This window comes from Delphinus delphis, chromosome 2 (genome assembly GCF_949987515.2).
Source record: "Delphinus delphis chromosome 2, mDelDel1.2, whole genome shotgun sequence".
Taxonomy (NCBI): Eukaryota; Metazoa; Chordata; class Mammalia; order Artiodactyla; family Delphinidae; genus Delphinus; species Delphinus delphis.
Window position 1 is genome coordinate 51,007,084 of NC_082684.1, and position 144,179 is coordinate 51,151,262.

Below are 144,179 nucleotides of genomic sequence, written 5' to 3' on the forward strand. Positions count from 1 at the left end.
AAATATCTTATAGATGTAACAGTCTATCTTAAGCTGATAACTACAGTCCCATATAAAACCTCTACCCTTTTACTCTCCCCACTTTTATGTTTTTAATTTCACAATTTATTTTTATTGCGTATTCATTAGCAACTTATTGTAGCTATTGTTATTTTTGATATTCTTGTCATTTAACCTTTGTACTAGAGTTAAGTGGCTAACACACCACCATATTGTAGTATGGTGTAATATACATGCATATACAGACTCACCAAAGCTGGTGAGGCTCTACCCATTTTTCTCAGCTCCTGCCATATGTGGGACTTCTGTGCCACCTGATTCTAACTCTGAGGATACCTGCATCCTGGTCTCTAGGTTTCCACGGAGGTGAGTGTGGAAGCAAGAATAGAACTCAAAAGGGACCAGAATATGCTTCTTTGGCATAAGGATTATTTTGAGCTGATTACCTTGAGAAACAGCAGACACAGGAGAAGCTCTGAAAAGAGAGCATAAGTTTCCCTTTTGTAAGGAAAATGTACACTTACAGAGGAAATTTCTATTTGTAAAGGTGTCTCCCTTTCTCATACTAGGAAGGAAGAGGAAGACTCTTAACAACTCTTAACCAATGGCCAAGGCATTGACTTAAATCTGCATAACACACCTTACTTAAAAACCCTTGGTTTTTTTGAGACTTCCATGGTGGTCCAGTGGTTAAGAATCTGCCTTCCAATGCAGGGGACACAGGTTCAATCCCTGGCCAGGGAGCTAAGATCCCACATACAGCGGGGCAACTAAGCCCATGTGCCGCAACTACTGAAAGTGCACGCTCTGGAGCCCGCGCGCCACAACTAGAGAGAAGCCTGTGCGCCTCAGTGAAGAGCCTGCGCACTGCAGCAAAGATCTTGCATGCCGCAACTAAGACCTGATGCAGCCAAATAAATAAATAAAAAGAAAAGCACTTGGATTTGGGTTTTTTTTTCCATTATGGTTTATTACAGGATATTGAATATAGTTCCCTGTGCTACACAGTAGGACTTTGCTGTTTATCCATTCTATATGTAATTACATCTGCTAAACCCAAACTCCCAATCCTTTCCCCCCTCTCCCCCACCGCCCCTTGGCCACCACAAGCCTGTTCTCTATGTCTGTGAATCTGTTTCTGTTTTGTAGATAAGTTCATTTGTGTCATATTTTACTTTATTTTTATTATTTTTATAAATTTATTTTATTTATTTATTTTTGGCTGCTTTGGTTCTTTGTTGCTGTGTGCGGCTTTCTCTAGTTGTGGTGAGCTGGGGCTGCTCTTCGTTGCAGTGTGCGGGCTTCCCATTGTGGTGGCTTCTATTGTTGTGGAGCAGGGGCTCTAGGCACACGGGCTTCAGTAGATGTGGCACGTGGGCTCGGTAGTTATGGCGCATGGGCTTAGTTGCTCTGCGGCATGTGGGATCTTCCCGGGCCAGGGTTTGAACCTGTGTCCCCTGCATTGACAGGCGGATTCTTAACCACTGTGCCACCAGGGAAGCTCTTTACTTTACTTTTAAATTTTTTTATGTTTTCAGGAATTTAATCTACTTTATATTTTAAAAAATTTTATTGAAGTATAGCTGCTTTACAATGTTGTGTTAATTTCTTCTGTACAGCAAAGTGATTCAGCCATATATATATATATTCTTTTTCATATTCTTTTCCATATGGTTCATCACAGGATATTGAATATAGTTCCCTGTGCCATACAATAGGACCTTGTTGTCTATCCATCGGATATATACTAGTTTGTATCTGCTAATCCCAAACTCCCAATCCTTCCCTCCCCTCCTCCTCCCTCCCCTTGGCAACCACAAGTCTGTTCTTTATGTCTGTGAGTCTGCTTCTGTTTTGTAGATAGGTTCATTTGTGTTGTATTTTAGATTCCACATATATGTGATATCATATGGTATTTATCTTTCTCTTTCTGACTTCGCTTAGGATGATAATCTCTAGGTCCATCCATGTTGCTGCAAACTGCATTATTTTATTCTTTTTTATGGCTGAGTAGTATTCCAGTGTGTGTGTGTGTGTATGATATAATGGATACCATAAGTATGGTATATATATGTGTGTGTGTATATATATGGTATATATATATGTGTGTGTGTATATATATATATATATATATATATATATATATATATATATATATACATATGTACCATATCTTCTTTATCCATTCATCAGTCAATGGACATTTAGGTTGTTTCCATGTCTTGGCTATTGTAAATAGTGCTGCTATGAACATAGGGGTGCATGTATCTTTTTTAATTATAGTTTTGGGTATATGCCCAAGAGTGGGATTGGTGGATTATATAGCAACTCTGTTTTTAGTTTTTTGAGGAACCTCCATAGTGTTTTCATAGTGGCTGCACCAATTTACATTCCCACCAACAGTGTAGGAGGGTTCCCTTTTCTCCACACCCTCCCCAACATTTATTATTTGTAGACATTTTAATGATGGCCATTCTGACTGGTGTGAGGTGGTACCTCACTGTAGTTTTGATTTGCATTTCTCTGGTAATTAGCGATGTTGAGCATCATTTCATGTACCTATTGGCCATCTGTATGTCTTTTTTGGAGAAATGTCTATTTAGGTCTTCTGCCCATTTTTCGATTGGGTTGTATGGGCTGTTGTATATTTTGGAAATTAAGCCCTTGTCAGTCGTATCATTTGCAAATATTTTCTCCCAGTCCATAGGTTGTCTTTTCATTTTGCTTATGGTTTCCTTTGCTGTGCAAAACTTACAAGTTTGATTAGGGATTTGTTTATTTTTGCTTTTATTTCTATTGCCTTGGGAGACTGACCTAAGTATACATTGGTACAATTTATGTCAGAGAATGTTTTGCCTATGTTCTCTTCTAGGAATTTTGTGGTGTCATGTCTTATATTTAAATCTTTAACCCATTTTGAGTTTATATTTGTGCATGCTGTTTTGTAGATAAGTTCATTTGTGTCATATTTTATTTTTATAAATTTATTTATTTAATTTATTTATTTTTGGCTGCTTTGGTTCTTTGTTGCTGTGCGCGGCTTTCTGTAGTTGTGGCGAGCAGGGGCTGCTCTTTGATGCAGTGTGCGGGCTTCCCATTGCGGTGGCTTCTATTGTTGCGGAGCAGGGGCTCTAGGCACATGGGCTTCAGTAGATGTGGCACGTGGGCTCAGTAGTTGTGGTTCGCGGGCTCTAGAGTGCAGGCTTGGTGGTTATGGCACACGGGCTTAGTTGCTCTGCGGCATGTGGGATCTTCCCGGGCCATTAACTAACTTCATTAATTTGCATGTGGCTCTCCAACTTTCCCAGCACCACTTGCTGAAAAGACTGTCTTTTTCCCATTGTATATTCTTGCCTCCTTTGTTGAAGATTAATTGACCATAGGTGTGTGGGTTTATTTCTGGGCTCTCTATTCTGTTCCATTGAGCTGTGTGTCTGTTTTTGTGCCAGTACCATGCTATTTTGATTATTGTAGCTTTGTAGTATTGTCTGAAGTCTGGGAGGGTTATGCCTCCTGCTTTGTTCTTTTTCCTCAGGATTTGGCAATTCTGGGTCTTTTATTGTTCCATATAAATTTTAGGACTGTTTATTCTAGTTCTGTGAAAAATGTCATGGGTAATTTGATAGGGATCACATTAAACCTGTAGATTGCTTTTGGTAGAGTGCCCATTTAAACAATATTAATTCTTCCAATCAAAGAGTATGAGAAAACCCTGACTTAATACACATTTCCTGATCACCATCCTATAATTTACCCCCCAACTTTCCTCCAAGTCAAAAAATACATTTTCGGAATTCCCTGGCAATCCAATGGTTAAGACTCCACACTCTCATTGCCAAGGGCCTGGGTTCGATCCCTGGTTGGGGAACTAAAATCCCACAAGCCATGCGGTGCGGCCAAAAAAACAAGCAAACAAAAACAAAAACAGCTGAAGATAATACATAAGCCCCCAAATTTTGGCCATTTCCTTGAGCCACATTTTTCTTCATGAACTCCTGGGTGTATGTATATAATTAACCTGTTTTTTTCCTCTTCTTAATACATCTTTTATCAGTTTGATTGCCGGTCCCTGCCATTGAACCTAGGAGAGTAGAAGAGTTCTTTTTCCCTTCTTCTGTAAACTCCAACAGCTCTTTCTCTATTTATCCTTCTTACAGCTGAATGGGACTACCTTCTCTCTTTGTATAAGCTGTCTCTGCCCACCTCCCCACCCCCATTTCAAGGCATCCCTCTATCTCCCCAAGGGTTTCTCAAAATATTGTCTGTATTTTGATGTTTTTCCCTTTATAGTTCCTTCAGAGATGATCTGGTAGCCAGTAGCTCTGAGCCAGTAGTCCTTGTGAATTCAGTCTCTTGGTGGGAAATGGAGCTGGAATTCTGGTATTCTTAATTTTTTCTTTCTATGGTGACAGTAAGGTTTCAGTGCTCTTGGGAATAGCAACAAAAAGAAGTGATGCTTAGACCTTGGAGTAGACCTTCTGAATGAGGGGCAGTGTGGGTCTCAAATGTAATGACAGCTTTTTTTCTTTTTTGTATCTTGGAGCACAATGTCTTCAGGTTCAATTCTTACCCTATTTATTATTGTAAGATATTATATGTTTTATATAAAATATATTTAGATGATAATAATAATATGATCATTTGTTGAGGGTTTAGTATCCATTTGTCTCTGCCAAAAACTTTTAACTCCTCACAAAATCTCTGAGAGGGAATAGCTTATTTTTCCACTTTACACATAAGGAAATTTGAGGCTCAGACATTAGATCAATTGCTTAGAGGTGGAGTTGGGATTTGAATTTAGGCTGTCTGACCTCAAAGTTTAAGGTCTTAATTATACTGCCCTGCAGACAAAGAACAAAGGGATGTTAAGTAAACTCCTATATATCCTAGCTCCTCCCTTGCCTCTTTGGAACTGTTCCTCAGAGGTAAGCCTCTGGGCTGCCTTCCTGGGCTATAGTCCTCTGTAATGTCCTTGAATAAAAAATAATTCTCAAATTTTTGTTATGCTTTTTTTAGTTGACACATGTCTCTCTCAAATATGACATTCCAGTCAAAGCCTTGGTATTATAGCTAATACCTAATATAGTTTCCAATTGTATGCTCTTATAAGGAGAATAGATTCTGATTGAACTTATGCCAATAACTATATTCCCATGAAAATAAGAATTTTGGAGGGATCAGGTAGGGAGAAAAAAGATAATTGTTTCATATTTGTTCACAAGGGTATACTTTACCAAATTGCTCTAAGTTATAGTTAGCGCAAGAGAGAAGAAAAAATTTTCCTTAAATCTGGAAACATCAGCAATGTTTCAAACAAAAAGTCATAAAATTATAATCATCTTCATCAGTTTATTCAGTCCCATATAATTAATTCTTGTTGATCTTGAAATTTTGTTAGCAGTTTTATGAAGCCGTCAGATTTTCCATTAAAGTTCTGTAATATTTTACCCAGTTGGGTGGTATGCCCTAAAGGTTATCAGAAGCCTATATTTGTCAGAAAGTTCTATGGATCTTCTTGAAGATGAAACATTTTTGCAAAAGCATCAGAGTAAAACAATAACTGTTTATAAATGATGAAGTCTTAAAATGGCATGGTTAAAGATCTGATTAGAATGCAGTTGATAACGAAATTTGGTTGTTTCTGCAACATACAGCATTTTAAGATAATAACTAGAATTATGACATATTATACCAGGACATATCTAAATTTTAGGAATTTCATATAATTTCTAGAACATTTTATTAATAACATTTACCCATACAGTATAATCTGAGAAAGTTTATCATCATTCATTTGACAATGCTTTCCATGTAATTTAACATACCAAATATCATAGGTCACTGTGAAACAATACTTATTCTCTTAACCAAAGTGTTACTAAGATTTCCAAGGCAAATGCAGAAAGATAAAACATTTAAAAGGGAAAGAAACTTTACAATCTGTTATCAAAAGCAGATCAATATTTCAAGAAAACTCTGTCCTCTTAACTAAATTCTCATTTTGCACCAGCTTACTTTTTTTTTTTTTTTTTTTTTTGCAGTACGCGGGCCTCTTACTGTTGTGGCCTCTCCCGTTGCGGAGCACAGGCTCTGGACGCACAGGCTCAACGGCCATGGCTCACGGGCTCAGCCGCTCCGCGGCATGTGGAATCTTCCCGGACCGGGGCAGGAACCCATGTCCCCTGCATCGGCAGGCGGACTCCCAACCACTGCGCCACCAGGGAAGCCCCAGCTTACTTTTAATATTAGGATTCATCCAACCAATTAAACTCATTCTAATCCCAGCCAGTCCTGACCACACACAAAATTCTTCTCAGTGTTGCTTTTCTACAAACCTTATATAACTTCCCCTTTTACATTCAGATTTTGTCCTATGCATGTTCTCTCTCTCTCTCTCCCTTCACCCCCAACCTCTTTTTAGGACAAAATTACTTTCTTTTGCCTTAACAAAATGCATTTCCATTTCTTGTACCTTAAAAAAATCTCCTTGCATACAAAGATGTTTTCCTTATTAATTTTAGTAGTTTTAGTTACATATGTTAATTAGAATTCTTAACCTTTAAAAACCTTAATTTCTAGTGAAAACTAAGAAGCCAGTTGTGAACTTTTTGTTATACCAGTATTTTTTTTGGTTGTCAAACTTATGGGTACATAACTTCTAGAAACATACATTTCCTCATAGCATAATTTTTTTTAATGTGGTACATGACAGGTATTTAATAAACCTAAATATCGTTAGCTTTTCTCTAATAAAAAGTCAAAAGTAGGTAACTTGTTTAGCAATTAATGTTTCAGTATTTTATCTTATTTGTAAATGATCTAAACATTCAATAAATTTTCATCATTTAACTTAGCAAAAGTCTAAGGTTTCAAGTTACCAAAAAGAGAGAAACTATTTTAAGTAGACATACCATAAAACATAGTTACTCTTAACGAGTTCACCTAAAAACTCTTATCCCATTGACATTTATTTACTTATGAAAGTTTCATCATACAAAGTTATTTTTCTTGCTGAAAAATTTTGTAACAGAGATAACATGAACTTACTTGATTTCCAGTAAACTTAGGTATAATAAAAGTATTACACTTAATGTTGATGACTCTAAAGACATCTCTGTATTAATTAAGCCAAGAAACTTAAACTAGTTTAATACATTTTCTCAGATCAAGTGAATCTGAAATTCATTTGGGTCAGTTTCTATTATATTACTGAGAATTTATATAAGTGCTTAATTTTATTTAAGCCAATTAGATACAGCTCTTTTACAAATTAATTTTAGCAATACCACACATCCGCAACACACACATATGTTGGACGCAATATATAGACACAATACATAGACACATACAAACACACAGACACAGAGACACCATAGCTCCCATTCTAACACTTTGCGAATAACACCAAACCTAGCAGTTACAAAAGAGGTTGGATTCAAATTGGGTTTATGGCAGATAGAACAAAACAAGGTCACCTGTTCAGATAGCTAACACCCTTTTTATTACTATTTGTGGGGAAGACACTTGAGATTTATATTTGTCCTTGACAAGCCAAGTTCCAAATGACTTTTTCCCCTTTTGTGTTTTTCCTTTTGGTAAGTTATCTTTCTGAAATTTGCATTTTAAAGGGATTGTGTAGGTAAGAGTTCCTGGAGAAGACTAGGTAGAACATTCAAAGGCATGGGGAAAGAAATTCAAGTTCCTCCCAGGACTTTTGTTCCTGTAAGGGCAGATTTTTTTTTTCGGTACTTACAAGCATCTTAAGATAAATAGGGAAGGTTGGGAGTGGTAGAAAGGATTGGTGAGCTTTGAATTGGTTTAGGAGCCATACCTCTGGTGCAATAAAGACTAGATTAGTAAAACGAGGACAGCTGTTTTTAATTCCTTAGGGTTGCCACCTAAATGGTATAAACAGGCTCATCTGTCCAACTACATGTTCTTTAATTTGCTTCTTTATATCAGGGAGATTTCCAAGTTAAATGGAAATAAAAAGATTTCTATGTTCTAGAACTTCAGGGTTTAATCTATCATGTCTTTCAAAAGCCTGCACAAGGTGTTCAACAAAGGCCCTCTTTTTTTTTTTTTTTTTTTTAGTGACCAAAAACACTAATAAATTGGCTTTGGTCTTCATCCTTTCAAACTTTTTTCAAGTAAAAAATAAACATTACATACACATAGATTAGTTTTTCCAACTTTAGCATATATAAATAAAAGTGTCAATTTAAAGATAAAATACTTAGTTCTAAAAGAAAGAGAGAAATCATACCAGCCTGAAAATACTCTGGCCAATTCTTAGTCACACAAAACTACCTTCTAAGGAAACCTGACCAGTGAGACCAGTTAAGTTTGTGCTTTTAGCTATAAAGAATTAAATGTAAAATGCACTCACTCTTTCATCTTCTAATGAAAGATAACTTACTCTCGGAAACAGCATAAGCATTGTTATAGTAAGTCTAGTTCCTAAATGAAAATTTGGCAAAGAGCCTCTTTCTGAATGCATAAATTAACCCCAGACCAATCTATCTTAGGGGCAAAAACCTTCCATTATTGCTTCTATTAGTCCCCGAATATCAGGCCCCAGTTTCAACCTCACATTCTGTGGGTTCAGGTGACCCTACTGGCTCCTTTTAGCATGTTTAATTAACAATGCCTGAAGGGTGGATTTATATGCCCTGTCTTACAATACCAGGCAATACCAGCTAGACACAATGTCTATTCCCGCAATACAATCAGGCAAAAGAGATGCAACCACCTTACATGAAGCCCATTCAAACACACCAATTTTCTTATAAACTTTCACCTCAGTTGCATGAACTCTTATACCTCTAACCATAGCCTCCATTAGGACCCCATCAACAAGTCTCAGTCTTACAAGGGGTCCCAGAAACTTTTCCTCTTAATCCCCAAGCCATTCTATCCATATCTGTATAAAAGGCTGTGGATCCCCAGTGAGGGGTCAAGCCAAGGGATCAGGCCCTTTTGTCAATCTTTGTGTGTGTGTTAGTGAATTTTATTTTGTTTTATTTCATCTTTTAAAATTTATTTATCTATTTATATTTATTGGCTGCGTTGTGTCTTCTTTGCTGTGCGCGGGCTTTCTCTAGTTGCCGCGAGCAGGGGCTCCTCTTTTTTTTTTTTTTTTTTGCGGTACGCGGGCCTCTCACTGTTTGTGGCCTCTCCTGTTGTGGAGCACAGGCTCCGGACGCACAGGCTCAGCGGCCATAGCTCACAGGCCTAGCCGCTCCGCGGCATGTGGGATCTTCCCGGACCGGGGCACAAACCCGTGTACCCTGCATCGGCAGGCAGACTCTCAACCACCGCGCCACCAGGGAAGCCCAGGGGCTCCTCTTTGTTGCGGTGCGCGGGCTTCTCATTGCAGTGGCTTCTCTTGTTGGGGAGCAGGGGCTCTAGGAGCCTAGGCTTCAGTAGTTGCAGCACGTGGGCTCAGTAGTTGTGGCTCACAGGCTTTAGAGCACAGGCTGAGTAGTTGTGGCACACGGGCTTAGTTGCTCCACGGCATGTGGGGTCTTCCTGGGCCAGGGTGCGAACCTGTGTCCCCTGCATTGGCGGGAGGATTCTTAACCACTGCGCCACCAGGGAAGTCCCTTTTGTCAATCTTTAACCTGATTAATTGGTCTGTTGTCCCAAGCAATTGCTGGTCAGGTTTCTTAGAGTAATTTTTGTCTTCAGCTTTTTAAATTTCTCCAAACTAGGGTAAATAGGGTCGAATTGTTTGGGGCCCTTTAATGTTGGGGGACAAAATGGCATACCTTTGGCTCATCCAATCTTAGGTAGTGCTGTATTAAAACCTTTGTTTTAATCCCATCAATGCCCATTTTATTTATTCCATTTCTTAATAACCATCTAAAGATTGCTATCCTGCTTGAGTCCTGCTCTCCTGAATGAGTCCTGTGACTCTTCCCTTTCTGATTCCCCTTTATTCCACCACTTTTAATATTTGCTTTACTGATCTTATATCTTAATACCCTTTTAAAAAATTTCTACCTTGTTGGAAAGAGTCGCTTGATTTTCCCCTCAGCTTCTTCCTGTTCTCTTGTTAATTAACCTAATATTTTTATTAGCATCTGTGAGACCCATGAGGGGAGGCTGAGACTGCAAATTCAATAAGCCTTCACAAACTTTTTTTTTTTTAAACCAAGGGATTTCTTAGGGTTAGCTGTTATATTTCTTTGTATTTACCTTTTAACTTGGTCTTTCCCTAAGTACCAATAAAACAGCTGTTTATGATGAGAGTTCTCTAAAAATTTTACCAATTTAGAAGTTTTTCCAATTTATAGGATCCATCGTCTGACGATTGGCTACTAGATTGACTACTAGTAGGATCTTAATAGGGACTCAAACCAGTAAGACGCAAGAGGCATCCCCACAGGAAGAGTGCAAAGGGTGTAGCCCTCACAAGATCCAGATAGTTCACTCCCAAAAGTTAGCTAAGAAAGTGAAACTGAGGAGGATCCTGCGGCGCCCTCCCAGATCCAAAAACCTCTCCATGTCCCATGTTTTTTGTTTGTAGAAAAAGGCTTTAGTCTTCTAGACCTTCCCTGAGTTCTAAAGAGCAGGCATAAGTAGTTACTAATTAGGAAAGTGAGGGAATGCAGAAAGAAAGGAAGAGCAGTTAAGCAAGAAAAGTAATGATAATAGTTCAGCAATATAGCAGAATCCTAGTTCCCCCTCAAGGATATATGTAACAATCTGACATATATCTTTGAGTTGTTCTGCAGGAACTAAGACCCCACCTAGATGGAGGATGGTGACAACATGCTGACCAAAAGCATACAAACAGGGAGTCCCCAGATGATTAAGATTCCTGAAAATCACCCTGTTACCTCACCACTAACCAATCAGAAGAAAGTCATGCACCCTGCAGCACTCCCTACAAATGTTGCCTTTAAAAACCCTTCCCTGAAAGCCATCAGGGAGTTTGGGTCTTTTGGGCATGAGATGCTTGTACTCCTTTCTGGGCCCTGCAATAAATGCTGTACTTTACTTCACCCAACCTGGCGTCAGTTAACTAGCTTTGCTACGTGGTGGGCTAGTGGACCTAAGTTTGGTTTGGTTACAGAAGTAAAAATTTTCGTTGTATCACTAATAGAGCAATGAAGTTTGAGATGACAAAGGATGCTTATGGACTGAATCTCCTTGTAACGAACTTCCCTGAGAGCTGGCATCGCCAGACGAAGAGATGGTTGGAATTCCAGTCCATTGAACTGGCTGCCAAATGCATACTGGTATCTGTGTGCCCCTTCAGGATGGCAGAGATGAGAGAGAGTTTTCTCTCTGGTCAATAAGCCAAGCTCTCAAGACAGAATGGGGTAAAAGAAAAACCTAATCAGATCAACGGTTTTCCTCCTTATGACAAATGACACAAAAGACAGAGATGAAGAAAAACGGTGACCATCTCTGGGACGAAAAGAACAACAAACCAAGAGCACTCTTCCAGATTTTAAACCAAGAGTTGCTGAGTCCAAGGAGCTAGCCCTACAAATATTTTCTTCTGCTAATCTAATTTTAGAAGAGTGAAAAACTCTTACCACTCTCATTTCCAACAGACCCTAAGGCAAAGATTTGGGAGACTGACAGACATGGTAAGAATTTTCACCTTCTGCTGGCTTTTGTCAGGTGTCTCTGGATCTGCGACAGCTTTGGGGCAAGTAGTGTCCAGCCAGTAAAGTTGTATCACACCAGAGTCGCCAACTTCCTGGGGAGGAAGAACTTTTCCTCTACCCTTACAGGATCTTCTGACTGGTGTAAGAATTGAAATTGACATGGGACAGATTAACAGGAGAAATCAAACAAAAGTTTAATAATATGTATATCTGGGAGAGACCCAGGAAAGCTGAGTAACTCATCAAAATGGCTGAAGCCCTCACCTTAAACACCTTCCTCAGCTAAAGACAAAGGAGGATGTTGAGGGTGGGGACAGTCAGTTACGAGAGGTTCCCTGGAAAAGCACAGTAAACAAGGGTAAGTTATGATGCAGATTGAAGTTACTGCGTTCTCCATTGATAAGAATTTCTAGAGATTTGGCCATCCTCCGTGTATGGTCAGGCCGCTCAAGGTGGCTGTTGTCTTGCTCTCTGTACGGCTCCTGTTCAACCAGTCCCTGCTTCATTCACATGACTATCCAATCCTCTTAATTACAGAGCTTAATCAGTAACTGCCTCCGTGGTTGCCTCCTGCCCCAGCCACCGGTTTCCCTGGTAACTGATGAACCAACCTGATGTCAATATCCCCTATAAACGGTAGCCTCCTTCGCCCCTGAGTAGCGAAGATTGCTGGGTATGTCCTGTCTTCTGTCTGCAGTAGTGTCGCTCCAGGACCTTTGGCTTCAGACTTGTAAGATTCCCTATCTACTAAACCATTGATGTCTCTGCTGCTGCCTTTGGGCTCTTTCTTTGGTCTTGTGGCTGGGCAACTACAAGGCTTGCAGGCCTGTGGGGTGCAGCCCAGCACTCCTCCTCTACTAGGTATACGGAGAGGGAGATAGCCTTACAACTGGAGATTTCCCTTGCAAATGTAAATGTTTCTTACAAAAGATTAACTCCTACTTGGTTTTCAGAGTTTTTCCCACGTCTTCTGTCTTTTACAAAGTAACCAGCTTAAAATATTCCAAAGAGACACATTTTGGGGTGGCAAATTCTGTTCCCCTATAGTAGCTTATGGGTAGCAAGTTTATAGAAAATGCTGTTATAGAACATACACAGACTATTAGAAAACACATTCTCTTTTCAACTAAATTTATAAGATTTAGTCAGCAGATGGATGCTTGGTGTTTTATATGTTGGCCTTTCATGTTAACTTCACTCACTTTAAGTCTTAAAATCTGCATTCTAGATGCTTGAAAAGAAGGAATGCTGTTCCATTGATTTTTTTTTTTTCCAAGCAGAAATCTCAAGTGTCGCAGTTCTCTCTCACCACATTGTAGATTGATCTTTCTGACAAGGACTTCTTCCTGTTGAGGAGACATGCTTCCTGTTACTGCCGTGTGTGTGTGTGTGTGTGTGTGTGTGTGTGTGTGTGTGTGTGTGTGTGTGTGTGTGTGTGTGTGTGTGTGTGTGTGTGTGTGTGTGTGTGTGTGTGATGACTGAACAGTTGTTAAGTGATCTAAAACAATGTATTTTAAAACAAAGCAGTGTTTAGCCCTAATACGCCCCAGGAGAGTATCATGAACAGCCGTATAGACTTAGGAAGCTAGATGGCAGAGTAATCTCACAGTTAAAAGGCTTTATGTGGAGTTGTAGAGAGAAGCTAAACCCTGACTTCAATTTTAAAAAAGTGAAATTCCTGTTTACCTCTCTGAATGGTAGAAAAGAGGTAGTTGAATGTGATGGTTTAAGAGGAACAATTTTTTTCCAGCTTTATTGAGATATAATTGATATAGAACATTGTGTATGTTTGTTTGATATGTTTGTTGTATTGATATGAATACAAAATGATTACCATTCACCATAGCATGAGCTAACACCTCCATGTCAGAAACACCTGGTCACATAATTACCCCGTTTTTTGGTGGTGAGATCACTTAAGGTCTACTTTCTTAGCAACATTCAGTGTATGATCACCATGCTGTACCATCCATGCATCACCATCCCTAGAACTTGTTAATATTATAACTGAGAGTTTGTACCCTTTAGCCAATATCTCTCCGTTTCTCCCACTCCCACTTCCTGGTAAACACCAGTCTACTCTGTTTTTAAGAGGAACAATTTTTTTCTTTTATTGAAGTAGAGTTGTTATACAATATTATATAAGTTACAGGTGTGCAATATAGTGATTCACAATTTTTGAAGGTTATACTCCACTTATAGTTATTATAAAATATTGGGTATATTTCCTGTGTTCAGTATATCCTTGTAGCTTATTTTATAACGTAACAGTTTGTGCTTTTTAATCCCCATCCCTATATTGCCCCTCCCCTCTTCCCTCTCCCCACTGGTAACCACTAGTTCGTAAGAGGAACAATGTTTAAGGTTAAAAAAATCAGGAAAATATCCTTTATGCCAGAAACTCAATTATTGTAACCAACTTCACGCATTAGTCTCTCAAGAGTGATGCAGGGTGGGAGGTGTATTAGAAGCATGGAGTTGGCAGAAGCCTGGGTGAGGATTGTCTTCCCAGCCCTTCTAATGGTTATCCTGTTACTTAGGCTTCACCTCCTCATGGTCCCACCTGGAAAGTGTGCATGAACTCCTTTAAATTATGATGCTAAGTTACAAATGACTTAAATACCTAAGACAATTGATTAAAAGTTCTGCAACCATGGGAGAATGTAATAGGGTAATGGATGCCTAGAACTCTTCAGTCACCAAGCTTCCAGTCATCACCCCTGTGACCTTAGCCTACATATAGAGCTTCATTAAGTCTCACTTTCCTTATTAGTAAAAATGAAGATTACAATAGAACTCACGTCACAGAGTTGCTATTGTTATGGTTATTGTGAGGATTGACCTCAGTCTCTGGTGCATAGCAAACAGTTCATACATGACAGTTATTATTACCACTGCCTTTTATTTATATAGCTTTGCACTAAATATACACATTTCTTTAAATCCTCACAGAATGTTGAGGCATTGTCGTCTCCATTTATCTACAGTGGAGACTGGGACAGGCAGTGTCCTCGATTTGAAGTGGGGGGCCTGGAACTGGGCTCTTCCCAGTCACCATTCCGTTTTCTGAAAAGAAAAACAACTGCAAATGAGGAGCCTAGGGGATCCCTTTGAAATATTGGCAAATCTAAACACTCCCAGAGGTAAAAATATTTTAGGGGTAGACAAGATAGAAAGGTTGCCCAGGCCCAGTCCATCCAGAGAGCTGGCGTCTGTAAGACCAGAGTTCCGGGGCACAGTCTGCATCCCCCTGCCAGGGTGGGCAGAGGGTGACCAGGAAGGAGCAGCCAGTTCCAGTGGCCTCAGTTCCAGTGCTTGGCGAGCCTGCTGTGAGATCCTTGAAGGCAAACATCTTCCATCTTTGTATCCCAGGTCCTAGTGTGTGGCATCGTAGGTGCATAATAAGTGTTTGTTGACCTGTATGTATGAATGCCCCAGGAAGAAATCTTCTTTCTATTTTAATGACTGTGTTGGGATGGGATAAAAATTACTAATGTGAGCGTATCTGTGGACTTTCCATCCTGCATCCTGGAGCCCATCAAAAGAATTCTGCAAGGGTCAGCTTGGGTTCTCTATCCACCTCCCTGGGGAGGTGTGTGTGTGTGTGTGTGTGTGTGTGTGTGTGCTGGTTATAAGCTTCAACAAGAAAAATTTATTTTTTCACAGTTCTGGAGGCTGGAATCCCTAAAGAAAGGAGCCAGCAGGGTTGCTTTCCGGGGAGGTGTCTCCTCCTGACTTGCAAACAGTGCCTCCCTGTTGTGTCCTCACCTGTCCTTTTCTCTGTGTGTGCCTGCACTCCTGGTCCCTTTTTCTTCTTATGAGGCCACCAGTCCTGTTGGATTGGAGCCCCACCCTTACGACCTCATTTAACCTTAATTACCTCCTTAAAGGCCCTTTCTCCAAATACAGTCCTATTGGGGGTCAGGGCTTCAACCGATGAATTTTGTGGGCAAAATACAATTCAGTCCATAACACGCCTCTTCAATACTATTTGAGGAATTGGAGGAAATCTCTTTAAACTTATTTTTACTGCTAAACACTGTACTTGTTTGGTGATGGCATAGTTCCAGGGCTGGCCCACATGGGTCCACAACTTTACTAGAGTCACAAAGTATCTTAGCCAGCAAAACTTCCTGCAAACATACCAGTATACCTGGTGGAGACGATGCTGGTACACCAATTCTCTTTGGCTTTGTTTGAAGTTCAAAGCTAGTTGACTCACTTTTGGGGTCTCATTCCTCACTGGCCTTTATGATTCCCTCCTTCTCAATAAAACCCAGAAAGCATGGCTTAGCATTGTTTGCATTTGTGGATTATTCATCAATGTGTGCAACAGTGTTCACATATTCAACCTCAATCTCTACTTACAGCAGAAAGGACTTTTCGGGAATCAGCAAACAAGTGGGGAGAGATTTCCTTGGGTGACCCATGAAATCACCCTTGGTCTCCTTTTAGTATTGACTTTGAGAACACCCCTTATTAATCTCTTTGGTCAGGACCAGGAAGAGAGACAGAGGGATGCGTCTCCTTTCTAGAGGGTGCCCCCAGATTGTAAGGGCTGATGGAAATCCATTCCTGGATCTTGGGCACAGATTACATGGTGGGGCCTCTCTCTCTTTCTGGCTACCCCTCCTTGATGTTTATAGACAGCTCTCTTTTACAACAACTTTACTAACTTTACCCCAATCTTTCTCTGCTTTTAAAGATCGAGACTCCCAGGTGTACATTTTGTAATTTCCAGCCAGTTGACCTTACCTTAATTAGAATCTAATGACTTTAATCACTTTTTTTAACTGTAGAATCCTCTTACCACCTTTGCAGAACACAAATCTATGTTTTTTCCATTACTGATAATTTTACTGATAAATCTGTGTAGGAACTATACCTTTATTAATAAGAACAGCTCTAGAAGGTATAAAAGGGGCTGTGAGGAAAACTAGGCTCACTGTTGGACCCTAAATTTGGCCAACCTTTCCCTTTGCAGTGTTATTCATTGGTATTTACTTACCTTGTTTTAAAATTCAGCATCTCCATTACTGGGCCTGGCTGGAGGTCTGGTAAAATATTTGTAACAATCCACCGTGTCAGCAAATAAAGCCTGCTTGGGTTAAATGACACCACACATAGAAAGGTAATGAACAGCACAAGGAAGCACAGGACCACCTCCCCACGAGGGGCAGAGACAAGGGCTGTGGGCACTCAGTGAGGAAGACAGCATCGTAGGACGGTGTAGCAGGGTTACTTTGCAGAGGAGGGAGGCCCTGCTGGGTCCTACTGGGATCAGCAGGAAGGAAGGAAGTGGGGGTGAGGAGAGGAAAGGGCTGTTGGGGGCAAGAGGCTAGGATAGCTTGGAAGAGGCATTGAAACCTCGTGAATAGCAGAATAGCAATGGTAGCTTAACAGTCTGCATTCCTGAAGCCCTGCTGTGTGCCTGTCACACTTGTAAACACTCTGTACATGGTCTCATTCCATGCTGACCTGTGACCTTGGCAGGCAGTTAACATCCTCATGAGAAATGAAGCTCTCATGAGAGAGGTTGGGTTACTTACCCCGGGTGACCCAAGTGGTTCTGAGGTCCATGTTCTGAACCACCAACAGTCCCTCCATGGAAAAGGGGTGCAGCCCAGGTTGGCGGGAGGTCAAACATCCTGGATTTAGAAAACTGAGGAAGTCGGTGCCTTAGGAAAAGGAGAATGTGTTGTTCAGAATTTCCATATCCCTGGTCCACAGGTAGTCCCGGACTGCACTGGCCCGGACAATTCAGAGCCGACTTGTAGGGCCACAGCCCAGTGGAGGATGAGTTCTCACTCAGCAGGCAGCTATTCTCGGGAAAATGAAAACAGAATGACTCCATGGTGGTTTCCTCAAAAACATGGCTGAAGCGTTTACTGGGGGGAAATATCTCCCAGGTGAAAGGAGGCAGAGAGGGAGTAAAAGGAAACTCTGGGAGCAGCCCGAGAGAAGGCAGAAATAATAATGCAAGCCACAGGTGAGGAAAGGAGGTGGGCCGGTGTGTTGAAAGCACGGGGATATTGCTATCGTTATAATCAGAGACGGCAAATGTTGGAGAGAAGCATTTTCTACTAATAAAAGGTCTGATATGACTGAAGAGTTGACAGTGGCTGAGAGATAGTCTTTTTCGGGAAATGTGGCTGCTGAAAGGAATTCCCCTTTTCTGTTTGTGCAGCACTTTACAGTTTGCCAAGTGTTTTTTCCTCTGTAATCTATTTGACATTAGTGCTGTGAAGCACGGCATTGTCAACACTGAGTGACAAATAAGGAAGTAAGTTTCAAAATGGAAAGGTTTTTTTTTTTTAATAAATTTATTTGTTTTATTTGTTTATTATTTTTGGCTGTGTTGGGTCTTTGTTGCTGCACTCGGGCTTTCTCTAGTTGCGGTGAGCAGGGGCTACCCTTCGTTGCAGTGCACGGGCTTCTCATTGCGGTGGCTTCTCTCATTGCGGAGCACGGGCTCTAGGTGCGCGGGCTTCAGTAGTTGTGACTCGCAGGCTCTAGAGCGCAGGCTCAGTAGTTGTGGCGGACGGGCTTAGCTGCTCCACATCGTGTGAGATCTTCCCGGACCAGGGCTCAAACGCATGTTCCCTGCATTGGCAGGTGGATTCTTAACCACTGCGCTACCAGGGAAGCCCCAAAAGAGAAAGGTCTTATTTGAGCTCCTCTGACTGCTTAGCTAGAGCTGAGAGCAGAACTCAAATCAGCCCTGCTAGCCTTCAGCATCATCTTATGTCAGGAGGACAAGCAGGGTCATCACAAAGTAAGGGAAACTTTGGGAAAGAAGCTACAGAGCTGCCTTGGAAAAGCTGAACTCTGTGGAAAAATTTCTGGAGACTCTATTCATGTATAATGACTTTGGAAAGTTTTTTTGAAATCCTTCCAGTTAAGACTGAATTCACAGGAACATCTTATTAATATATATTCAGGTGACCAGAAAAAGCAACTCTGAATACAAAGAGTTTGAATTATCTGATACCCCTTGTTCTAGCAGAAGAGTAAAGCATTCATTCTTGATTCTTTAAAAAAAAAAAAAAAAAGCCTGATTATTTGCCTTTGCTCTCTTTCCCCAAGGAGAGGCCTTTCTGTTTTCACTCTCTCCTTCATCATGGCACTTTGTTTTAAAGAGACTGAGTTTCTACTGGCAGCGCTCCCTCAGGAACAGAGCCACCTCAGTGAGCTTAGGGATCTGGTTTCACCACTGAGTTTGCTGTAGTTCATGATACTTATTTTGGCTTTTTCCATATCAGCATGGTGACATTTGAGTTCCGCAGTTTTGTTGTCTGATGCCCTGCATACACACAGGTAACCCCATTTCCAGTCCATCCCATTTCGTTCATAGTCTTGGGGTTTCTCCCCATTGATACCTGGAATTTTATTATCTTTCCACATTGTTATCGATTGTTGGGTAAAAAATTGCCTTAGATTTGGCAGCTTAAAACAACAAACATGGGCTTCCCTGGTGGCGCAGTGGTTGGGAGTCCGCCTGCCGATGCGGGGGACACAGGTTCGTGCCCCGGTCTGGGAAGATCCCACATGCTGCGAAGCGGCTGGGCCCGTGAGCCATGGCCACTGAGCCTGCGCGTCCGGAGCCTGTGCTCCGCAACAGGGGAGGCCACAACAGTGAGAGGCCCGCGTACCGCAAACAAAGAAACAAAAAAACAACAAACATTCCTTAAGTCACAGTTTCTGTGGGTCAGTAATCCAGACACTGGCTTGCGGTCTCTCATGAGGTTGCACTTAAATGTTCAGCCAGGGCTGTAACCATGCGCAAGGGCTGGAGGGTCCACTTCCAAGGTGTCTTGGGGCTGTTGGCAGGAGCTACAGCTCCTTGTCATGTGAGCCTTTTCATAGGGCCTCCCCCATAGTAAGGGACCCAGGACAAAGAGGGAGGGAGTGAGAGCACCCCAGATGGAAACTCCAGTCTTTGTATAACCTACTCTTGGAAGAGACATCCTATCACTTTTGCTTTAATCTATTCAATAGATGTGATCAAATAAGTCCAGTCCACACTCAATCAGAGAGAAATTAAACTCAGTCTCCTTTAGAGCCCTTGATATATTAATAGGTTTTTTTTTTTCCCCCAGGGGCCGCACAGCTTGCAGGATCTTAGTTCCCTGACCAGGGATCGAACCTGGGCCCCAGGAGTGAAAGTGCCGAGTCTGGACCACCAGGGAATTCCCAATCATAGTTGTTTTAAGTTCCCACTTAATCATTCCAACATCTTTGGCATATCTGAGTTTGGTTCTAATGCTTGCTTTCTCTCTTCAAACTGTGTTTTTTGCCTTTTAGTATGCCTTGTAACTTTTTTCTTTCTTTTTTATTGATGTACAGTTGATGTACAATATTATATGTCACAGGTGTACAATATAGTGATATACAATTTTTTTGGGTCAATCCCAAGCTCCCTAACTATCCTTTCCCCCTACCCTTCCCCCCAGGTAACCATAAGTTTGTTCTCTGAGTCTGTTTCTGTTTTGTAAATAAGTTCATTTGTATCATTTTTTAAAAATTCCGCATATGTGATATCATATGATATTTCTCTTTCTCTGACTTACTTCACTCAGTATGACAATCTCTAGGTCCATGCCTTGTAATTTTTTGTTGAAAGTTGGATGTGATGTGTTGGGTAAAAGGAGCTCCAGTAAGTAGTCCTTCAGTGATGTGTTGGTCAGGTGTGAGGGGAGGGGAGAGGAAGTGTTCTATAGTCCTCTGACTAGGCATCGGTTTTTAGTGAGCCTGTGCCTCAGGACTGTGAACTTCACAAGTACCTCCACCCTCACTACCTTAGGTGGGACCGGATGGCCAGAGGGGACTAGAGTTGGGCATCTCCCTTCTGCTGGGTTAGTTAGGCTCTGATAAGACCCCAATAATTTAGGATCCGGTAAAAGTCTGTCTTGAGGGCAGGCGCTGTTAAGATAAGGATGCTCTGGTTATTTCAGAATGGTTACTTTTCCCCTCCCCTTGCAGGAAGCACCAGGGGATTTTTTAACTGTTTTTTTTTTTTTTTTTTTTTTTTTTGCGGTACGCAGGCCTCTCACTGTTGTGGCCTCTCCCGTGGCGGAGCACAGGCTCCGGACGCGCAGGCTCAGCGGTCATGGCTCACGGGCCCAGCCGCTCCACGGCATGTGGGATCTTCCCGGACCGGCTCACGAACCCGTGTTTTCTGCATCGGCAGGCAGACTCCCAACCACTGCGCCACCAGGGAAGGGAAGCCCCCGCACCAGGGGATTTTTTTTTTTCCCTGTCTTTACTGTGAGAACCTGGTAGAGCTCCTGGAGGTAAAACTCACAAAATTCCCCTCTCCCCTCGCACCCACCCCCACCATGACTGGGTCCTCCTGGAGTTTTTCTCTCTCAGATTTGTCCACACTGAGCCTCCAGCAGTTTGTCAATTACAGGTCAGGTTTTCTTACCTCAGCACTGCTTTCTATGGAGGTTTCTGCTCCAATAGGGTGTAATCCTCTATGTCTGTCTGTCTGTCTCTCCAGTTTTAGGGGTGTTACCTTGCGACCTCACTTCTGACAGATCTTAGTTGAATTGTTGATTTTTTTTAGTTTGTTCAGCTTTTTATTTGTTGTTGGGATAGAGGGGTGTCTTTTCTTTAAAAAAAATTCATTGAAGTATAGTTGATTTATAATGCTGTGTTAATTTCAGCTGTACAGCAAAGCGATTCAATTATATGTACATATATATATTCTTTTTCATATATTCTTTTCCAAACTCCCAATCCATCCCTTCCCCACCCTGCCCCACAGCCACAAGTCTGTTCTCTACGTCTGTCCTATATGATTTGTCTTTCTCTTCCTGACTTACTTCACTTACTATGATAATCTCCAGGTCCATCCATGTTGCTGCAAATGGCATTGTTGCAAGAGGGATGACTTTTAATTTCCATACATGTTAACTGTAAGCCAGGGGTTTTGTAACGTCATTATTGCAATCAGCATATCACCATGTTTCCTGGCCCATTTTCTGCTCAGTCTTATTGAGAAATTGCTACGTGCCAGGCACTGTTTCAAGTGCTCTACTTGTATTATCAACAACGCTGTGTGAGTAGTACTGACTTAGTCTGGGTTCTATAAAAGCAGAGCCTACAGAAGCAGTTTGTGTGCATGAGATTTATTAAGAGCATGTTCTAAGGAAAACTGGTAAGGGAGAGAGGGAAGCAGAAATAAGAAAAGAGAAAGTGCTACACAAGAATGGGATTTCAGGTGAAGTGTGGTCTCAGACTGATGCCTGGGGGCTCTGGAGTGTAAACGGTACCTTGTCTCATTGTTAGGAAGGGAGCAGAGCTTCTGTACCCTCACCTCAGCCAGTCATTAGTTACAAGCCATGATGAGAGCCCTCCTACTTTTTCCATTTTATAGATGAGAAAATTGAGGCCCAGAGAAGTTGAATAATTTGCTCAAGTTCACATGACCAGGAAGTGGTGGGATTGTATTAGGACCCCAGGCATTCTGGCTCTGTGGATATATTTTTATTTTGCACTTTATAAGGAATACTCAACTAATCTCATTTGACTTTCCAAAAGCTCTCTGAGGTAGTTGGAGAGCCAATGATTATTCTAAATTTTCAGATGAGGAAATCGAAAGTCAGATCTAGGTTTTTTAAAAAGCTCTAGGTCCTGGTCTTGTTCTGTCTCCCTGTAATGTCTTGCTCTCTTAAATCAACCAGAGTTTGTTTCACTGACCGTATGATTAAAACAGTAATCACCTGATTTAGGAACATATAACTTGATGGGTATAGAGTATCTATAAGCTATTCATACGATTGAAATGGAAAACCTCATCTCACCAATAGGGGAGGGGCCCTAGCTTCTGAGATGTTATTTTAAATCACAGGCTGGCTGGCTCTCAGACGAGTGGATTTACTGCTTTGTAATTGCAAAGTAATAACGAGAACAGCATCCTGCTGCTGAATTCTTTTTTTTTTAAGTATTTATTTATTTATTTATGGCTGCGCCGAGTCTAAGTTGTGACACGCAGGCTCCAGAGCGCATCGGCTCTCAAAGCAGCACCTGGGCTTAGTTGTCCTGCAGCATGTGGCATCTTAGTTCCCCGACCAGGGATTGAATCCATGTTCCCTGCTTCGGAAGGTGGATTCTTAACCACTGAACCACCAGGGAGGTCCCGGTGCTGCTGAATTCTTGATTGCAGAAGAGTTAAAAATTGTGTAAAAACTTATACACGGAGGCAACTCAGGATGTTATTGGAGAGAATCATACAATTATTTATTATCTTCATTGATGTTCTTGAAGAAAAGGAATTACAAGTTAATAAAGAGGTTATAAGTTTCAGCAGAAAAGGAGGAAGGAGAAACTTGAGGAAAAGCTATTCCATCTGGGGAAAAAGAACTTGAAATGGAGCTTTTAAAGTCAGCTTTTAGGAATATTTGGTTTCCCCCAAATCTCAGGAATATAAGCATGCAAACAGGACAGAGTTAACACTGAAACAGCACAAATGACAAATGTGTGGTCTACATTTGCTGCTTCTGTTTCTTATTCCTCAATTCCTTTTGAATCCTCCATAGTCTGATTTCCACCTAGTTATTTGTGGATGCTCCCAGATTCATTCTCTACTCTTTCCCTGCTCTGTCTGTATCAAACCTACCTTTCTGAGTAGATCTGGTCCATGAAAGGAACTGGCAGGAGGCTAAGGTGGTTTCTCGGGCAGTGGTTCAGTCTCTGTCATTTCCGGCTTGGTGGACTATGCCCTTTTCCTATAGTCCCAGCTCGGGAAGGCAGCCTCCGCCACTGTTCTCCTTCCCACCAGAAGTCCAGGTTTCTGGCATCACCATCTCCTTCTTTTGTTCCGTCAGGCCCAGGGGTGGCAAAAACTTCATGGCATTGCTAATCTCTGTGTTGCCTCATTGCCCATTTAGCTTCTCAGCTCTTCCATCACTTGGTTAACCAGTTACTTGTACTGAATTTCCTCTACTTGAATTGCCTCTCCTCACTTTTTAATTATTTGTGCCTCTTACATCTTGACCTCTGCACTTTTCTTTCCACACTGCTTTAACTAAGTGAACTCATCTACTCTCATATCTTCAACCATTATCTTCACCTCACCGGTACCATTTTTCTACCTGCCTAGAGGATGTCCCCACCTTGCAATGCTGCAAAACCTTTGAGATCGAGATGCCTCAAGTTACTTGGCAGACAGAGGTGATGGTGGGAAGCTTATTGGCTCAGAGATATTCGGAGATTGAACATCAGTGGTAGGGAATAGCAATAAGTATAAAGAATATTGTGGGATAGTGACATGAAATTTAGATGATTTTTCTGCTTTCCACCTGCATGGCTCTAGTCCAGAATCTCAAGCTGCATTGCCTACAGAGTTCCAGGCAGGTAACAATTGAGTGAAGTGGGCAGGATGAAAGAAAAATGGTCTCTTGATTTATGTTTTATTTGATGCAGAAACGCTTTGTGTGCATATTAAGACACTGTAGGAACCCTCTTCCCTTCCATAAGGAAAGTGTTCTCTCCCATTTTTCAGGAAAAATTCTGCCCTCTTGGTGTATCTTTTGTTTTCCTACTTTTACAGGTTTTCCCCCCTATCCAAAAGTAGAGAGTTCCTATGAAACCTTTTGTAAGCTGAAAGACGTAAAGAAGCAATTACCTTAGGACACATTTTTGCTAACGGATGCACAAAATAAATGGAGAGAAAACACAGATTCTTACAGACACAGCTCAAAGCTATGGCGGCCTGATGCTGAGATCCTGAATGTAGTTCCTGGGGAGGGAATTTGGTGGGGCCGTTCTTGCTGCTTGGGCTGCGCACTGACTCTGTAAAAGCTTGCTGCAAAACAAACGCTGAACACTATTTTTGCTTTTTGTCTTTTGTAAAAGTGAAAATCCTTTTCTGATTTCTTTTGGTTGGCGAAAACAGGTACTAACATAGGTCTTTCATAAAGTGAATTGGTGAAAAGCGAACTTTTTAAAAGCAGGGGATACCTGTAAATCCAGAAAAGTGCTTTTCTACTATAAGTAAACACCCCTGTTTACCTGAAACTTACACAGTGCTCTGCGTCAGTTATATCTCAAGTTTAAATTTATTTATTTTTGGCTGCGTTGGGTCTTCGTTGCTGTGCACGGGCTTTCTCTAGTTGCGGCGAGCGGGGGCTACTCTTTGTTGTGGTGCGCGGGCTGCTCATTGCGGTGGCTTCTCTTGTTGCTGAGCATGGGCTCTATGTCCCCTGCATTGGCAGGTGGATTTTTAACCACTGCACTACCAGGGAAGTCCTCTTAAGTTTAATTTTTATCTTTTTGTATGTCAGTTGTATCAATAAAACTGGAAGAAAAAAATATTGCAAAGTTAAAACAAAGAAAGAAGACACCCCTGCAAGCCTAAGGCTGATTGACACCTCCAGGCTGAAAACTTGCCTTTGACTTCAGTGTTAGGCATGGAAGAGAAGGTGGTGACGCCTGAGGAAATTTGGACAAGGCATGCCCTGTCTAAAGGGGCTGCAGTTAGCTCCACAGCTGAGTGTTGCCCTCTAGGAAATGGGTCTGGTGTCGCTGGATCTTCCAATTTTTAAAGAAAAGCCAGAAATTATATTTCTATGTGCTATCTCCTGATTTGGAAACACTTGGAAACACGTGCTTTCTTTTTTTGCGGTACTCAGGCCTCTCAGTGTTGTGGCCTCTCCCGTTGCGGAGCACAGGCTCTGGACGTGCAGGCTCATCGGCCATGGCTCATGGGCCCAGCCGCTCCGCGGCATGTGGGATCTTCCCGGATTGGGGCACGAACCCATGTACCCTGCATCGGCAGGCGGGCTCTCAACCAGTGCGCCACCAGGGAAGCCCCCATGTGCTTTCTTTGATTTGAAAACATATATACACACGTTCTATTGGCCAAACAAAACCTGTCTACATGCTGAATTTCCTGTGGGTTTGGTTTGTGGCTTCCAGTCTAGTCCCAGTCTGCGTGCTAAGTCAGACCTATTTCTTTCTCTCTTTTTTTTTTGCCGTACTCGGGCCTCTCACTGTTGCGGCCTTTCCCGTTGCGGAGCACAGGCTCCGGACGCGCAGGCTCAGCGGCCATGGCTCACGGGCCCAGCCACTCCGCAGAATGTGGGATCTTCCCGGACCGGGGCACAAACCCATTTTCCCTGCATCGGCAGGCAGACTCTTAACCACTGCGCCACCAGGGAAGCCCCAGACCTATTTCTTTAAACCAGTGTCTTTGAGCTAAAGACACATGCTGGGGTATTACCACAGCTGTTCCTAATCCTTGTTAAATCCGCTGGATGTTTTTCGTTTCTTCCCCAGATCCACTCTTCATGCCTCTCCTTCCTTATCTCTGTCCTGGGAGGCTGACTGGTGTGCCCTTCCTCGATGGCCTTTCTATTTGGCTTCTGACTGCTTTTGGCCAGTGAGAGGCACAGGTGGGAAAGGGGAGGAAGAGAGGAGAGCGAGGTCTCAAAGTAGATTACACTCGCAGCGTTAAGAGAGATCACCCTTCTTGGACCATGACTTTGGCCTATTACTGAGGAAATTATGAATTGCATAATGTTTCAACCCATTATCCAGAAAAGCTAGATCTACACCTCAGCAGCTATGGTCCTTGACCAGTCTTGCTATAGAGTTGCAACCAAGACCTCTGAAAAAAGTTGCAATTTTTCTCAGAGGTCTTGTTTGCAACTCTTGTCTGAAGCAGGATTTTGCTTCTTATTGATCTGTCTTCCCCAGATTGTCACTTCAGACACACTTCCTGCCTCTAGCTTTTTATATAACAATGCCAGTAACAGGCATATCTCTTGCAGTTAGCAGTTTTGGATGAATACAAGGTTGCTTTTACTTTTTTAAAGCAGTATTTGTGGGCTTCCCTGGTGGCGCAGTGGTTGAGGGTCCACCTGCCGATGCAGGGGACACGGGCTGGTGCCCCGGTCCGGGAAGATCCCACATGCTGCGGAGCGGCTGGGCCCGTGAGCCATGGCCGCTGAGCCTGCGCGTCCGGAGCCTGTGCTCCGCGACGGGAGAGGCCGCAACAGTGAGAGGCCCGCGTACTGCAAAAAAAAAAAAAAAAGGCAGTATTTGCAGTTCATAGACACCCTTGACCTTTGCTTCTATTCCATTTCCCCAGGTAGGATAATCGCAATTGCAACACTTTGGTAACGTCCCATACCGTTAAATATAAGACCCACCTTTTCACATTTCCTTTAATGTGGACATGAAATCCCACCTGCTTTCTCTCTTTGTGTAATCTCCAGTCGCTTACTCCCCAACTCTTCTCCCAAGCTGTTAGCCCCTTCATGGTTTCATTTCTTTATCCTTCCTGATGAAATTCCATGGTGTGTCTCATCCTTCAGTCTCTCTCTTGCTGGCATCCTTGCTTCCTTTGTCCCCATGTCCATCTACTACATCTTGCCTGCAAACCACCAGCTCATATCTTTTTCACTTCTGAGATGCTCCTTCTCCAGAACTTGGGTTTCTGAAAGATACTGGAGACGGTCACACTACATGGGTACTGGTGTAGATGTAGGTTTATAGCATCCAATGTCAGTGGAGTGTACAATCCTTTAACATTTCCTCCAAGCCTCTCCCACTCTTCCTAGGCACCCATCTCTACTCCAACTCCCTCATTTTCTGTGGACAGTCTTATTTAATATGTTCCAGGAAAAAGACAGATGATAATTGCTCCCATGTACACATTTTCTGCATGAGAACAGTGTTTATCTCCCGTCATCATGCTTTGTTGATGAGTTGCTCCTATCCAAGGCTCATCTGAGAGCTGAAGTGCTACCTCTCTGATCCCCTCCAAGACTTCAATCTGTCAATTTACCTTCTATTTTCCATATTTGTGTCCTCTTCATCTTCATTGCTCTTCCCTGCAGAATAAAACCACTTTCAAATCTTTCCCATTAGAGAACTTTGACAACAAAAGAACATCTGCTGATGACCCAGCTCCACTTCTAGATATTCCCCTCCCCACCCCCATCTCTCTCCTTCCCTGCTCGGTCAAGTCTCATGAAGGGGCTGTCTACGCTGCCTCACCTTCAATTACTCTTCAATCCTCAGTACCCTGCTTTCCGTCCCCATCTTGAAAAGGTTACCAATGATTTCCCAGTTGTTAAATCCAATAGACACATTTTGGTTGACATTTTATTTGACCTTTATGAGACATTTGACCTTTTGGACCACTCCATTCTTGAAATCCTTCCCTTAATTTTCTTGGCACTCTTCTCCTGGTTAGTCTAGCTGTCTTCTTCTTACTCAGTCTCCTCCAGTTAGTCCTCAGTTTTGGTTTTCCCCAGGGGCCTCCTCTCAGCCTCCTGTGTCCTTATGCTATATCTTCTTTTTGGGCAGTCTCATCTGTGCTCATGATTTCGCTTACCACTTATGTGCTGTTATTCCCAAACCCTCTGTGTCGAGACTAAACTACTCTCCTGAACTCTGGGCTTATACAGTCAGCGTATTTTTGTTATGTCGTCCCAAGGTACACAAACAACAATACTTCAAAACAGAACTGAGCTCATTCTCTCTCCTTCCAGCGACCCCCATCCCCACCTCACCTCCCTGGAATGCCCACCACTCGTTATGTCAGTGAAGAGAACTATCAAAGCCCGCGTCCCCTGGGTAAGAAATCTGGACATCATTCTCAATTCCTTCTTTTACTTTGCTTCTACACTCCCAATTAATCAGTCTGTCTATTTTCTAAAAATGTCTGGGGCTTATCACCTCCCGTCCAGATCCATTGCCTCTCGTCTCTAAGTTTAGGCCCCTCTGCTTTCTCCTTTAGAAAGAGATTTATGTGTGTGTGTGTGTGTGTGTGTGTGTGTGTGTGTGTGTGTGTATATATATATATATATATATATATTTTCTATTCTTTTTCTGATTCTTTTCCATTATAGATAGGTTATTACAAGATATTGAATATAGTTCCCTTGCTATACAGTAGGTCCTTTTTGTTTATCTGTTTTATATATAGTAGCGTGTACATGTTAATCCCAAACTCCTAATTTATCCCTCCCTCCCCAGGCCTCTGCTATCCCGTTTGATAACCATAAATTTGTTTTCTATGTCTGTGAGTCCATTTCTGTTTCGTAACTAAGTTCATTCGTATCTAGAAGATTTCTGAAGCTCTGTGGCCTGCCTCGTGAGTGGCCGTCAGGCCTGCTCAAAGCTCCAGGATTCCCTGCTGGGCTGTCACGTACCTGCCAAAGCACAGCATTCAAGGCTCCCAAGAAACCAGCCGTGGAAGGCTTCCTTCTTGAGGAAAAATTCTTTGATTTATTCAGAGATCACAGAGGCTAACACAGCCGCAGAACAGAAGAAAATCTGGCTTCATTGCTGTTAAACCCGGTTCAAAGGCTCCAGCTCCTTGAGCTCCCTGCAGGCGATTTTACTATTCCCCAAAGGTAGATCCATTTGGAGCCTGCATGGCTGTGCTAGTCCGGACTTGCAGATTTTGTTATTTTCCTCTATCTCATCAGTGAAGGAAACAGCTTGGAATGTAGGTTCAGGAATACAACTTCCTTACTGTTCCTCCCCCCACCCCCTTGGTATCTCAGATCTTTTCCTGCTATCCCCTCCTCCCCTCAGCTGCCAAAGTGATCTTATATTTAATCAGACTCTTTTCCTCCTATCTCCTATAGGCAGCACCTGGCCAAGAAGGTAAAAGAAAGGACATGCGGGCTGTTGGGTCTGGGGAAAGCGTCACGTGTAGTTCTTCCTGTTGAAACTTTAGGGCTAATACCAGCCCTCATTCAATTAGGTAAAGCTCTAAGCTCTCTTCAAGTTTCATCTCAAGCACCTGATTTCCCCAAGCAGACTGTGGGCCCCACATGCTCCCCTCACTTTGTGCAAGCTGCCCCGCCCTCCAGCAACCTCCATGGTGCCATTGTTCTGGGCCCGTCTTCCCATTGCAGTGTCAGCTCCATGAGAGCAGGGCTCTGCCTTTTCTTCTTGATGTTCCCAGGGCCAAGCACATCCTGGGCACTTTATTAACGTGTGTTGAATGAACAAATCAAACGTCACTACCCTCCCCCGCAATGGAAAAAGTCAAATCAACAAAAAACTGACACCCTCTCTCGTTTGGATGTACCATCATACACCTGATCACATAGATTAGAAATGTTCAAACTTCCCTTTTCTTCATTTCCCAAATCTAAAAATTAAAAAACAAAAAAACCCCCCTATTTTTGTCGCAGGAGTCTCACTCCTCACAGAAGGAGGCAGGAGTGTAACTGGACTTCTTAACCTGAGACTATGAAAAGAATAGGACTAGCAGCCAGGCCAGATTCCCTCCTTAATCCCAAAGAATAAGTCTTTAGTGGTAGACTTTCAGGCGCTATGGAAGATAATAGATAACAGCTCACATTTATTGAGCACTTTCTACATGCTAGGTACTGTTCAAAGCATTTCATGTGTATTATTTCATTTAAGCCTCACGAGAGCCTTGTGAAGTAGGGTGTATTACATTATTATCCTTATTTAAATTTTTTTTTTAAATTTTGTATTGGAGTATAGTTGATTAACAATGTTGTGTTAGTTTCAGGTGCACAGCAAAGTGATTCAGTTACACATATACACATATCTATTCTTTTTCAGTTTTTTTTCCCATTTAGGTCATTACAGAATATTGAGCAGAGTTCCCTGTGCTATACAGTAGGTCTTTGTTGTTTATCTATTTTAAATATAGCAGTGTGTACATGTCAATCCCAAATTCCCAGTCTATCCCTCCCCCCAGTCCACCCTTCTCTGCTGGTAACCATAGTTTGTTCTCTTAAGTCTGTGAGTCTGTTTCTGTTTCGTAAACAAGTTCATTTGTATCATTTTTAAGATTCTGCATATAAGTGATATCATATGACATTTGTCTTTCTCTGTCTGACTTACTTCACTTAGTATATCATTCTTACTCTTTAAACAAGGAAACTGAGGAGTGGAATGGTTAAGGAATAATTTGTACAAGGTTACACACACTTAGTTCGTGATGAAGGTGGGATTGGAACCCGGGCTAGCTCTTTGCGAGTAGGAGACCTTACTTCAGGCCCTCAAATCCATCTCTTCGGCAGTTGCCAGCTCTGCCCATCTGACTCCTGGGTGTCCTGCAGGCTTCAGGGCACAGTGAATGCTCAGGGAGTGTTGCCACCGCACTGACTGCTACTTGTCTCTATGGGCCCACCCCCCCCCCATTGCTTCCGTGGTCCCCCTACCTCCTACCCTATGAATGGCCCTGACATTAAGTATTGGAAAGGCAGAGACAGAATGGGGAAAGCTCTGAGAAAAGCAACAAAAATGATTCAGGAAAGAAAGGGATTGATGTATTTGGAAAGATAAAAAGAGATATATTTATCTGACCGGCTGGGTGACAGCTAAGAGAAGATGTGAACAAGAGGGCACATAATGGGCTAGATCTGTCTTTTTTTGGGTACTTTACAGCTCCAGCATCAATACCTGTCTCTCTGGTCTCATGCTGAAGTTCAACAAGGATTTATTGAGTGTAGGAGGCTTCACTTTTAGATTCAGTGTGTTTCCAGAGGCTGCGTCTTAAGTGGCTCAGTTGTAAGGTAAAAACCCGAGGGCACCTGTGTTAGTGCCTTCACCTGAGCTGATGGATTTTGGCAGCGTTGTTGGAAGTCATCAAATGAATGGGATAAGATAGAAAGATATGACTTTTATATCTCAAAGAGACCTGAAGGATCATCTAATCTTCATTTTCTAGGTATGAAGACTGAAGCTCCAAGCAGTTATGTGATTTGTCCAGAGTCATGGCAAAATTGGTGACTGGGGAGGCAGGGAGGCCTCCTGATTAGAGGGAAGAGCATGGGGCTTCCCTGGTGGCGCAGTGGTCAAGAATCCGCCTGCCAATGCAGGGGACACGGGTTCGAGCCCTGGCCCGGGAAGATCCCACGTGCCACGGAGCAACTAAGCTCGTGCGCCACAACTACTGAAGCCCATGTGCCACAACTACTGAGCCCGTGCACCTAGAACCCATGCTCCGCAATGGGAGAGGCCACTGCAATAAGAAGTCCGTGTGCTGCAACAAAGAGTAGCCCCTGCTTGCTGCAACTAGAGAAAGTGCGTGCAGCAACGAAGACCCAATGCAGCCAAAAATAAATAAATAAATTTATTAAAAAAAATTATAGGGGTTGGCAAAATCCATGCTAAACCCAGCTGTACGCATCCAGTCATAGGCAGGTCTGGTCTGGAGTAGGCTTCCCGTGTTGGGAGGACAGTCTGGTACAACACTGGCAAGGAGCAGAAGAGAGTTCCTGTTCCACGTGGTAAAAGGGGGATGCTGAGCAGAGCATGTCTGGTTATTCTCCCCAGGTTTACCAATCGCATGTGTTACTCTACCTCCTTGGGTTGAGTGCACAGCTGGACAGAGAGAGGTCACCAGTGTATCACTCACGGGGCTCTCTCCTATGGAAGGAAACTTTAGTTTTTTGGTTGCACTGGGTGGCATGTGGGATCTTAGTTCCCTGACCATGGATGGAACCCATGCCCCCTGCAGTGGAAGTGCAGAGTCTTAACCACTGGACTGCCAGGGCAGTCCCTGGAAGGAAACTTTAAAAGGTGGAACAAGTGTTCTCTCCTCACAGGAGGAAAGACAATGATAATCCAATAATCAAATGTACAAAGGTAAAATTTTCATTGTGACATAAGTGGGCATTCCTGGTAACTTATTTATTGATGGACATTACAGTTGCTCCCTTATTTTGTTCTTACAAAAATGCAGCAGTGAACATCCTGGGACATCCGCCTGGTAATACATTTGCTAATTAACTAGTGACTCCTAAATTTCCAGGAGCAGGGCTGCTGGCTCAAAGGAAATGTGTATTTCAAATTTCGATAGCTGTTGCCCTATTGGTCTCTAAGAATGTTGCACTGATCTGCATTCTCAGCAGTGTAGGAAAGTAGTGGCAGGCTCAAATGATGGGCGCGCAGTCTGTTTTAAATGATCCAGAGGGAATATTCAATTTCTATAAAATCATATAAAGTGATAGGATGTAAATTTATAGAGTGTTTGTTGGGCATTTTACTTAATATGAACTTACTTAATCCTCATTCCTCTGAGGAGGGTGTTATTTCCATTTAACAAATGATGGTATGGGGCTTCCCTGGTGGCGCAGTGGTTGGGAGTCCGCCTGCCGATGCAGGGGACACGGGTTCGTGCCCCGCTTCAGGAGGATCCCACATACCGCGGAGCGGCTGGGCCCGTGAGCCATGGCCCGTGAGCCATGGCCGGTGGGCCTGCGCGTCCGGAGCCTGTGCTCCGCAACGGGAGAGGCCACAACAGTGAGAGGACCGCGTACCGCAAAAAAAAAAAAAAAAGATGATACGGAGGATGAGCAAAATTAAACCATTCAAGGTCACAGAGTTGTAAATGGAGGAGAGAGTTTGAATTCACTCTGGTTCCTGTGGTCGTGCTCATAACCTTGGACATCACCACACCACACAACACACCAGCTGTGTGACACGGTGATTTTGCAAAGAAGAAAAGATCATAATAAAATGATGGTGCTGTAAAAGAGAAGGTTCTGCTTTCATGCAAATGGTCCAGATAATGAGTCTGAAAGAATCATCGACAATGTGTGGTGTATCTAAGAAGAACTGCTAAATAAAATGTTTTCCAAAGATTTGCATGAAACATCAGCTGGGTTTTGATGCTTGCTGGTTGTTTAAAATGTTTATTCATGTTGAACAATGTTTATTTATTGAAAATACCATCTATTTAAATCAAATTATCTCCATAACTGAATATTTATATGGATGGTTTGTTGAATATTCCTAAACATTTGCCCAAACCACAAACGATTTATTCACAGTTATAAACGTTTACTTCTTTAGAGTAAAATATTGCTTGAAAGGAACTTAAAAGCAAATTGACATTTCTGCAGTTTGCGAACATCTGCAAAGCTTTCTGCACAGTAGCTGCTAGATATTTCTGCCTTAGAAAATAGCTAGATATTCTAATTACTTATGTTCAATATAATATTTAAAATTCATACGGCATCTCTTTTATTGTGTCATATAACAGCAGCAGCTCTTGGCTCTGGGACTGGCTGGTAATAGATGGATTTTGAGATTTTTCGAACACCTCAGCTTTGCGCCAGCACTTAATTAGCTGAAACCCCATTTCTTTCACTGTACACTCCAGCTCCACGAACGTTAGGCCTTAAATAATCGTGGGCGGAACAAATGCCAGTATGAGCTGTGAAAAAAGCAATAAACAAAGTGATGTAGTGCCTCGCGGTTTTATTCACTGTATTGAAGGTTCCAAGGGACTAGATCTGGAAACTTCACCGATGCCTGTAAAGGATCATTGACTCGTCGATGGATGGACGCAACTACTCGCTTGTTTGGCTTTGGCGCAGATGAGTGTTTTCAGGACTCTGAAGGTCTCAGTGGGAAGCCTTGGTGTCCTCACCTGTGAAGGGGGTGCCCAGGGCAGGGTGGGCACTGAATAATGACCTCGAGATCCTCTTTGGCTCTCTCATCTATGGTTCTATGATTCTGATCGCTGAGTCCCAAGGCTGAGAGGGATTTTAATGCTTCCTCTCTTTCTGGGTGTGCCAATTACTTTGTTGTTGTGGTCTCAAGGAGCACTATTTTATTGTTTTTGAAACAGGTGAGGGCCTCAGTGTTCCAGGGTTACACTCAACACCCTCTCTCCCCAAACACATGCCCCCATCCAGTCAGAAAGTGCCCTGTCTTGGTCCCACTGTTGAAGCAGTGAACTTGTTGGGAAGATAGTGAGCCAGTCTGGAGCAAAAAGGCACACACTTGCCAGGAAGGTGGCTTAGAAGGTTGATTCTAGATGTCCTAACCAGCCCCCCACGCCTCCCCACTGCATTCTGTGAGCCTCACATTGGGAGTAAGGGGATACTTACCCCAAGGTAAGGTCTGTTGAAGTGGGGAAATAAACCAGAAAATAGGAAGAGGCCAACCTCAACCCTGTGAATCTCATGACTCTTCTTCTCTCCACCATTCTTTCCTCAAAGTCTTCTTTCTCCAACACTTTTTCTTTTTTTTAAAACCATTAAAAAAATTGAAGTATGGTTAATTTACAATGTTGTGTTTCAGGTGTATAGCAAAGTGATTCAGACTTTTTCAGATTCTTTTCCATTATAGGTCATTACAATATATGGAATATAGTTCCCTGTGCTATAAAGTAGGTCCCTTTTGTTTATCTATTTTACAAATAGCAGTGTGTATACGTTAGTCCCAAACTCCTAATTTATCCCTCCCACCACAGTATCCCCTTTGGCAACCATAAATTCGTCAACACTTCTTCTAAGTGCAAGGACATTATGGGAGAAAAACTAGGGTAACGAATCAGGAGAATGTGGAATAGACAAAGAGGGAGAAGAAATAAACTAGGTGACTTGGATTATACCCAGCTGGGATTGCCAGTGGGTTAGGCAGCTGAGAATAGCTGCAGATGGGGCTGCCCCTCACTCCCCAGTCCCAGCACTCATCTAGTAGTTGGGGGCTAGAGATGAAACAAAGTAGGGAGAGAAGTATGTGTTCTATCAGATTGTTCCCATTCTTTCCCACTTTGCTTTTAACCATTATGCATCTCTTTCAGGGGGAAAATGTGAGGCAGTTGCAAGGACAAACAAATCATCATACACCCCTTCATTCTTTGGTGATGTTTGCGGTGGCGGGAGTGAATGCGGGGGAGGGGGGGTCCGCCCTCACTCTCCTCTGCTTGGCTTTTCTAAAACTGCTCCTGCCCACAGTCTGTGATTGTTGTGGACTCAAGGACTCTAAGCCCTCCCCTGACCTGCCTGGCCGTGGCAAGTTAAGGTTGCTGATGGCAGAGGTCAAGCTGACTCCTCTGTGGCTCCTTCTGTCTGGGGGTCCTGCTTTGCTCATCCCTGACTCCCATTTTTGGGACTAGGTGAAGTTCAGAAGACAGGTTGACTAGCTCTCTGAAGAGGAAACTAACCAATACTGTCTTAGACATTTGTTTTGCTTGGCTACGGGTGAGTTGTTGATTGTAAGCCCAGAGAGAAAATGTTTTGTCCTTGGGTTGAGGTTTAGGGATTTAGGTTAATTAGGAAAAGTCACCTATTGGAGATCTATCTATCTTCTTGATTTTAACTCATGTTTTTCTTTGTTGTAGTTTTATTTAATTAAATGCTCATAAACATTAATATACAAAAGTATGTCTAGTAAAAAAATAAAGGTTCCCCCCTCCTCCATCATCTCTCCATAGTTTGATATCTTGTTCTGTAGTTTTTGGATCATACTTTGCCTCATTATCATGTCAGTTACTTAACAAATAATTTTAAGAAAATGAAGGTGTCCAATCCACTACCACTCACCCACAGAGTGTGAATTTGATGGTAGCTCAAGATGATAACTTATTCTGTCCCAAGTGTCATTTATCAGAGAGCTATCCTTCTGTAACCATTTTATGGCAATCAGACAAGCTTTACTTAATTTTGTCTTAAGAAAGGCTGATATTTGATGCTATGCCTGTTCTTACCAAAATTTCCATTTTTTAATTTGGCTCAATAAACATGGTAGCCTTTTGTGGTCTTGTTGACGCTCTCTCTGGTTAGACTAGGTAAAAATCCTTAATATAGTTGATTTCCATCACAAAATTTTCAGGGAAGAGTGCACGTCTTTTGATTGTTTTCCTGTCATCATGCCCTGTGGTTGTGGCCTCTGAGTTCCTCCTTGAGAGCAGTGATGAAATCTTACCCCAGTGCATAGAACAGTGGCATTCCCTAAAAAAGAAAAGATTTATTGAATGAATAAATGAATTCTGGAAAGTTTTAGGGTATAATAATGATATCTTACATCTATCAAGGGTGTTCCTTTTTTTTCCCCAAAGAACTTATTTATTTATTTATTTATTTTGGCTGCGCTGGGCCTTCGTAGCTGCACGTGGGCTTTCTCTAGTTGCGGTGAGCGGGGCCTACTCTTTGTTGTGGTGCGCGGGCTTGTCATTGTGGTGGCTTCTCTTGTTGTGGAGCACGGGCTGTAGGCGCGCGGGCTTCAGTAGTTGTAGCGCACAGCCTTGGTTACTCCGCGGCATGTGGGATCTTCCCAGACCAGGGCTTGAACCCGTTTCCCCTGCATTGGCAGGCAGATTCTTAACCACTGGACCACTAGGGACGTCCTCAAAGAACTTTTATTTTCTTCATCTCATTTTTTCCTCAGAACAGTACTATAAATTGGGTATAGAATCTCTCCTGTTCCTGTTTCTGATGAAGGACTTGATATTCAAAAATTGTGACAGAAGTGAGACTAGTTCTCCTAGTCTGGAACACTGAGGTTTCATGTTGCACAAAACATCATAAATGTAGTCTTTTCTGTTTTTTTTTTTTTTTTTTTTTGCGGTACGCTGCCCTCTCACTGTTGTGGCCTCTGAGCACAGGCTCCGGACACGCAGGCTCAGCGGCCATGGCTCACGGGCCTAGCCGCTCTGCGGCATGTGAGATCTTCCCGGACCGGGGCTCGAACCCGTGTCCCCTGCATCGGCAGGCAGACTCTCAACCACTGCACCACCAGGGAAGCCCCGGATTTTCTGTTTTTTATTAAAGAGTTATACAAGTAATAGATAAATGAACTTTCATTTTAAAATATTGAGTAATACAGGAGTAAAAAGAGCAAAATGTAAGTTCTCTTGTTCTGCAAACACCATTCCTAGTTCTCCCCACTATTCAACTAGCCTCAACAATGTGGTATGTATTTTATATTCCCCCTTTCATGCAATGGCATATGTATTCATGTGTTCATGGCAAAGGTCAAGCCGACTCCTTTGTAGCTCACTCTGCTTAGGGCCCTGCTTTGCTCATCCCTGGCTCCCGTTTCTGGGACTGACTTCTGGGAGTGACTAGGTGAAGTTCAGAAGACAGGTTTGACTAACTCTCTTAAGAGGAAACTTTAACCAACATTTGTTCATCTAAATGGAATCTGGTTTGTTTTATCACTTCACAGTCAATTTTGGAACTTCATCCATGTCAGACACTTAACTCCACCTCATTTTTTTAATCCCACCCCTGCACTTCTCGGCATGTGGAATCTTAGTTCCTCAACCAGGAACCAGGGATCAGACTGTGCCCCCTGCAGTCCTGCAGTGGAAGCTCAGAGTCGTAACCACTGGACTGCCAGGGAATTCCCAACTCCACCTTGTTTTTAAACAGCTGCTTAGATTTCCCAGCATGTGGGTGTACCATATTTAAAAAAAATGACTCTCTTATTGATGGTTATCTAAAGTTGTTTGAACTTTGAAACTTCGAACCTTTACAAACGGTACTGAATTTAATATCATTGTATATGCATCCTCGTGTACATGTACAAGAATTTCTGTAGGATATGGTTCTTATCCCACCTAGGAGTCTTCATTGCTGATTGAGTTAGTGTTTCTTAGTTTTCTTTTGTCAAATTCTTGCTTATTTCCAGCCTGGAACTGTTAAAAAAATTTTTTTTAAACAGTTTAAGCCCATTTATCTTGCAGGTTGGGTGGTTTTGCCTTGCATAATAAGATTAAATGATGGTACATACTACTTCAACTATATCTGAAGACTAGGAGAGATTTCATGATTTAAGAGAGAGATAGCATTTTTGGTTTTTCTTCCTCATACTTCATGGCAGATTCTGGTAAATTTCCCTCTCCTTAATATCATTCTCCTCCGTGTTGCTTACTAACATTTGGTTCGGGACAATAATGGAGCAGTGTAAAACTAGATTTCCCAGGCTTTCTCAGAAATAGAGTGACACAGTTCTGACCAGTGAGATACAAGTCCAGGAAAACTATTCTTTTCCTGACAAATGGACAGATTCAGTAGGCACACATCTTTTACTTCTAGCCTTTTGCCTTTCCTCTTTCCTTTCTGTTGCTTCCTAGAAGGAAGTCTCAGTGTCTCTGTGACCATGAGGACAAGAGCCACATGCTAAAGATGGAGGAGCAGGAAGTTACCAGAAGCCTGCATTGTTGGTGATTTCTTTGAGCACCTGGTCCAGCCATGGTTGGCCTGCCTGTGATTTCTGCTTCCATAAGAAAAATAAACCCTAATTTGTAAAGGCAATCACGTCAGGTTCCTGCTGCATGCGGCTTAACACAATCCAAACAGAGTCTTAGTTACTGAACAAACATAACTCAGCCCAAGTGAGTGAATTTTCTAAAGATTCCTATCTCTGACCTTCAAAACTGTATGTTCTATGTCAAAGACTTAAGGTTTTTTTTTTTCTAGCAAAGTATTCTAATTTATTGCTTTACATATAACTATATATCTGTACTCTAATGTAATTATTTTTTGAACTATTATGCAAAAATTAAAAAATATCTTGAGGATTGTGACAAAAATTTGTGCTTGTTTAGTAGATTTTTTTTTTGTTCTTTGTCTTTGGCATCAGCTGTCTGTTTCATGAGAAACTGACTTTAAAACTTCTAATATGTGAGGCATCTTTTCCTGAGAAACCCAGGAGGAAGGCAGTGTCATCCTGAGCACTGTTGTCAGGTTGTTGTCTTTTTTTTTTTTAATTTATTTTATTTATTTATTTTTGGCTGCATTGGGTCTTTGTTGCTGTGAGTGGGCTTTCTCTAGTTGCGGCGAGCGGGGGCTACTCTTCATTGTGGTGTGCAGGCTTCTCATTGCAGTAGCTTTTCTTGTGTGTAGAGCACGGGCTCTAGGCACGCAGGCTTCAGTACTTGTGGCACATGGGCTCAGTAGTGGCTCGCGGGCTCTAGAGTGCAGGCTTAGTAGTTGTGGTGCACGGGCTTTGTTGCTCCGCGGCATGTGGGATCTTCCTGGACCAGGGCTCGAACCCGTGTCCCCTGCATTGGCAGGCAGATTCTTAACCACTGCGCCACCAGGGAAGCCCCAGGTTGTTGTCTTTAGAGCATATAGAGTTGATGATTTCCTCCTGGTGCCAGGTTTGAAGGCGGCGGTGGGGTGGGGTCGGGGGGAGGGGCTGTGGGACAGTAATAACGTAATGTTTTAAATAAACATTTCATCAGAGTAAAAGCAAGTGGGAGAAACATCTTTTTCACTTTGTTGATGGAGTGAGTTTGCTTTCATTAAAAAAAAAAGTTTGAAAGCTCTTGATAGCGTGAGTTAAAGGGATTAATCTGCTGGAGCCATTACCTTCCCGAGTCACTGAGAGAAGGGTGTGAGTGTGTCTGGGTGGGGAGGGAATTGCTGGAGGATGGGGTGGGAATTGAACATGTCTGAGAAAGTTTGGTATATATTATACATTTGGAGTATTAGTTTCCTAGGGCTGCTATAACACACAGACTGGGTGGCTTCAAACCACAGACATGAATTGTCTCACGGTTCTGGAAACTAGAAGACCAAAACCAAGGTGTCGATAGGGCCACGTTTCCTCTAAAGCCTGTAGGAGAATCCTTCCTGGGCTCTGCCTCGCTTCTGATGGTGGCCGGCAATCTCTGGTGTGCCTCAGCTTACAGCTGTGTCACTCCACTCCTGTCTTCAAGTAGCATTCTCCTGTGTCTCTTCACGTTGTCTTCCCTCTGTGCGTGTCAGTCTCTGTGTCCAAATCCACCCTTTTATAAAAACACCAGTCATATTGGATTAGAGCCCCACCCATTAGGACCTCATTTTGATTTGATTACCTCTGTAAAGGCTCTGTTTCCAAAACAGGTTTCATGATGAGGTACTTAGGGGTGAGGACTTCAATATATCTCTTTTGGGGGATACAATTCAACCTATGACAAAAGGTTTTCCAAATCTAACCTGAAATAATCAGGAAAGAGTTTCTTTCATATATCCACTATTACCTGAATTTTGGAGCAGGGAAACAAAATAGTGAATTTGATGCCATTGGTTGTAAGCACTTTACCTCCTTGAGAGTTTCCCTCCTAGATGTCATGTTCCTTTTTGCCTCCCATTAAAACCATTGCCTGGTCCTAATCAAGTTCCGTTTAGGCCTCTCCTTCTAGTGGTGCCCCTAGGATCTTGGCCTTTCCAGATCCCTCCTTCCCATCAAGAGCGCTAGGTTTCAAAATGTCATTTTTCACGGCCACCTCCCTGACCTTGGGGTGGAGTAATTCCATGGCGCTAAGTCCATCCTGGTCACCCCTGAGACGTTCGCTGTCCACTCTCATAATGAGGTCTTGCTATCCCTGGGCAATTACTCTTAAGCAAAGTGGTTGGTCTCCATCTGCAATTTCTGATTTCCTCTCCCCTTCCTAGGGTAATCACCCCTTTCCTTATTCACTGCCTTCTTTTTCAGTTCAGCAAAATGTTTACCCTTTCCCCCAATAATGATTTCTTTCAGAGTGGGGCTATTGGTTCATCAGGAGGCTCTGGAGTTTTCTTCCAGTTAGGCCTGGGCCCTGGGACCAAAAAAGGCACAGCCATTTTCTCTGGAAGAAGGCCTTAGCCTTTAGAAATGTTGTAGGCCGTAGAAAAAGGGAACAGAGATGCTTGCAGCCCATTCTTGGAAAGGATGCTTTACCCCCCAGAATGGGCAGAATGACTTCTTCTAAATACAGCAAAGAGGAAGACAAACAAAGTGAGATTTCATGTTAAAAGCAAGTTGGACATTTGTATCCTGTGACAGGCAGATTCTCTGGGCTAGTCTTGTTTTAGCAGGTCCATAAATAGACTTCAAGAGCCACTTGGGGGGCGAGAGTGTTGGGTCATGGATGTAGTCTTAGTTCTTTCCCTTTTGCAGACACGTAGTAGCTACTCATTAAGAAGTGCTTTTCCGAGCCTAAAATAACCTTTAGTTAAGTTTTATGTTGTGAAAGCTCCCGTTACATAACTTGGCTGGTTGTTACATATTGCCACTATAACGAAGTTACCACAAATTTGGTGGCTTAAAATATCAGAGATTATAGGGAAGGTGGGAGGGAGATGCAAGAGGGAGGAGATATGGGGATATATGTATATGTATAGCTGATTCACTTTGTTATGCAGCAGAAACGAATACACCATTGTAAAGCAATTATACTCCAAGAAAGATGTTAAAAAATAAAAATAAAATGCAAAAAGAAAAAAAATCAGAAATTAATTCTGTCTCAGTTCTGGAGGCCGGAAGTCTGCAATCGGTATCACTTGGCAGAAGTCTGGGTGTTGGCAGGCCCCCACTCCCTTCAGAGGCTCTCTTCCAGCTTCTGGTGGCTGCTGGCATTTCTTGGCTTGTGGCTACATCACTCCAATATCTGCCTCCGTGGTCTCATTGCCTCCCCCTCTTCTGTCTGTGTCAGATCTTCCCCTGCCTTGCTTGTTAAGCGTTCCTGTGATTGCATTTAGGACCCAGCTGGATAATTCAGGATGCTCTCCCCATCTCAGATCCTGAACTTAATCACATCAGCAAGGTCTCTGTCATATAAGAGGACATTTTCCAGAGATTAGTAGATAATTTTTTTGGCCGCACCCCACGGTACGTGGGATCTTAGTTCCCTGACCAGGGATCGAACCCTGTCACCCCTGCATTGGAAGCATGGAGTCTTAACCACTGGACCACCAGGGAAGTCCAGTTCCAGAGATTAGGATCTGATATCTTTTGGTGCCGTTATTCAGCCCACCACATGTATTATGTGTGACAGACATGCATCTGCCAGGGACCTCTCAACACTGGGCTGCCTGCCTTTTAAGTAGGCCTTTGTCCCAGCTGATAACTCTTCCCTTTGTTATTATGAGGGCCCCAGCACTCTCCCTGGCCACTGATGTGTTAGCAGGGAGAGCTGTAGAAATTAGTTTTCATATGGCCCGAGATCTCTGCCCACAGCCTTAGTAATAAATGGCAGACCAAGGAATCTGGGTTAATTGCCTCAGCACATGGAGGTGCACTGAGGGGTGTGTGTGTGTGTGTGTGTGTGTGTGTGTGTGTGTGTGTGTGTGTTCACTGTGTTCCTGATTAAGAGAAATGTATCCTCCCCTTGACTTTGAGACTTGGCTTTTGCTCTGGACTCAAGGGTCATCGGGCACTGACAATTTATTTGCAAAGAGGCTCACCGAAATCTCATCCTACCTGTGAGTTCCTTCCTGCCCCTCAACGACAAAGAATCCTTCCTCGAGGTTCTGGTATCCCTGAAGCCCTACTACCTAAAGACCACAGGAGGTAGGAGGGAGCCACAGACGGCTCAGGATTCTTGCTCTAACTCAGAGTAACTGTTTTTTTTTTTAACATCTTTATTGGAGTATAACTGCTTTACAATGGTGTGTTAGTTTCTGCTGTATAACAAAGTGAATCAGCTATATGTATACATACATCCCCATATATCCTCTCCCTCTTGCGTCTCCCTCCCCCAGAGTAACTGTTAATTTAGAGCTGGGCTGTGGAGTGTTCCTTGAGGGTTGTTATAGCTTGTAGAAAGCCTCAGTGGATATGTTTTCCCCCATCTTGATCCCTGGGATTTGGCTATGCTGTTTGTTATTGATAAGGTTTTGGGAAAATGGTGTAATTTAACAAAGGTTATTGGTTTTATTCTCCTGGTGCTTCTTTAATTACGCTGCTGACACCAAGCAAGGCAAGGGTTTTGACATTCAGAACAAGACCTAGAGTTGAGTTAGATCCAAACTTTGAATCACTAAGGACCCAGGAGGTAATTTTCCTGTACCCAATTAGCATTTACATTTGAACCCATCAACATGGCTCTCTGTGGAATTTTCCCTTCGTTTACCTTTTCTAAACAGGAACCACTGGCATGGAAGGTTATCTGTATAGTAATGAAAATGTAATTAGTATTAAAGTACATCCACCATCTTGTCTCATGTTAGTTCTTAATCCCTGTATATATATTTTTCTGAGCCAAGGTGTTCTCCATCTCTTTTCAATCCTAGGAAAGTCACTTAATCCCTTGCCATAGGCTATGATAATGGTGTAGCTAATGCCCTTTGATTCATTACGCAGAGGACAGATGTATTGTCTTCTGAGGATGGTACATCTACCCAAGTGTATCCCTTTGAGTTAATCATGGTCATTGCCTTACTGCATTCTGGACGCCGTTTCCGTTTGGGAAGTGTAACCAGTGAAGATGTTGGGAATCTGGTGTATGAGAAGCAGCTGCTCCCAGACTGTGGAACACTGGTGCTTTACCAGTGCTTTGACAAAAGGCAACCCCGAAGTACCTAAGTGAATGCGAAGAATTAAGTTCTCCCCTAAATTGTTCTTAGATCATTGGAATCTACTATTACGGGCAACCTTGAGCACATCGAAAATGACTGACCAAGGAACAGGTGCATATTGATTGGGGAGATTCCGAGACCGCTGATCTGGCTTAGGTGGAGTTAATTTTCTTGCAGACCTGGGGACTCGTAGTTGTAATGTTGTTAAATCGCAAACACCTGCTATAATATGACTTTTTTTTCCTGCTAATACAAATGTTCCTAAGTTGTGTGATGGAATAATTACTTCCATGGCCTCGAAAGAAAAGGATTTAGGTGACTCAAATAGAGCTGAGAGGCTTTCCTCAGCTGAGGTACGTCAGGGAGCACCTACAGACTGGGTGCTCCCTCCATCAAGCAGGGAGGGGCAGGGTAGGGGAGCTGAGTTGTGGCTGTGTGGTGTTGGCTCAGGCGGTGGTTTTGTGTGTTAATTGAAACTTGCAGCTGGGGTTGTTCTTGTTTCCACGTCTCTTGTTTGGGGTCAGACAACAATTCCAACAGTATTTTCTGAGGACTTTTTTTTATTTTTATTTTTTATTTTTTTAATTTTTTTGCGGTACGCGGGCCTCTCACAGTTGTGGCCTCTCCCGTTGCGGAGCACAGGCTCCGGACACGCAGGCTCAGCAGCCATGGCTCACGGGCACAGCCGCTCCGCGGCATGTGGGATCTTCCCGGACCAGGGCACGAACCCGTGTCCCCTGCATCGGCAGGCGGACTCTCAACCACTGCGCCACCAGGGAAGCCCTGAGGACTGTTTTTGAAGCCTTGTGGTTTATTGGCTAGTTGAAATAGGGGGCAGGGACGGTGGTTGCCAAAAAAAGAGAGAAATAGAGGCAAAGGTAGAAGACCTGGCAGAAGCTGAGGACCCTTTATTGGGTTTGTCTTAGTCCTTTTATGTGTTTTGCAAAGGGTACCCGGGCTTCTAGTTCCTTCCTACTTTAGCATTTTGAGAATTACTAGGAAAAATGATTGGCTTCAAGTGAATTCCATTTGTAGAAAACTGTAAATAACCTATACATATAAATTATATATAAGTATATATTATATTTAAAATATACTTATATAGCACAAATATATATTATAAAAACATAACTTAAAATAATATATAAATATATATTTTAAATATAAACAAATCACATAAAATATATATTATATGTGAATAAATTATAGTGTTATATTTATTGCATAAATATGTTATATAAATATCTAAATATGTAATATGTATTATATTATAAATACATTATATAAAATAAATATGTGATAAAATACATTGATTGCATGTCGTCTTCGTTGCTGTGCATGGGCTTTCTCTAGTTGCAGCAAGCGGGGGCTACTCTTCGTTGTGGTGCGTGGACTTCTCGTTGCAGTGGCTTCTCTTTTTGCGGAGCACGGGGCTCTAGGTGCATGGGCTTCAGTAGTTGCAGCACATGGGCTCAGTAGTTGTGGCTCGTGGACTCTAGAGTGCAGGCTCAGTAGCTGTGGTGCAAGGGCTTAGTTGCTCCGCAGCATGTAGGATCTTCCTGGACCAGGGCTCGAACCCGTGTCACCTGCATTGACAGGTGGATTCTTAACCACTGCACCACCAGGGAAGTCCCTACATGTTTCTTAAAAATGACTTACATTTACAAAGTAAAAAGCCTGATTTAAAAAAAAAAAATTTCGACTCAGGAATTTGGAGTGGTTGTGAGTGGTAGTTTTCTCCTCAAGATGGTGCTCAAGGTGCTCATGGGCTTTAATTTTCTGTGTTGAATAAACATTTATAGTACTCTATAAATTATGTCACAATCTACGGAATTATTTTCATGTAGTTCTGACAATTCTGTCACATGTCTTACGGTTCTAAAAGTTTTGCCCCTTTTGGGCTCACAGGGTGTTACTTTGTGGGTAGGCTGGCAGTGGAAGTTGGGAGTCCTGGGTCCCTTCTTACGCCCCTGGTGTTATGCACTTGCTAGAAATTATTTATCCAAGCAATTGTCTTCTTAAAAGATCTCCACGGGGTCGACGATATACATTTATTCTACTGCTGTTAGTGCCTGAAACATAATAGAAATTCTTCTTAGCCTGCCTTCAGAACTAGTCTTGTGAGCACACACATTTAAAAATTCTTTCTCAGTGCTTTATGCGCATTTTGGATGAAAAAGTAGCTTTAACAAGTTTCATTGTCCACATTATTGACTGACTTTAGCGGTCAATTCTAGTTAGCTGTTCTCGTTCAACAAATTCTTTCCTTAAAGGGAAGAAAAATCCCACTAGTTAGGAGAGACGAAAGAATAAATGCTACAAGACTTGAAGGTAACCGTAAGAAAGAATTTCCAAAATGTTTTGTGGACCAACATCTACTATTGTAGGAATAAGCATATAGCCACTTAAGGGGGGTACTTTGAAGATTTTGTGTTTGTTAAGAAAGCACAACTCTACTGTGAATGAGGAGCCCTGAGCGGATGTCAGATAAATCAGATGTGTTTGGTCACAGTAGGAAGTGTCAAGGCCAGGAAGCAAGTTCCATGGGTGGAATTACTGTCTTGGGTTATAATTAAATAAGGCTTTGGGGGAGGGGGACACAGGGACATAGGACAGCAAAAAACAGTTACTTTTTAGGATTAAGAATATCTAGAGGGCTTCCCTGGTGGCGCAGTGGTTGAGAGTCCGCCTGCTGATGCAGGGGACGCGGGTTCGTGCCCCGGTCCGGGAAGATCCCACATGCTGTGGAGTGGCTGGGCCTGTGAGCCATGGCCGCTGAGCCTGCGCGTCTGGAGCCTGTGCTCCGCAACGGGAGAGGCCACAACAGTGAGAGGCACGCGTACCAAAAAAAAGAATATCTAGATATGGTTATGGTGGTTTGCCACCTTATTTGCAAATTTGCATACATTTGCAGTGTCCTTATTTGAATTTAGTAAAGTTGGCTGGAGAACTGGAATGAAATGGGTTATTTTGCCCCACAGCAGAACTGATGCTATCTGTTTTTATTTATGCTGTTTTTATTTATAAATGCTATCTGTTTTTATATCTAGATCTCTAAAAGAAATGAATTTCAGCCATGAAATGTGGATTGAATAAATAAATATAGTTCAGACCTTCTCAGGATAGGTCACTACTTGGAACCGCCCTGGCTGTATAGATATGTAGTTAGTAAAGAATACTGACCACTTGGGGTAGTGTGGAGTCTCTGAACCGGAGAGGATGAACTTCACATTTGGGAAAAGTTTCTGATTTTTTTTTTTTAAATAAACTTATTATTTATTTATTTATTTTTGGCTGAGTTGGGTCTTCGTTGCTGCGCATGGGCTTTCTTTAGTTGCGGCAAGCGGGGGCTACTCTTGGTTGCGGTGCACAGGCTTCTCATTGCGGTGGCTTCTCTTGTTGTGGAGCACTAGCTCTAGGCGCGTGGGCTTCAGTAGTTGTGGCTCACAGGCTCTAGAGCACAGGCTCAGTAGTTGTGGTGCATGGGCTTAGTTGCTCCCCGGCATTTGAGATCTTCCCGGACCAGGGCTCAAACCCGTGTCCCCTGCGTTGGCAGGCAGATGATTTTTTTTTTTTTGCGGTACGCGGGCCTCTCACTGTTGTGGCCTCTCCCGTTGCGGAGCACAGGCTCCGGACGCACAGGCTCAGCGGCCATGGCTCACGGGCCCAGCCACTCTGCGGCATGTGGGATCTTCCCGGACCGGGGCACGAACCCATGTTCCCTGCATTGGGAGGCGGACTCTCAACCACTGCGCCACCAGGGAAGCCCCCAAAGTTTTTGATTAATGAACCAAAAGCCTTTTTTTCCCCACTATCTTCAGATACTATTAGAAAATTATACAATAAACCAGCCTTGCAAAACTACAGACATTTAAAAATAATTTAAATTTTTATGAAAAGTATGGATTCATATGCAGGTATGAGAAATAATAGAGAGAGAGCTCCTAGTGTGCCCTTTGTCCAATTTCTCCCAATGGTAACATTTTGCAAAACTACCATACAATATCACAACCAGGATATTGACATTGCTAGGATCCACAGTGTAATTTAGACTTTTCTAGCTTTGCTTTTACTCATTTGTATCTATGTGTATATTTAGTTCTAAACATTTTCCCCATTGTTTTATTTATTTATTTATTTTTAAGTTATTTATTTATTTTATTTTTGGGTGCGTTGGGTCTTCGTTGCCGTGTGTGGGCTTCTCATTGCGGTGGCTTCTCTTGTTGCTGAGCACAGGCTCTAGGCATGTGGGCTTCAGTAGTTGTGGCACATGGGCTCAGTAGTTGTGACTCACGGGCTCTAGAACACGGGCTCAGTAGCTGGGGCACATGGGCTTAGTTGCTCTGTGGCATGTGGGATCTTCTTGGACCAAGACTCAAACCCATGTCCCCTGTATTAGCAGTTGGATTCTTAACCACTGCGCCACCAGGGAAACCCATTCCCCATTGTTTTAAGCATTGAATGTGTACGCTTTACTGATCTTTAGTGTGTCATGATGTTGTGCAGCCATCTTCACTATCTAATCCTAGTCCTGTTCCATTTTAGCACACGTGTAGATTTGTGGATCCCCGCTGCAGTCAAGATTGAGCTCAACGCTCAATCTTGTTCAGTTCAGATGGACTGATCACGTAGAAACCCACGTGGTGTTGCCCTGCCTGTCCCCTCCCTTCCATGCCTAACCCGTGGCCACCACTGATCACTGCAGTATTTTTATTATTGTTGTTGTTTTCATTCTTTGGATGTGAACTATTAATGATTACGATTATAACAAAAATCCCTTTAAGCTCTGGCTTGGGGATTCTTAGCCACTCGCTTATCTGAGAACTCTAAGCTCTGGGTCTAGGGAGTGCATTTTTAAAAAACCATTTAAAAAGAAATTGAAGTATAGTTAATATACAATATTGTGTTAGTTTCAGGTGTACAGCAAAGTGATTCAGTTATACATATATCTATATATCTGTATCAGATTCTTTTCCATCGTAGGTTATTACAAGACGTTGAATATAGTTCCCTGTGCTATACGTCAATCCAAAGCTCCTAATTTATCTCACCCCTGTCCCCCCATCCCCACTGCCCATGCTTTCACCTCTGGTAACCATAAGTTTGTTTTCTGTATGTGAGTCTGTTTCTGTTTTGTACATATGTTCATTTACATCATTTTTTAGATTGCACATGTAAGTGATATCCCATGATAGTTGTCTTTCTCTGAGTTCACCTAATATGATAATCTCTAAGTGCATCCATGTTGCCGCAAATGGCATTATTTCATTCTTTTTTTTTTTTTTGGCTAAGTAATGTTCCATTATGTATATAGACCACACCTTCTTTATCCATTCCTCTGTTGATGGACGCTTAGGTTGCTTCCGTGTCTTGGCTATTGTGAATAGTGCTGCTATGATCATTGGGGTGCCTGGATCTCTTTGAATTAGAATTGCAGAGGGCATTTTAAGGGGAGCATGTGTTTTTCATTGGGTCTAGTTATTCAGGCCTCTTTGCACTGATTGTTTTCCAACTGTCTCCTGCTGGGCGCCACTGCAAGTCACCCTTGCAGGCTGTGGAGAGGAGCGGACAAAGCGTCATGCCGCAAACAGACCTGCAGGCCAGGGTGTGGGAAGACAGCTTGGGGAGTGAGCTTCGGCAGCACTCCTAGGTGTTTGTATGCACAATGAACAATTACCAGATATAACTGACTTTTGACTCGTCTACATGCCCCGTTAGACTGTAAGCTCCAGGAGGTCCGGGACTGTATCCCGACACTTAGCACAATGCCTCAGACATCATACCTATAATAATAACAACGACATTGTGCAACATTTATCAAATACTTACTATATCCCAGGCACGGGGCTAAGTATATTCTACTCATTCCATCACTGAATTCTTTCCAAAATTCTGTGAGGTACAGTTAGTCCCCCTCTTATCCACAGAGGATACGTTCCAAGACCCCCAGCAGATGCCTGAAACCATGGATAGTACTGAACTCTATATATGTTCTATTTTTTCCTATACATACATACCTATGATAGAGTTTTAAAATTAGGCACAGGAAGAGATTAACAATAATAACTAACAATAAAATAGAACAATTATAACAATATACTGCAATAAAAGTTATGTGAATGTGGTCTCTCTCAAAATATCTTATTGTACTGTAGTCACCCTTCTTGTGATAATGTGAGATAATAAAATGCCTATGTGTTGAGATGAAGTGAGGGGAATGACGTAGGCACTGTGCCATAGCATTAGGCTCTTATTGACCTTCTGACAATACATCAGAAGAGGGAGCATCTGCTTTGGGTGAACCTGAATCATTGAACCGTGAAGGTGTCGATGGTTGATGTCAGGAACAGATGATGTCAGTGGTTGGGGATCCTGGGTGGGATGAAGCTGGATGGTGTGAGATTTCATCATATTATTGAGAATGGTGTGCAATTTAAAACTTATGAATTGTTTATTTCTGGAATTTTCCATTTAATACTTTCGTACAGTGGTTGATCACGTGTAACCAAAAACTTGGAAAGCAAAGCTGCAGATAAGGGGTGACTACTGTATATATTATTTTACTGATTTTATAGGTGAAAAAGACTAGGGCTTAAAGATCAAGCCACTTGCCCAAGGTTATTTGGCAAACCAGGAAATGAACTAGATTTTCCTGAGTCCTAAGGCCATGCATTTAACCATTGTGTTGTACTCCTTTGACTTTCATCAGTTTCTAATTTTGTTGCATTGTGATAAGTTTTCTGATGTGTGTTTGGAATGAGTTGAGGTTCTTTCTAAGCCCTAACATGTGGTCCATCTTGGCCTGTGCAGAGGGGAAGGTGCCTCCTGAGGCATGAGGGAGGGTCGGGGAGGGAAGGGGGAATGGTGGTGACCAGAGCAGGTTATGCAATAGTTTGCAGGCCAGATAGAGGAGAGTGGATTGGATATAGGAGACATGAGGATTTACAGAAGGTTCTTAGGCAGGGGTGAATCATTAAAAATGTTGGCAGGGGGACACAGGGCGGAGTGGAGAGAGCCAGGCAAGTCCAGGTGTGGTGGGCAGAAAAATGGGCCTCCAAAGATGTCCATGTCCTAATCCCCAGAAGCTGCGAATATGTTACTTCAGGTTGCTGATGAAATTAAGGTTGCTAATCAGCTGACCTTAAAATAGGGAGATTATCCTTAGTTATCAAAGTGGGTCCAAGGTAACCACTTGGTTCCTTTCACGTGAAAGAGGGAGGCACAGGGTTAAGTATCACAGTGATGTAATGAGAGAAAGACTTGATCAGCCATCACTGGCTTTGAAGATGGAAGAGGTCCATGAGGCAGGAAATGTAGTTCTAGAGACTGGAAAGGCAAGAAAAGGTATTCTCCCATAGAGCCTCCAGAAGAACGCAACCCTGCCAACACCTTGATTTTAGCCCAGGGAGACCCAGTTTGGACTTCTGATCTTCAGAACCATAAAATAATAAATGTGTATTGTTTTAAGCCACCAAGTTTGTGGTAATTTATTACAGCAACGATAGGGAACTAATGCACCAGAAGACACAGAAAACAGCCCAGTGGCTGCTGCTATTCAACATGAGGTGGTAAGACTTAAGCCCAGGATGATGGCTGTGAAAAAATGGCCAAATTGATGGATCCAGTGACTGTACCCACTGGCTTCTATAAGAGAAAGCTAGGATTTATTAGAAGCTTTGTCAGAGGTATTTTATAAGGAATAGAGAATGCCTTGATGTTTCGCCTCCTTCCATATCCTCTGAGCCAAGTGAGGGGAGTCTCTGAGAGAACCACTAAGAAAGACCAAGCTGGGAGGCAAGCGTCTCACACATGACTGGATGCTTGCTGAGCTGCTGAACCAAGGACACAGGGCTTGAAAGGACTGGAGCAGAGTATGGGGAGAACGTTCTTGGGAGAGTTTGACTCTGTGTCCCTGGAGATTAGGAGGCCTAGAAGCTATGCCTGACTCTTTTTATTTTTAAAATTTTAAAAAATTTTTATTATTTTTTAATTGTGGTGTAGCTGATTTACAATGTCATGTTAGTTTCTGGTGTACAGCAAAGTGATTCAGTTATAGTCTTTTTCAGATTTTTTTCCCTTATAGGTTATTATAAGATGTTGAGTCTAGTTTCCTGTGCTATGTAATAGGACCTTGTTGTTTATCTGTTTTATGTGAAGTAGTGTGTATCTGTTAATCCCAGGCTCCTAATTTATCCCTCCCCCACTTTGCCCTTGTAACCATAAGTTGGTTTTTTAATGTCTGTCAGCCTGTTTCTATTTTGTAAACAAGTTCATTTGTGTCATTGTTTTTATATTCCACATATAAGTGATATCATATGATATTTGTCTTTCTCTGACTTACTTCACCTAGTATGATAATCACTAGGTCCATCCATGTTGCTGTAAATGGCATTATTTCATGCTTTTTTTTAAATGGCTGAGTAATATTCCACTCCTGGGCAAATATCCAGAGAAAACTCTAATTCAAAAAGATACATACACCCAATGTTCATAGCAGCACTATTTACAAGAGCCAAGATACGGAAGCAACCTAAGTGTTCATTGACAGATGAATGGATAAAGAAGATGTGGTATATATATACAATGGAATATTACTCAGCCTGACTCTTTCTTGAAGACGCATGAAGGTCAGAGGCTGGCTAGGGCAGGAGTGAGGCAGCAGTGGGAATAGGCCTCAGGAGAAATCAATCCGGCCAACACCTAGATCTCAGACTTCTATTGTCTCCAGACTGGTGAGAAAATAAATTTCTGTTGGTGAATCTACCCAGTCTGTGGTACTTTGTTCTGGCAGCCCTAGCAGACCGCTACAGGGACCATATATAGAGAAGAGGTATGCAGGAGAGCCAATAAGGCACAGGGCACAAACTCTGGAGCCTGCTAAACCTGGGCTGAATCCCAGATTACAACCACCTACAAGAATATAACCCTGAGCAAGATATTTAACTTCTCTAAACTTGGGTTTCTTGTATGTAAAATAGGGATAATAATACCTTATCTCCAGGATAACTTGGGTTGTTTATTTATTTAACTTTATTTACATATCACTTACTATATGCCAGGCTCTGATCTAAATGCTTTGTAAATATTGTGTGGATTAAATGGTAATAGTGTAGGTAATGTGTCTAGCACAATGTCAAGTGCATAGTAAGTGTGAAAACAAATATCTGTCATTGTCACTCTTATTCATATGAGCTCTATATGAAATAATTTTTTTCTAGAAAAATCCACAAATATTTCTCTAGGAAATTGAGACTGTTCTTTAGCAACCACTACTCTCTCTGATAATTAAAGCATAGTATATCGACAATTGAAATTCTGTCAGTCGGAAACTATTTTTTCTATTAAATGTGTGACTTTAAAAGCTTTGCTGTATTCTTTTCTTTTGGCCGCTTGGCTTGCAGGATCTTAATTCCCTGACCAGGGATTTGAAAGCATTGAGTCCTAACCACTGGACCACCAGGGAATTCCCTAGGTTTGCTGTATTTTAAAGTGTGATCTTTATAATGTCTCAGGGACCCCTTCAATGTGAAAACATATTTGAAATACACAGAAATCAATTAGAATATAATTTGATTTGCAGAACCATGTCTACATATAAACTTTAGCGTTGCATAAAACAAGGCTCTTCCATCCCACAACACAAATAACATATGTCCTCAATGTGTTAAAGAAAAGTTGAGTGCAGTTCCACAGATGGACACTAGGCGACACTCTTGTAAGGCAAACTCAGGCTTCCCTACTAAAAATAAGTCTGGGTTTTGCTGGTAAAATGTAGTCACTCTAAGTTGATTCTCTTGTTTAGTAGTAAGATATTCATGAGAAATAGAGAAGAACTGATTTATTCTGATACTCTAAAAGAGACATTACAAGGAGCAATCTTACAAACCCTGTAAATGTAGGACGTAATGGGGCACCATATTTTGTAGCGTTGGCCCAGAACATAAGAAATCATCAAGTACTTTGGTGGAAGTGGGTAGTGCTCACTTCTATTTTGAACATTTTAAGCTCAGCACTTACAGATAGATATGTCTTTAAACTAATTTTTTTTCGTTTCCAGTTTATGCTTTCTCCTTCAACTGACAATGTTTGGATGGACTTTGTGAAGAAACAGTGGGAGAGAGAGCACATAGGAATACAGTTTGGGAAGCTTCATTTTCATCTTCACACAGTTCAGCAGCATTCCCTCTTTTCAGAATAAATTAGTGCTATATATGGAAGAATATGTGTAGGTTCCTTGCCCCAGCTCTCCCACTGAGTTGTGGTGTGTCTTAGGGATCTTGAGTCTGCGCAGAAGGGAGAGATGTTTATTCCGACTTTCCTTCTTTCTCCCACTGATCCTTCCCCCAGGGCTACTCTTCCCTCTGACTCTCTCCTGCTTCTCAAATGTGCCTTAGACTCTGTCTTCTACAGTCAAAAGGAATGGACTTTTTGTCTGATTGATTTTTATTAATGGTCATGGAAAAAATTGTTACATATTCTAAAGAAAGGAGAAGAGGGAAATCATACTAAAGTAATCAAACTAGTTTTCATTCCTTTAACAATGTTGCTATGATAGAATATTATTTGGTATGGGAGACACTTTGGGGGATCCTTTAGTTATAGGTAATTTTGATATTTAAAAAAGAATTTGCCTTGATGGTAGGAGGGCATATTCTCACCTGTCTCCTCATCTTTCCACAGGCTTTGTAGTCTGCTGAGGATGCTGTGTCTGTTTTTACCCTCATTATTATCTATCCATCCATCCATCCATCCATCCGTCCATCTCCCTCACTCTGGTGCCTTTCCCTCAGCTGGAAAACATGCCTCAGTGTACCTTCTGCTCCAGGTGAGATCTTTTTGAATCAGAACACTCACATTTTCACAAGCAAAATTTTAAAAAAAGGAAAAAATATAGATGTATATGTTTCATCCATGTACGTGCTGTTCTTTAGCTACTAATTGGAGATGAGGCTCAGTAGCATTCAGGCAACATAAAGATGTGACCCAAAGAAGCTTCATGCCTAATGCATGGGTTTTGGTTATAGTGGGCGACTGTGCTGAATCCCAGCAATAACACTGTTCATTAGCACTTTCACATGCTTTTGTGTACATAGCCTCAAGATTTGGATGCCAAGACAATGCTGAAGCTGTGTGAGGCCGCCGCTGGGACTGCAGAGATGCCTTTGGGTGTGTGTGCCTCTCACAGGAGACCCTCCTTTCTGCCTCCGTGATTTCCTCCTCGGAGCCAGAGATCCCATTCATGTGGTTATTTTTCTTTCACAGTTCTTTCTCTCTGTCTCTCAGCTCACTTGCTCCAGGGGCTCTTGCCTGGGCAGGACTTCTCCCAGGAGGTAAAGGAGAGTTTAATTAGAAAAAGATCCTCTTGCCTATGGTGGCGATTATCATACTTTATCACGGGCCGCAGTCTTGACCCTGGCCTCCTCCGCAGTTTTAGTGCTTGGCTGGGAAGCCAGTTGTCTAATTCCCACTGCTGATGGAGGCTTCTGTGCTGCTCTCCCGTGGCTTGAAATACAGAGGCACCTCTCTCCCCACCTCCAACCCTTTAGCTAAACTAAATGGTTCTGTGAAAAAGCTTTGCACAACGCTTTAAAATCACTCAACCGCGTTTCAGGTAAGGTCAGAATAAGAGTTTTTGGTGAGGATTTTATGAGCCCAAACTAGGAGGCTGTCATTGCATTTGCCAGGAAATAAGGCCCTAGAAACACATGCTCTCTGGGTGCCTCCAAGGTCATTGCTGTGGAGTGCATGGAGCCAGGGGCTTAGAATTCCTTCTTCTGACTAGATGTGGTAGGCTGATGGCTAAACACTTTTAAGAGATGCAGCTTGTATGTTTAAAGACTAAGGTTGGGGCTTCCCTGGTGGCGCAGTGGTTGAGAGTCCGCCTGCCGATGCAGGGGACGCGGGTTCGTGCCCTGGTCCGGGAAGATCCCACGTGCTGCGGAGAGGCTGGGCCCGTGAGCCATGGCCGCTGAGCCTGCGTGTCCGGAGCCTGTGCTCCGCAATGGGAGAGGCCACAACAGTGAGAGGTCCGCGTACCGCAAAAAAAAAAAAAAAAAAAAAATAAAGACCAAGGTTGGGCTGATGAGGATAGAGCACGAGGGCTGTGGGTCTGGGAACTGGAGGTCACAGACTCAATCTTCCTTTTGTGACTTAGAAGCCATGTGCTTTGGCTCTGACATTTTTTTTTTGAAGATTTGGGTACTATTGCTGTAAAGGAACCTGCCTGGCTGCCTGTTGGCCCAAGCTGAACTCCACAAAGGGCGGCTTAACTTCCAGAGGTGTGTTCTCCCTGCCCCAGAGGTAGGAGAGGGATCTGTAAGGCCAGGGCTCTCCCCCTATGGGCCAGGAGCCACTGAGACGACATCTCTTACTACACCCCACCCCTGGCCCAAGCTGCGCGATCCCAGCTCTGTAACAAGTCTCCAAGTTCATAGTGGAACACCATGCACAGCCCTGGAGAAGTGGTTGGGGACGTGTATGCAGGATACACCTTGTTCCAAACTTCCTGATGTTCTGGGCATCTGGCTATCAAGACAAAGCCTTCAATTAAAAAAAAATTCAGACTTTCTGTCATCATGAGCTGTAGTTGGAGTCTACTTTTTCAAGGAAAGGATTGGCAGTCATCAAGGTAGCAGGTTTTCAGAAGGAGAGGGCTCCCTGACTAAAAATATCTGCTTGTCCTCTTCCTGTTACAGAATCTTTCTTTTGGGTAAAGGAATTGCTCATTCCAGATCCCCTTTTTAAAAATTCTCAAACCTCTGAGAGGTAAAAGACAGGCAGCTATTGTTACTCATGAACACTATAGCCTGAATTAGTTGGCTAGTAACTTTTAAAAAATTTTTGGCCCTGCTGCTTGCGGGATCCCCAACCAGGGATGGAACCCGCGTCCTCGGCCGTGAAAGTGGTGAGTCCTAACCGCTGCCAGGGAATTCCCAGGCTAGTAATTTTTTAATGGTAGCGAGGTGAGGGCTTAGTGGGGGAGGCAGAGCTTAGCTGATACATGTGTATATGCATGTGCTTGGGGGAGTAGGAGTAAATGAGGGGGGTTCTGAGCACCTGGGGTGGGGGGATGCTCCAAAGACAGATTCTTCCTCTGTTGTAGTTTTCCTCAGAGCACTGTTTCTATGGCATCCCCACCCACCAGAGGGCCACAGAGCCATGGTGATCTCCGTGTCCTCAGTGCTAACGCAGTTATTGAGCAATGGAGCCAGGTAATGAGAGAGAGCCCCAATCGGAGGAAGCATTTCCCTGCACCTGCTCTCTCTTCCTACTTTAAAATGATCTTGGAACTTACTAACTGTATTGTCTTCTTACGGTTCTTACACTTTTCTGCTTGTAAATGAATCCAGTTATTTTTGTTTGGAGCTCTTTTTGTGTATGGGAGGAGATGAACAAATCTCACATTTTTGAAAGGCTTTAATTTTTTTTCTTAATCTTTTTCTTGGAGTGGTGTCTTGAGGCAGGAATCCAGGCTATACACAGGCTGTTAGCTGGTACCCCTGGCATGGCCCTGTCTGTTGGTAAAACTTTTTATACACGTTGAGTTGGCTACTGCCCTGAAGTTCGTGACAGCCCTTCCAGTCCCTCATCTGGAAGCCCCTTCTCCCCACAATCCAATAATAAAAAGGTTAATGCCTGGACCCACTGGAGGCCTCCACACCTGTACCAGCTCCATTGCCAGTAGACGCTCCTGGAGGATGAAGTTTTGTGATCCCCTTCTCCTTGCCAAGCACTATTTAAAAACTGCTTTTTTTTTGTTTTTTACTTTTTATATAAATTTTAAAGCTTACACCACTCCATTTACAGTTATTGCAAAATATTGACTATATCCCCCATGTTGTACAATGCATCCTTGTAGCCTATCTACACCCAATAGTTTGTACCTCCTACTCTCTCCCCCATATTGCACACCCCACTCCCCACAGGTGACCATTAGTTTATTCTCTATATCTATGAGTGTGCTTGTTTTTTGTTATATTCACTGGTTTGTTGTATTTTTTTAGATTCCATATATAATTGATGTCATACAGTATTTCTCTGTCTGACTTGTTTCACTTAGTGTAATGCCCTCCAAGTCCATCCATGGAGCTGCCAGTGGCAAAACTTCATTCTTTTTATGGCTGAGTAATATTCCATTATGTATATATATCACATCTTCTTTATCCATTCATCTGTTGATGGGCACACTTAGGTTGCTTCCATATCTTGACAACTGTAAATAATGCTGCTGTGAACATCAGGATGCATGTATCTTTTCGAATTAGCATTTTTGTTTTTTTCAGATATATACCCAGGAGTGGAATTGCTGGGTCATATGGTAGTTCTATTTTTAGTTTTTTGAGAACCCTCCATACTATTTTCCACAGTGGCCGCACCAATTTACATTCCCACCAACAGTGTACGAGGGCTCCCTTTTCTCCACATCCTCACCAACATTTGTTATTTGTTATTCTTTTAAAAAATTTTTTATTTATTTTATATTATTTGGTTGAGTCAGGTCGTAGTTGCAGCAGGCGGGCTCCTTTGTTGTGTCTCGCCGCCTCCTTAGTTATGGGATGCGAACTCTTAGTTGCGGCATGCATGTGGGATCTAGTTCCCTGACCAGGGGTCAAACCCTGGGCCCCCTGCATTGGGAGTCTTAACCACTCAGCCACCAGGGAAGTCCCTGTTATTTGTTATTCTTTTTGATGATAGCCATTCTGACAGGTGTGAGGTGATATCTCATTGCAGTTTTGATTTGCTTTTCCTTGATGATTAGCGATGTTGAGCATCTTTTCATGTGCCACCAAGCACTATTTTTTAAAAATGCCAGTCATATCGTAACTCAGGGGTCTGCAAATCTGGCCTGTGGGGCAAATCTGGCCACCTCCCTATTTTTTATAAAAAAGTTCTATTTGACATGGCCACACCCACTCATTTACATAGTGTTCTGGCTGCTTTCACGCTACAGAGTTGAGTAATTGCAGCTGAGACTCTATTGCCCACAAAGCCTAAAACATTTATTCTCTGGCCCTTTGCAGAAAAAGTTTGCTGACCTCTGTTTATCCGTTCCTCAGACGAGCAGCAGGTCTGAGGCATTTGCTTGCCGACCATGCTGTTGACTTGGCACCGTCAGCTGGTCAAGGAACCTCTTGTTTTCCTGACTTTGGCTTCTCCCTCCCTCTTTCTTGCCCTGCATCCTGCATCACTTTACCATTAATAAATGAAAAAAGTAATGAAGAGAAGGGAGATAGTAATTGATTTTTTAAACAAATGTCAAAAAAATCCTTTGTGTATTTCTGACATTTCAAAAAAAAAAATGTTCGTGGTTCTCTATTTGCATAGAGTTTTATGTGGTTCAGAAAGCCCATCTGTAATTCATTGGAGTTGAAGTCCCATTTGTCACTGCTGTCAGGATGGTAAAATATATTTGAAACCTTTTTGCTTTAAGGAAAATAGAAGGCTTCGCTGCACTTGACATTGAGCTGAAAACTTTGCCACTCTCAGGGAAATGTCAATTCTGAGAAAGACTTGTGCAAAATGAGGGTTGGACAAAATAATTATCCTTGCAAAAGGGTTTTGCTTTTTTTGCTTGAATAGGATCCATTTCCCCCAAAGCCCATAGGTTCCTAAAACAACAAGAAGCCGTGAGAGGGTTAGGGTTGGCGTCACCATCACAAGTAGCCTTCACTTCACTTACCCCCTTAATGGGAGGTCAGTAGCATGAATGACAAATGGCAAATGACAAATGGCAGAGGACCCAGGCAACTTCCATTTAGCTCTGGGGTGTGTTTTGTAGTTACTACTATTTTTTTTTTTTTTTTTTGCGGTACGCGGACCTCTCACTGTTGCGGCCTCTCCTGTTGCGGAGCACAGGCTCCGGACGTGCAGGCTCAGCGGCCATGGCTCACGGGCCCAGCCGCTCCGCAGCATGTGAGATCTTCCAGGACCGGGGCATGAACCCGTGTCCCCTGCATCAGCAGGCGGACTCCCAACCACTGCGCCACCAGGGAAGCCCTTGTAGTTACTTCTAGAACAAAAATTTTATGTATTTGGGTAAAAATGGTAAATCACTATAAAAAATACATCGGTATAGAAAAATAAAATTTGAAGAAACTTAAAAAAACAAAGGAATTCTAAATCCCTCTTTTCACCTATGAGAAAATGTGTCTGATATTCTTGTGCTCTCTGAAGTTGGAGCCCGTAGAAGAGCTATGTTGGGAGGAGCAGGAAATGTGGCCACTTTAACCTAAGGTCTCCTCAACACCAGACCCTCCTTGGCTGCCTTCTTCTATTCTGAGGAATGACTGTCACAGAAGTAACCTCATCTGAAAAGGTGCATCCCATTACATTCTTGCTTTTTCTGGAGCAGAGGAATGGTTGTAAAGGTCATTTTTCAGCCTTTCTGGTTGATCAACTATGGAAAGATCCTGTTAGGGCCATCCATGGGTTTAGTTACTCAGATCAGAAGACAGTTAAAAAATGGTCAGTGCCTTAATGAGATCCAATCCTGAGGGAGATAACTTTACAGAGAAGAGACAATTGGGTGACAGCATTTCCTACAGGACCTGCAGGTGTGGCCCCTGGGCTATCCAGGCTCAGATGCCAAGTAGACAGGGCTTCAGGCAAAGTGCTTTCAATTCACAGATAATCTGGCTGTGCCCTAAAACTGAAGGCTGTTCTCAGACAAGGTTCATGTTAGTATATTATTGCTTCTCTACTGTTCCGTGTTATTTTCTTTTCTCACTTGCTCCCATCCACCCACTCTTTTTCACATGTGGTAGAAAGAGTCAGGAAGAAAGAAAATCAAGAAAAGAAGCGTGGAGGGAATGGGGGATTGGAAGGGTAAGGGAATGGCAGTGACCATATAGACATTTGAGCCAAAAAGAAAGAAAGGAGGAAAAGAAAAAAAGAAAAGAAAAGAAAGAAGACATAACCACTGTCATTTTAAGAGGCAGAAGTGATATTGGAAGCCTGTATAATAGGCTTGTGTCCTATCCTGAGAGAGTTCTACAGGAGCCGTCTCACAGGGGATGACTGAGCGCTGTGGAATCTTTAGGGAAATCTTAAGAAATAGGCAATTTGTGTAGGTCATTTTTTTTCTCTGAGTAATGAGTTTTTACATGGAGAAGAGTTGACTTTTTTCTAAGAGTGAGAGTACTAAAAGGGAATAAGGAAATAGATGTGTGTGTGTGTGTGTGTGTGTGTGTGTGTCCTTTCCTGTTTCCATCTAGAAATCCTCCCTTTCTTCCTCCCATCCTTTTTCCTTCCTTCCTTCCTTCCCTCCCTTCTTTTCTTTCTTTCTTTGCCAGAGAGCGGACTGCCTCAGATCTCTCTGTAGGCCATGTGAGACTTTTTAATGGATACGTATAAAGTGCATGTTCCTTATTTAGAAGAGATACATAAAAAGGAATTGGCACTCTTCTTGTGATGAGAATCCAGGCATAAGCCTTGAACACCCAGCAAGCAGATGTGGAAAAAAATTCTTAGGCACCCAAGTGTGAGAAGAAAGCAAAGTTTAGGTCAAAGGTTTGTGTTGAGCTTAGTCATGCATTGAGTACCCCTCAGAGTCTAGTTATTTTTGTTTGTCAACTCATGTTCCTCTGGGGCTCTCCTCTCTGGTAATGTGACGGGGGGAGGAGGCCAGGTCTAAATCCAGGTCAGTCATGGAGTGTGGGAGGGGATGGGAAGGAGAGCCCCAGGCACTGCAGGGTCACTGCGGCCACTTCCATTTGCTGTCGTGTGCCCGGGAGCTCCTCTGGTCTTCAAACCCTTAGGAAGAAATGATGTTGGAAGAAGCGGTCTCCTTAGTTTGTGATTCACCAGCTTTGGTGTTTGGGGTGGGGGTGAGGGGATGGGGCTGAAGGCTGCAGGCAGCTTGTTACTTGTTTTCATCACACATGGAGAAACTATCCATTCGTTTTTAGAAACTGCTGTAAAGCATCGCCAAGCCTGCGTCATGATCTCTGTTGAAAAGTGTGCTCTTTTGTAGTGCCAGCTTTAGGCTGAGTAGAACTTGCTACAAAATCAAGAGCATAGAAGAAGCTAAGGAACTGTGTCAGCTACACATGTGTTTGGTTGAAGGCAAGAAGAAATCTGACTTGCAGTGGGTTCAACAAATGGGTGTTTAATTTTCTCAGATAAGAAATTTTGAAGTTGATGGCTGCCACTCTTGTTTCATAGGGTCGGTGATGTCAAGCTGGCATGTCTCAGAGTCTCTTAGCCTTTACTTTGTTCTTTTTACCTCTTGGGAGCAAGGCTGGCTGCCCCAACTCGAGAAATCAGGTTGGAAATCAAGGCAGAAAGGCGAGAAAAGGGAGGTAATGCCAGCAACAACTGTATTCTTTATCAGGGGAGCAAAAACTTTTCCAGAAACTCCAATCAGACTTCTATTTGTATCTGATTGACTGGAGTCATGTTACATGGCTATCCTTGGAAAGGCTTGGAAAGAAAGTAGGGGTAGATGTCAAAGTATAGTTTTCAAAGAAATTAAAATGTGACTATCATACAGATAAAGAATATGTGTCAAACATTTATTTAATTTATTAATAAGGCAAGCAGCAGGATAGGTAAAGGAGGTTCAAAGAAGAATTTGAAGAATAATATGCTGAAGTAAGTTTACTAGGTTAGAAACAAAACTGGCTAATAAAAAATAAACCATAACCTTTGGTACTCTACTACACAAAATGATATAACATGTAAAAAACATATAACATGACGTTAACATGTAACATCACAGATTTCGGGCTTTGTTCCCCAACCACAAAGATTTTACTGAAAGGGTTTTCCAGTGAAAGAAAAAAGAATTATATTCATCTAATGTCTACTGGACTTTTTACATTGTTAAAATTCAGTCAGAATTAGAACAGTCTCCTCAAATCTAGAGGGAATAAAAGAAATTGATTTATGATTTTTAACAAGTATGATTGAGTAAGGAATCATGCCTATATAATTTCAAAGTCATGAAAAGATATTAATCATAATTAAATTTCCTCTAAGAAAACACTTGAAACAGAGATCAGATGCCAGGCTAATTGATTACACAACTATAGGATGCTCGCCCTGACAGTGGCAGGAATACGATGGTTTAGACTCAGTGTCTAAATATTTAATACCAGGTGGGAAGCAGGGAATTGGAACAAAGGCTGTAATGAGAAATAATAGAAATCAGCTAGAAGGGCAATGGACATGTCCCTCTTGATTATGTAGTATGTAAAGAGAAAAAGTGATTAATAGATACAAGAGAATGAGAAGCAGGAGTGACTTTTTGTGTTTTTTTTTTAAGCAGCCAACAGAAACCACACACTTGTAAAGGTCATGTCCAGCCATTTAGAGATAAAATATCTATCTTCAAAAAAAGTAATATTGCTTTAAAATGGTAATGCAGAAACCTTATATTCTGCCAGATTTCTGAATTCTTGTGTTCCTTTTAGTTGTAAAACAGTATAGTTTTCAGCCAGCCAAACTTTTTAGTTTAAAACCAGTGGACCAGATAGTTTTTAGTGGATCTAGTTTGGAATTGCTTAAAAGGAAGAGTGGTTTTGGTTTTCTGGGTTCTTATGTTTTAAGGCTCGTTCTTCTTTTTTTACTTTTTTTTTCTTTTTTTTGCGATACGCGGGCCTCTCACCGTTGTGGCCTCTCCCGTTGCAGCGCACAGGCTCCGGACGCACAAACCCAGCGGCCATGGCTCACGTGGCCAGCCGCTCCGCGGCACGTGGGATCCTCCCAGACCGGGGCACGAACCCGTGTCCCCTGCATCGGCAGGCGGACTCCCAACCACTGCGCCACCAGGGAAGCCCAAGGCTCTTTCTTCTTATGTGGGCATTAAATGTCCACAGTCTGGAGAAAAAGACAAAAGAGAGTGTTTTTCAGTTGGTGAGATGTTGTCTGGAAGGGTCTGTAATGGGTGTTGGAGTAACTGAGAATTAACGCTAATTTACCTGAAGCTGCCTTAAGTACTTTTGTTTTATGTCATAGCCTTCCTGTGCTACCCATGTGGTTGTCATTTCCTTCTTTGATCTTTGTCCCACGACATTACACACAGCAGTATAAACTGCGGGAAGGACAGGGGAGACACCACCCTGGCAGAACCAACTGTCCCTGTTACACAAGCCATCCATTTCTGCTGTTCAACGAACACCACATTCATCTCTGGTAGTGACCTCTCTTGCACTCCATTACTGGCTAGAGTGCTTAAAAGCTCTGATACCTTGGATGGAGGTTTCTGGAGAGATCTGCTTCTTAAACTATCTCCCAGGGAGGAACTTTTGTTCATGCCCACTGTCCTTTTCACTTTCTCATTTACTTTTCCTCTGTCCCTTTTCTCTCTGGAGAACTCGGAGCACATTTTTCTCCTAAGGGCTTAATTATACTGTCTTGTACTCTGCAACTACTCCGTAGGTGGCTGTTGATTGTAGGACACCCCATTTGTCTTGAGAGGCTCTCTTTTCAGTGGGCACAGAGGCTGCCATTATTTGCTCCATTACAGCTCAGGACACTGCAATGCAGGCAAAGGACACTTGCCTGAAGTCATGTGGAAAGTTGAAGCCTGAGACCCACCCAGAACTCAAGTCTTTTGACTTGGTCGACTGCTCTCGTGCTTATGTTGCTCCTGCAACACACACACACACACACACACACACACACACACACACACACCCCACACGCATTTTGGGTAATGCCACTCTTCTCCTGACCTCCATGCCTATTCATAAAAAGACACTCCAAAGACAAATAAGGTGCTCATTGTGGATGCGTGGATGGCTTCCTCTTGTGTTAGGAATGAATCACCGAGAAAGCCCAGCAATCATGTAGATAAGACATGCTAGTGAGGTACTTAGCACACAGTAGATGGTATTGTGGCTTATCATTTAGTATTTAACAATGTAGATTTGTCTGTGATTCCTTCCTGTATATGTGTCACACATGGAGACCACTACAAGTACATGTTGCTTCTCCTAGGTAATGGATTTAAAGATTTATGAATCTTAGCATTGGAAGCGATTTAATTTTATTTAATGTATATATGTATTTACTTGTGTGTGTGTGTGTGTGATTCAATTTCCTTTTATTTGTTTTTTCTTTTTTTTTTAATTGTAGTATAGTTGATTTACAATGTTGTGTTAGTTTCAGGTGTACAGCACAGTAATTCAGTTATCTATATCTATATCTGTATCTATATCTATTGCTTTCAGATTCTTTTCCCTTTAGGTTATAAAATATTGAGTATCGTTCCCTGTGCTACAAGGTAGGTCCTTGTTGGTGGAAAGGATTTTAGATGTGAACTGCCTAGTGTGGAATATACTGAAAGCATCATCTCCCTCAAATCAGGCACTGCACTTCAGTTGCTATATTTTAAGTTGTAGCCTCTTTTTTTTTTTTGCGGTATGCGGGCCTCTCACTGTTGTGGCCTCTCCCGTTGCGGAGCACAGGCTCCAGACGCACAGGCTCAGCGGCCATGGCTCACGCGCCCAGTCGCTCCACGGCATGTGGGATCCTCCTGGACCGGGACACGAAACCTGTCCCCTGCATCGACAGGCGGACTCTCAACCACTGTGCCACCAGGGAAGCCCCAGTTGTAGCCTCTTTTGATTGTAAAGTGAATCACTCTGAACTTACATTCCACTAAGACCCCCTAGGTCGTTTTCTCACAGACTCGGTTAAGGCCCGTTTTCCTGTATCTTGCATTTTTGCAGTTGAATTTCTAAACTCAAGAGCTGGGTTTACATATCCCTATTATGTTCCATTTTTCTGAATAGTGAAGCTAATTCTGAGTTTCTGTTCTGTCATCTATCAAAAATCTTGGGGTCATTCTTGGCTTTGCAATTCTTTTCATCCTTCATGTCCATTCCATCTGAAAAGTTGGTCAACTCAGCCTTTAAAATATATTGGATGCAGTTATTTCTCATGCATTTCCATTATTAGTCTAGTCTAAGCCTCTGCCATCTCTCGCCTGCACTAATGTGTTAGCCCCACTGTCCTCTCTGCTTCCACCCTTATTCTCCCACAGTCTATCCTGCTCCACTGTTAAAGTTTAATTATCTTCTTTTGAGGATAGGGGAAAGGGCACAGACACACAGAGAACAGCAGCCTCAGACATGAGTCAGAAGTAAACACAAAGCCCAGTTTGTCAGGTCTCAGCAAAAACTCACCAGTCAGCAGGAGCAAGAAGAACTACAATCCTGCAGCCTGTGGAACAAAAACCACATTCACAGAAAGAGAGACAAGATGAAAAGTCAGAGAGCTATATACCAGATGAAGGAACAAGATGAAACCCCAGAAAAACAACTAAATGAAGTGGAGATAGGCAACCTTCCAGAAAAAGAATTCAGAATAATGATAGTGAAGATGATCCAGGACCTTGGAAAACAATGGAGGCAAAGTTCGAGAAGATGCAAGAAATGTTTAATGAAGACTTAGAAGAATTAAAGAACAAACAAACAGAGATGAACAATACAATAACTGAAATGAAAACTACACTAGAAGGAATCAATAGCAGAATAACTGAGGCAGAAGAACGGATAAGTGACCTGGAAGAGAGAATGGTGGAATTCACTGCTGCAGAACAGAATAAAGAAAAAGGAATGAAAAGAAATGAAGACAGCCTAAGAGACCTCTGGGACAACATTAAATGCAACAACATTCGCATAATAGGGGTCGCAGAAGGAGAAGAGAGAGAGAAAGGACCCAAAAAAATATTTGAAGAGATTATAGTTGAAAACTTCCCTAACATGGGAAAGGAAATAGCCACCCAAGTCCAGGAAGTGCAGCGAGTCCCATACAGGATAAAACCAAGGAGAAACACACCGAGACACATAGTAATCAAATTGGCAAAAAGTAAAGACAAAGAAAAATTATTGAAAGCAGCAAGGGAAAAACGACAAATAAAGTACAAGGGAACTCCCATAAGGTTAACAGCTGATTTCTCATTAGAAACTCTACAAACCAGAAGGGAATGATATGATATACTTAAAATGACAAAAGGGAAGAACCTACAACTAAGATTACTCCACCTGGCAAGGATCTCATTCAGATTCCATGGAGAAAACAAAAGCTTTACAGACAAGCAAAAGCTAAGAGAATTCAGCACCACCGAACCAGCTCTACAACAAATGCTAAAGGAACTTCTCTAAGTGTGAAACACAAGAGAAGAAAAGGACCTACAAAAACAAACCCAAAACAATTAAGAAAATGGTCATAGGAACATACATATCTATAATTACCTTAAACATGAGTGGATTAAATGCTCCAACCAAAAGACACAGTCTTGCTGAATGGATACAAAAACAAGACCCATATATGCTGTCCACAAGAGACCCACTTCAGACCTAGGGACACATACAGACTGAAAGTGAGGGGATGGAAAGAGATATTCCATGCAAATGGAAATCAAAAGAAAGCTGGAGTAGCAATACTCATATCAGGTAAAATAGACTTTAAAATAAAGAATGTTACAAGAGACAAGGAAGGAAACTACATAATGATCAAGGGATCAATCCAAGAAGAAGATATAACAATTATAAATATATATGCACACAACATAGGAGCCCCTAGATACATAAGGCAACTGCTAACAGCTGTAAAAGAGGAAATCGACAGTAACACGAAAATAGTGGGGGACTTTAACACCTCACTTACACCAATGGACAGATCATCCAAAATGAAAATAAATAAGGAAACAGAAGCTTTAAATGACACACTAGACCAGATAGATTTAATTGATATTTATAGGACATTCCATCCAAAACCAGCATATTACACTTTCTTCTCAAGTGCACACAGAACATTCTTCCAGCATAGAAACACCTTGGGTCACAAACCAAACTTCAGTAAATTTAAGAAAATTGAAGTCATATCAAGCATCTTTTCTGACCACAACGCTATGAGATTAGAAATGAATTACAGGGGAAAAAACGTAAAAAACACAAACACATGGAGGCTAAACATTAAGTTACTAAATAACCAAGAGATCACTGAAGAAATCAAAGAGGAAATAAAAAATACCTAGAGGGTTTCCCTAGTGGCTCAGTGATTAAGAATCCGCTTGCCAAGCAGGGGACATGGGTTCGAGCCCTGGTCTGGGAAGATCCCACATGCTGTGGAGCAACTAAGCTTGTGCGCCACAACTACAGAGCCTGCGCTCTGGAGCCCGCAAGCCACAACTACTGAGCCCATGTACCACAACAACTGAAGCCCACACACCTAGAGCCCGTGCTCTGCAACAAGAGAAGCCACTGCAGTGAGAAGCTGGCACACCGCAACAAAGAGTAGACCCCACTCACTGCAACTAGAGAAAGTCCACGCACAGCAATGAAGACCCAACGCAGACAAAAATAAATAAATAAAATAAATAAATTTATTAAAAAAATACCTAGAGACAAATGACAATGAAAACACAACAATCCCAAACCTATGGGATGTAGCAAAAGCAGTTCTAAGAGGGAAGTTCATAGCTATACAAGCCTACCTCAAAAAACAAGAAAAATCTCAAGTAAATAATCTAAACTTACACCTAAAGGAACTACAGAAAGAAGAACAAACAAAACCCAAAGTTAGCAGATGGAAAGAAATCATAAAGATCAGAGCAGAAATACATGAAATAGAAACAAAGAAAATAGCAAAGATCAATAAAACTAAAAGCTGCTTCTTTGAGAAGATAAACAAAATTGATAAAGCATTAGCCAGACTCATCAAGAAAAAGAGGGAGAGGACTCAAATCAATAAATTTAGAAGTGAAAAATGAGAAGTTACAACACACACTGCAGAAATACAAATCATCCCAAGAGACTACTACAAGCAACTCTATGCCAATAAAATGGACAACCTGGAAGAAATAGACAAATTCTTAGAAATGCACAACCTTCCAAGACTGAACCAGGAAGAAATAGAAAATATGAACAGACCAATCACAAGTAATGAAATTGAAACTGTGATTAAAATCTTCCAACAAGGGCTTCCCTAGTGGCGCAGTTGTTGAGAGTCCACCTGCCAATGCAGGGGACATGGGTTCATGCCCTGGTCCAGGAGGATCCCACATGCCACAGAGCGGCTAGGCCCGTGAGCCATGGCCACTGAGCCTGCGTGTCCGGAGCCTGTGCTCTGCAACGGGAGAGGCCGCAACAGTGAGAGGCCCACGTACCATGAAAAACAAACAAACAAAAAATCTTCCAACAAAAGTCCAGGACCAGATAGCTTCACAGGTAAATTCTATCAAACATTTAGAGAAGAGCTAACACCCGTTCTTCTCAAACTCTTCCAAATATTGAGGAGGAAGGAACACTTCCAAACTCATTCTATGAGGCCGCCATCACCCTGATACCAAAACCAGACAAAAATACTACAAAAAAAGAAAATTACAGACTGATATCACTGATGAACATAGATGCAAAAATCCTCAATAAAATACTAGCAAACAGAATCCAACAGCACATTAAAAGGATCATAAACCATGATCAAGTGGGATTTATCCCAGGTTTGCAAGGATTCTTCAATATTTGCAAATCAATCAATGTGATATACCATATTAACAAATTGAAGAATAAAAACCATATGATCATCTCAATAGATGCAGAAAAAGCTTTTGACAAAATTCAACACCCATTTATGATAAAAACTCTCCAGAAAGTGGACATAGAGGGAACCTACCTCAACATAATACAGGCCATATACGACAAACCCATAGCAAACAACATTCTCAATGGTGAAAAACTGAAAGCATTTCCTCTAAGATCAGGAACAAGAGAAAGATATCCACTCTCACCGCTATTATTCAACATAGGTTTGGAAGTCCTATCCTTGGCAATCAGAGAAGAAAAAGAAATAAAAGGAATACAAATTGTAAAAGAAGAAGTAAAACTGTCACTGTTTGCAGATGACATGATACTATACAAAGAGAATCCTAAAGATGCTACCAGAAAACTACTAGAGCTAATCAATGAATTTGGTAAAGTAGCAGGATACAAAATTAATGCACAGAAATCTCTTGCATTCCTATACACTAATGATGAAAAATCTGAAAGAGAAATTAAGGAAACACTCCCATTTACCTTTGTAATAAAAAGAATAAAATATCTAGGAATAAACCTACCTAAGGCGATGAAAGATCTGTATGCAGAAATCTACAAGACACTGATGAAAGAAATTAAACACAATACAAACAGATGGAGAGATATACCATGTTCTTGGATTGGAAGAATCAATATTGTGAAAATGACTATATACCCAAAGCAATCTACAGATTCAGTGCAATCCCTATGACTATGACTTCAGACTATACTACAAAGCTACAGTCATCAAGACAACGTGGTACTGGCACAAAAACAGAAACATAGATCAGTGGAACAAGATAAAAAGCCCAGAGGTAAACCTACGCACCTATGGTCAACTAATCTATGACAAAGGAGGCAAGGATATACAATGGAGAAAAGACAGTCTCTTCAGTAAGTGGTGCTGGGGAAACTGGACAGCTACATGTAAAAGAATGAAATTAGAACACTCCCTAACACCACACACAAAAATAAACTCAAAATGGATTAGAGACCTAAATTTAAGGCCAGACACTGTAAAACTCTTAGAGGAAAACATAGGAAGAACACTCTTTGACATAAATCACAGCAAGATCTTTTTTGATCCACTTCCTAGAGTAATGGAAATAAAAACAAAAATAAACAAATGGGACCTAATGAAACTTAAAAGCTTTTGCACAAAAAAGGAAACCATAAACAAATTGAAAAGACAACCCTCAGAATGGCAGAAAATATTTGCAAACGAAACAACGGACAAAGGATTAATCTCCAAAATATATAAACAGCTCATGCAGCCTCAATATTAAAAAAACAAACAACCCAATCCAAAAATGGGCAGAAGACCTATGTAGACATTTCTCCAAAGAAGATATATAGATGGCCAAGAAGCACATGAAAAGCCCTGCTCAACATCACTAATGATGAGAGAAATGCAAATCAAAACTACAATGAGGTATTACCTCATACTAGTTAGAATGACCTTCATCAGAAAATCTACAAACAACAAATGCTGGAGAGGGTGTGGAGAAAAGCGAATCCTCTTACACTGTTGGTGAGAATGTAAACTGATACAACCACTATGGAGAACAGTATGGAGGTTCCTTAAAAAACTAAAAATAGAATTAGCATATGATCCAGCAATCCCACTACCGGGCATATACCCAGAGAAAACCACAATTCAAAAAGACACATGCACCCCGGTGTTCATTGCAGCACTGTTTACAATAGCCAGGTCATGGAAGCAACCTAAATGCCCGTTGACAGACGAATGGATAAAGAAGATGTGGTACATATATACAAAGGAATATTACTCAGCCATAAAATGAACAAAATTGGGTCATTTGTTGAGACGTGGATGGATCAAGAGACTGTCATACAGAGTGAAGTAAGTCAGAAAGAGAAAAACAAATATCGTATATTATCGCATATATGTGGAACCTAGAAAAATGGTATAGATGAACCGCTTTGCAGGGCAGAAATTGAGACACAGATGTAGAGAACAAACGTATGGACACCAAGGGGGGAAGGCCGCGGGGGTGGTGGTGGTGTTGGTGGTGTGATGAATTGGGAGATTGGGATTGACATGTATACACTGATGTGTATATAACTGATGACTAATAAGAACTTGCTGTATAAAAAAAAAAACCCCAAAACAAGGAAACCCTCACCAGTCAGTTGCAGCACTTTGCGTCCAGCAGGGGGCGACACGATGCATGTCAAAACTGCCTTCGCTGTCATGTTCCTTAACCCAGGCATGAGTCTCTGTTTCAGTGGGGCACAGAACTTTTCTCTATTTTTATTTGGAGTGATTTGAGCTCATAGTTGACAGGCCAAATAGCATGAAGATTTTACTGATAGTTGGAAATTAAAATGTGTAATCGGTGGTTCAGGATGGGACATGAGTGAGTTCTCCATACTGTTGTTGAGACCACCCAGTGACCTGAGTAAAGTACAGTTTCATGACTCGGTGGCAAAGGGACAGTTGTTCCAAGGCCAGAACACATCAGAATTTCTCAAGACAGCTGATAAATAAAAGGGTAAAGGATAAGGAGAACAGCAGACTCCCTGTTGTCTGCTGCCCAATGGAAACCAGATGGTCAGAGCATAGAATAGAAACCTGTCTCCTGGTACCATTGCTACTTACAGAGGAAATGAAACAGTAGTCATGTGCAAAACAGAACCAGACCTGGCTAAGAACCAGACTTACTCCAGAAAGCAAGAGACAAATGGTGAGAAACAGAAATTGAGTCATTGGGAGTAAAAGGTACATCCCCATAGCCTTTTACTTCAAGAGCTGAGAAAGTCAAACCTGGATGAAAGAGGTCTGACTTATATATTTATCAGGCAACACAGCTAATTAAGCCCCAGTGGGTGAAAGAAAAACTCAGAAATAAAAGCAATAAGAAAACAAAAGGACCTTTACTTGGAATATTTTGCAAGGAAGACCAGCCTTCAGAATTGGCTTTCCAAGTAAATGACACAGTAAGTATTTAAGAAAAAAAGCCCTTCAAGGTTATCACTGGTTAGCTGTTCATGATGGGAAACAGTGGCAGTTTTCTCACGTAATTATTATATCTGTGAAAATGGAGAAGTTTTATGTAAATTTATTTTCCTGTGATGTGTGCATACATTCTGTCTCATATGCAATAATTGTACTTTCTCTGTGTCTTAATATTAACTGAAGAAGGTATGAATAAATCATGACTGATAAGATTAAAAAATTTATCTGTAGGATTGTCTAATATCTGTAGATGCTGGTATTGCAAAAGTCAGGGGTCAACATGTTCACTCTTTAGTTAGCAATTTTTGGGAGAGGGCTCAAGGTCTCATTTATTTTGAGGGTTAATGTTTGATAGGATATTCTGTTTTTAAAGTTTACCTCCAGATGTAAAATGCTTTTTAAAAACTTCAATTTTTTTTAAACATCTTTATTGGAGTATAATTGCTTTAAAACGGTGTGTTAGTTTCTGCTTTATAACAAAGTGAATTAGTTATACATATACATATGTACCCATATCTCTTCCCTCTTGCATCTCCCTCCCTTCCACCATCCCTATCCCACCCCTCTAGGTAGTCACAAAGCACCGAGTTGATCTCCCTGTGCTATGCGGCTGTTTCCCACTAGCTATCTCTTTTACGTTTGGTAGTGTATATATGTCCATGCCACTCTTTCACTTCGTCCCAGCGTACCCTTCCCCCTCCCTGTATCCTCAAGTCCATTCTCTAGTAGGTCTGTGTCTTTATTCCCATCTTGCCCCTAGGTTCTTCATGACCATTTTTAATTTTTTTTATTTTTTTGGATTCTATATATATATGTGTTAGCATACGGTATTTGTTTTTCTCTTTCTGACTTATTTCGCTCTGTATGACAGATTCTAGGTCCATCCACCTCACTACAAATAACTCAATTTCGTTTCTTTTTATGGTTGAGTAATATTCCATTGTATATATGTGCCACATCTTCTTTATCCTTTCATCTGTCCATGGACACTTAGGTTGCTTCCATGTCCTGGCTATTCTAAATAGAGCTGCAATGAACATTTTAGTACATGACTCTTTTTGAATTATGGTTTTCTCAGGGTATATGCCCAGTAGTGGGATTGCTGGGTCATATGGTAGTTCTATTTGTAGTTTTTTAAGGAGCCTCCATACCGTTCTCCATAGTGGCTGTATCAATTTACATTCCCACCAACAGTGCAAGAGGGTTCCCTTTTCTCCACACCCTCTTCAGCATTTATTGTTTGTAGATATTTGGATGATGGCCATTCTGACCGGTGTGAGGTGATAACTCACTGCAGTTCTGATTTGCATTTCTCTAATGATTAGTGATGTTGAGCATCATTTCATATGCTTGTTGTCAATCTGTGTATCTTCTTTGGAGAAATGTCTATTTAGGTTTTCTGCCCATTTTTGAATTGGGTTTTTTGTTTTTTGATATTGAGCTGCATGAACTGCTTGTAAATTTTGGAGATGAATCCTTTGTCAGTTGCTTCCTTTGCAAATATTTTCTGCCATTCTGAGGGTTGTCTTTTCATCTTGTTTATGGTTTCCTTTGCTGTGCAAAAGCTTTTAAGTTTCATTAGGTCCCATTTGTTTACTTTTGTTTTTATTTCCATTTCTCTAGGAGGTGGGTCAAAAAGGATCTTGCTGTGATTTATGTCAAAGAGTGTTCTGCCTATGTTTTCCTCTAAGCGTTTTATAGTGTCTGGCTTTACATTTAGGTCTTTAATCCATTTTGAATTTATTTTTGTGTACGGTGTTAGGGAGTGTTCTAATTTCATTCTTTTACATGTAGCTGTCCAGTTTTCCCAGCACCACTTATTGAAGAGGCTGTCTTTTCTCCACTGTATATTCTTGCCTCCTTTATCAAAATAAGGTAACCATATGTATGTAGGTTAATCTCTGGGCTTTCTATCCTGTTCCACTGACATATATTTCTGTTTTTGTGCCAGTACCATACTGTCTTGATTACTGTAGCTTTGTAGTATAGTCTGAAGTCAGGGAGCCTGATTCCTCCAGCTCCATTTTTCTTTCTCAAGATTGCTTTGGCTATTCGGGGTCTTTTGTGTTTCCATACAAATGGTGCAATTTTTTGTTCTAGTTCTGTGAAAAATGTCAGTGGTAGTTTGATAGGGATTGCATTGAATCTATAGATTGCTTTGGGTAGTAGAGTCATTTTCACAATGTTGATTCTTCCCATCCAAGAACATGGTATATCTCTCCATCTATTTGTATCATCTTTAATTTCTTTCATTAGTGTCTTATAATTTTCTGCATGTAAGTCTTTTGTCTCCTTAGGTAGGTTTATTCCTAGATATTTTATTCTTTATGTTGCAATGGTAAATGGGAGTGTTTTCTTAATTTCACTTTCAGATTTTTCATCATTAATGTATAAGAATGCATGAGATTTCTGTTCATTAATTTTGTATCCTGCTACTTTACCAAATTCATTGATTAGCTCTAGTAGTTTTCTGGTAGCATCTTTAGGATTCTCTTTGTATAGTACCATGTCATCTGCAAACAGTGACAGCTTTATTTCTTCTTTTCCAATTTGTATTCCTTTTATTTTGTTTTCTTCTCTGATTGCTGTGGCTTAAACTTCCAAAACTATGTTGAATAATAGTGGTGAGAATGGGCAAACTTCTCTTGTTCCTGATCTTAGTGGAAATGGTTTCAGTTTTTCACCATTGACGATGCTGTTGGCTGTGGGTTTGTCATATATAGCCTTTATTGTGTTGAGGAAAGTTCCCTCTCTGCCTACTTTCTGGAGGATTTTTATCATAAATGGGTGTTGAATTTTGTCAAAAACTTTCTCTGCATCTATTGAGATGGTCATATGGTTTTTCTCCTTCAATTTGTTAATATGGTGTATCACATTGTTTGATTTGTGTATATTGAAGAATCCTTGCATTCCTGGGATAAACCCCACTTGATCATGGTGTATGATCCTTTTAATGTGCTGCTGGATTCTGTTTGCTAGTATTTTGTTGAGGATTTTTACATCTATGTTCATCAGTGATATTGGACTGTAGTTTTCTTTCTTTGTGACATTTTTGTCTGGTTTTGGTATCAGGGTGATGGTGGCCTTGTAGAATGAGTTTCAGAGTGTTCCTCCCTCTGCTATATTTTGGAAGAGTTTGAGAAGGACAGGTGTTAGCTCTTCTCTAAATGTTGGATAGAATTCGCCTGTGAAGCCATCTGGTCCTGGGCTGTTGTTTGTTCAAAGATTTTTAATCACAGTTTCAATTTCAGTGCTTGTAATTGGTCTGTTCATATTTTTTATTCCTTTCCGGTTCAGTCTCGGAAGGTTGTGCATTTCTAAGAATTTTTCCATTTCTTCTAGGTTGTCCATTTTATTGGCATATGGTTGCTTGTAGTAATCTCTCATGATCTTTTGTATTTCTGCAGTGTCAGTTGTTACTTCTCCTTTTTCATTTCTAATTCTATTGATTTGGGTCTTCTCCCTTTTTTTCTTGATGAGTCTGGATATGGCTTATCAATTTTGTTTATCTTCTCAAAGAACCAGCTTTTAGTTTTATTGATCTTTTCTATCGTTTCCTTCATTTCTTTTCATTTATTTCAGATCTGATCTTTATGATTTCTTTCTTTCTGCTAACTTTGGGGGTTTTTTGTTCTTCTTTCTCTAATTGCTTTAGGTGTAAGGTTAGGTTGTTTACTTGAGATGTTTCTTGTTTCTTAAGGCAGGATTGTATTGCTATAAACGTCCCTCTTAGAACTGCTTTTCCTGCATTCCATAGGTTTTGGGTCATCGTGCTTTCATTGTCATTTGTTTCTAGGTATTTTTTGATTTCCTCTTTGATTTCTTCAGTGATCTCTTGGTTATTAAGTAGTGTATTGTTTAGCCTCTATATGTTTGTATGTTTGTATTTTTTACAGATTTTTTCCTGTAATTGATATCTAGTCTCATAGTGTTGTGGTTGGAAAAGATACTTGACACGATTTCAATTTTCTTAAATTTACCAAGGCTTGATTTGTGACCCAAGATATGATCTATCCTGGAGAATATTCCATGAGCACTGAGAAGAATGTGTATTCTGTTGTTTTCGGATGGAATGCCCTATAAATATCAATTAAGTCCATCTCGTTTAATGTATCATTTAAAGCTTGTGTTTCCTTATTTATTTTCATTTTGGATGATCTGTCCATTGGTGAAAGTGAGGTGTTAAAGTCCACTACAATGATTGTGTTACTGTCGATTTCCCCTTTTATGGCTCTTAGTATTTGCCTTATATATTGAGGTCCTCCTATGTTGGGTGCATAAATATTTACAATTGTTATATCTTTTCCTGGATTGATCCCTTGTTCGTTATGTAGTGTCTTCTTTGTCTGTTGTAATAGTCTTTTTTTTAAAGTCTATTTTGTCTGATATGAGAATTGCTACTCCAGCTTTCCTCTGAGTTCCATTTGCATGGAATATCTTTTTCCATCCCCTCATGTTCAGTCTGTATGTGTCCCTAGGTCTGAGGTGGGTCTCTTGTAGATATCATATATATAGGTCTTGTTTTTGTATCCATTCAGCCAGTCTATGTCTTTTCATTGGAGCATTTAAACCACTTACATTTAAGGTAATTATCGATATGTATGTTCCTATTCCCATTTTCTTAATTGTTTTGGGTTTGTTACTGTAGGTCTTTTCCTTCTCTGTGTTTCCTGCCTAGAGAAGTTCCTTTAGCATTTGTTGTAAATTTGCTGGTTTGGTGGTGCTGAATTCTCTTAGCTTTTGCTTGTCTGTAAAGGTTTTCATTTCTCCATCAAATCTGAATGAGATCCTTGCTGGGTAGAGTAATATTGGTTGTAGGTTTTTCTCCTTCATCACTTTAAATATGTCCTGTCCCTCCCTTTTGGCTTGTAGAGTTTCTGCTGAAAGATCAGCTGTTAACCTTATGGGGATTCCCTTATGTGTTACTTGCTGTTTTTCCCTTGCTGCTATTAATATGTTTTCTTTGTATTTAATTTTTGATAGTTTGATTAATATATGTCCTGGCATGTTTCTCCTTGGATTTATCCTGTATGGGACTCTCTGTGCTTCCTGGACTTGATTAACTATTTCCTTTCCCATATTAGGGAAGTTTTCAACTATAATCTCTTCAAATATTTTCTCAGTCCCTTTCTTTTTCTCTTCTTCTTCTGGGCCCCCTATAATTCGAATGTTGTTGCATTTAATGTTGTCCCAGAAGTCTCTGAGACTGTCCTCAATTCTTTTCATTCTTTTTTATTTATTCTGCTCTGCATTAGTTATTTCCACTGTTTTATCTTCCAGGTCACTTATCTATTCTTTTGCCTCAGTTATTCTGCTATTGATCCCTTCTAGAGAATTTTTAACTTCATTTCTTGTGTTGTTAATCAGTGTTTGTTTGCTCTTTAGTTATTCTAGGTCCTTGTTAAACGTTTCTTTTATTTTCTCCATTCTCTTTCCAGGATTTTGGATCATCTTTACTATCATTATTCTGAATTCTTTTTCACGTAGACTGCCTATTTCCACTTCATTTGGTAGGTCTGGTGGGTTTTTGCCTTGCTCTTTCATCTGCTGTGAGTTTCTCTGTGTTCTCAGTTTACTTAACTTACTGTGTTTAGAGTCTCCTTTACACAGGCTTCAGGTTCGTAGTTCCCGTTGTTTTTGGTGTCTGTCCCCAGTGGCTAAGGTTGGTTCAGTGGGTTGTGTAGGTTTTCTGGTGGAGGGGACCAGTGCCTGTGTTCTGTTGGATGAGGCTGTATCTTGTCTTTCTGGTGGGCAGGTCTGCATCTGGTGGTGTGTTTTGGGGTGTCTGTGGCCTTGTTATGATTTTAGGCAGCCTGTCTGCTAATGGATGGGGTTGTGTTCCTGTCTTGCTAGTTGTTTGGCATAGGGTGTCCAGCACTGTAGCTTGCTGGTTATTGAGTGGAGCTGGGTCTTGGCGTTGAGATGGAGATCTCTGGGAGATTTTCGCCCTTTGATATTACGTGGAGCTGTGTCGTGTTTTGTGGAGCAGTGTCTTGAACTTGGCTCTCCCACCTCAGAGGCACAGCCCTGAGGCCTGGCTGGAGCACCAACAGCCTGTCATCCACATGGCTCAGAATAAAAGGGAGGAAAAAAAGAAATAAAGAAAGAAGAAGATAAAATAAAATAAAATAAAGTTATTACAAAATAATTATTAAACATTTTTTTAACAAAGTAATAAAAAATAAAAAGAAATAACGGAGAGCAACGAAACCAAAAAACAAATCCACCAATGATAACAAGTGCTAAAAACTATACTAAAAAAACAAACACACATACACACACACAAAATGGACAGACAGAACCCTAGGATAAATGGTAAAAGCAAAGCTATAGAAACAAATCACACACATAAGCATACACATACACACTCCCAAAAAGAGAAAAAGGGAAAAAAATATATATGTCGTTGTTCCCAAAGTCCACCTCCTCAATTTGGGTTGATTCGTTGTCTATTCATGTATTCCACAGATGCAGGGTACATCAGGTTGATTGTGGAGCTTTAATCCGCTGCTCCTGAGGCTGCTGGGAGAGATTTCCCTTTCTCTTCTTTGTTCTCACAGCTCCCAGGGCTCAGCTTTGGATTTGGCCCCGCCTCTGCGTGTAGGTCGCCGGAGGGCGTCTGTTCTTCACTCATACAGGACGGGGTTAAAGTAGCAGCTGATTCAGGTGCTCTGGCTTACTCAGGCCGGGAGGAGGGAGGGGTACGGAGTGCAGGGTGAGCCTGCGGTGGCAGAGGCCGGCGTGACGTTGCAACAGCCTGAGGCTCGCCGTGCGTTCTCCCGGGGGAGTTGTCCCTGGATCACGGGACCCTGGCGGTGGCGGGCTGCATAGGCTCCCGCGGAGGGGAGGTGTGGATAGTGACCTGTGCTCGCACACAGGCTTCTTGGTGGCAGCAGCAGCGGCCTTAGCGTCTCATGCCCGTCTCTGGGGTCTGCGCTGATAGCCACGGCTCGCGCAGGTCTCTGGAGCTCCTTTAAGCTGCACTCTTAATCCCCTCTCCTCGCACACCAGGAAACAAAGAGGGAAGAAAATGTCTCTTGCCTCTTCTGCCGCTCCAGACTTTTTCCTGGACTCCCTCCCAGCTAGACGTGGCACACTAGCCCCCTTCAGGCTGTGTTCACACAGCCAACCCCAGTCCTCTCCCTGGGATCCGACCTCTGAAGCCCGAGCCTCAGCTCCCAGCCCCACCTGCCCCGGCGGGCAGACAAGCCTCTCAGGCTGGTGAGTGCTGGTCGGCACCAACCCTCTGTGCGCGAATCTCTCCCCTGTGCCCTCCACACCCCTGTTGCTGTGCTCTCCTCCGTGGCTCCGAAGCTTCCCCCCTCCGCCGCCCATCATCTCTGCCCGCGAAGGGGCTTCTAGTGTGTGGAAACCTTTCCTCCTTCACAGCTCCCTTCCAGAGGTGCGGTCCCGTCCCTATTCTTTTGTCTCTGTTTTCTCTTTTTTCTTTTGCCCTACCCAGATACGTGGGGAGTTTCTTGCCTTTTGGGAGGTCTGAGGTCTTCTGCCAGCATTCAGTAGGTGTTCTGTAGGAGTTGTTCCACATATAGATGTATTTCTGATGTATTTGTGGAGAGGAAGGTGATCTCCGTGTCATCCTCTTCTGCCATCTTGAAGCTCCTCTCCAAAATTTAATTTTTTTTTTTTTACTATGTAGTGTGTTTGGTCACAGTGGTGGCAGGGCAAGGTGTTAGTTTTGCTTATTCATTATATGCATTAGTTTCTGTGATTAATGTCTATCTTGTACTTTATCTCTATTAAAGAAAATAACGTGTATTTTGTTCTCTGCCATATCCTGATACCTAGACTAGTGTCCTGGCACATAGTAGGTAAGTATGCAATAAATATTTGCTGAAGGAATGAATGGATTTAAGGTAGTAGGTCTTTGTTCCTGCTTTGGGCATCTATGAATTTGATAAACCTACTTTCTCTGTCTTCAAACTAGTTGTTGATATGACATTGAACATCAAGGGAAGAATCTTTGAGCAGATCGATGTTAATCCACTAATTGACGACTCTTGGGGACAGTTAATGGAGTGATTTCTCTCATACTGATGTCCCCACATTCTTGAATATTGAAAGCTTCATAGTAGATGAGTTGGTAGGGGAGACTTCACTTAGGGCTGTGAGTGGGACAGTACAGGAGAGCAGTGATTGTTCCAGAAAAACCCCTCCAAGGCAAGAGTTGATTCCTTCTTTTCCCAGGCATGGCTCAGTCTAGACAACACTCTTGATTGTATTGATTATTATCAATACCTTATTCAAAAGTCAGCTCTGTAGAATTAAAGTTTTTTGGGAAGCAGAGTATTTTTTTCACTGCTAAAATTGGTTTCATTGTTAATTACCTTTTATTAATAAATTAGATTGGCTGTTAGATATACAAAAATGAAGGTTATATGGTTTCTACCGTGAAAGAGCCAAACGTCCTATGGGAAGAATACTGTATAACTGATAAATAATCATGGTCCTGTGTGCAAAGTGTTTACAATGTGCTATGGGAGTAGATGGGAGGCCAGGGAGCAAGGAGGCCCCTGTTTAAATTATCCAGGTCAGTTGTGATAAGGGCTGTCATGAAGGTAGAGGTAGTAGGTATGGAGAAGAGGGGACAGAAATGAGAGATGTCAAAGCATTCAAGGTTTATTTACTGAAACCTTATTGAGCATCTCCTATAGGACAAGCACTAGGTTAAAGTACTAGATTATAGAGATGAATAAAGCATAAACTCAAACTTCGAGGAATGGATAGTCTTCTAGGGTAGATAGACACAAAAATAAGTGCTACGTTGGAGGTATGTGTGTATGCTGTGAGCTCAAAGAGGCGAGTGGGGTGGCAGGTGGTGGAGGGGAGATTATGAAGCTGGTATTGAGTTGAGTCTTATTATGAGTTTCTCAGGTGGACCAGATGGGGAAGGCAACCCAGGAAAAAGAACAGAATGTACGTAGGCAAAGGAGGCTCTGGAAAAGTTGAGTCATTGCTACTTGAGACAAAAAAGGAAGGTGATAACCAAAGGAAAAGATTTAGATAAATTTATCATTTAGTTTTGGTGTGTAATACACCACCCCCAAACGTAGTGACTTAAAGCAACAACCATTCATGATTCTGTAGCCCAGCAATTTGGGCTGGGCTCAGATGGGCATTTCTTCTGGTCTTAGCTGGGCTCACTTATGTATCAGCTGTTGCTCTCAGGGAAGCTGGGAGATGGGCAATCTAGAATGGCCATAGTTGGGATGACTCTTCTCTGCTCCATGTGGTATCTTTCCTCTAGTAGGCTAGCCAAGACAGTGAGCAGAGCATCCTTAATTCTGCTGAGGCCAAGATCGGAACTTCCACAGCATCACTTCAACTGCATTTTATAGGGCAAAGGGAGTCAAAAGATTTGTCCAGATTTATGGGGTAGGGAAATATACTTCACCTCTTGATGAGAGGACCTTGAAATTCACATTGCAAAGGGTGTGGATACAGGGAGGTGTGAACAGCTGTGACCCTTTTTGCTATTTACCATAATATGTATGAAAATGAAAGAGAAAGATACTTATGGCTTCTCTTCTCTGCAAATGTGGATTGGGGCAGAAAACTTGAGGAAGTTGACAAGTCTTGGGACTATCAGGCTTGGGGGTATGATTGGCCAAGTGAATGGCTTCTTGAGTAAGATGGAGGGTCCAGCAGAGAATGGAAACCATACGTTGGAAACCAATCACATTTAGGTTGTTTTTCTTCTCTGTCAACTATGATTAGCAGCAAAGATTGATCTGCATCTCAATGACTCTGATAGTTTTTCTCATGACACACTTGTAGAATGCTGGCAAAGATTTGATTCTTGAAGCATTATTTACTGATTAATATAAATAACAACTTGGTGGCAGGTTTTTAGTTAAATTCAAGTCATTTTATTTTCAAGTATTACGGCAACAGTTTTCACTTTCATTCACTCACACACTCATGCATTCATTCATTATTTCAATAAATATTTCTATTACATACCTATTCTGTGCCAGGTACTCTTCTAAGGATGGGAACTACATTAGTGGTCCAAACAGAAAAGAGAGCTTTTGTGGAGCTTACATTTTAGTGAGAGGGGCTAGAAAGTAAACAAGATAAATTTAAAAACATAGAGTATGTTAATGATGTGTTAAAGATAAAAATAAAGTAAGGAAGGGGGATATGAAAAAAATTTGAAAGATTGTTGAATACAAGATGGCCAGGGATGGCTTTGTTACCAACCACTGTTCTTGGCCTCCTTAATCAATAGAAATTGATAAGAGACCAGACAAGAAATTCTGGCAAGGCTTTATTGGGGTGCCTGCTGCAGCAGGGGGCAGCAAGAACAAGTAATAGGTTCCCTTTCTCACTTGCTCAGTGGGGGCAAGCTGATTCCTTATATGGAGTGAGGGTAGTGGTGTGTCCAGGGATTGGGCCGGGGGGTGGCTTAGGTAGTTTGCCCACGCCTTTGGTGGTATGGTGTGCACGGGGCATCCACAGTATACTGCTTTTGCTCCTGGCTTTTCAGAAGTGGCAGTGGTTTTTTTGGTCTTTTTGTATCTTGTTGTCCATAATTTGCCCTCACTGCACATGCACACAGTTATTTTTAGTCCCTTGTAGTTTCTTTGCATTTTGTTGCTCGATAAGATGTTTGTTCAGGTGCAAGCACTGCAGCAAAGAGTCTCAGGTCCCACGTCCCAGTCTGTCTCAGCTTTACAGAGAAGGCACCATCTGAATGAAGACCAGAAGGAAGTATGGAGTAGAGGGGTGCAGGTGGTGACAGAGCTCAAGACCTGTTGTCAGTGTAAGGACTTGGGCTTTCCTCTGAGTGAGCTGAGAAGTCCCTTGGAGGATTTTGAGCTGAAAAGTGAGGTCATCTGACAATATTTTGAAAGGATTAAGTGCCGGCTGTCTAGAAATTAGAACTTCCCCTGAGATGTCTGGCAAGGACGGGGGTGGGCAGGGTACAGTTAGGAGACTGTTGCTGTTGTACAGTAGAGAGAGAAGCTGGTGGTAGCAGTAAAGTCGGTGAGAAGTGGTCGGATTCTGGACATTCTTTGATGGCACAGCCCAGTCTCCATCTTCTCTGTTGGACTTTTTTTTTGTTTTTATTTTTGCAGTTTGCGGGCCTCTCACTGTCGTGGCCTCTCCCGTTGCGGAGCACAGGCTCCGGACGTGCAGGCTCAGCAGCCATGGCTCACGGGCTCAGCCGCTCCGCGGCATGTGGGATCTTCCCGGACCGGGGCACGAACCCGTGTCCCCTGCATCGGCAGGCGGACTCTCAACCACTGCGCCACCAGGGAAGCCCTATTGTTTATTTTTTATGAGCATGTAAAAATCTCACAGAAACAGGGGCCCTGCCACTGCAGCTTCCAGCTTTTGATGGAGAACATGAAAATAAGACACGTTTCCACATATTATTGGTGAGTCTATTTTCTTTCTGGTCTTCTACCTTCATTCTTTTATCCTTATTTCATTGGACTCACCCTCCTCTGATGACCAGGGCAGGAACTGTGCCTCATGTGGACCCTGGAAGCACAGAGAGTCTGTTTATAAAGACTTAATAAAGGCATGGAGACTCCAGGTGAGGGAGAAAATGCAAACTTGAGTCCAGTGAAAACTTTTTCTCAAAGGGAGATACTTTATAATGACAACAATGCATTCTGTCTCTCCTCTCCCAGAAATCCTTCTGTTTGTGCTCAGTCAGCCTTATCCTGTCTTTCCAATTCGCTCTCTTGCTACCCTGCAATAAGAGTAGATGTTGAATTATTCACTTATTGCTTAGGAGACTTTACATCTAGAAGAGAATTTAGAGATTATCTGGATTATTGCTCCCCCTCTGCTAATAAGGAAACAGCCTCAGAGAGGTAAAGAACTGGCCTAAGGGCACATGTCCAGTCCACTGCAGAGCCCAGATAAGCCCTCAGACTAGAAGCCAGGTCTTCTGACTTGAATTTGAGGGTCTGTTCCCTTCAGCTGTTAACTCTCACCAGAGGCAAAACTTTAAAAAAAAATGAGGAAAAATGGTAGTCTTGAGATCCCGTGGGCTTTTGCTTGACATGACTACTTGTTCAAGATGCTTAGGCAGTTGGGTGTTTCTGTTAAAGCAATTGACCTCTAGACATTTATGCAAAGTTATAAAATAGGGCAAATAGTATAGATTCTAAGATTAATACAGGGATATTAGAAAGTAACTAGTCATTGTGTAAAGTGTTTTACTGTGTAGGTACTCCTTTAATTTGCTAGTTATATATATAATATATAAAAGAAAAATATTTTAGAAATATAAACCTTTAGACATATCTATATATGGCTGGCTATCTATGATTTATTTACTTATTTGTTAATTATTGAAGTATGGTTGATTTACAATATTGTTAGTATCAGATATACAGCAAAGTGATTCAGTTACATATATTTGTACTTTTTCAGATTCTTTTCCCACATAGGTTATTACAAAATGTTGAGTATAGTTCCCTGTGCTATACAATAGGTCCATGTTGATTATCTGTATTATGTATAGTAGTGTGTATATGTTAATCCCAAACTCCTAATTTATCCCCACCTTCCCATTTGGTAACTATAAATTTATTTGGGTCTATTTCTGTTTATCTATTTATGATTTATGTGCAATTTTCCAGGAATCTATTGCATCAAGGGAAGCCTGATCATGGACCAGGATTTTATAACTCACTCTAGCTGTGTTAAAAGGCTCAATGAAAGTTTTTTATTTTCGTGCTGAATTCTGCAGGTCAGTTATGGTTTATGCCATACAGTTCCAGCTGAGTGTGTGACTGAGCCAGCAGACATGGGACTTGGGTAGGAAATAGGAGACACTTTCTGTTTTGTGGAGGTGAGAGAAGATTTGACTTCTCCTCTCTTTATAGCCCTCTGGTGAACTTTTCTTATGAAAGGATGCTTTGAATCTTTAGGCTGGGACCTGTTCTGTGATCATTACAGCTTTTCGAATCCTGATATGTACTTATCTCTTTAGGAGGCTTCTATATGCTTTAGAATTTTAACTCTTTATGATGTTGTGATAAGTAAGTAAGCAGTGGGAAGCCACCATCACTATTTCTTCCTGGAGAGTCAAAAAGATAAAAGTTCTGAGTCTATCCAGATGACTTAGGCCCATGTTAACAGGTATGGATAATCTTTTTTAAAAAATTTAATTAATTAATCAATTTATTTTTGGCTACGTCGGGTCTTGGTTTCTGCACGCGGCAAGCGGGGACTTCTCTTGTTGTGGAGCACGGGCTCTAGGCGTGCGGGCTTCAGTAGTTGTGGGTTGTGGGCTCTAGAGCGCAGGCTCAGTAGTTGTGGTGCATGGGCTTAGTTGCTCTGCAGCATGTGGGATCTTCCCGGACCAGGGCTTGAACCTGTGTCTCCTGCATTGGCAGGCAGATTCTTATCCACTGCACAGCCAGGGAAGTCCCAGTATGGATAATCTTAATGCCTAAATAACATTGTTTTATACTGACAGCTTATTAAACGTGTATAGCAATTTCTCAAGCCTGCGAAAGCCAAGTGATGTTTAAAAAATAGGTTTAATAGTATTTAACATCAAAGAAAAAGAAATCCCTTAAAATTATAATAAATATTGAGGATGAGAGGCAGCTACTGACTAACGAGTAGGAGCACAGTGTTACAATCAACCACATTTGTTCTTTCTGACACCCAGTAGTTGGGTTGATTAATCCCCATTCTGTGAGATTAGTGAGATGAGTCAGTCTGCAACATTACCTCACTTTTTCTATAAGTTGTCCCATTATTCTGTCATTAAGATAGGCTAGGTGAAGGCACAGTAACAAACAGCCCTTACATTTTGATGGCTTAAATGCAACAAAAGTTTGTTTTTGGCCCATGCCATGTGATCAGTGAGAATTGACAGGAGCACTGTGCTTATCATAGCCTTACAGAAACACTCAGGATGATGGGAATTCCAACTCAGTCTGAGCTTCTGTGATCCCCAGGAAGGGTGAATGGAGTTCTGCAGAGTCTCACCCTGGTAATTAAATGCTTCTGCCTGGAAGAGACATGTCATTTCTACTCACATTTCATTGGCCAAAGCGAGTCACATGCCCACACCCAGTTCAAGGGGTCAGAGAAACACAGTCCCACCAAGGGTCTGGAAAGAGTGAAAAAGACCAATGATACAACTATGTTATAATAGCACGTTGGTAAGATATCATCTGTAATACTTTTCTCTCCTCTTTGCATTTTCAATAAATGAAATAAAGATATTTCCAGTGATAAGTGATTGCTTTTTATTTAAAAGGGCAAGTAGGTTATTTCGAATACCCTCTTTTATTTTTTCTACATGGTTGCAGTGTATGGACCTTGAGCCCATAACCGTTTAATTTGTTTGTGTCATACCCAGAAAACTTACTTAAATATTGAATTAAATTGTTAGTTTTATAACTTCTAGAGTTTGAATTACTCTTTGCCTATTAGGTTTCTTCTAGAATTAAAAAAAATTGTTTAATTGCTTGAGAGTCTCTCATAGAAAAATTAAAAAAATTGTCATGTCATACATGACAATTAGAACCTTCAATCTGAAGGCTATAGCTTGTTGAGTATGTCCTATGTGAGAGGCACATGACTAGGTACTTTTCCTACATTATCCCATTTAATCTCCCCAGCAATTTTATGCGATAGGCATTATGGTCTCCATTTTACAGGTGTGGAAACAGAGACTCATAGTAGTTAATCAGTTAACCCAGGGACACTCCATTTATGGAGCTGGGATTTGATCCAAGTCAATTGGACTCCACATCCCAGCCTCTGTCCTCTGTAATTTGCAGCGTCTGTGTACCCAAATTAATTCTGTAGCATAACAACTGTTATTGTCTATCTGGGCCTATAGATTTGATGATGTTGTTAATGCTATATGTACAGAAAGACCTAGAACATCAAAACTCTGATTAGAGCCCTTGAGCTACATGAGGAAGCAGTATGATTTGGTAGTTAACAGCAGAGACTTTGAAACCAGTCTGTCTGACAGTTACTGTACTTCTCCCAGCCTCAGTTTCCTCCTCTGTAAAATGGGGTTAATAATATACCTTACCTACCTAATCATTTATGAGGATTAAATGTGTCATCATTTGTAAAATGCTAAGGACAGTGCCGAGAACAGAGTAGGTGTTCTACAGTTGTTTCACGTGAATAAAATCTGTGGGTCTTTGTCATGAGGGTACAGAGTTGTGCTGTGGTCCTTTTGGTTAATGTTGAGGTTCAATGTGGCTACAAAGGCATGTGAATATGTTTGCCCTGGACTGGAGAAAGGGTTTTCAGAGGAATCGTATGAGATCTTTGGGATGACGGAGAGAAGATCTGTGGTCAAGGCCATTTCTACTGAAGAGGTTGAGTTTTGGTTTGCGGGCTTCTTCACTTTTCTTTGTTGAGGGCAAAATATGTAGAATTTCAGGGAACGGGCAGGAGGCTTTCTTTTGTTGGATGTCCTATGATGTCGGTGCTGCTGGAGCATTGGGTGCTACTGTATCAGAGTTCTTTCACAAGTCCTCAGCCACTGGCATTTGACGCTTTCACTCTGAAGCTGGCCTGCAAGGAGATAAGAACAGAGGGAGGATATGAACTTTTCTTATGCCAACCTGAAATTCTAACAACAGCGAATTCTGGGATGATTCTGATCTCAGGGCACGAGACTGGGCATTTTGGGCATTGGGTTATAGTTCAGGCTAAGACCTTTGTATCCCCAGGGAAGGGAACTGACATTTATGAAGTGACTACTTTGAGCTAGACATTGTGTTGGATTTACATACGTTAACTTAAAAAATATCATCACAGCAATCCTATGAAATACATTTATTTCCCTCATTTTTAAGATAATGAAACTGGGACTTAGAATGCTTAAAACACATGCTCAAAGCCACCTAGGTAGTAAAGAGACGAGGATATGGTTTGAGTTGCTGTTCATTCTTTCCACAGGGAGAGTGGGACTAAAGGCAGAGGAATCCATTCAATCATTTCTGTAACTGGATTGTTTTTAAGTCAGGGGTTTGAAAGTTGAAAACTGGTCTGGACCTAGGAGTGTGAGTCTGGGTAAAGTGGAGGTGATGGGGCAGTTGTTACCTATTTTTTTTTTAAACCAAAGGGTTAGAAAATGTAAATATACCTGTCACTTAAAAATGTTTGAAATGCTGAACAACAAAGAATTCCCAAGAGAGTAGGGGCAGAAAACCAGGAATATCTTTTTTAGACAGAGGGAAGCTGTCTGGGTTTTGAAAAGAATGGAATAAAACTCTAATCTTCAGTTATATTTTGGAGGAGAAGGTATACAGGCGCCATCTATTTTTTAGGTGGTTGGGTGGCCGATCCTTCTCTCATTTACTTAAATAAACTATTGAGTTACCTGATTAAAACAGAAGGTCCGTAACTAACTTAGGCATAGGGAAGGTGTTTCATTACTTGAAAGAAGGTTGGGGAATGAGTTTCTGTGGGTCTCACCCACTCCTCCCCCCTCACACAGTGCTTTGTATGTTATAGGTTCTTAATCAATATTTGAAACTCAAGTGGGCTGTAGTAGTAGTTCTTTTTTTTTTTTTTTTTTGCGGTACACGGGCCTCTCGCTGTTGTGGCCTCTCCCGTTGCGAAGCACAGGCTCCGGACGCGCAGGCTCAGTGGCCGTGGTTCACGGGCTTAGCCGCTCCACGGCATGTGGGATCTTCCCGGACCGGGGCACGAACCCATGTCCCCTGCATCGGCAGGCGGACTCTCAACCACTGTGTCACCAGGGAAGCCCTGTAGTAGCAGTTCTTGATGGCTTCTCTAGATAAAATATAATGAAACCTTTGTTTAAATTTGCAGATTCTTCCTCTTTTTTAAAATTACGGACAGGATAGCTATTAGGCAAAACTCAGAGCCAAGGATATGCAGCTGTGCAATTTGAAAGGAGCTTTATTATTTATCAAAAATATTGTTTTATCTTTTTATAGTAAAACTGAGGTAATTTCCTTTATTTGACCTATATTTGGTATATTTGGAGTTTTTCTTGTACTTTGGTTCATATCATAACCACCTGGATTTGTTCTATTTTATTACAGTGAATTAGACTAAAACATGATAACACTTGTGAAGTTACATTACTAAAATCAACAACCACAGCAAAACAGCAACAACATTTAATTCTTAACTGCTTTACTAATGTGTGAAAGGAAAGGCATTTGTTAAAAAAAATTTTTTTTTCACGTTGGGAATAACATTTTAGGACAATCAGTGAAATTTAAAGTCAATCACCAGATAAAAACTCTCTTTTATGTATATCAAAATTTTTCATTTCTGAATTTAAACCTTATACTTTTTGGACCATCATGCCTTTTCCCTTTTCCCTTAAAAATTAAAAAAAATTGTGGTTGAAATACACACAACATGAAATTTACCATCTTAACCATTTTAAAGTGTACAGTTCATTTCTGTTAAGTACATTCAGATTGTTGTGCAACCAGTCTACAAAACTCTTTTCATCTTGCAAAACTGAAACTTCTGTGCCCATTAAAGGACAACTTCCCACTCCACTGTACTTCTAGCCCCTGGAAACCACCATTCTACTTTGTGTCTCTATGAATTTGACCTCATATAAGTGAAATCATATATTATTGTCTTTTTGTGATTGGCTTATTTCATGTAGTATAATGTCTTCAAGGTTCATGTAGCATGTGTCAGAATTTCTTTCCTTTCTAATGTTGAGTATTATTCCATTGTATGGATCTGCCACATTTTGTTTACCCATTCATCCTTTGATGGACACTTGGGTTGCTTCTGCCTATTGTCTAATGCAAATAAGGCTGCTTTGAACATGGATATACAAATATCTCTTTGAAAAGAGACCTTGCTTTCAATTTTTTTGGGTACAGCCCCAGAAGTGGGTTTGACGGATCATATAGTAATTTCATTTTTATTTTTTTGAGGAACACCATACTATTTTTTATAGCTTTTTAAAATTCACTTTAAATTAGTTTTTACTTTTGTCAAAGCAACCTGGTTATGTCACATATTTTGGTTAAATAACCAGTGTTTACATTATTATGACTATTGTAAATATTTTGTGTTGTTGAGCCACTATGAGCCGTATGATAGGTTTATTTTCTTTTGCTAATTTTTTTTTCAGGTTGACTATAAAATTTCAGGATAATCAGTGAAATTTCTTTTTTTTTTTAATCAGTGAAATTTCAAGTCAACAATTAAATGATGAGATGCCATCTATGTTTCTTTTTATTATTCCTGGAATTGTTAATATCTCATTTTTTATTACCTTTGTCTCTGTGCCTATTGCTATATTTCTCAAATGCTTTAATAAAGCTGTTGAATGCTGTTACTAGTTTGTCCCAAATGCTCAAGCACACACTTCATCCTATTGGTTCCACTGTTTCCCTCGGCAACCTTTCTGCTGCAGCTCTGTCCTCCCACTCCACTCTGGCTGGGTTGAGTTCTAGGCTTGATGCACAGCTGATGTCCCAGGACTTGTCTTCACTCACTTTGTGTGTTGGATGCTCTTCCTCTGTTCTCCTGTCTTATGCTTCCTTTTGCCTTACTCTGCCTCCCTTTTTTCTTCCTGGAAATTTTAGAATCTTTATTCCTTGTCTGAGTCTTTTTTTATTCACTGTGCTTGGAACACTGTGGGCCCTTTTGTATTATTTTCTTGATGTTTCCTCTCCTTTGTTTTCCTCTGTTCTCTCTTAATGGAGCTTGTCTTATTTCTGGTTGGATCTCTCAAACTAATTCTCTAATTTTCTTACTCATCTCCTATTTTCCATTTCTTTGTGTTTTTTTCAACTTTGGGAGATTTCCTTGACTGAGATCATATTGCAAACTTTACTGAGTTTTTTTCTTCTTGCTTTCATATCTATTTAAAAATTTCCAATGACTCTTTCTTGTGCCCTCATTTTAAAAAAATTAGCTTCTTGTTTCTGTTTCTTGAATGTGCTACATTCTTTTCACTCACTGAGGACATTTAATATGGATTTTAAAAAGTTTCTCTTTTTCTTTGCTTATAGTTTACCCATTTCCTCCAAGTTCTTCTTCTCTATTTGTTTTTATGATCTCACTCTTCCATACTGAAGTCTTTTCTTAAATTTCTAATCATCTTTGGTTATCTGTTCCCATTTAATTGTGAGGCACAAAAACGCTGGTAGAAAACTCTATGAACATAAGGTGGACTACCCTGTAGTGTGATCAGGTTATAAGCATACCTTATGTTCAGGGATGGTCCCTTGGGTCTGGCCAGATGGCTGATTCAGGTCTTCCTCATGTCCAGTGGTGGAGGGAGCCTTTCTTTTTGCCATTAAGAGCAAATACAAGGCCTTTATAACTAGAGTGTCAGAAAATATCTCTACTCTTCTGGCTGTTAGCACTTCTGGCAGGCTGCCTCTTATATGCAGAGAATTAACAGTGGCTTTATAGCTCTCGCAAAGAGCTTGTCTCTCACTTTTACTACTTCCCCTGTAAGTTAACCTCTTTCCTTTTCCTGCTTTTGCAGAGGGATGACCCAGGCCTCGGGATTAGCCCCTCCCAAAGCTTGCCCTTTCCCAGAACACTTCTTAGACTCTGCAGGGTCAGACCCGGTCTGGGGGAGGGTGAGTGAGAAGAACTTGGTCCACGTTCATGGGGCACCCTGATTCCCTGGGGCAGGCACTGCTGTGTCTGGGCTGCAGGGAACAGGGGGACTGTGCTTCCTGGGACAATCTGTTGGGGGTCCAAAGAGCCTTCTGCAAAAGCACAACCTTTCTGCGAAGTGTCCTGTTGTATTTTGAAAAACACTCATGCAATTAAAAAATTTAAAATCCATACTATATTTGTATTGTTCTAATATTCAAATATTAGCATGATATAAAGATTGCATAAATAATATTATTTCCCCTCCAGTCTTCAAGTACACATGATACACATGCTTTATGGTGTGACCGTGAGCCCTTGGTAACTCTCTTCTGTGACCCTCAGGGGTCATGTACAGACTAGTTTGACAAGTAAAGAATTGGAAAGAACATTGAACCAGACATTGCAGCACGTGGCTATGCCCTTGGTTCCCTGCTCACAGGCCATGTACCTGAAGGTCAACTGCCTACTCTCTCTGAATGAACCTCTGTTTTCTCACCTGTAAAACGGGGAGGTTGGAATAGATGTCCTCTTTTTTTTTTTCCTCTTTAGCATTTCTGTCTCCTGAATTACCTAGATTTTGTCTCAACTTTTGTCTTCTGCTTCACTTCATACAAAATCATAGCCACCCTGTAATCTCTACGGACCCCCTTATATCTGCAGTATTTGTGGTTAAATGATATTAGTGCTCCCCACAGGGTGGTTGGAAGCCATCAAGAATAAAAGTTATTGCAAAGCTCTTTGCATTAAGTAGAGAATAACATAAAGTCATGTTAATTGATTTTATGCTTATGTGGTTTCAATTCCATCCTGGCCTTTTCATTTGAACATACATATGTATTTATGTATGGAGTGTGTATGAAGTGTGTAATTAGGTTTGTCAAATTATGTTCTCGGCTTAAAGTCTCTTGCAGGCATAATGCTTAAAAAAATCAAAACAATTAATTAAAAAGTAGAATTGTTTTGACTATTACCATTAGAGGAGAGATGTTAAAACCCGCAGTGGCTCGGAGGTATTTTGAAGACACATGCATGCAGGTCTGAAACACTGCTCTGCGTCTTTGATGTGACAGAAATTGATACAGTGTTTCCAACTGATTGTGTTGGGATTTAGGGATTTCTTTTTATCCTTGGCATCGCGTTCGGTTATTTTTCAGAGGGACAGAAGTCCTGAGGTAGGGTAGGTACCCTTTTATAAGGTATTACTCCATCTTACATGGGATAATCTACAATTTACTCACAAGACTTGGATGCCAGGTCCAAGGGAAGGGAACTTGGGGGATGTTACAGTTTCAAAATTGGCCCCGAGGTCAAAGACTCAGGACCTGGGGAGGAAGATTTTTTTTTAAATTTTAAAAAATTAATTAATTAATTTTTGGCTGCGTTGGGTTTTCGTGGCTGCGCATGGGCTTTCTCTAGTTGCAGCAAGTGGGGGCTACTCTTTGGTGCGGTGCACAGCCTTCTCATTGGCTTCTCTTGCCGCTGAGCACGGGCTGTGGGTGCATGGGCTTCAGTAGTTGTGGCTCGCAGGCTCTAGAGCGCAGGCTCAGTAGTTGTGGTGCACGGGCTTAGTTGCTCCACAGCATGTGGGATCTTCCCAGACCAGGGCTCGAACCGGTGTCCCCTGCACTGGCAGGTGGATTCTTAACCACTGCACCACTAGGGAAGTCTTAGGGGAGGAAGATTTTAGCAAAACTTTCTGGCCAAGGAAACACCTTAAAATCCACAGAGACATTTGAGCCTTTGTTCTCAGGCTACGAATACTTACCATTTGATTGGTTATACAAGCAGAATGTGTGCTTTCTGAGAACGTGGCTGTTCTCTGAGTGTTTATCAAGGGACAGTCCTGCTCAGATAAGCCTGGAACTTCCCACCTCTCCAGTCCCATCTCCTGCCATTCTGCCCAGTTATCCCCAATCTCTAGCCAAGATGAACAATTTGCTATTCCTTAGACAAAACCACTATGTACCTGCATGTTCCTTCCTTCTTTGCCCAGCTGGTCAGATCTCACTTACCCTTCAGTGGAAGCTCTAGCATCATCCTCTGCAGGAATTCTCTGCTGGTGGCATCCCTGCCCCAGAGGGAGTGAGAGGACCACCCGCCACGTGCTAACACTCTCCTTGCTCATCACTCTTCTCACATGGGTTGTGATTTTGGGTAATTGTCTGTTTTGCTGCTAGACCGGACACTCCAAGGGGGAGAGGAGGGACGGGGCCATATTGAAGGTTGTATCCCCAGACTGACCCAGGCTCAATAAACATTTGTTCAAATGACGACTGCCTGTTGTGCCTACTTGGGTCTGTGTTCTCTCTAGACCATTTTGTCTTTTTTTTTTTTTTTTCTCCTGCTCACACTTGGCACTTTATTAGTGAGGAGCTGTGGTCTGGGAAAGGGGAGGCTGGGATGGAAAAGTTCAGCGCCCATCTCATGGTCTTGCTCGTCTTCCCGTGCAAGCAGTTTGGGCATCAGGAAAACGCCAAGAATGAGGAGATCCTGAATTGCCTCAAGTATGTCTGACCATTTTGTCTTTAGTCTTCCCCAAATCAACCAGATAGGCTATGTGGGGTAGTGTTTTGAGTGCATGGACTATGAATCCAGTCTGCTGATTGGAATCATGTATCTACTTCTTACTAGCTGTATAACTGCTATCAGCCTCAGCTTCTTCATCTGTAAAATGGGGATAATAGTAGGCTTCACCTTATAGAGTTGTTCTGAGGATTAAATGAGTTAATATTTGCAAAGTCTTTAGAAGAGTTTTTGACTGACACTGAGGTTGTATTCTAAATAAGTAAAATAATTTTGGGGAATCTGAATCAACACAACAGATGGAAGGGTGATAACTGTGGGTTCAGTAGACATGACTCTGGAATAGATCTCATTGCAGGAGTGAAAACTTTATTATCAACTGAAAAACATCCCAGACCTGTAGCTCAGGAAAAAAAAAAACAACTTTAATGCCCTTGTCACCTAATTTTTAAGAAGTTTGCTGCTCTCATCTGAACATATCACTACTCTGTTTAACACTTTGTCTCCTTATTGCTCCAAATTTCTCACTGTGGCTTCCAAGACCCACAAAACCTGACCTTAGGTACCTTCTACAGCCTCATCTCTCTCTCTCTCTCTTTTTTTTTTTTGGCGGTGCCACGGGGCACGCGGATCTTAGTTCCCTGAGCAGGGATCGAACCCGTTCCCCCTGCAGTGGAAGCGAGGAGTCTTAACCACTGGACCGCCAGGGAAGTCCCAACAGCCTCATCTCTTGCTGCCACTCCCTTTATCTTTTCTTTTCCCCGTACGAAGTTCCAGATACTCACTCCTGTCCATTCCCAAACGTGCAGGGCTCTTTCCCGACTTCCCTCAGTGCTTCCTCTTCCTTTCGTCTGTATAAACAGAACTCCTCCCATTGCTCTGGTTTTCAATTCAAGGTAAGCATCATGACTTCTCTACTAGCTTAGGGACCTTGGCTATCTGCTCCCCTAGTACCTGGACCTCTCTTACCAGGTACCATACCTTTTGTCACACTGTGGTGCATTTTATTGCTTAATTGTAAGCCTTCCCCATTAGATTATAAGCTCCAATGGGGCAGGGGACAAGTCCGTTTTGCTCACTGTTATTCCAACCCTAGTATCTTAAATAAGGTCTGGTGTGCAGTAGGCAATCAATCAATACTTACTGAATGGTGTTTAATTTTAGAAATCAGAAGCTTTTAAGTCTAACCCAACCCAGCTGTCAGCTCTCTGGGTGTCCCCAAGTCCTCTAGCTTGTTGCAGTGAGATTGTCCATTAAGACTGAGTGAAATTGCCTAGAATCTCCATCCTGTTTATGGTGGGTCATCTCATCTCTGGGTCTTTGGAGGATTGTTCTGTTTCTCCCGGCCATCTCTGCTGACCTTTTGCAATTTACTTCCTTACCTGTTGGCCCTTTTCTCTCCTGCAGCTTTCTGCCAGACACCATCCCAGTTCCCTTAGTACCCAAAGCGCTCCCTCTTAAGGCTCTGTGAGCATGGGGTGGTTACTCAGCAGTGCATCATGGCCAGCCGCTTAAAATAAAATATGACACGTCTCCTTTTTGAATGGTCCTATGTCTATTCCCATCTCTGAGCTTTTTCTTATTCATCTTTTGGACTTGGATGGCAACTTCCTGTGATGATTCTGGGTCTCTCTTTGTCTTTTGCCCTGTTCCTAAATTCCACAACTCCTGTTAATCTCTTATGCAGACCCAGCTTAACTGTTTCATTGTCTGGCTTTTGCTCATTCAGATTCTGTCCCTAGGATTTTATTTTCATGATGAAACCTGTCCATAATCACTAAGCAGAGGCAACAGAGGGTCGTGTTAAGAGGGTGTGCTCTAGAGCCAAACAAGCTGGTTCCAAATTGAGTCTCCACCTTCACTGCTAGTGTGGTTTCCCCATATTACTTCACTTTTACCTGTCTCAGGGTTCTTGTCTGTAAGATGGTCATTGTCATGATGTAAAATGGTAATTGTAACGAGGATCTAACAAGTTAGAATGAAATGAAATGAAAAGTACTTCGAAAATGCCTGGCACATAGTAAGCACCTAATAAATCCTTTGTTTTTGTTTTTGTTATCCGATCTTTTTTATTGAACTATAGTTGATGTACAATATTACATAAGTTACAGGTGTACAGTATAATGATTCACAATTTTTAAAGTTTATACTACATTTACAGTTATTATAAAATATTGGCTGTATTCCCTGTGTTGTACAATATATCTCTGTAGCTTATTTTATATGTAATAGTTTGTACCTCTTAATCCCCTACGTCTATGTTACCCCTCCCCCTTTCCCCCTCCTCACTGGTAATCACTAGTTTATTCTCTGTATCTGCGAGGCTGCTTCTTTTTTGTTATATTCACTAGTTTGTTGTATATTTTTAGATTCCACATATAAGTGATATCATACAGTATTTGTCTTTCTCTGTCTGACTTATTTCGCATAATACCTCTAAGTCCATCCATGTTGTTGCAAATGGCAAACTTTCATTTTAACTTTTAAAAATAAATTACGATATATGCATAATCAAGGCAGCTTTCTCCCTGAAGAAATTCTTCAAAAAGCTATTTAAGCAACTGTGCTTTTTCCTCATTACACTAATTCCAAGTCACCTGTTTATTTTCTAAGATGTTTTCTAACTATTGACAGAATATAGGACTGGCTAAGAGCACCAGCTCAGAATCAGTAGGGCTTAGAACTTGGTTCCACTTGGTTTGCCTTATGTGATCTTCAGAAACTGATTACATTTTCTAAGACTCAATTTCTTCATCTTTCAAATGGGGACACTACTGCCCTCTACAGTGTGTGTGTGTGTGTGTGTGTGTGTGTGTGTGTGTGTGTGTTTTCAATGAGCTCATGTACGTAAAGCACTTAGCACAGTGTCCAGTGTGTAATCAGTACTTTATAACTGTGATTATTACTATTATATTAGTATTATTGTTACATTTTTTTAATAATCAAGAGAAACAACATGTGCTTCTGAAAGGCTGAAGAATTAAGTAGCACCTCACTTCATCACACCCTGTGGTGTGAAATATCTTCTTATTTATTTAGAAGAGGCTATTAGCCTTGATGATCAATGGAGCTCTTACAGGAGAGGCAAGGGAAGAGGCATGAAATACATTTTGTGAAAAGAGTGATGGATCTGTCCCATGTGGCATTTTACCATTGGTAGAATTAAAAACTATGAAATAGAAAGCTTCTCTTCTCAAGGCGCCATAGCTCTCCAGGAGTAGAGCCTTCTGCTCTCCTTTGACTGTTTAGTGCATGGACGAATGTAAACTTGCTATCCAGCAGAGAGTCTGATTGAGTGATACCCTAATGGAGCCATTGGCAAAGGATAAACCAGGACAGAAACAAAGCTGCATTCCAAATAGTGCTCAGTGCCTTTCTTAATACTTTCCATTATAATTCATTCCCATTAGAGGCACTTTGGACCATTTTAAAGCTATTACATTGTAATTTCAGAGCTGACTGTAAATTCAAAAGAACACACATACATGGTCTCTTAACAATTCAAAGAAAATAGAAAGAAATATTAGATTTGCCATCCAGAATCTGAATTCCAAGACCAGTGAGATGTTGAAATACTGCTCTGCATTTCATTTGAACTCAGTAGACAACACATTTCAGAAAAAAATCCAAACTTTAAATAATCATTACTGTGCTGATCATATAAACATATATATCAAAGAGGGTAGGGACTTCCCTGGTGGTGCAGTGGTTAAGAATCCGCCCGCCAATGCAGGGGACACGGGTTCGAGCCCTGGTCCGGGGAGATCCCACATGCCGTGGAGCAACTAAGCCCATGTGCCACAACTACTGAGCCCGCATGCCACAACTACTGAAGCCCATGTGCCTAGAGCCCATGCTCTGCAACAAGAGAAGCCACCGCAATGAGAAGCCCGCGCATTGCAACGAAGAGTAGCCCCTGCTGGCCACAACTAGAGAAAGCCCGCGCACAGCAATGAAGACCCAACGCAGCCAAATAAATAACTAACTAAATAAAGTAAATAAATAAAAACCAACCAACCAAACAAAACAATAAAAACCCCCAAAGAGGGTAGAGCATCAAAGATCCAAAGGAGGAAAGGACCTTTCAAGAATCAGAGGATCCTGAATTTAGTTAGAATCTTGAGCTAAGTTGTATAAAAATAGTATGAACAGTGGCTTCCTTGTTCAGGTGGCAGTTAAGTTATATGCCGAATCATTAGAACAGTACAAAGAGGAGCGTATCTGCTACAAAAAGCAAGTGCCTGATGCGTTATTCAATGGCACTGATTCTTCCCTATCTGGGCCAGCCAAGGGGAAGAGTCTGACTTAGTCACATGAAGGCTCTTGCTAAGAGTTTTAAGACACAAATTTTACTAGGCAATAAAGTTTATATAGCTATACCACATGGGCCATTTTGCAGGCAATCTGTAGTTCAGGCACACTGCAGAATTTATTATTTTCCTTTTAATAAGTATTCCTCACCGTCAGACTTGTCTGCTTTAATTGAAAGACCTTCAGCTTCTAGTACCTTCTTCCTAAGTCAGTAACTGCCTCAGGCAGCTTTGGAATAGAGGGGGAAGGAGTAAAAGGACGAAGTTAGAACCACATTCTTTATTCTGCTGCCAGGCGGTGTCCCTACCCTCCCCTAAGCTAGAGGAAAGGGCTGCCTTCTCCCCAGCCCAGCATCGAGAGACCCCATGATCAACTCAGGACCATTTCTGGGCCTAGAGTTAAATTTCCCTGAAATTTGCTGTGGTCCTGGATGTAGTGCTGAAGCTCATCATAGTGGTGGAAACTTAAAAAAACCCCAGAAAACCCAAACCCATCCCTGAGTCATAAGTGAAGAGTCCTGGAAAGAATTTTAATGATTATCTAGTCCTAATACCTCATTTTACAAATGAGAAAACTGAGGCCCAGAGAAGTTAGGGTCCAGCAGGAACATGTGTCTTCCCCACCCTCAGCTTCCTGACATTTTGGAGGCACATGGTCTGCTGTGTTTATCTACTTGAGTTCATCCTTTGTTGGAGAGCAGCCACACTGCTCGGCACACGATGGGCTTTATGCCCTCAAACAACTGACTGACATTCTTCAGCTCTACATAGAAACACTGAGTTTATTCATCAATATTTGTGCACCTGGATGTTATTGCAGTGTCTTCTTTGAACACGGTGAAACTTTTGGGTGATTACGTAAAACCAACTCACTTTGGGAGAGGTCTTTTCTACGTGGAGCGTCGAGGAGGCGAAGTCTTCATCTTCTTTCCTATACTCCTCCAGTGAGAGCTCTTGTAGAGTAGGTACAAGCTGGTGCTTCCCAAGTAGTAGACTGTCTCCTGAAATGTACATAGTTCCAGCGGGCCAGATTCAGTGGTAGGTGTGGCTTGAGTGTTTCAGTTATCTATTTCTAAAAATGTTCCAGGAGCATCTACCCACTGAGAGCCTCGTATGGACCAACGCTGGGATTCTGCCCTAGACTTCGGCACCTCCTCATGTCAAGTACAGCTCAAGGATTCCCCAGCAGATGTAGAATTAGACAGTGAAGCTTCATTGCTTCAGTATCAGTCTTTCACCTCTCTCATTAACCTCTCAAACGTGGAGGGTAAGAGAGGCATACATTTTTGAAACACTTGTGAGTTTTTTCTGTTTCTATATTCAGCCTAATTGACATTTGAATTGGGTGCAAATAGTGATCATACCTCTAAGTCTTTCTAACAATCACACATTACTGTTCTGCTTACATTTAATGTTCTGTGGTCATCTTCAAAGACTCCCATTAAAAGCATCCCGTTTTGTCTTCCCCTCCCCCTGCTGGGGAATCCCTCATCATGCTGAAGTTATTTTCATTCATCTCTATTATCTAATCCCCTTTCTCACATAAATCATGTTTTACATGAACTCCACTTTAACTTCCCAGTGTATATTAGAGGATTTATATGATACAATTCATCTGCATAATAATCCTATGAGATTAAATTCTATTATTATCTCCATTTTGTAGATGAGAAAACTGAGGTTTAAGAGAATAGATCATTGCTCGTAAGTCGTAGACGTGGGATTTAAACCTTAGGCTTTCAACTAGTACACTATACCAGTCCCACCCGCCTTAAACTGGTTTCAGCATCATCTTAAATCTTGCTGTTGAGGTTACACACAAAATTCTGACATTTCTTGGTGACTGTTGGTACCAACGCCAAGCCAGGAGCAGCCAGGAAGCCAGGATTATTTCTGAACTTAAATTCTCATATCTTTAAAATCTCTTGTATTACTTGTACCTTGACTTTGCATTGCCACATTTTGCAAACATCTTTGGTACTGAACTCTACGAAATCTATTCTTCTTTTGTTTTCCTTGATTCTATTGTCTGTTGGGTGTATGGTCCTCCACATAAGGAGGGGGACAGAGAAGGAACTCAGCAGAAATGTGAAGATCTTAATATTCATTTCACTTTTGGCTGCCTTCACGTATCGTGGGAAAAACCACACATTCATGTTTCAGTGACAATCTAGGAAGGAGAATGTTTTTCTTTAATATCTCTAGAAAAATCTTCAAGAATGGATTTTATGTAATTTGAGAGTGGTTCCAGAACAGAAGTAGAAAATTTGTTCAATTTGTACCTATTGTTTTAATTTTTAGCTAATTTGGGTATTGTATGGGTCATCTTTGATCTGAAAACCTGTTTTGAAGGCGTTTCACATATTGAAGGAGACAAATTGATGAGGAATATGGTGACGCCATCTATTTCATTAAAAAAAAAATCAGCTTCACAAATGTATGGACACCAAGGTGGGAAAGGGGGTGGGTGGTGGTGGTGTGATGAATTGGGAAATTGGGATTGACATGTATACACTAATATGTATAAAATAGATAACTAATAAGAACCTGCTGTATAGCACAGGGAACTCCACTTCTCTGAACAGTAGAGACTAACACAACATTGTAAAACAACTATACCCCAATTAAAAAAAAAATCAGCTTCTGTAGCAAGACTTTTGTGTCGCTTTGGGTTTGTGAAGCTGTGCAGTAGGTGTTTTTAGATATAGAAATATATAGTTAGGGAGAAATTTTATTGGCTTTGGGCTTAGTAAAGTAGAAAGTTTGGAACTTGGAATGGTCCCTGAGTGTCTGAGTCTTATTGTAGTGATAATTAGAGAACTTTCTTTCCATTTGGTTTGAGAGAAGTCAAATGGATTGAGTAGAAGTTTCCTCTGACAGTATCTGAATAAAAATTCAGCTTACTGAGACAATACAGACACCACCAGACTACTATTTTATCCTAGATAAATGGAGTAAATGTGCTATCAAATAGGACTGACTCTGAAATCTCCAGATGTACACAGTGTCTGATTTCTCTGGTGCATGTTCTGGTTATATTTAGTCAAAACTCCCTAGAGCGTTGTTTTGTCCTTTCTGTTTTGTCCAAGTTTAATGAGAATGCTTGGTTGTACTTGTTGAAGGAAGACTAAGGGTAGGAGTGTATTAATTTATTCTGGATGGCAATTAGGGAGATCTATAACTATTATCGTCATGGATCCTGTCATCTGTCAATTTGCCAAGTATGGAAAAAGTATGATTGCTGCATAGTCCCTAATGGAAAAAATGGAATTCTCCTCAGATTTGTAACATTTTTATTTACATCATGAAGACACAGTGGGAGTGGCTACTTGAATTCTGTGAGTTCAGCTGGTTTTTGAGAACAAATGCAACCAGGAATTTTCACATTATGTAGTCAATTTTGCAGAAACTTCACTGTGGTTGCTCTGTTTACTCGTCTAACCATTGCAAGTATAAAATTTTGGGAATTCACAATATATGCTGATACCTTGATGAAGGAATTTCCTGGAAAGCAAGATTTATCACAACAGCAGTGTTGAAAATAATAAACCTGAAGCCCATGTAAACTGTGCAAATGCTGGGCTTGAGTTTGTGCCATTTTGAATAAATTAAATAGCACCAGTCTCCAGGTGCCTCTAATTGATGGTGACCACCTCTGTGAGGTTGGACTTCAGTATCCTCAGCCCTTCAATCTTTCCCATCCTACCTCAGTGCCTTCCTTCCCCCAAAGTTGGGAAAGATCTGAGATCAAGCAATCACTTGTGTTTGTTCACTGTATTTTTATTATAGTGCTATCACAACTAGGCATTTACAGGCTGAGCCTTTTTTTTTTTTTTCTACTTAGGGGAATTCTCTGCCTCCGTATTTCTGAAAAAGAATGTACTTAGGAACTCACTCTCTTCATTAGTAGAAGCAATAAAATTCTACCACAGTAGGTTGTCAAATTATGTAAGTGTTCGATATCCTTAGCAAAAAATACCAGTCAATACCTTGACTTCCTAGTTTTGGATATAATCAGTACAAATAAGGAATAGAGAAACTTTTCTTTTGGGAGATTGGATTGGTAGTGGCTTACTATCTTTTCTTTTTTTTGAATTTTATTTTATTTATTTTTTTATACAGCAGGTTCTTACTAGTTATCCATTTTATACATATTAGTGTATACATGTCAATCCCATCTCCCAATTCACCACACCATGCCCCCCACCCCCCTGCCACCATTTTACCCCCTTGGTGTCCATACGTTTGTTCTCTACATCTGTGTCTCAATTTCTGCCCTGCAAAGCGGTTCATCTATACCATTTTTCTAGGTCCCACATATATGTGTTAATATATGATATTTGTTTTTCTCTTTCTGACTTACTTCACTCTGTATGACAGTCTCTAGATACATCCACATCTCTACATATGACCCAATTTTGTTCCTTTTTATGGCTGAGTAATATTCCACTGTATATATGTACCACATCTTCTTTATCCATTTGTCTGTCGATGGGCATTTAGGTTGCTTCCATGACCTGGCTATTGTAAATAGTGCTGCAATGAACATTGGAGTGCATGTGTCTTTTTGAATTATGGTTTTCTCTGGATGTATGCCCAGTAGTGGGATTGCTGGATCATATGCTAATTCTATTTTTAACTTTTTAAGGAAAATCCATACTGTTCTCCATAGTGGTTGTATCAATTTACATTCCCACCAACAGTGCAAGAGGGTTCCCTTTTCTCCACACCCTCTCCAGCATTTGCTGTTTGTAGATTTTCTGACGATGCCCATTCTAACTGGTGTGTGGTGACACCTCATTGTAGTTTTGATTTGCATTTCTCTAATAATTAGTGATGTTGAACAGCTTTTCACATGCTTCTTGGCAATCTGTATATCTTCTTTGGAGAAATGTCTATTTAGGTCTTCTACCCATTTTTGGATTGTGTTTTTTAATATTGAGCTGCATGAGCTGTTTATATATTTTGGAGATTAATCCTTTGTCCATTGATTCATTTGCAAATATTTTCTCCCATTCTGAGGGTTGTCTTGTCGTCTTGTTTGTAGTTTCCTTTGATTTGCAAAAGCTTTTAAGTTTCATTACATCCCATTTGTTTATTTTTGTTTTTATTTTCATTAGGAGGTGGATCAAAAAAGATCTTGCTGTGATTTATGTCAAAGAATGTTCTTCCTATGTTTTCCTCTAAGAGTTTTATAGTGTCCACTCTTACATTTAGGTCTCTAATCTATTTTGAGTTTATTTTTGTGTATGGCATTAGGGAGTGTTCTAATTTCATTCTTTTACAGGTAGCTGTCCAGTTTTCCCAGCACCACTTATTGAAGAGACTGTCTTTTCTCCATTGTATATCCTTGCCACCTTTGACATAAATTAGTTGACTATAGGTGCATGGGTTTATCTCTGGGCTTTCTATCCTGTTCCATTGATATATATTTCTGTTTTTTGTGCCAGTACCATACTGTCTTGATTACTGTAGCTTTGTAGTATAGTCTGAAGTCAGGAAGTCTGATTCCTCCAGCTCCGTTTTTTTCCCTCAAGACTGCTTTGGCTATTCGGGGTCTTTTGTGTCTCCATACAAATTTTAAGATTTTTTGGTTCTAGTTCTGTAAAAAATGCCATTGGTAATTTGATAGGGCTTATATTGAATCTGTAGATTGCTTTGGGTAGTATAGTCATTTTCACAATATTGATTCTTCCAATCCAAGAACAAGGTAAGTCTCTCCATCTGTTGGTATCATCTTTAATTTCTTTCATCAGTGTCTTATAGTTTTCTGCATACAGGTCTTTTGTCTCCCTAGGTAAGTTTATTCCTAGGTATTTTATTCTTTTTGTTGCAATGGTAAATGAGAGTGTTTCTTTAATTTCTCTTTCAGATTTTTCATCATTAGTGTATAGGAATGCAAGAGATTTCTGTGCATTAATTTTGTATCCTGCAACTTTACCAAAGTCATTGATTAGCTCTAATACTTTTCTGGTGGCATCTTTAGGTTTCTCTTTGTATAGTATCATGTCATCTGCAAACAGTGACAGTTTTACTTCTTCTTTTACAATTTGTATTCTTTTTATTTCTTCTCTGATTGCCGAGGGTAGGACTTCCAAAACTATGTTGAATAATAGTGGTGAGAGTGGACATCCTTGTCTTGTTCCTGATCTTAGACAAAATGCTTTCAGTTTTTCACCATTGAGAATGATGTTTGCTGTGGGTTTGTCGTATATGGCTTTTATTATGTTGAGGTAGGTTCCCTCTATGTCCACTTTCTGGAGAGTTTTTATCATAAATGGGTGTTGAATTTTGTCAAAAGCTTTTTCTGCATCTATTGAGATGATCATATGGTTTTTATTCTTCAATTTGTTAATATGGTGTATCACATTGATTGATTTGCGCATATTGAAGAATCCTTGGGATAAATCCCACTTGATCATGGTGTGTGATCCTTTTAATGTGTTGTTGGATTCTGTTTGCTAGTATTTTTTTGAGGATTTTTGCATCTATGTTCATCAGTGATATTGGCCTGTAGTTTTCTTTTTTTGTAGTATCTTTGTCTGGTTTTGGTATCAGGGTGATGGTGGCCTCATAGAATGAGTTTGGGAGTGTTTCTTCCTCTGCAGTTTTTTGGAAGAGTTTGAGAAGGATGGGTGTTAGCTCTTCTCTAAATGTTTGATAGAATTCACCTGTGAATCCATCTGGTCCTGTGTAGGGCGCGGTCAGCTAACTGCTACGCGGCAGGAAGCTGAAATAAGCTGAGTCATCCTTCCTGTGGCCACTGCGCTTGCGCTAAGTATACTAATGAGGTTTTAAAGTAGCGACCTATCCGATGCTGGCTCACAAATCGCACCATCGGCAAAAGCCAATCACAGAGCGACACATGTTCTTAATCCCTATATAAGCAGACTGCTATAGGATTGCGGTGTCTTCCTTCCATCTTTCTTCAACCAAGCTGTGCTCCAATAAAGTGTGATACGAGAAGAATCTTGCGTGTGGCGGCTCGTTATTCTGCCGGTCAGAAACGGCTCGCCGCAGTCCTGGACTTTGTTTGCTGGAAGATTTTTGAATCACAGTTTCAATTTTGTTACTTGTGATGGTCTGCTCATATTTTCTATTTCTTCCTGGTTAAGTCTTGGAAGGTTATACCTTTTTAAGAATTCATCCATTTTTTTCCAGGTTGTCCATTTTATTGGTGTAGGGTTGCTTTTAGTAGTCTCTTAGGATGCTTTGTATTTCTGTGGTGTCTGTTGTAACTTCTTTTTCATTTCTAATTGTATTGATTTGAGTCCTCTCTTTTTCTTGATGAGTCTGGTCATGGTTTATCAATTTTGTTTATCTTCTCAAAGAAACAGCTTTTAGTTTTATTGTTCTTTGCTATTGTTTTTTTTTTTTGTTTCTATTTCATTTATTTCTGCTCTGATCTTTATAATTTCTATACTTCTGCTAACTTTGGGTTTTGTTTGTTCTTTCTCTAGTTCCTTTAGGTGTAAGTTTAGCTTGTTTATTTGAGATTTTTCTTGTTTCTTGAGGTAGGCTTGTATTGCTATAAACTTCCCTCTTAGAACTGCTTTTGCTGCATCCCATCAGTTTTGGATCATCGTGTTTTCATTGTCATTTGTCTCTAGGTATTTTATGATTTCCTCTTTGATTTCTTCAGCGATCTCTTGGTTATTTAGTAATGTATTGTTTAGCCTCCATGTGTTTGTGTTTTTTACATTTTTTTCCCTGTAATTGATTTCTAATCTCATAGCATTGTGGTCAGAAAAGATGCTTGATATGATTTCAATTTTCTTAAATTTACTGAGACTTGATTTGTGACCCAGGATGTGATCTATCCTGGGGAATGTTCCACGTGCAGTTGAGAAGAAAGTGTAATCTGCTGTTTTTTTGGATGGAATGTTCTATAAATATCAATTAAATCTATCTGGTATATTGTGTCATTTAAAGCTTGTGTTTCCTTATTAATTTTCTGTCTGGATGATCTGTCCATTGGTGTAAGTGAGGTGTTAAAGTCACCCACTATTATTGTGTTACTCTCGATTTCCTCTTTTATAGCTATTAGCAGTTGCCTTATGTATTGAGGTGCCTCTATGTTGGGTGCATATATATTTATAATTGTTATATCTTCTTGGATTGATCCCTTCATCATTATGTAGTGTCCTTCCTTGTCTCTTGTAACATTCTTTATTTTAAAGTCTATTTTATCTGATATGAGTATTGCTACTCCAGTTTTCTTTTGATTTCCATTTGCATCCCCTCACTTTTTCCATTTGCATCCCCTCACTTTTTCCATCCCCTCACTGTCAGTCTGTATGTGTCCCTAGGTCTGAAGTGGGTCTCTTGTAGATAGCATGTATATGGGTCCTGTTTTTGTATCCATTCAGTGAGCCTGTGTCTTTTGGTTGGAACATTTAATCCATTCACATTTAAGGTTATTATTGATACGTATGTTCCTATTACCATTTTTAATTGCTATGAGTTTGTTTTTGTAGGTCCTTTTCTTCTCTTGTGTTTCACACTTAGAGAAGTTCCTTTAGCATTGTTGTGGAGCTGGTTTGGTGGTGCTGAGTTCTCTTAGCTTTTGCTTGTCTGTAAAGCTTTGATTTCTCCACTGAATCTGAATGAGATCCTTGCCAGGTAGAGTAATCTTGGTTGTAGATTCTTCCCTTTCATCACTTTAAATATGTCATGCCACTCCCTTCTGGCTTGTAGAGTTTCTGCTGAGAAATCAGCTGTTAACCTCATGGGAGTTCCCTTGTATGTTATTTGTCATTTTTCCCTTGTTGCTTTCAATAATTTTTCTTTGCCTTTAATTTTTGCCAATTTGATTACTACATGTCTTGGTGTGTTTCTCCTTGGGTTTATCCTGCCTGGGACTCTCCGAGCTTCCTGGACTTGGGTGGCTATTTCCTTTTCCATGTTAGGGAAGTTTTTGATTATAATCTCTTCAAATATTTTCTCAGGTTCTTTTTCTTTCTCTTCTCCTTTTGAGACCCCTATAATGTGAATGTTGTTGCATTTAATGTTGTCCCAAAGGTCTCTTAGGCTGTCTTCCTTTCTTTTCATTATTTTTTCTTTATTCTGTTCTGCAGTAGTGAATTTCACCATTTTGTCTTCCATGTAACTTCTCTGTTCTTCTGCCTGTTATTCTGCTATTGATTCCTTCTAGTGTATTTTTCATTTCAGTTATTGTATTGTTCATCTCTGTTTTTTAATTTTTCTAGGTGTTTGCTCTTTAATTCTTCTAAGTCTTTGTTAAACATTTCTTGCATCATCTTGATCTTTGCTTCCATTCTTTTTCCAAGGTCCTGGATCATCTTCACTCTCATTATTCTTAATTCTTTTTCTGGAAGGTTGCCTATCTCCACTCATTTAGTTGTTTTTCTGGGTTTTTTTCTTGTTCCTTCATCTGGTACATAGCCCTCTGCCTTTTCATCTTGTCTATCTTTCTGTGAAAGTGGGTTTTGTTTCACAGGCTGCTGGATTGTAGTTTTTGCTTCTGCTGTCTGCCCTCTAGTGGATGAGGCTATGTAAGAGGTGTGTGCAAGTTTCCTGATGGGAGAGACTGGTGGTGAGTAGAGCTGGCTATTGCTCTAATACACGTTTTTATTAGGCAGAAGTCAATGGATTCTTTGAGGATGAATCTTTGGAAATACATAATAACCTTTTACTTGGCAATTGAGAATTGAAATGTTTCCACTGCCTCCCATATGTAATTCTTGGAGCTCAGGTTCCTCTAGACCAGGGCTTGGCAAACTTTTTTGTCTAGGAAAGCTGCAGGCGATCAGGGGAGGTGCAGTCCAAACTCAAGATGTTCCGGACAGTCCTCAGCAACCTGCTAGTGTTGGAGGGTCTCCTGCAGAGGCGGGGGGTGGCTGTGTCTCACTGTGAGGAGAAGGACACTGGCAGCAGAAGTTCTGGGAAGTATTCCTTGGCATGAGCCCTCCCAGAGTCCGCCATTAGCCCCACCAAAGAGCCCCACTATTTCTTAATGACTATACAATTCATAACCTCTGTAATCCATAAACATTGTCTATTTCCCTTTTTGTGCATGTGTTTGGCATTTCCAATCACTAGACATTCATTCATTCATTCATTCATGCTACTGCATAAGAGCAACTGAATAGCATGGGCAAAGAGAGCTGCAATTGCAACCCAGTCCACATTTTAAAAATTTTATTTATTTATATATTTAGTGTTGGAGATTGATTTATGCCTTGGAGCAGGGCCAAAAGAAGACTATTCAGCCCCTATGGTATCTGTTGCTGGGGGAGCATCAGGCCATCTGCTAGGCTTTAATGAAATGTGGCAGTAACGTTTCGGTTTGAAACACAGAATGCTTTTCCAAACCAAAATTAAACTTTGTTAGTAAGTGCAACTCAGCCCCTTTCTAATGGAAACTCCCTAGCTTGCTAGAAGAACCTCACATTCTGACTGGCTTTGACGTCAAAGGGTTAGTTGGAGTCAGTGTATTTATTTTCTATTACAGCTGAGACAAATTATCACACAGTTAGTGAGCTAAACAATACAAATTTGTTATTTACAGTTCTGTCATTCAAAAAGTCCAACATGGGTCTCAAGGAATAGGCAGGGCTGCATTTCTTTTGGATGTTCTAGGGGAGATACATTTCCTTGCCTTTTCTAGCTTCTAGAGGCTGCCTTTTCCTCAGTCTTCCTTTGTCCGTGTCCCTCCCTCAGTCTTCAAAGGTGGTCAAGTCCTTCTAACATTGAATCTCCCTGCACCTTCTTCTGTCTTTGTATCTCTCTCTCTAACCACAGCTAGGACAGTGTCTCTACATTTAAGTACTCATATGATTAGAATGAACCCATCCAAGTAATTCAGGATAATCGGCTCTTCTCAAAGTCCTTAACCTTAGTGACATTTTTTTTTTTTGCCATATAAGTTAACATAGTCACAGGTTCGGGGGAATAGGATGTCAAAATCTTTTGAGCCATTATCCTGCCTCCTGCTGCAGGGTATGGAGAAGCTGTTCAACTCTGATAGTCTTTTCAATAGTACATAATTTTAAATAAAGAAAAGTGTTATTTAGTAAAGCAGTCTCCTTATTTAATAAATGAAGGATAAATCTACTTTCTTGGCTAATTTACCAAAGAGCGTGTTAACAGATCTATTTGATGTTGTATTTGGCTCCTAGAGGGCAAATGCTTTTCCATCACTACAGCAGAAGCACACTGAGAAACTGAACTATTAATAATGAAAGATTCAGTAAATGGAGAATTAAACAAGATCCACAGACCTGACAAATCCCAGGAAAATCTGGACTCATGTGCTGTATTGTATTTCCTTTCTTACAAGAAAAGACAAAGCCCAAATAGTTTAACTGAATACAGAGAATTTCACATGAACAAAGACAAGTTTCCGTTTTTCCAGCATACATACACACACTTTCTCTTTTTCTAAATAGTTTACTTTCTGGGTGAATTTGGTCAAAATGGAAGAGACTGGAATACTTCACTGTTTTGGAACAAACTGGATGAGAAAATGTCTTACTGCAGTCTCCTAATTGGTACACACGGAAAATCTCTAAAATGGCACACTGTTTTCTGAGAAGTTAAAGGATTCCCAGTGCAGAGATGGCAGTGATGGGACGTGGATGAAGTGATGTTTAACCATGAAAAATGGACAGGTAAGGAATTCCCTGGCAGTCCAGTGATTAGGACTCAGCGCTGTCACTGCCAAGGGCCCAGGTTCAATCCCTGGTTGGGAAACTAAGATCCTGAAAGCCTCATGGTGCGGTCCAAAGAAAAAGGACAGGTGATGGAGCTGCAGTGTCGTGCACATAACTGGAGGCAGGCTTAACATGAGCCATCACTTCATTTTTTTCTAATTTTATTGGAGTTGATTTACAATGTTGTGTTAATTTCTGCTGTACAGCAAAGTAACTCAGGAAATATATTTTTTCATATACTTTTCCATTATGGTTTATCACAGGTTACTGAATATAATTCCCTGTGCTGTGCAGTAGGACCTTGTTGCTTATCTATCCTCAGTATACTAGTTTGCATCTGCTAATCCCAAACTCCCCGTCCTTCCCTCTCCCACCCCCCTCCCCCTTGGCAACCACAAGTCTGTTCTCTACATTTGTGGGTCTGTTTTTTATCATTGATATGTTCATTTGTGTCATATTTTAGACTCCACATATGATATCATATGGTATTTGTCTTTTTCTGACTTACTTCACTTAGTATGATAATCTCTAGTTGCATCCATGTTGCTGCAAATGGCATTATTTCATTCCTTTTTATGGCTGAGTAATATTCCATTGTCTATAGATACCACATCTTCTTTATTCATTCATCTGTCAGTGGACATTTAGGTTGCTTCCATGTCTTGGCTATTGTAAATAGCACTGCTATGAACCTAGGGGTGCATATATCTTTTTGAATTAGACTTTTGTCTGGATATATGCCCAGTGGGAGTGGGAGTGCTGGATCATATGGTAACTCTATTTTTAGTTTTTAGAGGAACCTCTGTTCCATTTTCCATGGTGGCTGTACCAATTTACATTCCCACCAACAATGTAAGAGGGTTCCCTGCCTCTTGTTTTAAATGTAATTTCAGAACTAACCTTTATGTTTCCTGGTTGTCAGTAGTCATAGGAGTGGAGGGAAAGAGGAAACAAAAGAGAAAACTGAAGAGTGAGCGTAAATGAGAAGGAAGGGAAAAGCTAATAGATTTTTGCAAAAACACTTGATGTGCGGCCATTTAGGATCAGAGAGAAAAAGTCCAAATTTGGATTTCAGTGATCACAGTTAATGACAATAATCATGATCTGTTATGGGGTGACAAGCACTGTGTTAAGCCTGACACTGATTTGGCTTCTTTAATTCTCCATGTTCGGTGAGTAGGTATTATAATGGCCCCCATTTTATAGATGAAGAAATTGAGAGAAAAGTTAAGCAAACTGCCTGAGGTCACACACCCATCGGAGCCAGGATTTTAATTTCCATTTGGTTTACTTATTGTCCCTCTCACCCCCAGAATGGCTTGGGTTGGGTGGGGGAGATAGCATCTCAGTGGCAAATGTGTGCTGCCTGGCTGGTCTCCCAGGATTGTCCTGAGGGCTGGTGTTCTCCTGGAATTGCCCTGATGTGGCCACTTTTGGAAATTGCTGTTTCCACAGTGGACTGTTGTCATGTGTCAGTGGTTGGGTCTGAACAAGGCAGAAGCTTGTGAATGAGGAGCTGGAGAGAACCCCCCTCTACCTGCTTCACTTAGGAGGCTGGGCCATCACCACCTGGCTTCCATCTGGGCAGGTTCTGGGGCATCACAGGGGAGTCAGGTCTTGCAGAGGTTGAGCAGGTGTGACTGCGCTTCTTTCAGGCTAGGGTCCTAAGCTGAGTCTGCATGTCACTAAGTGCAAAGGGCATGTCTTAAGAGAGAGTCTGTGGTTCTTCCCCTCCCCACAGTGGGACAATTTACCTGGTGTTGGTTGGATTATTCTCCCTGCCATGGCGGAGAGTATCAAGCTCAACCCTTAAAATGATGTCCTCGCTGCTCATATAGAGACAGCATCCTGCATGTGAAAAATGTAAACCGAGTGGATGTGTATGTATTTAACAGGTTTTTCCTCCCTACAAAAATAAAAAGAAACTGTGGAACCCAAATGAGGCTGTTGGGTTCTGAGTCTGTTTATTAAGCCAACAAATGTTTACTTACTTATTCAGTGCACATTCTATACTAAGTACCATTTTTGATCCTTTGAGGGACAACATGACTGGCACACAGTAGGCATTAGATGAATGTGGGGGTGAATCCACATAAAGAAGTAAACGACTTGGTTTCTGGTTTTGCAAATGTCAAATCCCAGTTGGAGGAAACTATACATATATGAAACCAAGGAGAAAAATTGGATATATAAATGGGAGCAAATGCTGGAAGGGACGGAGCATTGTAGAGCAGCAGCCCTCAGCAAAGATTTGTTGGATGTGGGTTAAATTGTAAGGAGCACCTAGAAGGAAGCGTAGGAATAAATTGAGAGCGAGTAGGAGGGGGTTTGTTCTGGGAGATTTCCGGGAAGGTGTCGAGCTGGGGACAAATGTGGTGCATCACAGGAAGAACAGAAGGAATGCTATGGAGGAGCTGTGTGGCAGTTCCGACACTGACGGAAAGCTGATGTGGTGGAGTTAACGAAAGACGACCTTCCAGAAGGGGTGGCTGATGAGGAATAAGAGAGGATGTGGTTGGACATAGGTCGGGGCTGGCTCACTGATGGCCTTGACCTCCAGAGGAAGTGCTTGTTCTTGATCTGAGTAGATATATATCTGGGAAATAGATATATCTGGGAAGATATAGGTTCTCAAGACATTCAGTACACACTTGTTGAACTGAATCGAAGACAAACTTGGAAACGATATATAAAATGGATTGGAAGGATTTTAAACCTGTAGTTCTTTTTTTTTTTTAACATCTTTATTGGAGTATAATTGCTTTACAATGGTGTGTTAGTTTCTGCTTTACAACAAAATGAATCAGTTATGTATATACATATGTTCCCATATCTCTTCCCTCTTGCGTCTCCCTCCCTCCCACCCTCCCTATCCCAACCCTCCAGGCGGTCACAAAGTAAACCTGTAGTTCTTACTTGAAAATATAACTCAAGTTGTTACAGAACCAAACTTGGGTCTGCTCTCCCACGTGCAGTAAAGCCAATCTACTGACACTGGATTGTGGTGAAGGAAAGTGCAGTGTTTATTTTAAAGGTGCCATATAAGGAGAATGGGTGACTGGTACTCAGAAACCCTGAACTCCATGAAGGGTTTCAGCAAAGCATTTTTAAAGGCCAGGTGAGGGAAAGGTGGGGGGGTCTCAGGGTATGTGATCAGCTCATGCACAATTCTCTGACTGGTTGATGGTGAGGTAACAGGGCAGTGTCACAGGGGTTAACATTATGAATCCTTAGGCACAAGTAGGTCTGGGGGCTATGTGCTCGTGGCCATCAAGTAGTTAATTTCTTCCATTTGGTGGTGGTTTTAGCATCTGTTAAACAACTCAGGAAATGTGCATCAGATACTATTATCTAGGTGCTTAAGAGAGGAGCTACAGCAGAGCATATGGGGCAGGGGTCTGTCCTGGGAAGGCCCTATAGGGTGCTGCTCAGTTACAAGGTGTTATTACCAAGAATCAGAGGTAGCTTTTTATGGAACTCTGGTTGTGGGGAGAGGTATAACCTAAGAACTAATTCCAAGTGTTACTTTTGTAAAGGTCCCTGCCCACCTCCCCCATTTTTGTTGGGAACAAGGAAGGCAAGGTGACAATAGGAAAATAATCGGCTTTGGGGTTCCAGAGTTCCCCTGGGCCCCCATGGGCCTGTGTGGAGGCCTCGTGTGTGAGATGTGTTTTGTTAGCCTCATGGAACAAGGGGGCAAACAGGAGTGGGAACCAGCCCAAGCCCCAGGTGGAAGCCTGCACATCTCCTCTGGTGCAGAGAAGCTATTGTTCTCCCAGGCGCTCGGCCCTGCATTTACTTCATCTGGTAAAACACTAAGCCCAGTTATTCCAGATGCCCTGTGAGGAAGTCACTCTAAAGACCTGTGCGGGGCCCATTAGTGCCTCAGCAGAGGCTCTCAGTGTGCCCGGAAACAGCAAGACATCATTTCAGTGACTCTGGTCTGTCCCCACAGCGTGAGAGCCGTTTAAATCTTGACTTTGCCTCTCATGCTTCATTGTATTTAGAGCTGGGTGTTTTTCTGCCATTATTTGGCGATTTTCTTGCAAGAAAGCCATTTTACGAAAAATGCCTGATTGTTGCTGCCAGAAAAATAATATCTAACCATTTCTTTAAATGACATAGTCTTAAAAGTTACCGTTCCTCAGACAAATGCAAATAATTTCAGCAATGACTCTGAACTTAATCACCACTAAATTGGTTCCTCCCCGCGTCCCTTCTTTTGCTCAGCGTGCAGTAATGGAGTGTTTCAGTGAAGTAAACACTGAACAGAATGTTAGAGGGAAGGTATTCACCCTTTTGCAGCATGTCTTGTAAGAAGCCTGATCCATTTCAGCAGAAACTAGTTGACTACTAGAGTGACCCTGGGCAAATATTGATGCTGTTACATCCCAACAGCTGATCCACGAACATCACACATTCCTTCCAAGTGGTGAGGCTGAGAGTCAGATCTCGGCGCGTGATGAAGCAGGTGAGCGGAGCACAGCGGTGGGCTATGTTAGGGAGTCCCGGGCACTGGGAGCTGAATCCTCCCTTTTTAAAGATGGAAAGTCTGACCATCAGTGAAAGCCTTTGAACAAGGGCAGGTCCTGTGTTGCTTACTCAGAGGCTGTTTGGTTGGTGCCTCTGAGAGCAGATCCTGTGCTCACTGGGGTGTGTGGCATAAGAGTTCTTAACAGCTCTCTGAAAGGGCTAAATGAATGTTTCTGATCTGCTGATATCCAAGAGGATAAATCCAAACCTTCTTAGGGCCTCAGCTCAGACCCTCACTAACATTCACAGGCAGGGTAATCAGGGCTAAGTAAGAAGATCTGGGCAACATCGTCCCACCTCAGCCAGTAGCAGGAGGAAACTCTGCTAGAAGCCTAGAAAGATATTGCCATCAGACAACTTCTCTCTAAAGAAGAACTTCAAAAACCCCTTTAAAAAGCAAGGGTGAATAAACCCATTACAAGGAAGTGCTCGTGACCTGCATTGTTACAGAGGGTCTTGTTGGGAGATGGGGTCTTTTTGACAAAAATGTGAGCTGGGTATCTGTTACCTTGAGATTTTTAAATTGCTGAAAAGTGGATATTCAATTTCCTTTGCCTTCTGGAAAGGAGATTCTGTTCACAGACTTTATTGAGCACCTACAAAGGCCAGGCATCAAGACTGGCACTTTCCATAGATAAGTCCTCCAGGTATGGCCCACACGTGTGGTTGTCTTGAATGTTGGGGACTGTTTGTGTCCCCTATCTTCTGGTAAAAGGGCAGAGTACCTTTGGATGAGTTAGTACCACCCAGGAATCATTATGAGTGGACTAAACGGGGCTTCGGACTGCTGTGTGCACACTGTCTTCTGTGCAGTGAGTATAAAGACAGCTCCGTTCAGCAAAACATTTAGTTTGCTAGCAGCACTCCCCTTGTTTCAGCAGAGTCTTTCCCCCCAAGTGTGGTCTGCAGACCACTTCCATTAGAATCACCTGCTTGTCAAATATGCACCCCAGGAGTGGAGCCCCATTCTTTAGCAGCCCTGAGGAGAAGGGGCTTCAGAGCAGGCATCTGGGTTTAAATTCCATCTTTCCTCATTTACTCACTGTGTGACTTTGGGCAAGTTACCTAGCTTGAGCCTTAGTTTCTTCAACTGTAAAATGGGTTGATAACTTCATCTACTTCACAGAATGGTTGTGAGGATTACATGAGTTAGTGCACACGTGAGTCATTTAGAACAATGACTGGGACAGAGTAAGCATTCAATTAATGTTGGCTGTGTTCATGCTAATATTATAGTTTTTATTATTTTATTATTATCCTGTAGTGAGCCTTGAATCTCTGACAGGCCTTTGTATACCTACTCCCCTTTCAAACATCTACTTCCTTTACCCTATCCAGCTCATTTTCCCTATCATTTGGTCTATAAGCTTAGGGACAGATAGAGTAACTCTTGCCTCTTGCGTTGAAATATCTGTGATGCTCTTTGTATTAACAAGATTCTTTAGTAGACAGTAAAATTCAGATCCATTCCTACTTTCTTACTGCTAATCAATGATGCCCTGACTTCTTCAGGGCTATCCTCTGTATAAATAATATTTTGCAATAATTTTGCATTTTCTGCATAATTCTATTTTGCTACATAACAATGTGTCAGTTCATTTCCCCCCTTTCTGTGGCTTGGAAAGAAAGAAAGTCATCTGAAATGGCTGGCAATCTCACAAGTGTTTGCTCATTAACATTACATCTTTGAAACATTTCCCAGAGGTATGCTAATAAGCAACAAGCAAAACAACAATAAAGAACGTCAAGGGAGAAAAAAATATACACTACTGCAAAACAGATTTGTAGCTTTCAGTGCTTACCAGTCACTCTGCTGCTCAGCCTCCAAGCTGTTAATTGTATGTAATTATGAAGTGCTGAACTGTGAGAATGGTCCTGACTCAAAACTGGGAACACAGAACGAGGCTATATTCAAATGATGCACTGATCTGTAAAGAGAAATATGCTGTTCACAATCTCAATGAGTTGTTTCTTTCATAGTTTTGTGATTCTTCAGATAATATTTTTGGTTGTGGAGAAACAACGAAAAATGGTACAGACGAGCGGGAGCATCTTCCACATCAGGAATTGAGGGAATTGAATAAAAATGAGACCTGTTTTCGTTAGCTTATACCTCAGGACAGAGGATTTTCATTTTGATAATTTGGACCTAAATCTCACCATGAATATTATGCAAATACTCTTTAAAGCAAAGGAGGAAGGTGCTTGGGAGCTGTAAGAAGAACCAGGAAAGAACCACCAGCTCTAAGTGTGAGAGGTTATGAGGTCTTAGAAGAGAAGAGAGCATTTTTAGTTGCCCTTTAAACCTGGCTTGAATAGTTTTTGTGGTATGGAAGCCTTGAAGATGGCCACAATGGTTTCTCTTGAACTGTAGGTAACCTTGAAAGTAAATGAGAGCAAGCTAGATTCTGGAAAAACGATAATTGCTCTCGGTTTCATTTAGCTGTTGTTTATCGTACTTTCTAAACCCAGAAAAGGCATTCTTTAGGTTGAATACACTAGAGAATGTTTCCATTCATGAAATGACTGAAGGGAATAATAGACCCTCTTGAAGACTCCATGCTTTTTAGTTTTTAATAAGTATTGAAATATTGGGTTCTAAAGTCAGTCATTCAAGCTCTGCTATTTACTAACTACATAACTTTATAGCCTTGGTCAGCGTTCAGTTGCCTCAGTCTGTAAAAGGGATATGATAACAATATGTTTTCTTCCTGTCTCACCTAAACGTTCAGAGGGTAGAACAAGAAATTGCCTGTGAAAGTCGTTCGTCGACTCTGGTGTTCCATTATTATCAGCTGTTACTGTAGACCGATGTCTCTTCCTCAGCTGCATAACTTTTCATCCCACTGATGTAAGAGCTGTCATTTTTTTTTGTGCCAGAAATTGTGGTAGACACTTAACATATATAGTCTAAGTTCAGTCTTGGAATGATTCCATGAGACAGGTAGCGTGATTTCCCACCTTTGCAAATGGGGAAATGAGGCTCAGCAAATGAAGTAATTTACTAGGGTCACACAGCTAGAAATGGGGGTAGGGCAGGGGACAAGTCTCTATTTATCTGTGTTGATCAGTTAACAAATTAGTAGGAGATCCACACTTACTAGAAATAATAATGCTTTAAATTTAGTTGATACCTACCATAGTGATGGTAGGTATCTACTAAATCTTCTATCATACCTTTGGTTTGATTATGCTTTGTAAGACATTACAAACCACGTGATTTGGCAAACTAGACATACTTTAGCATTGTGACTCCCAGAAAATCACTCAAGAAGCTTGTGACATAAGCAGATTCTAGGACCCAGTCATCCAAGATCCTAAGTTTGGAGGTCTGAGGAGGGGCCTTGGATCTGCCTTTTGAATAAATTCTTCCAGGAGTTCTCCTAGGTTATTGGGGTGACTGGTGGACCACAACAAAGAAACATGGAGAGTCTGGCTGTTTGGGAGTTTTGGGAGAAGGATTTGTCTCTTTGCACGATACTTTTAACTATTTCCATACAGTTCTTTCAGTTAAATAACATGGTAAGTCTTCTTATGATGACAACATCTAGGCTGATTCACCTGTGGTTAATGCAGAAGGACATTAAAAAATCAACCTCTGATAGTTTTTTTTTTCTGTAGGCCTTTCAGGAAAGTAAGTGATAGTTGCTATAAAACAAAAGCTGAGTAATAAAAAGTTAGGACCTGTTTGAATTTTTGAGCTTCAAAGATGTGTTAAAAAAATGTCCAGCAGCTTTAAGAATCATTAACTAGGATGTAATATAAAGGGCATTATTAGGGGGAACTTTTTGAAAGTTCTTCTTTTATTAGCAAAAGACATGACCAAATACTTCACAAAAGAAGAAATATATATGGAGGTATCTTCAATCCCAATAATAGTCAAAGAAATAGAAATTAAAGCAGCAATATATTATTTTTTAACCTAGCAAATCGGAGAATATTTTGAAAACTGACAATAGTGTAGGTGACAAGAGTGTATGCACTATTTTAAACACTTTACTTAAATTAACTAATTTAACCAGCACAATGACTTTATTAGGTACACATTATTATTATCCCCATTTTACACACGAGGAAACTGAACACATAGGGGCTTTAGTGTACTGCTGGTGGCATTATCTTTTTATTGGGTAATTTGACACTATGTTCAAGAACCTTGAAAACATTCACCTACTTTGACTCTGTAATTGCACTTCTATGAATTTGTTCTGTGGAAACAATAAGAGGTTCATGCAAAAATCTATGTACAGGACTTCCCTGGTGGCGCAGTGGTTGAGAGTCCACCTGCTGATGCAGGAGACACGGGTTTGTGCCCTGGTCCGGGAAGATCCCACATGCCGCGGAGTGGCTGGGCCTGTGAGCCATGGCTGCTGAGCCTGCACGTCCGGAGCCTGTGCTCCGCAATGGGAGAGGCCACAACAGTGAGAGGCCTGCGTACCGCAAAAAAAAAAAAAAAAAAAAAAAAAATCCATGTACAAGACTGTTCTGGTAGCTTTATATAGAATACAAAAAAACCAAACCCAAACAAAACAATTTAGTGCTCCAAGGAGAGAAATGACTAAATAACTGATGGCTTGCTTACCCCTATGATAGAATATAAAGCCATTAAAAAAAATCATGGTTTTAAACAATGGGAAGATGTTCAAATGGAATGTAAGTTTAAAAAAAAGGACTCAAAATCACATGCACATAACTATTCCAGTATTAGTCAATGTTAATATAAATCAAATGCCTGGTGGTCACTCTAAGACGTTTGTAGGCCATAAGCACTTTTTTGCATCATATCAAAAATACCGAACTCCTACAGAACACCTACTGAACGCTGGCAGAAGACCTCAGACTTCCCAAAAGGCAAGAAACTCCCCATGTACCTGGGTAGGGCAACAGAAAAAAGAAAAAACAGAGGCAAAAGAATAGAGATGGGACCTGCGTCTCTGGGAGGGAGCTGAGAAGGAGGAAAAGTTTCCACACACTAGGTAGCCCCTTCACTGATGGAGATGGGGGTTGGGCAGGGGAGGGGAAGCTTCAGAGCCACAGAGGAGAGCGCAGCAATGGGGGTGCAGAAAACAAAGCAGAGAGATTCCGGAACAGAGGATCAGTGCCAACCAGCACTCACCAGCCTGAGAGGCTTGTCTGCTCACCTGCTGGGGAAGGGCAGGGGCTGGGAGCTGAGGCTCGGGCTTTGGAGGTCAGATCCCAGGGAGGGCTCTGGCGTTGGCTGCATGAACACAGCCAGAGGGGGCTAGTGCGCCACGGCTAGCTGGGAGGGAGTCCAGGAAAAGGTCTGGACCTGTCTAAGAGGCAAGAGACCATTGTTTCGGTGTGCGTGAGGAGAGGGGATTCCTTCCCCAACTGCCCACAGAAGACAGAGCACTGCCTAAACAAGCTTCAAAAAGGGTGCAAGCCTCGGCTATCAGCTTGGACCCCAGACCTGGGCATGAAACACAAATGCTGCCACTGCAGACACCCAGAATCCTGTGTGCAAGCACAGGTCACTATACACATGCTCCCGGGAGCCTCTGCAGCCCACCACTGCCAGGGTCCCATGATCCAGGGACAACCTCCCCAGGAGAACACATGGCATGCTTCAGGCTGTTGCAACGTCATGCTGGCCTCTGCCGCCACAGGGTCACCCCACATTCCAATTATGAGTACCGTACCCCTCCCTCCCTGTGGCCTGAGTGAGCCAGAGACCCCTAATCAGCCACTGCTTTAACCCCCTCCTATCTGGGTGGGGAACAGACACCAGAGGGAGGCCTAAACACAGAGGCTGGGCCAAAGGCAAAGCTGAACTCCAGAAGCTGTGTGAACAAAGAAGAGAAAGGGAAATCTCTCCCAGCAGCCTCAGGAGCAGCAGATTAAATCCCCACAATCAACTTGATGTACCCTGCATCTGTAGAATACCTGAATAGACAATGAATCATCCCAAAATTGAGGTGGTGGACTTTGGGAACAACTGTAGACTTGGGGTTTGCTGCCTGCGATTGATTTGTTTCTGATTTTTATGTTTATCTCAGCTTACTTTTTAGTGCTTGTTATCACTGGTGGATTTATTGGTTTGGTTGCTCTTTTTTAAAATTATTCATATTTTTTAATGTTAATAAAAAATTTATTTTTTTAAATTTCAACTTTTTTTGCTTTTCTTTCTTTTTTTCTCCTTTTTCTTTTGAGCCATGTGGCTGACAGGGTATTGATGTTCTGGTCTGATGTCAGGTTTGAGCCTCTGAGGAGGGAGAGCTGAGTTCAGGGCATTGGACCACAAAAGACCTCCCAGCCCCATGTAATATCAATCAGTAGGAGCTCTCCCAGAGATCTCTGTGTCAATGCTAAGACGAGCTCCACCCAACGGCCAGCAAGCTCTAGTGCTGGACACCCCATGACAAACAACTAGCCAAACAGGAACACAAACCCACCCATTAGAAGAGAGGCTGCCTAAAGTCATACTAGGTTCACAGACAACCCAAAACACACCACTGGATGCAGCCCTGCCCACCAGAAAGACAAGATCCAGACCCACCCACCAGAACATAGGCACCAGTCCTCTCCACCAGGAAGCCTACACAAGCCACTGAACCAACCTCACCCACTGGGGGCAAACACCAAAAACAACGGGAACTATGAACCTGCAGCCTGTGAAAAGGAGACCCCAAACACAGCAAATTAAATGAAATGAGAAGACAGACAAATATGCACCAGATGAAGGAGCAAGGTAAAAACCCACCAGACCAAACAAATGAAGAAGAAATAGGCAGCCTACCTAAAAAAGAACTCAGAGTAATGATAAACCAAAATCTTGGAAATAGAAAGGAGAAAATACAAGAAACGTTTCACAAGGACCTAGAAGAACTAAAGAGCAAATAAACAATGATGAACAACACAATAAATGAAATTAAAAACTCTCTAGAAGGAATCAATAGCAGAATAACTGAGTTAGAAGGGCGGATAAGTGACCTAGAAGATAAAAGAGTGGAAATAACTACTACAGAGCAGAATAAAGAAAAAAGGAATGAAAAGAACTGACTGAGGGTAGTCTCAGAGACCTCTGGGACAACATTAAACTCACCAACATTCAAATTATAAGGGTCCCAGGAGAAGAAGAGAAAAAGAAAGGGACTGAGAAAATACTTGAAGAGATTATAGTTGAAAACTTCCCTAACATGGGAAAAAAATAGTCATTCAAGTCCAGGAAGTGCAGAGTCCCATACAGGATAAATCCAAGGAGAAACACGCCAAGACGCATATTAATCAAACTATCAAACATTAAATAAAAAGAAAAAATATTAAAAGCAGCAAGGGAAAAGCAACAAGGGAATCCCCATAAGGTTAACAGTGGATCTTTCAGCAGAAACTTTGCAAGCCAGAAGGGAGTGGCAGGACATATTTAAAGTGATGAAAGGGAAAAACATACAACCAAGATTACTCTACCCAGCAAGGATCTCATTCAGATTTGATGGAGAAATTAAAACCTTTACAGACAAGCAAAAGCTAAGAGAATTCAGCACCACCAAACCAGCTCTACAACAAATGGTAAAGGAGCTTCTCTAGGCAGGAAACACAAGAGAAGGAAAAGACCTACAAAAACAAACCCAAAACAATTAAGAGAATAGTAGTAAGAACATACATATGGATAATTACCTTAAAAGTAAATGGATTAAATGCTGCAACCAAAAGATGTAGACTGGCTGAGTGGCTACAAAAACAAGATCCAGATATATTCTGTCTACAAGAGATCCACTTAAGACCTAGGGACGCATACAGACTGAAAGTGAAGGGATGGAAAAAGATATTCCATGCAAATGGAAATCAAAAGAAAGCTGGAGTAGCAATTCCCATATCAGACAAAATAGACTTTAAAATAAAGACTATTACAAGACACAAAGAAGGATGCTATGTAATGATCCAGGGATCAATCCAAGAAGATATAACAATTGTAAATATTTATGCACCCAACATAGGAGCACCTCAATACATAAGGCAAATGCTAACAGCCATAAAAGGGGAAATTGACAGTAACACAATAATAGTAGGGGACTTTAACACCCCACTTTCACCAATGGACTGATCATCCAAAATGAAATAAATAAGGAAACACAAGCTTTAAATGACACATTAGACAAGATGGACTTTTTTGACATTTATAGGACATTCCATCCAAAAACAAGGAATACACTTTCTACTCAAGTGCACACAGAACATTCTCCAGGATAGATCATATTTTGGGTCACAAATCAAGCCTTGGTAAATTTAAGAAAATTGAAATTATATCAAGTATCTTTTCCAACCACAATGCTATGAGACTAGATATAAATTACAGGGAAGAAACTGTAGAAAATACAAACACATGGAGGCTAAACAATATGCTACTAAATAACCAAGAGATAACTGAAGAAATCAAAGAGGAAATAGAAAAATACCTAGAAACAAATAACAATGAAAATATGACAACCCAAAATGTATGGGATGCATTAAAAGCAGTTCTAAGAGGGAAGTTTATAGCAATACAACCTTACCTCACAAAACAAGAAAAATCTCAAACAACATAAATGTACACCTAAATCAATTAATGAAAGAAGAACAACCCCCACCCCCGAAGTTAGCAGAAGGAAAGAAATCATAAAGATCATATCAGAAATAAATGAAGAAGCCACCTCTATCCACCGCCAGTCCCTCCCATCAGGAAACCTGCACAAGCCTCTTAGATAGCCTCATCCACCAGAGGGCAGACAGCAGAAGCAGGAAGAACTACAATCCTGCAGCCTGTGGAACAAAAACCACATTCACAGAAAGAGAGACAAGATGAAAAGGCAGAGGGCTATGTACCAGATGAAGGAACAAGAAAAAAACCCAGAAAGACAAGTAAATGAAGTGGAGATAGGCAACCTTCCAGAAAAAGAATTCAGAATAATGATACTGAAGATGATCCAGGACCTCGGAAAAAGAATGGAGGCAAAGATCGAGAAGATGAAAGAAATGTTTAACAAAGACTTAGAAGAATTAAAGAACAAACAAACAGAGATGAACAATAAAATAAATGCAATGAAAACTACACTAGAAGGAATCAATAGCAGAATAACTGAGACAGAAGAACAGATAAGTGACCTGGAAGACGGAACGGTGGAATTCACTGCTGTGGAACAGAATAAAGAAAAAAGAAAGAAAAGAAATGAAAACAGCCTAAGAGACCTCTGGGACAACATTAAACACAATAACATTCGCATCGTAGGAGTCCCAGAAGGAGAAAAGAGAGAAAAGGGACCCGAGAAAATATTTGAAGAAATTATAGTCAAAAACTTCCCTAACATGAGAAAGGAAATAGCCACCCAAGTCCAGGAAGCGCAGTGAGTCCCATACAGGATAAACCCAATGAGAAACATGCCAAGACACATAGTAATCAAACTGGCAAAAATTAAAGACAAAGAAAAATTATTGAAGGCAGCAAGGGAAAAACGAAAAATAACATTCAAGGGAACTCCCATAAGGTTAACAGCTGATTTCTCAGCAGAAACTCTACAAGCCAGAGGGAGTGGTATGATATACTTAAAGTGACAAAAGGGAAGAACCTACAACCAAGGTTACTCTACCCGAGCAGGATCTCATTCAGATTTGGTGAAGAAATCAAAAGCTTTACAGACAAGCAAAAGCTAAGAGAATTCAGCACCACCAAACCAGCTCTACAACAAATGGTAAAGGAACTTCTCTACATGGGAAACAGAAGTGAAGAAAAGGACCTACAAAAACAAACCCAAAACAATTAAGAAAATGGTCATAGGAACATACATATCTATAATTACCTTAAACATGAATGGATTAAATGCTCCAATCAAAAGACACAGTCTTGCTGAATGGATACCAAAACAAGACCCATATATATGCTGTCTACAAGAGACCCCTTCAGACCTAGGGACACATACAGATTGAAAGTGAGGGAATGGAAAAAGATATTCCATGCAAGTGGAAATCAAAAGAAAGCTGGAGTAGCAATACTCATATGAGATAAAATAGACTTTAAAATAAAGAATGTTACAAGAGACAAGGAAGGAAACTACATAATGATCAAGGGATCAATCCAAGAAGAAGATATAACAATTATAAATATATATGCAGCCAACATAGGAACACCTCAATACATAAGGCAACTGCTAACAGCTGTAAAAGAAGAAATTGAAAGTAACAATAATAGTAGGGGACTTTAAAACCTCACTTACACCAATGGACAGGTTATTCAAAATGAAAATAAGTAAGGAAACGGAAGCTAAAAATGACACAATAGGCGAGATAGATTTAATTGATATTTATAGGACATTCCATCCAATAACAGCACATTACACTTTCTTCTCAAGTGCACATGGAACGTTCTTCAGGATAGATCACAACGTGGGTCACAAATCAAGCCTCAGTAAATTTAAGAAAATTGAAATCATGTCAAGCATCTTTTCTGTACACAACGCTATGAGATTAGAAATGAATTACAGGGGAAAAAACGTAAAAAACGCAAACACATGGAGGCTAAACACTATGTTACTAAATAACCAAGAGATCACTGAAGAAATCAAAGAGGAAATCAAAAAATACATAGAAATAAATGACAATGAAAACACAATAATCCAAAACCTATGGGATGCAGCAAAAGCAGTTCTAAGTGGGAAGTTTATAGCTATACAAGCCACCTCAAGAAACAAGAAAAATCTCAGATAAATAATCTAACCTTACACCTAATGGAACTAGAGAAAGAAGAACAAACAAAACCTGAAATTAGCAGAAGGAAAGATATCATAAAGATCAGAGCAGAAATAAATGAAATAGAAACAAAGAAAAAATAGCAAAGATCAATAAAACTAAAAGCTGGTTCTTTGAGAAGATAAACAAAACTCATAAACCATTAGCCAGACTCATCAAGAAAATATGGGAGAGGACTCAAATCAATAAAATTAGAAATGAAAAAGGAGAAGTTAGAGCATACACCACAGAAATACAAAGCATCCTAAGTGACTACTACAAGCAACTCTACGCCAATAAAATGGACAACCTGGAAGAAATAGACAAATTCTTAGAAAAGTATAACCTTCCAAGATGGAACAAGGAAGAAATAGAAAATATGAGCAGACCACTCATAAGTAATGAAATTGAAACTGTGATTAAAAAAATCTTCCAGGGCTTCCCTGGTGGCTCAGTGGTTGAGAGTCTGTCTGCCGATGCAGGGGACAAGGGTTCGTGCCCTGGTCCAGGAAGATCCCACATGCCACAGAGTGGCTGGGCCCGTGAGCCATGGTCACTGATCCTGTGCGTCTGGAGCCTGTGCTCCACAACAGGAGAGGCCACAGCAGTGAGAGGCCCACGTACCGCAAAAAAACAAAAAAAACAAAAAAAACCCAAAAAACTTCCAACAAACCACAGTCCAGGACCAGATGGATTCACGGGTGAATTCTATCAAACATTTAGAGAAGAGCTAACACTCATCCTTCTCAGACTCTTCCAAAATACTGCAGAGGAAGGAACACTCCCAAACACATTCTATGAGGCCAATATCACCCTGATACCAAAAGCAGAGAAAGATACTACAAAAAAAGAAAATTACAGACCAATATCACTGATGAACATAGATGCAAAAATCTCAGTAAAATACTAGCAAACAGAATCCAGCAACACATTAAAAGGATCATACACCATGATCAAGTGGGATTTATCCCAGGGATGCAAGGATTCTTCTTTATATGCAAATCAATCAATGTGATACACCATATTAACAAATTGAAGAATAAAAACTGTATGATCATCTCAATAGATGCAGAAAAAGGTTTTGACATATTTCAACACGGAATTATGATAAAAACTCTCCAGAAAGTGGGCATAGAGGGAACCTACCTCAACAAAATAAAGGCCATATACGACAAACCCACAGCAAACATCATTCTCAATGGTGAAAAACTGAAAGCATTTTGTCTAAGATCAGGAACAAGACAAGGATATCCACTCTCACCTCTATTATTCAACATAGTTTTGGATGTCCTAGCCACAGAAATCAGAGAAGAAAAAGAAATAAAAGGAATACAAATTGGAAAAGAAGTAAAACTGTCACTGTTTGCAGGTGACGTGATACTATACATAGAGAATTCTAAAGATGCCACCAGAAAACTACTAGAGATAATCAGTGACTTTGGTAAAGTTGCAGGATACAAAATTAATGCACAGAAATCTCTTGCATTCCTATACACTAATGATGAAATATCTATAAAAGAAATTAAGGAAACACTCCCATTTACCATTGCAACAAAATGAATAAATTACCTAGGAATAAACCTATGTAGGGAGACAAAAGACCTGTATGCAGAAAACTATGAGACACAGATGAGAGAAATTAAAGATGATGCCAACAGATGGAGAGATATACCATGTTCTTGGATTGGAAGAATCAATACTGTGGAAATGACTATACTACCGAAAGCAATCTACAGGTTCAGTGCAATCCTTATGAAATTACCAATGGCATTTTTAAAGGAACTAGAACAAAAAAATCTTAAAATTTATATGGAGACACAAAAGACCCTGAATAGCCAAAGCAGTCTTGAGGGAAAAAAATGGAGCTGGAGGAATCAGACCTCCTGACTTCAGAGTATACTCCAAAGCTACAGTCATCAAGACAATATGGTACTGCACCAAAACAGAAACATAGATCAATGGAACAAGATAGAAAGCCCAGAGGTAAGCCCATGCACCTATGGTCAACTAATCTATGACAAAGGTGGGAAGGATGTACAATGGAGAAAAGACAGTCTCTTCAATAAGTGGTGCTGGGAAAACTGGACAGCTACATATAAAAGAATGAAATTAGAACACTCCCTAACACCATACACAAAAGTAAACACAAAATGGATTAGAGACCTAAATGTAAGACCGGACACTATAAAACTCTTAGAGGAAAATATAGGAAGAACACTCTTTGACATAAATCACAGCAAGATCTTTTTTGATCCACCTCCTAGACTAATGGAAATAAAAACAAAAATAAACAAAGGGGACCTAATGAAACTTAGAAGCTGTTGCACAGCAAAGGAAACCATAAACGTGATGAAAAGACAACCCTCAGAATGGGAAAAAATATTTGCAAACAAATCAACGGACAAAGGATTAATCTTCAAAATATATAAATGGCTCATGCAGCTTGATATTAAAAAAATCAAACAACCCAATCCAAAAATGGGCAGAAGAACTAAATAGACATTTCTCCAAAGAAGACATACAGATGGACAAGAAGCACATGAAAAGCTGCTCAACATCACTAATTGTTAGAGAAATGCAAATCAAAACTACAATGAACTATCTCCTCATACCTATTAGAATGGGCATCATCAGAAAATCTACAAACAGCAAATGCTGGAGAGGGTGTGGAGAAAAGGAAACCCTCTTGCACTGTTGATGGGAATGTAAACTGATACAGCCCCTATGGAGAACACTGTGGAGGTTCCTTGAGAAATTAAAAATAGAATTAGCATATGATCCAGCAATCCCACTACTGGGCATATACCCAGAGAAATCCACAATTCGAAAAGACATATGCACCCCAATGTTCATTGCAGCAGTATTTACAATAGCCAGGTCATGGAAGCAACCTAAATGCCCATCGACAGACGAATGGATAGAGAAGATGTAGTACATATATACAATGGAATATTACTCAGCCATAAAAAAGAACAAAATTGGGTCATTTGTTGAGACGTGGATGGACCTAGAGACTGTCATACAGAGTGAAGTAAGTCAGAAAGAGAAAAACAAATATTGTATATTAACACATGTATGTGGAACCTAGAAAAATGGTACAGATGAACCAGTTTGCAGGGCAGAAATTGAGACACAGATGTAGAGAACAAATGTATGGACACCAAGGGGGGAAAGCCGTGGGGTGATGGGTGTGGTGGTGTGATGAATTGGGGGATTGGGATTGACATGCATACACTGATGTGTATAAAATTGATGACTAATAAGAAAAAAAAAGAAATGAAGGAAACAATAGCAATGATCAATAAAACTAAAAGCTGGTTCTTTGAGAAGATAGACAAAATTGATAAACCATTAACCAGGCTCATCAAGAAAAAATGGGAGAAGACTCAAATCAACAGAATTAGAAATGAAAAAGGAGAAGCTACAAGTGACACTGCAGAAATACAAAGGATCATGAGAAATTACTAGAAGCAACTATATGCCAATAAAATGGATAACCTGGAAGAAATGGACAAATTCTTAGAAAAGCACAACCTTCTGAGACTGAACCCAGAAGAAATAGAAAACGTAAACAGAAAAAACACAAGCGCTGAAATTGAAACTGTGATTAAAATCTTCCAACAAACCAAAGCCCAGGAGCAGGTGGCTTCACAGGTGAATTCTATCAAACATTTAGAGAAGAGCTAACTCCTATCTTTCTCAAACTCTTCCAAATTATAGCAGAGGGAGGAACACTCCCAACCTCATTCTATGAGACCACCATCACCCTGATACCAGAATCATACAAAGATGTCACAAAAAGGAAAACTACAGGCCAATATCACTGATGAACATAGATGCAAATATCCTCAACAAAATACTAGCAAACAGAATCCAACACATTAAAAGGATCATACACCATGATCAAGTGGGGTTTATCCCAGGGATGCAAGGATTCTTCAATATACGCAAATCAATCAATGTGATACACTATGTTAACAAATTGAAAGATAAAAACCATATGATTATCTCAATAGATGCAGAGAGAGCTTTGGGTAAGATTCAACACCCATTTATGTTAAAAAACTCTCCAGAAAGTGGGCGAAGAGGGAACCTACTTCAACATAAAAGAGGCTATATATGACAAACCCACAGCAAACATAATTCTCAATGGTGAAAAACTGAAACCATTTCCTCCAAGATCAGGAACAATACAACGTTGTCTACTCTCACCGCTATTATTCAACATAGTTTTGGAAGTTTTAGCCACAGCAATCAGAGAAGAATAAGAAATGAAAGGAATCCAAATTGGAAAAGAAGAAGTAAGACTGCCATTGTTTGCAGATGACATGATACTATACATAGCAAATCCTAAAGAAGCTACCAGAAAACTAATAGAGCTAATTAATGAATTTGTTAAAGTAGCAGGATACAAAATTAATACATAGAAATCTCTTGCACTTCTATACACTAATGATAAAAAAATCTGAAAGGGAAATTAAGGACACACTCCCATTTGCCACTGCAACAAAAAGAATAAAGTACCTAGGAATAAACCAGTCTAAGGAGACAAAAGACCTGTATGCAGACAACTATAAGACACTGATGAAAGAAATTAAAGATGATACGAACAGATGGAGAGATAGACCATGTTCTTGGAGTGGAAGAATCAACATTATGATAATGACTATACTACCCAAAGCAATCTACAGATTCAATGCAATCCCTTTCCAACTACCAATGGTGGTTTTCTCAGAAGTAGAACAAAATATTTCACAATTTGTATGGAAACACAAAAGACCCTGAATAGCCAAAGCAATCTTGAGAAATAAAAACGGAGCTGGAGGAGTCATGCTCCCTGACTTCAGACTATACTACAAAGCTACAGTAATCAATACAGTATGGTACTAGCACAAAAACAGAAATATAGATCAATAGAACAGGATAGAAAGCCCAGAGACAAACCTATGCACATATGGTCACCTTATCTTTGACAAAGGAGGCAAGAATATACAATGGAGGAAAGATATCCTCTTCAATAAGTGGTGCTGGGAAAACTGGACAGCTACATGTAAAAGAATGAAATTAGAACACTTCCTAACACCATACACAAAAATGAACTCAAAATGGATTAAAGAACTAAATGTAAGGCCAGACACTCTGAAACTCTTAGAGGAAAACATAGGCAGAACACTCTATGACATAAATCACAACAAGATCCTTTTTGACCCACATCCTAGAGAAATGGAAATAAAAACAAAAATAAGCAAGTGGGACCTAATGAAAGTTAAAAGCTTTTGCATAGCAAAGGAAACCATAAACAAGATGAAAAAACAGCCCTCAGAATGGGAGAAAATATTTGCAAATGAAGCAGCCTACAGAGGATTAATGTCCAAAATATACAAGCAGCTCATGCAGCTCAATATCAGAAAAACAAACAACCCAATTCAAAAATGGGCAGAAGACCTAAATAGACATTTCTCCAAAGAAGATATACAGATTGCCAACAAGCACATGAAATGATGCTCAACATCACTAATCATTAGAGAAATGCAAATCAGAACTGCAGTGAGTTATCACCTCACACCGGTCAGAATGGCCATCATCCAAATATCTACAAACAATAAATGCTGAAGAGGGTGTGGAGAAAAGGGAACCCTCTTGCACTGTTGGTGGGAATGTAAATTGATACAGCCACTATGGAGAACAGTATGGAGGTTCTTTAAAAAACTAAAAATAGAACTACCATATGATCCAGCAATCCCACTACTGGGCATATACCCTGAGAAAACCATAATTCAAAAAGAGTCATGTACCACAATGTTCATTGCAGCACTATTTACAATAGCCAGGAAATGGAAGCAACCTAAGTGTCCATGGACAGATGAATGGATAAAGAAGATGTGGCACATATATACAATGGAATATTACTCAGTCATAAAAAGAAATGAAATGGAGTATTTGTAGTGAGGTGGATGGACCTAGAGTCTTTCATACAGAGTGAAGTAAGTTAGAAAGGAAAAAACAAATACCGTATGCTAACCCATATCTAAATCTAAAAAAAAAGAAAGAAAAAGGTCAAGAAGAACCTAGGGGCAGGTCGGGTATAAAGACGCAGATGTAGAGAATGGACTTGAGGACATGGGGAGGGGGAAGGGTAAACTGGGACGAAGTGAGAGAGTAGCAGTGACGTATATACACTACCAAATGTAAAATAGCTAGCTAGTGGGAAGCAGCTGCATAGCACAGGGAGATCAACTGGGTACTTTGTGAGCACCTAGAGGGGTGAGATAGGGAGGGTGAGAGGGAGGCTCAAGAGGGAGGGTATATCGGGATATATGTATACATATAGCTGATTCACTGTGTTATACAGCAGAAACTAACACAACATTGTAAAGCAATTATAGTCCAATAAATATGTTAAAAAATACATAAAACCACCATTTTGTTAATATGTAATGGCACTTTGTTAATCCGTCCTCAACCATTTCAAGTTAAGGAAGTGTGGTGTGTTTGGTTGGGGGGCCAGATCTGGTAATGAGTTATTTTAGGCTTCTTTTACACACTCGGCTGGTCTGCTGTGGAGCTGGGATGGGGATGGAGCGTCCCTCTTATTTACATGACTTTGGGGGAGGGTCTGAGGCCCAAGGACATGGCGCTGCATTCTTGGAGCTGTGGCAGAAGGTTTGTGCTTGCTTATCTTGGCTTTGGGGTGGGCTTGCTGAGTAGGCGTGGGTAAAATGCGGAATCACGTGGTCTTGGGCTTATGCCTGTCACAAGTCCCACCCCTCACTTTAGCTTTGTGGTCCGACAATTGTGGAGTTTGTAGAGCTGGCTTGGCTCAAAGAACAAATGGGGACACCAAGGACCAGAGAAGAGGGTAATGAGCCCAACATCACAGCGTGGTGGACCCGGGGCTGGGAGGAGCTTCTTGATTCCTAGACTAGGATACTTTGCGTGACACCAAATGGCCTCCCTCGTCCTACGATGGAAGGAGAAAACTCAGTGTCCTTTGCTGGGGAAAGTACTACTGTCTAATGGGGAGACTGGTCAAGGCGCTGTGCTATGGTCTGCGTCCTTCCAAAATTCATGTTGAAGTTCTTATGCTCAATGTCATGGTGTTAGTTTGTGGGCCTTTGGGATGTGATTAGGTCATGAGCGTGGAGCCCTCATGAATGGGATTAGTGTACTTAGAAAAGATAACCCACTGAGATCCCTCACTCCTTCCATCCTGTGAGGACAAAACCAGAAGTCCATAGCCTACAACTTGGAAGAAGGCTCTCACCAGAACCTGAACATGCTGATACCCTGATCTTGGACTTCCCAGCCTCCAGAACTGTGAGAAGTAAATTTCCATTGTTTATAAGACACTCAGTCTATGGTATTTTGTTACAGTGGCCCAAATGGACTAAGACACTGTCTCTTAGTGTTTAAAGGAGTGATGTATGTGCTTTTTAAAAATATTGGAGGTGGAAGGCAGGAGAGTATATTGTTAATGGTTTGCATTCAATGGGAAGCACTGATTGGAGTTATTCAGATGTATCGTTTGTGAGTTTCATGGTGCAGTAGTTCCCCGCCCCTTATCCACATGGGATATGTTCCAAGACTCCCCAGTGGATGCCTGAAGCCACGGATAGTACTGAACCCTGTATATACTATGTTTTTTCCTATACATATATACCTATGATAAAGTTTAAAGTTATCACACCTTGTGGCTGTAACTTGTTCAGTTTGAGGTGCGACAGCAAAACTAGTGCAAATTTCTTTTTTCTTCTTTGCAATTTCATGGATAGAAGATTCACTCTTACCGTAGATCGTAGCAACCTCAGCGTCCGATTCTCCTCCTTTCTTTATATTTTGAGAACTTTCATCTTTTCACTTAAAGTAAGCACTTCATGGCTTCTCTTTGGCATATTTGAATTGCTGGCATCACTACTCTTGTGCTTTGAAGGGGCCATTATTAAGTAAAATAAGGGTTACTTGAACACAAGCATGGTTGATACCATGACAACCGTCTGATAATCAAGACAGCTACTAAGTGACTAACGAGGGTTGGGGGGTGGGGTGGGTGTGTGGGGAGATCTGTTAGATAAAGGGATGTTTCACATCCAGGGCGGGAAGGAGCAGGATGGCACGAGGTTTCATTATGTTGCTCAGAACAGTGTACAATTTAAAACTTATGAACTGTTTATTTCTAAAATTTTCCATTTAATATTTTCAGACCATGGTTGGCCATGAATAACTGAAATTGCAAAAGGGGAAACCGGAGACAAGGCGGGTTTATATAATGGAGGTGATATAGACAGAAAATGCCTATTTTGGTGTCTTGAAGATCTGGGCTTCAGTCCCAGCCTCTGCCTTTACCAACCTTGTGGACTTAGGCCAGTTATTTTATCTTCCTCTGAATGTATGTTTCTTCTTTTTTAAAATAGGCTTTATAATACTTATAATATTGATATTATAGGGTTCTTGGATTTGCTAATAAAACAGCAACCACTTGTATAGTGCTTACTCTGTGCTAGGCACTATTTTAAACACTGTATACTTATTGATATATTAACTAAGTTAGCCTGCACATGATCTTCTTAATTGCATGCTATTATTATTCCCATTTTACAGATGAGGAAACTGAGGCACATTGAAGTTAACTGTCCAGGGTCATACCTCTGAGAAGTGGTAATGCTCAGATTTGAATCCCGTCAGTCTGGCTCAGATTTATACTTTAATTTTGATACTATGCTTCCTCAAATCAAATTAAATGGCTTTGTGGAGCATCTAGTATATCATTCTCAGTGGGAATAATATCAACCCCGAAGGGAGTAAAAACTGGCTCTTAGGGGACAAAAATGCTTTATACTTTCGTGTATAAAGCACAGATATTCATACAGTACATAAACAGATATAGAGTATATTTGTGGTATTAAACATTAATGGGGGAGGGGAATGATTAGAAAAAAAAGTCTAAAAATTCTCCTTAAGGGGATCAGTAATGAAAAAAAGGTTAAGAAACACTGATCCAGTGCAATGCTAGGCACACAATAGGCTTTCATAAATTCTCCTTCCTTTTCTCATGCCAGTTCAGTTTAAGAAGTGAGAGGTGGCTGGGCTGATGTGTTCCCCAGCCCAGGGAAGAGTTTAGTCTGAGTTTAACACAAATGGGTAAGGAGGGAGAGGGCTAATCCCACCACTTGACTTACATTGGAGCAGGAAGCAAGGTAGGAGTGAAGGAACTTTGCTGCTCAGATGCTGTTTTGAATGTACATTAAGTTTAGTTATTAAGCAGCATCTTTAAAAATATTATGCAGGATTTCAATGTCACAATCAGTCTGCTATTCAAGAATAGATGAATATTCAAACCTAACAAATATATGGGATAAATAATTTCTGCAGTAACTGTAACATATCTCTTGGGTCCCAGGAATAAATGCAAAACAAGTACAACTCTATTATAGAGTACAGAAGAAAATAACCCAGCCAAATTCCTATGTATGTTTGAAGAAGAAATTATTTTATTTACATATAATGTCTGTCTATTTATATATAAAATCTTACCTTTAAAAGAAAAAATTAATACAAAAATAGCGCAATTAAGTCCCTCCCACTTTCCTTTTCTGTTTGGGGGAATATTGTTTTAATTATTTTACTCTCCAGGTAGAGTTACTTATTCTTCTTTTTAGTGTTAACTTTTATTTTTAAAAAAATTTTATTGAAATATAGTTGATTTACAATGTGTTAGTTTCAGAGTTTTTTTTACATTCTCTTCCATTATAAGTTATTATAAGATATTGAGTATAGTTCCCTGAACTATACAGTAGGTACTCATTGGTTATCTATTTTATTTATCTATTTATTCTTCTTTTTGCCTCTCTGGCTGCATTAATCCTCTGAATGTTAAAACATATAAATATGATCTGGATATAATTTATGACTATATTTCCTGTTATAATTTAGAAACATTATAGAGCACATAGCAAATTTCTTCAAGGATGTTTTAAAATGAAATAAGACCTGCAGAGATACTCTTTGTCAAAGCAAGTCCTTTAGGACTGCCTGCTTTACTTTCCTTTTGACTCTGTTAACGCACCTCTTGAGTTAAGCACAGTCTTACCAGGTACCCAAAGAGCCTCATAATGGTCATTAGGGAGCTGAAAACAGTTATTTGCCAATAAATAGCTTTCTTAGTCAACTTTGTCAGAGGGAGCCAGGGCCCCTTTTCCTGGCAAATGAGGCTCACTTGAGGGTCAGAGGGAGACCCTCTTTCACCCTTTGTCTCCTGAGGGGCTGAGAGCCAGGAGAAATTGAAGAGAACCAGTTCTCTTTGGAAAGTGAAATCTAGGTAAATGTTATCACAGATGATGTAATTCCCTCGTCCCACGTCTAGGTAGATACCAGGCAAAGTTATGAAATAGAAGAAAATTCCTTTTGGCTTCCCAAACTTACACTCTCCCTTGCCCATCCATGGTTGTCCACCTGAGTCTTGATCTACCTGATACGACAGCCTCAGAGGCCATTCCCTCTTTCTCCACCCAGAGCTTAGTGCTGCTCCAAGGGGAGAGGGGAGAAAGGAGAGAATAGAGGTTCCCCATAGAATCTTTTGTATTCTAGATCACGTCCTCTAGGGGCTCTGGGTGGGAATTCCAAGATATAAGCCAAACAAAAAAACAGCGAAGGGCTGAGGAAGATTGTTTGGCCGATTGTGTCCTCGTGGATTTGCTTCTGATGGGATCTGGAGCAACTTGTGGCTCTTTGTGAGCTGATGAGGGGTGCTGAAAACTTACCTGTCTAATGCTGCTGCAGGCAGGGCTGGTTCTAGCACCACAGGAGACGATACTGGTCTATCAACTCCCAGCCTCCCTTCCTGTGGCAGCCCTGGGATGTGCCTCTCAGGTCCCTGATGGACAGGTTTCCTGACTACGGGAAACACAGTTGACAGAGGGCCCAGCTGCTGTGCTTTGAAACCCATCCCAAATTTCTTTTTTAAAATTTTTATTTATAATTTATTATTGTTATTTTTTTCCCCAGGTTTATTGAGATATAATTGATATGTAACATTGTATACGTTTAAGATATACAACGTGATGATTTGGTACATGTATATATTGAGAAATGATTACCACAATAAGGATAGTTAACGCCTCTATCACCTCACAAAATTATCATTTATGTGTGTGTGTACGTGTGTGTGTGTGTGAAGAACACTTAAGATCTACTGTCTTAGCAAGTTCTCAAGTCTATAGTAGAGTATTGTTTACTATTTTCTGCCAAGGCCATGCTTCTGCTCATCTGCCCCCAACCAATGACTAAATGAGGCAGGGGCTGTTTCTGGGAGATGCGAGACTCCTCTGATGGGCAACTTTGGCCCAGGGACTCCCCGATGGCCTTGCTGAACTCAGAACTGTTGTGTAAGATGCTTCCATTCAATCTTCTGTCCTTCCTTTACTCCTTCACTCAGGCTCAGATCGGCATTGTACTCTGAGGTTCTCCAAGTCTCTCTGGCTCCCTCCTCATTTGCTCTCATAGGCATTTCCCCTACTACATTTCTTGCGTGTTCATCCCGCTTTGGCTTCTGCTTTGTAGAGAACACCCCTCATGATGACCTACCGCCTGGCCAGTCACTTCCCACTTTCTGTCTCCAGCTCACTCCCCTTTCCACCCACTCCCTTAAAACTTTCTCACAGGAAAGATGATCTGATACCAGCTATTTTGGGTTACTTCTAGTCATATTCATATATAGAAATAGCCCTATTTGTGGAATACAAGTTTTTGTCCCTGATAAAGAAACCTCAGACTCTCACAAGCCTCTTGGGTGCCCCAGCGACTAGGTCCTGCAGGTGACTTCCTAATCGGCTTTTTTTTTCCCACACCAATTTTCCGTTTATTTATTAAAAAAAATTATTTATTTTATTTTTGGCTGTGCTGGGTTTTTGTTGCTGTGTGTGGGCTTTCTCTAGTTGCGGCAAGCGGGGGCTAGTCTTCGTTGTGGTCTGTGGTCTTCTCGTTGAGGTGGCTTCTCTTGTTGTGGGACATGGACTCTAGGTGCGAGGGCTTCAGTAGTTGTGGCTCGCAGGCTCTAGAGCGCAGGGTCGGTAGTTGTGGCACATGGGCTTAGTTGCTCCACGGCATGTGGGATCTTCCCAGACCAGGGTTTGAATCCGTGTCCCCTGATTCTTAACCACTGCACCACCAGGGAAGCCCCATTTCTTTATTTTTAATTTATGGGGACCCTCAAAAAATAGAAATGGCTTTGGCAGGGAAGGAATGTCAAGGGGCCAATGGAAATCATGATGATTCCTGCTATGGTGTGGTCATTCTCCTGCCTCAGTTTCCCCACCTGCTCCATCCAGTGCATACGGAAGTGTCTGTGTGGGTGTGAGGGGGTCTGGGGATGGGCTGTGGTTCCAGCAGCTCCCTGAGTGCAGGAGTCCAAACCAGCCTGGGCGCCCAGGGTATCTCTGTGGCTGATACCCCTGGAGGCAGTGCATCTCAAAGACCTGTCCATGGTTGTGAAAGCTTGATCCGTACAACATATGCACGGGAAGGAGAGGGTGCTACTGTTCTCTGTGCTGATCCCAGCTGTTTTAGAGCCAGAGGCAATGGCATTCTTTTATTTCCATCCAAGTGTCTGGATTCACCTGGTGTGGTACTAACTATATGTCTTCCATGCCCAACTCTCCCCTCTAATTGTGATCTGCCTTAACCCAGACCCCTTTTGACTCCCGGCTGTTGTTCAACAATGCGGTATGATTGCTACTCTAGATGACTCTAGGGTAATGCAAAGCAGGAAAGCAGGAAAGCTGGGAGATCTACACTCTAGTCCTCAGATGGATGGTTGCTCTTTATACGAGAGGGCTAATTGAGAAACATAGCCTCCACTGGCCACGCAATCATACACTCATGATACAAATAATAACAGCTAACATCTCTTGAGCACAGGCTCTATGCCAGGTATTGTTTACTGCTTTATACATACAGCCTCATTTAAATCTCCTTATACACTTGAGAGATGGGGACTATCAGTCTATCATCCCATTTTATAGTCTATAACCTAAAGCTTACTTGCTGAGGGTCACAAACCCAAGAAAAGGCTAAGTCAGGATTCAAAGCCAGGCTGTCTAATGGCTGAATCATACTGCTTCTACTTCTTGCCAGAAGTGTTGAACATTGATACGTGTCACCCTCTGAATGGCATTTTCTTGGAACTAAACAAGAGCAGCACAGAAAGCTGAGGGTTCTTCGTTTTGTTTTGTTTTTGCGGTACGCGGGCCTCTCACTGTTGTGGCCTCCCCCGTTACGGAGCACAGGCTCCGGACGCGCAGACTCAGTGGCCATGGCTCACGGGCCCAGCCGCTCCGCGGCATGTGGAATCTTCCCGGACCGGGGCACGAACCCGTGTCCCCCGCATCGGCAGGCGGACTCTCAACCACTGCGCCACCAGGGAAGCCCCAGCTGAGGGTTCTTTGGATCTCTTTGTTATCTGTTTCCCTCCCTCCCTCCCTCCCTCCCTTTCTTCTTCCTAACTTCTTAAATTCCTTCCTTCCTTTCTTCCTTCCTTTACTTCTTTTTATTTTTAAATTCGGAAATGCCAGTGTCCAGGCACAGAAAACGTCAAGGGGGCTGCCTCCCCTCAGGAGTTGGTACCAAGGCTGGAGCCCAGGCCCTCAGTTCCTTGACCTGTGGCTGCACTGGCCGGTGATCTGGAGAGAGGCTCTGTTTGGGGTCAGGAATGGCTCAGTCTCCTGGATGGGAAGGACATTAGCCTATGGAGCCTTTCAAGGATCAAGTGCAGAAGGAGAAGAAACATTTGTTGAGAGGGAGGCAGACATTTCTTAGGCCTTCTTAAAATGGAAACAGCTATAAAAGGTAAATCAGATGAAAGAGACTGTTCTGCTCGCTGCCTGAGAGTTAGTTCCTGAGATAAGCTTTTCTAAATAGTTGCCTGATCGTCCGTGCCATCCATGGGCATTGTCATTCTGTTGGCATTGGTGTTCCTTCCCTATTTGGGAGTCTAAAGTGTTGATCTGTATTGTTAATGACAAGCCAGGGAGACATAACATTCAGAATAAGCAGGCGTCAGGAATATTTATATGTGTCCTGTTAGCTAAAACCTCAGTTTTGTGCTGCCAATAAAACTGGGTGACAGCTTTCTTCCAAGAATTTGTGTTCTTCGCCTGCTATTTGAAAGTGTTGCTGTGTCTCAGCTGCACTTGGAAAGCAACAAATAGGACAAAGCATAAATATAGCACAGTATCAGATTCTGAAGACACTCGTGATAACAGCAAGACTTGTTTTTAAATGACAAACAAAATCCTTTCTAGAGTGAAGAAAAGAGTGGGTGGGGAAAACCTGTTTCTCTAAATGAGTTTAGTGGAGTCTGTAGACTCCTGTTTCAAAACTTTCCCTCAAGATCGGGGACTTTCATTGAAGAAAAAGCATAACCTCTTCAGAAAGGAAACGGTACACACACACATACGGGGGTTACGTGTATGCCTCACACAGGGTAGGTGCCCTATGCATTTTTAGTGATAATGGTGACTGTATTAGTAATCTATTGTTGTATAGCAAATTGCCCCAAAACTTTGTGGCATAAAACAATAAACATTTATTATCTCACACAGTTTCTGTGGTTCAGGAATCCAGAAGGGACTTTGCTAGGCGCTTCTGCTCAAGGTCTCTCCTGAGATTATAGTCAGGATGTGGCCAGGGCCACAGTCCTTTGCAGGCTTGAATGGAGCTGGAGGAGCTACTTCTAAGGTGGCTGACTCACATACTTGACACATTTGTGCAGATTGTTGGAAGGAGGCTTCAGTTCCTCACCACATGGACCTCTCCATGGGGCTGGTTGAGTGTCCTCACAACATGGCAGCTGGCTTCCCCAGAGCGAGTGACCCAACAGAGAGAGCAACATGGAAGCCTCAGTGTATTTCATGACTCACCCTCGGAGGTCATGCTCTATCATTTCTGCTACAAATTATTTATTAAAAGAGAGTCACTTGGCCCACACACAGGAAGGGGAGTTAAGGTCCACCAAAGGAAGGAGTATCAAAGAATTTGATTTGAAATTCTTTTATTTGAAAACAACCACAGTGACCTGTAAGATTTGTGCAAAACGGAATACTTAAATTCCTCACAAAAGCAACTGCTTACTTCTGAGGGTGATAATGTCTCTGACATGAATCCAGAAAGACCGTCACAGAACAAGTCAACAAGAAGAATGATGGAAAAATCATCTTTTCATGGAAACAGATGAGAGGAGAAACTTTCTAATGCTAAATGTGAGAATCCATTCTTCAACTTTTAGATGATGGTGAATTTTATTTTGAGTCGACTAGAAAGAGACAAGTTTGAGGTCTTTCATTCATAAAGAATGTTTGGGTATGGGATTTTGGCCTCATTTGCTCCCTGCTTTAATATCAGGATCCTAATTGAAATCCTCTTTTCCTCATGACTTATCTCAGACTTTCTTCTTTAAAAAAAAATACCTCTGCTTTTACTATTGATGGTGAGGTGTACTCTTCTCTAGAACGGATGTGGGGATACATATGTAATTGGAAATACGAGATGCGGTTGGGTGAGAGAAGACCCTACTTTGTTTCCTCTGTGACTGGGAGCTTCTTTTACTTCAACAAGTGACCCCCCTCCCCCAAAATGTCAAATCTGGTTTTTATCAAAGACTAATTCTGAACTTTGGGAACACGAGAGCTTTGCTCCAGCTATGTAGTTAGGATCTGTTTTCTCAGCTCTAAAGAGGGATCTGATAGCACTTAGGACACTTTAACATCCTTGGCAAAAATAATCAGCACATTTTAAAACCAAGCAGAAGATGGTAATTATGATAGAGAATATTTTATGGGTGGTGAATTAGGCATGGCAATAGATTTCTGGATGGGAGCATTTCTAGATGGTAGGATGAGATAAATGAATCAGTGTATGAAAGCATCAGGTAAATGTGAAGGGCTATTAATCACCATTCTAAAATGCCTCCAGACCTAAAAAAGATTTACTAGTCAAATGGCTCTCATCGACACAACTTGTTTAAAGAGGTACTTTTCTCCAAATGGGAAAGGGAGATGCTTATCCTGCATCTAACTTGGACCCCATTTTGGGCCTATTTTCATTCCAGGGGAAACCAGAGCTTGGCTGTCAGGGGGTCACAAATCTGGCTGTCTGACACATCTCTATTTGAGTGTTAGGGCTGGGAACTGGTAATGGCCCTTTAGTTTATCCAGGCTGGCGGTAATGTTTTTCATACTGGTGTTTCTAGTGATTCCTGGAGCTTTCATGCCCAGACCCTATTCCTGGCCTATCATTGGCTTCCCCAGGGTGGAGAAGACACTCTTTTGATGTTGGCTGTGGAGCTTCACATTGTCCCCATTAGCTGCTAATTCGGTCTACAGTGATGCTGTATGTGCATAACGTAATGAAAAGTCAGAGTTTTAACATCTCAGGGAAGCATCCTGGGAGAATAAGCACTAACTTCATCATGGAAAAATCCTATGCCAACAGGAATCTACTCATGGGGTTTTCTCTGCTGTATATTACCTGGGCATCTGAGTAATTATTCTGCACATCGCACATGCCCTTAGCTGTATTTACCCTCAGACATGTTCCCCAGGCACTTCCAGGACGGGATCCATGGACTAGAATAAATAATGATATTGCTGTGGGTAGTGATGAACTAAATTCAAGGCTGGAATTAGATTTTTAGTAGATGCCCCCACTGCATAATTAGACTGATCAAGACAGAGATTGAAGGGGCTTCGCCAGAAATTGAAAGAACAGCTGTTCAACGACAGAACAAAATTTAGGCAGCTTTTTTGACTTAAAGAAATCTGTGGTTTACCTTTTTTCTTTTTTTCTTAAAGCAAAGCACCTGTGAACCGGAATGAGGGAGAATTTCAGTTTTTATATTTATGATAATGCTTGCCACTCTGATCTGCAACCTGAGCTGCAATCGTTTTCCTCTTGTCATCTTCTGTGTCCCTCTCTCTTTTAGTCTCTGCTCAGTGCTTGTTGATTTGCGTGTATGAATAGTAACACCTACTGACGGGCAGGGCTCAGGAGACGCAATTTGGTTGCCAGGTTTTCCTACCGCGGAGCCCTGTCAGCATCTTGCATTGGTTTGGGGTGTAATCAGTGTTTCTCCTCACTGCTGTGCCTGCTTCTCCCGGGCTCTGATTTTCATCCTCCAGCTGCCTTCCCTGGCATTGGCCTTGCAGCAGATTGCTTGGAAAGGCTCGATTTCACCCTACGTAGATACCAGAGGGGTCAGTAAGAGTGCTATTCATGTGGTCTAGAGGGAAATAGCTCACACTGTCTTTTTTTTTTTTTTACACTGTCTTTTTTAATCGAATGATTTCTTGCCTGTTTTATCATTCACCATATCCTTTGTCTGAAATATTACGGTGCTCTAGCTAAGAATTACAGGTCTCCATCCCAGTACACTTTGAACACTAGCTTGGAATTAGGAGGGAGATGATTTGAACTTCTAATCAAAATTCACTGCATGAGGTTCTGGCTTTTCAATAGGGGACATTTAAAAAACCTGGGAGAGGGGAAATGCAATAAACATCACCATAATGGGAAAGTCCATGATAATAGTGAAGGAGTCCACTGGAGGAATTTTTTTTTTCCTTGAGAAAGCAGCTCATTTTTTCAGTGCAAGGCCCCCTGTAGCCTTTGATGACTGAAGAGACTGATGTTCCGTATTAGCTTTTGGTGGGGGAAATGCATTTAAGCAGTTCCCAGCGACTGATCGTGAGGCTAACGGCAGCATCTTTCTGAGTAGGCTGAAACCCCTACAAACCTGCGTCCCAGACATCTCTTCCTCTGACACTTCCCTTCTAATCCATCTGCAGCCAGCCGGAATCGCATAATAAGATGATTTGTCAGGAGGGTCTATGCAGTCTCAGGGCAAACTTCCTTTGAACTTAAAATACTTTTCCACCTTCGGACACAGGGACATATGGGCTGGGCAATGAAAACTCTGCATGAGACCTGGGGAAAGGGCACCAATATTGCTCCTCTCCATTATCATGTTTTCATCTTTTACTCACTTATGTTGCTTCTCACATCATGTTTTTAAAGCAGCTATAGGAGCATTGTTTGAAGTTGCTGCAGCCACGGGATAATTCAAAGTACCTTTTTTTTCCTTCCTAGATATTCAAGGCTGTGTTTGTGTATTTTTAAACCTGTCCATAGTTATTTCAGATAACTGGCTGTGTCTACTTAGTGCTTCCTCCCTCCTGCCTTGGGCTGGTTCTGAGTATACTGGAACCTCTTTAAAGATATAAAAGTGACCTGTGAATGCTTTCAGCTGTGAAACCTTTTGTGCAGGCTTCAGGTCCCTTTGTTGTATGAATACTGCAAGCTTAATATTCCTATAAAATAGGTCTTGGACTTAAAAAAGGCTAGCTTGTCAATCTATTGATTGCCTCAGGCCAAGCCAGCTAATTCTTTAGCACTACCTCTGCCTGTATTGAACGGACTGATCCTTCTAGGCCAAATAACTCACATCGCTAAAATAATATTAAGGTTTGTTGTGGCACAAGCCAAATAGCAAAGAAAATCCATCATTATCACCTGATGCCCCTGTGCTTTAATTTATATCATTATAAAAAGATGGAGGAAGGAGCAAAGAAAAGTACAGGGAAATGTATTCAAAGTGATCTACAGTGTTCTTCATAAAAATGCCCTTCCTTTATGAGCACC